The 129,105-nt window shown below is 37.9% G+C and overlaps 3 protein-coding genes, 1 long non-coding RNA gene and 1 pseudogene across 5 annotated transcripts; 2 read left to right on the forward strand and 3 right to left on the reverse strand.

Annotated features, from left to right (window-relative positions):
• The first annotated feature begins 46,338 nt into the window (after positions 1-46,338).
• On the forward strand, positions 46,339-51,555 carry LOC104248167 (uncharacterized). 2 transcript variants are annotated; one of them, XM_070160544.1, is made up of 5 exons: positions 46,341-46,714; positions 48,748-48,890; positions 49,385-49,566; positions 50,945-51,058; positions 51,133-51,555. In XM_070160544.1, exons 1-5 carry the CDS (start codon positions 46,421-46,423, stop codon positions 51,258-51,260), a joined length of 861 nt encoding a protein of 286 aa, XP_070016645.1. In that variant the 5' UTR covers positions 46,341-46,420; the 3' UTR covers positions 51,261-51,555. The 2 variants fall into 2 exon arrangements, with proteins under 2 accessions (XP_070016646.1, XP_070016645.1); XM_070160545.1 differs by lacking the exons at positions 50,945-51,058; positions 51,133-51,555 and adding an exon at positions 50,511-50,938 and having other exon boundaries at positions 46,339-46,714.
• A 10,403-nt stretch (positions 51,556-61,958) lies between these two features.
• Positions 61,959-64,987, reverse strand: LOC138878988 (uncharacterized; annotated as a pseudogene).
• A 21,441-nt stretch (positions 64,988-86,428) lies between these two features.
• LOC104212961 (probable transcription factor PosF21) lies at positions 86,429-114,035 on the forward strand. The gene is made up of 5 exons (XM_070160672.1): positions 86,429-86,565; positions 86,792-87,740; positions 94,381-94,513; positions 94,776-94,860; positions 113,381-114,035. The coding sequence occupies exons 2-5, from the start codon at positions 87,088-87,090 to the stop codon at positions 113,716-113,718; spliced, it is 1,209 nt and encodes a 402-aa protein (XP_070016773.1). The 5' UTR covers positions 86,429-86,565; positions 86,792-87,087; the 3' UTR covers positions 113,719-114,035.
• Positions 89,050-90,071, reverse strand: LOC104212960 (uncharacterized). The gene is made up of 2 exons (XM_070160703.1): positions 89,740-90,071; positions 89,050-89,650 (listed from the first exon to the last, which is right to left on the reverse strand). The coding sequence occupies exons 1-2, from the start codon at positions 89,977-89,979 to the stop codon at positions 89,234-89,236; spliced, it is 657 nt and encodes a 218-aa protein (XP_070016804.1). The 5' UTR covers positions 89,980-90,071; the 3' UTR covers positions 89,050-89,233.
• LOC138880484 (uncharacterized) lies at positions 108,068-109,780 on the reverse strand. The gene is made up of 2 exons (XR_011403183.1): positions 109,680-109,780; positions 108,068-108,718 (listed from the first exon to the last, which is right to left on the reverse strand). It is a non-coding gene; the product is annotated as an uncharacterized lncRNA (long non-coding RNA).
• Positions 114,036-129,105: the final 15,070 nt, after the last annotated feature.

Below are 129,105 nucleotides of genomic sequence, written 5' to 3' on the forward strand. Positions count from 1 at the left end.
TTAGAAATATAATCAGGTTACGCGAACGCATCCCTAATCACGCAAAAGATTCTTAATAGTAGTATAGATTTTCCATAAATGTTTATTGCATCCATCTATTTTTAAATGTAAGAATCATGGAGAATTACCGATTGGGATGCCACCAAATTTCTTGACAAAGAATTCAAAATTTATTAGGCGTTGCTACAAGTCTTATTTTACGCGTATGAATTATATACCTCAAAACTATTCAAATTTTAAAGAATTAATGATATGAAAAAGAAACAAACAACATGTAACTAAAAATACTACCATTTTTATCGTGGATACAACATTAACATATCCAAAAATCGAATCGCATATAAAACTGGAAAAAGAATTAATTTGATAAACAAATTAATAGTTTCTGAAGAATTTTTATTGTTATATTTAATGCGAATTCTATTTCTACATATCCTTGACATAAAATGTTGCAATTCGTGCTTGTAAATCCCATATCCTTCTCATATACTTGTTTTTAGTCCAAAGTTATAATTGTTTGGTTAATTTGTTTACAAAGATTGAGTTTGAGATAAATAAACCAATTCTTATTCTCTGCCTATGCGACTATTTGCAAACACTTAACTCTATATTTTGTAAAAAAATCATTGACATTATTTCATATATTAAAAGAAATGAGTTGATCGCGTTCCTAAAATAACTAAGCCATTAGTTATTAAGAAAGAGAACTAATCTACTAATTGATTTAATACTATATTAACCAACTAAAACAAAACTGAAATTTAAACTAATAAAATTTAAATGAGTAGAAGACATCCTTATAATTCCAAACTTCATTTACTTGCCATGTTGAAACTCTTCACAACATGAGTTTAAAAGATATGTACCTGATATTGGAAGCAAAAGAAAATGAAGATGAAAATCAGCAACAGTAATAACAATGCAACAGCAACAACTGCCCAGCAACAGTAACAAACCGGTAACAGACTGGTGGAGTAGTAATCCCAAAAAACAAAAGCTTTAAGCTTTAAATGAAACAACAACCATTAATACTAATTTCAAACAAAGAAAGAAAGCAGTAGATTTTTTAGCTTTTATTTTTATTTTGAAAGCTTAAATATTTTTTCGGAATTTTTCTCTCTTCTATTCTCTGTCCGTTTTTCTCTCTATCTGTGTGTGTATTTTTCTCGTTTGTATGTGTTCTCTCTCTGTATTTCTGTTCTCCTTTTTTCTATGTCTTCAAGACTTCACATATATAACACATCCCATAAACCTTTCAATTAATTAAAATCAATACTTTTTCTCTACCCAACCCATTATCTTTCCACTCATCCCCATTACATTAAATAAACATATCACACCACCCCATTATATTTTGTCCCCCATGCTTCATTTAAAATAATGCAAGATTCCCCCTTTAAATTAAATCTTGTCCCCCCTTTATATTAAACAACTATATCACAACCCACCCCATTTCATTTTGTCCCCCATGCTTCAAATAAACAATTTCAAAATGTACAATTCCTAAACTACCCCTCACGACCTTACTGAAATTACCAAACTACCCCTGAACGTACTACAAATTACCAAACTACCCATCAGCTATAACACATCATTTAATCAAACTTAACCAAAATATAGACAATATGATCAATTTCTAACAATGTTCAAACAACAATATGAACACGGATGAACATCATAACAACAATATCACATGAACACGATTTTAACAACATTTCAACAACAAATCACATGAACACAAATTGAACAACAAAGAACAACTAAAATTTGATTGAACAATATTTTAGCAACAAAACCTATTTTCGGATTTAAACAACAACAACAATCAAACAAGTACATTTAGATTAAATTCAATAATATTGAACTTAAAATCAACTCTAACAACATTACAACAAACAATTCTTATATTAAACTTTAAACAAGATTATGAGAACAATTCAAGCAATAATCATAAATGGTAAACAAGAAATCAAACTATACAAAATTCGGATTCAAGATCATCCAAACAAAGTATGAACATGAATGAATCTATTTTAACACAACAAACATGACGGATTAAACGATTAAATCAATATATTCCTTTAACACAACTAAATTCTTTAAACAAATAACAAGATCGACGAAGAAACAATTATGAACTTAAACTTGAACTTAACAATATTAACAATTTCTAACAATACATAAACACATGAAACAAATTGAAGAAATATTTAATTAAATTTCAATTTGTATCTAACAAACATCAAACTAACAAATATTCACTTAAACAATAATACAAAACATGACATGAATATGAAAACAACTAATTAAACTTCCATTTTAAAATCTGAAAATTAATTTAACAAATAACACATGAACATGAACTAAAAATTAATTCAAACGATAAACAAAACAAACATTTGTTGATTTTAGATTCGAAAATATCAAAACAAAATACGGACAAAATAAAACTCAAAAACTACTAACCGGATCGAAAGACGAACAACGACCAAACAAACAACGAACTTGACGATGAACTCACGACGTATAGGATCTTCACTTGACGAAAAACCCTCGACCTTTGCCGGACTTTAACCGGACTGCCTTGCGTCGTCAACAACAGTACGAAGCGGCGAGCAGCAGCACGGCGCGGACAGCCATGGACGACGACATGGTCGACGTCGAAGCTCGTCCATGGCTGGACGTATTAGATGGCAGAAGAAGATGGAACACAGCAACGACGAGCAGCAGCAGCTGTCTGTCTAACACCTGCTGCGACGAGCAGCAGCAGCACGACGTCGAGAAGCAGAAGCAGCGGCGGAGGAAGGAGGAGCAGCGGCAACGGCTGGCAGCATCGGCGGCGATAGGCAGCAGCAGTAGCGGCTTGTTTGGACGACGCAGCAGTAGGGGAAGCCATGGACGACGCAACATCAAGGTGACGATGAAGCTCGCCCATGGCTGGACGTAACAGAAGGAGCAAAAGCTAGCTGAAATGCAGCGGGGAAACAACCATAGTCGAGCAAGCTTTGAGCTTGACGAGCTTCAATGGCGGATAGGGCTGGGGTTATTTAGTTGAGCCGGGGTCGTGAAGGTGACGTACGTGTGTGTGTGTGTAGCCATGGCTTCTTGAGGTTGAAGGCAAAGGGAAGCCATGGGAGGTGGAGAAGCTTGAGGAAGAAGAAGAAGATAGGAGGGGTGGGGGCGGATTGGTTTAGTGTTTTTTTTTAGGGTTTTCTTCTTCTTTTTTTTTGTTTTGTTTTGTTTTTTTGTAAAATGTAAGACAAAAGGAGTTTGGGTCTTTATGGACTGGGTCGACCCAGTTCGAAATGGACTGGGTCGTAGGGAAGATTGGGCCAATTTTTGGGCCTGTGGCTTGAAATTGAAGAAGAGGCCTAATTCCGACTTTCTTTATATTTTCGCTCTCTTTTCTTCTTTTATTTTTCTAAAACTAAATTATAAAAATACTTAAACTATTATTAAGAACTAAATTAAGTTATAAAAGCGCAAATTAACTCCCAATAACAATTAACGCACAATTAAGTATTAATTAAGCATAAAATTGTATATTTGGACATTAAATGCTAAAAATGCAAACGATGCCTATTTTTGTAATTTTTAATTTTTGTAAAACAAATTTAATTACTAACAATTGTAGAATTAAATCCTACATGCAAAATGCGACATATTTTTGTATTTTTTATTAATTTAGCAAATAAACATGCACAGACAAATGCAAATAATTATTCAAAATATCACAAAATTGCACACCAAAGAAAAATCATTTTATTTTTGAATTTTTTGGGAGTAATTCTCATATTGGGCAAAAATCACGTGCTTACAGCTGCCCCTCTTTGCCCGAAGACACGAAGGGTTTTCGTGCAAAGATAAAGCGAGCGATTTTTGCCCATCCGAGTACTCCGTTGAAGCATTTTTTTTTGAAAAAGATTTGACCGAACCTTTGCTTCAAAGGTTTCCTACATATCCTGGGCTAAACAGGAATCAGGTCAATGTAGTTCGGAAACTTTGGTAGCTGGGACTACCGTTGGACTGCACTGTTACTGTTGTTGCATGCTATTACTACTGCTTACCGATCTCCTTGTTACACCATGCTTAAAAGAAAACAAGAAGTTAAGCTATACTGCAATTTTTCTTGTTGCCTTGCTTTCTTGTCTGCTTGCATTTTTTCCGGTGTTTTTCTTCTTTTTGTCACATGCACTTGAGTTTGTGCTGTGACCTCTTGTTGCAACCTTCTGCTTCCCGATACCGGGGAATTTTATTGTTTCCTGCTGGGGATTCTTATTTTAACCCTCTGTTTTATTGTCCTCTGACTTGATCTTGAAATGTATGCCTCTGTTGTATGGGCGGGCTCCCAACTTCAATACTTGAAAATTTAAAGACTGAAATGTATGCCTCTGTTATCTGGGCGGGCTCCCAACTTCAAATAAACAACTTTTTGAAATAAACGTCATTCCTTTCTTCAAGCGGGCTCCTGACTTCAACAACAACTTCTAAAATAAAATGCCTTTCCTCTCTTCAAGCGGGCTCCTGATTTCAACAACAACTTTGAAAATAATCGCCATTACTCTTTTCAGGCGGGCTCCTGACTTCAACAACTTTTAAAATAAAATCCTATTCGAGGGCGGATGAACCCGAAATATCCTATTCGAGGGCGGATGAACCCAATAATATCCTATTCGAGGGCGGATGAACCCAAAATATCCTATTCGAGGGCGGATGAACCCGAAATATCCTATTCGAGGGCGGATGAACCCAACAATATCCTATTCGAGGGCGGATGAACCCGAAATATCCTATTCGAGGGCGGACGAACCCAAAGTATCCTATTCGAGGGAGGATGAACCCAAAATATCCTATTCAAGGGCGGATGAACCCAACAATATCCTATTCGAGGGCGGATGAACCCAAAATATCCTATTCGAGGGCGGATGATCCCATTATATCCTATTCGAGGGCGGATGAACCCAAAATATCCTATTCGAGGGCGGATGAACCCAAAATATCCTATTCGAGGGCGGATGAACCCATTATATCCTATTCGAGGGCGGATGAACCCAAAATATCCTATTCGAGGGCGGATGAACCCAAAATATCCTATTCGAGGGCGGATGAACCCATTATATCCTATTCGAGGGCGGATGAACCCAAAATATCCTATTCGAGGGCGGATGAACCCGACAATATCCTATTCGAGGGCGGATGAACCCAACAATATCCTATTCGAGGGCGGATGATCCCATTTTCAAAATCTTAGAATTGTCTTACCTCCGACTGTTTTTCTTCGAATCGTGTTGTCTTGCTATCTCTTAAAACTTGAATTGATTTCCTCGTTCTTCCGAGAAAATTTTCGACAGTGGCAGAAAATCTTCTGCCCCAGTTTTGGTGCTTTTCCTTGTTCTCCAGGTGGACGCCTGACTTCTGATATTTCAACTGTTCTTCCTTGTTCTCCAGGTGGACGCCTGACTGCTAATACTTCCATTTCTCTTCCTTGTTCTCCAGGTGGACGCCTGATTTCTTCTTCAATTTTTCATCCTCATTCTCCAGGTGGACGCCTGACTTGTTCTTTTTTTTTTCATCCTCATTCTCCAGGTGGACGCCTGACTTTTTCTTTTCTTTTTCCTTCGCTCTGCTTTGTTCTTGCTTGCTGGGGATAATACCACTGTGGGAGTCTCCTTTCTTCCCCTCCTTCAAATTCAAATTTTTTTTTATTTTTTTTTCAGAATTTATTTTTGCTCAACACTGCTAGGGATAAAAGTGTTATCTTCTTGGGATAACGTTGTTGAGGATAATGCTGCTGGGGAATTTTATCCCTTCAAATCGATGCTTCATTCTTCTGGAAGCTGCTGGGGATGATAATGGTTTTTGCTTTTCTGAGCACAAATGTCATCCCTTTGTTCTGTCTGCTGGGGAACAACTTCCTTCATTGGAAACTTATTATGTCGGGGGCAACACTGGTTCAATGACCACTTCCCTTGAGACTGGTGTTATCTTTATTCTTCCTCGAGTGGGTACCTGACTTCCAGAAAATTTTCCAAATGAAAGGAAAATTTTCTGCCCCAGTTTTACAGTCTCCCTTATGGCATGCATTTCTGTCATCAATGCCATTCCCTTTACCTGTTTCAAATCAAACAAAATTTGTTAGTTTAAAACGTGGTGGTTGGTTGTGATACTCCCACTGGGATGGTTTTCCCTTTTCCCTTCCTTGCTCTGCGTTCCACAACTTGTTGGGGATGATATTATTTGCTGGGGATAATCCTTTTCTGCTGGGGATATCCCTCTTCTTTCGTGGCATGGCTCGGAAACTTGCATTTTCCCGACCTTTTAGTCTCGCATGAATTTCCCAAATCATGCTTATTGCTCTCCTTGTTTGTCCACGGGCTCTGGTCTTGAGGTTTAATAACCTTTAATTTCGGCAAGGATATCCCTCTTGACACTCGTCGATCCTTTTGTCAATTCCCTTTTGCTGGGGATATCTTTCTTGACATTGGCCTCGCGCTTGTTCCTTCCTGACTATATCACTTGGATGTATTAGTCAGATCTAATATTGGAAAGCTGATGGCCTATTTTGAAGTCATTTCCCACTGGTTCTGACCAAACAGATTCTACTGGGGAAATTTCTATGAAAGGAAAAGATAAAAGGGAACAGAATAAAAGACAACGGAAAAAGATGACTCTTTAACAAAAGAAACTATAAATAAAAACCTATCAAATGCAAATACCGACTCTAATGGTCATGACATGCACATGTGGCCCATCCTCTGCCGTCAATCGTCTTTCAAGACCTTCAATTGGCGATTTCCCATCTGATTCCCAATTTTATTCGACTTGTAGTGCCCGAAGGGTTTTCACTATCAAGCCTCTCTCATTTTGGTTTTTCTCTCAGCTTGCGTCGCCTTATGGTGTCCGTAAAGATTTTCACCTATAAGACTCTCTCATTTGTATCACTTTCCAGCTGGGGATTTGGAGTTTTGCCGGTATGACTCTCTCTGCTGGAGATTAGAGTCCTTTCTGCTGTGGAACAGAATATTATGTTCGCCGGTAAGACTCTCATTTGTCTGACTTGGCATCTTTTGCAGACTGATCAGAAGGTCTTTCTTTGGACCGTAATGTGGGTTTTTTGGATAGGCTTAGAAAGAAAGGGTATTAAAGGCTCAAAAATAAATCAATTTGGGGTTCAAAATTACAACCTTCGAAATCATATTTGTTTATAACAAGCGCAACTCTTGCCCCAGTTTCTTGCTTGGGGATTATTTATTTATTATTTATATTTTTTTTTAATTTTTTGTTACACTATGCACACCATGCACATTATGCACACTATGCACCCTATGACCGAGCCGTGAAGCGCCTACGTATCCTCTTTGAGGAATCAGGTCAAACGTAGTTCCCAATTCCTCTTTTTTCATTTGACTTTCTTTTGTTTTTTTTTTTGATTTTTTTTTTATCATTTTTCTTCTTTTTTTTTCTTTTTCGTTTTTTTTTTGATTTTTTTTTACCTTCTAGGCTCGTATTTCCTAGTCGTTGCTATTGATTCCGAACGAGGGGTATGAAAGAAAATAAAATAAGGCTCAAAAGGGGTAACGAAGGATAAAGTGTTTAGGTAGCAGAACAAAATGTCTTCGTCATTCCAGTCTTCAAAACATGCCAAGTGCAAACAACACAATTGAACATAGATTTATAGTCTCTTCCGACGGTGCTGGTCTTGATAACTATGTTAAACACTTGCTTTTCATTTGTCATTTCTAAAGCACTGCTGGGTGACACTCTCATTCTCATGAATGACCCTCATGCCAATTTGGCGAATCTTGCATTTAACGGTCTTCTTTATGTTTTACTTGCCCCAGTTCCACTTGACTCGGGCTCCAAATAATCTCAAACCGTTCTTATTTCCTTTAAATGCTTTGATCACCTTCCCAGGGTTTTATGATTAACTTTTAAGACTAGGCCCAAACTGTGTGCGCATGTCATGTCACTGGAATCGGCGCTGAACAAAATGATAAAAGGACTAAACAAAAGATGACTGGAAACAATAAAAGACCGGCTTTTGTATTAGACTACCGGTGAAATGGTTTGAATAATAAAACAAACAAAACAACCAGAATAAAATCTTAACACAACCTTGACAAAACTTAAACAAATTGATATGACAAACTGGAAAGATAAGAAGGTTTGACACAAGACAATATTCGGATTACAACCCTAAGAATAATCCGGACAACAGAAATGACAACAAAATAAGACACCACCAGCTTCTCTTTTGCTAACCAAGGAACGGAGCGTCCTCCCACTTTATCAAAATTGGCATCTTAGCCACTTGAGCGTTCGCATCAATACTGCCAAGACCATTATCAGCTTTAATATCATCAACCTTAGTCAACAAGTCCCAATAGGATTCGAGTGCTTCTGTTATCAAGCCTGATCCCTGCAAAGTGTGCTTCTGGGTCTTGTATTTCCGGCTTACCACAAACCAACCACCTTAACTTTGCGATTCAAAACAAAACAGGTTAGGATGGACTCAGTCGGTCCCCATTATTAACAACATCTTTTTTTCGATTTTTTTTTTTCGATTTTTTTTTTCATCATTTTTTTTCATTCATTTTTCATCATTTTTTTTTCATTTTTTGTTGTGGTCGAATTTTATGGAGATTGCCTACGTATCATGACCCCGCATGAATCAGACCTTGCGTAGTTCGGTCCAATAAAGATAAACAATACTCAACATTTTTTTTATTTTTTTTTTAATTTTCATATTAAAACCAACTGGGTTTCAAAGGTTTAAAGATGACCTACAAACTTGAAAATCAAACAACTCGCATATTCTAATCAAAAGATTTACAAACTCAAAAACAAACGGCTAGCTTCCTTTCCCCGTTTGTCAAATGCAACCAAACGGCTATTTTTGCAAATGTGGCCCCTTCCAAATTTTGAGGCCGGAGAGGATTATTTTATGACACTTTACACACTTGTCCATTCTTTTACGAAGATAGCCTTTCGACAACTGAAAGATACTCTGAGGCTATTTCGGCAAGAACGGTTTATGACGCGGCCGAAGCTAGCTCGGCTTATTTTGACCAAAAATCTAAACGGTATTCACCTGACCGTTGACTCTTTGTTTTTTTCAAATTACAATAAAAACCTGGTGTTACAAACACGGCCCTTTAGCGCCTCGGGGGCGAAGATTTTTAAGGCTGTGTGGGTCAATTGGACCAAATCTAAGACAATGACCCAAAGGTGACTGTTTATACAAAGTCAGCCTTCCGGCGTCCCTTTCGGGAACATTCGGCTATGTCTTGACAAAACAGCGTCACCCGACTTCTTTATGTCAAAATTAAAATTTGACATAATATATTTTTTTTGGCTGTTTTTTTTTAGCAAAAGGGGAAGTTGGACACCGCCCGACTTATTTATGACAAAATTAAAATTTTGACACGTTTTTTATTTATTTATTGGTTTTTGGCTTATTTTAGCAAAAAAGGGGGTTGGACCCGATGAGGGTTGCCTACGTATCTCACATCCGGTGAGAATCAAACCCGCGTAATTCGGACAGGTCGTGAATAAAGTAAATAAACTAATTTTAAATTTTTTCTTTTGAATTTGTAAAAGAACTGCTTTAAAAGAAGAAATGAAGTGTATATATATATATATATATAGTATATATATATATATATATATATATTTTGGATTTTTGATTGATTTTCTTTTTGAAAGAAAGACTTCTAAGAATTCCTTTTCTTTTGATTTGAACTTTGAGAATTTCAAAAGTAAAAGGAAGATATTTTTTTTTCTTATTCTAAGAAGAAAGAAAATATTTTTTTGGAATTTTACCTTTAATAAAAGAAATGCTTTCTAAAAAAAATATTTTTTTGAATTTTGAATTTTCTTTTCAATTTTTAAAGAAGAAGGAAAATATTTTCGAATTTGTTTTATTTTATTATATATATATATATATATTTTTTTTATAATTAAAAAGAATTTCTAAAGAAGTCAATAATGGAAAATATTTTTGGATTTTTTGTTTTGAAAATTGGGAGTCTAAAAAAAACTTTTCTAGACTTTTTGGCAGGACAAATATTTTTGCAACAAATAAAGATATATATACATTTTTGGAAATAAAGAAAAACTTTTTGGATTTATATATATATATATATATATATATATATATATATATATATATATATATATATATATATATATATTTGCAACAAATAATAAAACCACTTTCAACGCGACTCTTTTTATTTTATTATTTTTATTTTTATTTTGATATCTAAACAAATAAATAAATAAAAACCCATTTTAAAAACAAAACTCATTTTCATTTTCATTTTTTATGGCAAGACAAACTATTTTTTTTTATTTATTTAATTTTTTTTTAAAATAAGACAGAACAACGATTTTTTTTCTTTCTATTTTTCTTTGCTTTTAATAAAACAAACTAATAAAACATTTTTTTTTCATTTTCTCCAAATTTCGGCAGAGTTTTGACAGTTATTTGGGCATTGGTTTTTTTTTCCAAAAATAAACAATCAATTCCCTAACCGCTATTTCTTTTTTTTTCAATTTTAAAATATTATTTCTGATATTCAAAAGTCAGTCAGCAAACAAGTACGAATCAAATAAATGCGCAAGTAGGAGCAAGTAAGATGCATCAGGATGGTCATTTTCATTTTTTGGTACACCTGTCCTAGACAGACCCAACCCCTGTGTTGAGTCTCCAAAGTCAAATGCACGTGATGCAAACAAACGCTCCTACTAGGGATCCGGCATGAAGCTGAGTTATTCTAAGTGAAAAAACCTGAGGCATATTGATCTAGCCCTGGCTTACCCAAACGGACAGTTTGAGCCGAAGCGGGGGCAACGTACCGGGAGCACGAAAGTCTACCCGGCCTAGTTACTTGTCCCAACTTCGTCTTATTTGGTATGACTTTAACAGAAAGGTGGGTCACGCGCACGTGTGCACCATAAATTTAGAAGACTCAGAAAGAAGGGGGTTTCGTAGCAGTTGTATATATTCATAATTCAAATAATATTAAAGCGGTAAAAGTGTCATTTAGCACATTGGGCATATATCATGTAAAAAAAATCAGATAATAAATAAAGCCAACTATAACAATTATTTTAAGCTCGAATTCTTGAACCCTGAACCAGTGGTTCAGGGTCCAAGTCCCCAGCGGAGTCGCCAGAGCTGTCGCATCTCCTTTTTCCGCCCCCGCGAGGGTGCAAGGGAGTTTTCTCCAATTAAAGGACAGTCGAAACGGGATTTGTTTGTTTGTTTCAGAGTCGCCACCTGGGAATTTTAAGGCGTCCCAAGTCACCGGTTTTAATCCCTGAATCGAGGAGAATATGACTCTGTCTATTTAACAGTCTGCGCACCAGAAATCCGGATAAGGAATTCTGTTAACCCGGGAGAAGGTGTTAGGCATTCCCGAGTTCCGTGGTTCTAGCACGGTCGCTCAACTGTTATATTCGGCTTGATTATTTTGATTTGTTAAATACATTTTTATTGCATGATTTTATTGTTACCGCTTCTATTTAGATTGTTTATAATTAAAGACCCTTCTTCGAATCGAATCACGCGTACGTGTATTCGTTTTATATATTAATATTTTTTAACGTGAAAATCGTGTCACGCGTACGTATACACAATGATAATATAATAATAATAATTATTTTTTTTCGAAATTTTTTATTATATAAAAAATAAAGACTTAAGTTCGAAATTGTGCTAAAAATAAAATTAAGAACGTTCGTCGCTCTTGTATAATTAAATATTGAACCGCACATCTCGAGTTATATGAAATTAATATTGATATTCTCCGAAGAGCCCCCTTTTTATTAAATGTTCGTTCGAAGTTGCGCGAACGCATAATCCGAATTGCTTTTAGAAATATAATCAGGTTACGCGAACGCATCCCTAATCACGCAAAAGATTCTTAATAGTAGTATAGATTTTCCATAAATGTTTATTGCATCCATCTATTTTTAAATGTAAGAATCATGGAGAATTACCGATTGGGATGCCACCAAATTTCTTGACAAAGAATTCAAAATTTATTAGGCGTTGCTACAAGTCTTATTTTACGCGTATGAATTATATACCTCAAAACTATTCAAATTTTAAAGAATTAATGATATGAAAAAGAAACAAACAACATGTAACTAAAAATACTACCATTTTTATCGTGGATACAACATTAACATATCCAAAAATCGAATCGCATATAAAACTGGAAAAAGAATTAATTTGATAAACAAATTAATAGTTTCTGAAGAATTTTTATTGTTATATTTAATGCGAATTCTATTTCTACATATCCTTGACATAAAATGTTGCAATTCGTGCTTGTAAATCCCATATCCTTCTCATATACTTGTTTTTAGTCCAAAGTTATAATTGTTTGGTTAATTTGTTTACAAAGATTGAGTTTGAGATAAATAAACCAATTCTTATTCTCTGCCTATGCGACTATTTGCAAACACTTAACTCTATATTTTGTAAAAAAATCATTGACATTATTTCATATATTAAAAGAAATGAGTTGATCGCGTTCCTAAAATAACTAAGCCATTAGTTATTAAGAAAGAGAACTAATCTACTAATTGATTTAATACTATATTAACCAACTAAAACAAAACTGAAATTTAAACTAATAAAATTTAAATGAGTAGAAGACATCCTTATAATTCCAAACTTCATTTACTTGCCATGTTGAAGCTCTTCACAACATGAGTTTAAAAGATATGTACCTGATATTGGAAGCAAAAGAAAATGAAGATGAAAATCAGCAACAGTAATAACAGTGCAACAGCAACAACTGCCCAGCAACAGTAACAAACCGGTAACAGACCGGTGGAGTAGTAATCCCAAAAACAAAAGCTTTAAGCTTTAAATGAAACAACAACCATTAATACTAATTTCAAACAAAGAAAGAAAGCAGTAGATTTTTTAGCTTTTATTTTTATTTTGAAAGCTTAAATATTTTTTCGGAATTTTTCTCTCTTCTATTCTCTGTCCGTTTTTTCTCTCTATCTGTGTGTGTATTTTTCTCGTCTGTATGTGTTCTCTCTCTGTATTTCTGTTCTCCTTTTTTCTATGTCTTCAAGACTTCACATATATAACACATCCCATAAACCTTTCAATTAATTAAAATCCATACTTTTTCTCTACCCAACCCATTATCTTTCCACTCATCCCCATTACATTAAATAAACATATCACACCACCCCATTATATTTTGTCCCCCATGCTTCATTTAAAATAATGCAAGATTCCCCCTTTAAATTAAATCTTGTCCCCCCTTTATATTAAACAACTATATCACAACCCACCCCATTTCATTTTGTCCCCCATGCTTCAAATAAACAATTTCAAAATGTACAATTCCTAAACTACCCCTCACGACCTTACTGAAATTACCAAACTACCCCTGAACGTACTACAAATTACCAAACTACCCATCAGCTATAACACATCAATTAATCAAACTTAACCAAAATATAGACAATATGATCAATTTCTAACAATGTTCAAACAACAATATGAACACGGATGAACATCATAACAACAATATCACATGAACACGATTTTAACAACATTTCAACAACAAATCACATGAACACAAATTGAACAACAAAGAACAACTAAAATTTGATTGAACAATATTTTAGCAACAAAACCTATTTTCGGATTTAAACAACAACAACAATCAAACAAGTACATTTAGATTAAATTCAATAATATTGAACTTAAAATCAACTCTAACAACATTACAACAAACAATTCTTATATTAAACTTTAAACAAGATTATGAGAACAATTCAAGCAATAATCATAAATGGTAAACAAGAAATCAAACTATACAAAATTCGGATTCAAGATCATCCAAACAAAGTATGAACATGAATGAATCTATTTTAACACAACAAACATGACGGATTAAACGATTAAATCAATATATTCCTTTAACACAACTAAATTCTTTAAACAAATAACAAGATCGACGAAGAAACAATTATGAACTTAAACTTGAACTTAACAATATTAACAATTTCTAACAATACATAAACACATGAAACAAATTGAAGAAATATTTAATTAAATTTCAATTTGTATCTAACAAACATCAAACTAACAAATATTCACTTAAACAATAATACAAAACATGACATGAATATGAAAACAACTAATTAAACTTCCATTTTAAAATCTGAAAATTAATTTAACAAATAACACATGAACATGAACTAAAAATTAATTCAAACGATAAACAAAACAAACATTTGTTGATTTTAGATTCGAAAATATCAAAACAAAATACGGACAAAATAAAACTCAAAAACTACTAACCGGATCGAAAGACGAACAACGACCAAACAAACAACGAACTTGACGATGAACTCACGACGTATAGGATCTTCACTTGACGAAAAACCCTCGACCTTTGCCGGACTTTAACCGGACCGCCTTGCGTCGTCAACAACAGTACGAAGCGGCGAGCAGCAGCACGGCGCGGATAGCCATGGACGACGACATGGTCGACGTCGAAGCTCGTCCATGGCTGGACGTATTAGATGGCAGAAGAAGATGGAACGCAGCAACGACGAGCAGCAGCAGCTGTCTGTCTAACACCTGCTGCGACGAGCAGCAGCAGCACGACGTCGAGAAGCAGAAGCAGCGGCGGAGGAAGGAGGAGCAGCGGCAACGGCTGGCAGCATCGGCGGCGATAGGCAGCAGCAGTAGCGGCTTGTTTGGACGACGCAGCAGTAGGGGAAGCCATGGACGACGCAACATCAAGGTGACGATGAAGCTCGCCCATGGCTGGACGTAACAGAAGGAGCAAAAGCTAGCTGAAACGCAACGGGGAAACAGCCATAGTCGAGCAAGCTTTGAGCTTGACGAGCTTCAATGGCGGATAGGGCTGGGGTCATTTAGTTGAGCCGGGGTCGTGAAGGTGACGTACGTGTATGTGTGTGTAGCCATGGCTTCTTGAGGATGAAGGCAAAGGGAAGCCATGGGAGGTGGAGAAGCTTGAGGAAGAAGAAGAAGATATGAGGGGTGGGGGCGGATTGGTTTAGTGTTTTTGTTTTTAGGGTTTTTGTCTTCTTTTTTTTTGTTTTGTTTTGTTTTTTTGTAAAATGTAAGACAAAAGGAGTTTTGGTCTTTATGGACTGGGTCGACCCAGTTCGAAATGGACTGGGTCGTAGGGAAGATTGGGCCAATTTTTGGGCCTGTGGCTTGAAATTGAAGAAGAGGCCTAATTCCGACTTTCTTTATATTTTCGCTCTCTTTTCTTCTTTTATTTTTCTAAAACTAAATTATAAAAATACTTAAACTATTATTAAGAACTAAATTAAGTTATAAAAGCGCAAATTAACTCCCAATAACAATTAACGCACAATTAAGTATTAATTAAGCATAAAATTGTATATTTGGACATTAAATGCTAAAAATGCAAACGATGCCTATTTTTGTAATTTTTAATTTTTTTAAAACAAATTTAATTACTAACAATTGTAGAATTAAGTCCTACATGCAAAATGCGACATATTTTTGTATTGTTTATTAATTTAGCAAATAAACATGCACAGACAAAAGCAAATAATTATTCAAAATATCACAAAATTGCACACCAAAGAAAAAACATTTTATTTTTGAATTTTTTGGGAGTAATTCTCATATTGGGCAAAAATCACGTGCTTACAGGTATTTCTATATCATCATGGATTCTACATTTCAATATCAGAGAGGTTAAAAAATAGTTTCAGATACACAAAGGTCTCTTCAGAGTGGCATTTTGGTTGCAGTGCTATTGGATACTTAAGAGGGAATAATGTGGCTTATGGGCTTTAGGGAGTCATGGTTTTATGCTAGGATCTCTTGTGGTAAGCTTTGGTTAAGGATCATGGGGTACTGGCAAGGAGAAGTGTTAATTTGAAGGCAATTCAGGGGGAACTTGAAGAAATAGGTCTGCTTGGTAGTGGTTTGTATCAGCATAGTAATAAAAGTAATCAATTCCTTTGGTGCGAGACTCTACAGGTATTTTGTCGCAATACTCTTAGGCGTGGCAATCTGCGTGACTTGGGTGAGTTAGGGAGATTCACTTCTGATGGTTTGGTTATGTGCAAATAGGTCTCGAAGAGTTTTCAATGATTTCGACCACGGCTTGGGGTAAGTGTTTCCTACACGTATGGGGAGTTTTGTTGTGCGTGGTGATTTTCTCCTGGATGGGGCAAATGGAAGGTTCCCGAAGGATGGGGTATGTATCCTACTTGTGATTCAGAATTGATAATGAGATTCTCGTATTTTCATATGATGGCATGATAGATGTGATGCGGCGTGTGGGATTGAGGTTTGCATGTATGAGGTTGTAGTTTCATTCCAAGGGAAGGTCATGAGTTCTAGACAGCATGGACGGTTTCAAATATTTAGAAGGATGCTGGCACTATCTGGTATTACATGAGAAGGGTACACATTTTGGAAGGCGCACAATGTTTTGACTTGCGGATGATGGACTGGTATTGCGATAATCGCCTGTTTGATTGACTACTGATGTTCAGATTTTGCTATATGGCAAGGAAGGATTATAGAAGTATTTCTTGTAATATGACGACCCGTCCGGTCATATTAAGAATTAACGCCTCGATCCCCTATTAACTGCTTTTCCCGTGTTTGTTTCTACTATTGTGAGTTGCCGGGAGGAATTATTTGGAGTTTCTGAGAGTTTTGGGACACTTAATCCCTAAATGAGAGCTTAAGTTCTGCAAATTTGACCGTAGTTAGAACAGTATGAAGACAGCCTCGGAATGGAATTTCGATGGTTCTGTTAGCTCCGTTGGATGATTTCAGGTTTAGGAGCGTGTTCGGATTGTTTCTTGGAGGTCCGTAGCTAATTTAGGCTTGAAAGGTCGAAAGTTGAATTTTTGAAGTTTTCGGTTCGATAGTGAGATTTTGATCCGAGAGTCGAATGGAATTCTGGAAGTGGGAGTAGCTCTGTAGTGTTAAATGTGACGTGTGTGCAAAATTTTAGGCCATTCAGACGAGGTTTAATAGATTTTTTTATCGAAAGCGTATTTTGATAGTTTTTGAAGTTCTTAGGCTTGAATCCGATGATAATTGGTGTTTTGATGTTGTTTTAAGTATTCTGAAGGTTGGAACAAGTTTGAATGATGTTTGAGGATTGGTTGGCATATTTGGTTGAGGTCCCGGGGCCTCGGATGAGTTTCGGGTGCATAACGGAAATTAACTTGGACTTAGGAAGAATTTGAATTGTTGAACATGTCATAACCGCACCTGCGTGTATGGGACCGCAGGTGCGGCGCCGCAGAAGCGGCTAGGTGGCCGCAAAAACGAGTTTGGGCCAAAGCTCCAGGACCGCAGGTGCGGCTGAGTTTTCGCAAATGCGGTGCCGCAGATGCGGCCCAGCGACTGCAGAAGCGGACCAAGCCCGTTAAGTGATTTTTGCACCTGCGATGCCTTCTTCCACAGGTGCGGGACCGCATGTGCGCTCCCTTGACCGCAGATGCGGTAATCGCTGGGCAGAAATATAAAATTTTAGGGTTTAGTTCAAAACTTGGAAAAATCAAATTGGAGCTCGGAGTAGGGCGATTCTGTGGGGCTTTTGAAGAGGAGATCATTGGGTAACAATTCCCTATCCCTTTCTAGTTGTATTCCACTAATCTATTGTTAGTTTTATCATTTAATATCGGATTGGAGATGAAAATTGGGGGGGAAATGGAAGAAAGTTCTTAGACCTAGAATTTGATTTTGATTGGGAATTTGACCTTGGATTTGGATAATTTTGGTATGCATGAACTCGTGAGAGTATGAGGATTCTGAAAATATAAATTTTACACGATTCCGAGACGTGTGCCCGAGGGGTGTTTTGGTTATTTTATCTAATTTCACGTATTAGCTTAGAATTTATTTGTAGAATCAGTTACTTGAAGTGTTATTTACATTATGCAATTGAATTGAATAGATGTGGGCCAATTGAAGTCGAGTACTCGTGGCAAAGATGTGGTTTCGGGTTGATTTTGAGTTGGTTCGAGGTAAGTGGCTTGCCTAACCTTGTGTGGGGGACATTCCCCTTAGGATTGGTATTGTGGTAATTGAAATTCCTTGTACGTGAGGTGACGAATGCGTACTTGTGCTAATTGTTGAAAATCCTGTTTTCACTAAAGTAGCTTTAATTGTGGGTTCCTTTCCTGTTTGTTCTACTTGAAATTTAAGCCTACTGTTAGCTTAGAGAAGCATGTTTAATTGACGTAAATTCTTTATTGCTTAAACTGCCTTAATTGTACTATGTGAAGCATGTTAGGTTAGAATTACCTGTTTTACCTTGGTATGAAATTGAGTTTAATTGAGTATTCTTTGTGATATTGCTGTGTGTTTTACTTTGGAACTACGGGACGGCATCCCGGGAGATCCCCTGTACGTATTATGTTTTGAGTTGAGATGCGGGATACCGAGAGATCCCCCGTACGTATATTGAGGATACTAAGAGATCCTCGGGATACCAAGAGATCCCTAGCATATGTTGAGGATACCAAGAGATCCCTAGGATATATTGAGGATACCAAGAGATCCTCGGGATACCACGAGATCCCTGGCATAAATTGATGGTACTAAGAGATCCTCGGGATACTGAGAGATCCCCGGTTATTATCATTGTGAAGAGTGGTATTCCTTGTGATTTGTTTTGCCTCTATTTCAGTTGTTGTTATCCTTTTATCCTGTATTAATTCTTATTGTTATCTTTCAACTGTACTACTTCATCTTATACTGTCACCCCTTATATTTCATTTAATCTCAGTAGGGCCCTGACCTTCCTCATCACTACCCGACCGAGGTTAGGCTTGGCACTTACTGAGTACCGCTGTGGTGTACTCATGCCCTTTCTGTGCATGTTTTCATGTGCAGATCCAGGTACCTCCACTTAGACTTATCACGCTTGAGACGAGGCGTTCGTAGGGACTCTGAGGTATATCTGCCGCGTCCATAGACCGAGGAGTCCCTTTCTACTCTCCCTTTTGTATTAGCCCTTCTGTACTTTCGTTTCTTTGGTAGATATTCTAGAGTTAGATGTTTGTAGACATTCAAAGGCTTGTGATCATGAGATTCTGGGTTTTGGGAAAAGTTATTAGTTTCGAGAGTTGTTATTGTGTATGTCGAGCAACATTTTTAAACACTATTTTATTTCATTGTTTCGGTTTTTAATTATCTTTTTTGAAATTGTTGTTTATATTCCATATTGTTAGGCTTACCTAGTCGTAGATACTAGGTGTCATCACGATGGTTTATGGAGGGTGAACCAGGGTCGTGACAAGTTGGTATCAGATCTCTAGGTTCATAGGAGTCATGAATCACAGGTCGGTTTATTAGAGTCTCGTAGATCAGTACGGAGACGTTTGTACTTATCTGCGAGAGGCTATGTAACTGTTAGGAAAATTCCACTTCATTTGATTTCCTTGTCGTGCGAGATTTTGATGCCACAATTCTAAACTTCTATCTTTCATTCTCTCACAGATGGTGAGGACACGTGCTACCCGAGACGATCAGGCACCCGTGCCCCCTACTGTAGCCGTCAGGGACTGGGGCCGGGGTAGAGGCCGAGGACGCGCACATGGTGCAGCCAGAGCACCTGCGCGAGCTGCCACCGAGGTACCACCAGTAGTTCCAGCCGGAGTCCAAGCACTTGATACGCCTACTGCTACTACTACTCCAACACTTCAGGAGACTCTGGCACAGTTCATGAGCATGTACACCACTTTGGATCAGGAAGGGTTGTTTCCCCTTGCTATAGCTACATCTCAGGCCTGGGGGGGAGCACAAACTCCTGCCGCCCGCACTCCTAAGCAGCGAGTGCATGTTGAGCAGGTTCCCGAGATTATTCCTATACAGCCTGCAGTCCGAGATCAGCCCGAGGACAAGGCAGCAGTTTTCGAGGAAGAGCAGCTGAGGCTTGAGAGGTTCAAGAAGTACAAGCCTTCTGTATTCAGTGGTCTAGCATCGGATGATGCTCTGGTATTTCTAGATGAGTGTTACCATATTCTTCGTACCATGGGTATATTAGGATCGAGCGAGGTTTCCTTCACTACTTTCCAACTTTGAGGAGCCGTCTATGAGTGGTGGCGCACCTATGTGTTAGACAGTCCGGATGAGGCTGCTTCACTGACTTGGACTCAGTTTTCAGATCTTTTCCTGAGAGAGTATGTTCCTCAGAGCCTTAGGGATGCATGGCATGCAGAGTTTGAGCATTTGCGCCAGGGTGCTATAACTGTCTCAGAGTATGCTATCTATTACACTAGTTTGGCTAGACATGCACCAGCCTTGGTTTCTACTATTCCCGAGAGGGTTCGCCAGTTTATTGAGGGGCTTATTCCCAACATTAGGTCTAGCATAGCTTGTGAGTTGGAGATGGATATTTCTTATTAGCAGGTAGTGATCATTTCTAGGAGGATTGAGGGTATGCAAGCTAGGGAGAGAGGGGAGAGATAGGCCAAGAGGTCTCGAGAGTCGGGCCATTATTCTAGTGCACGTGCCCTAGCTGTAGGTCGTCATGGTAGGGGTTATATAAGTCGTCCTATTCATTTAGCTCTTCCAGTATCCAGTGGTATTCCAGCTCCTCCTAGGCCTCAGGAACCTTATTATACACCTCTGGTATCTAGCGCGCCTCGTGTACGGGGTGCTTTCAAAGGTTAGTCCAGCAGACCTGGCCCGAGCCAGTCACAGCCGCCACTTCCTCCCAGAGCTTTTATTGAGTGTGGTGACACACGCCACGTGGTGAGGGATTTCCCTATACTTGGGAGAAGTGTGCCTCCACAGATTTCTCATCCACAGCGCGCCCCGCAGAGTTCTCAAGTTATGGTTATAGCTCCAGTTGCTACCCCACCTGCTCAGCCATCTAGAGTTGGAGGTGGAGGTCGGGGAGGTAGAGGTCGCCCTAGAGGGGGTGCCAGGCCAGATACTATGCCTTTCCTGCCATACCGAGGTTGTTGCCTCTGATTCTGTCATCAAAGGTATTGTTCTGGTTTGTCACAGAGATGCATCAGTTCTATTCGATCCAGGCTCCACTTACTCATATGTGTCTTCTTATTTTGCTATGCATTTGGGTATACCTCGGGATTCTTTGAGTTCCCCTATTTATGTTTCTACTTCTGTAGGAGATTCTCTTGTTATGGACCGCATTTATCGGTCGTGTTTGGTTGCCCTTAGTGGTTTTGAGACCAGAGCCGATTTATTGTTGCTCAGCATGGTTGATTTTGATATTATCTTGGGCATGGACTGGTTGTCTCCCCATTATGCTATTCTTGATTGTCACGCCAAAACTGTGACGCTGGCTATGCTAAGTATACCACGTGTTGAGTGGAGGGGTGCTTTAGATCACACTCCCAGTAGAGTTATTTCTTTACTTAAGGCTCAGCATATGGTTAAGAAGGGGTGTGACGCGTATCTAGCCTATGTGATAAATGTCAGTATTGATACCCCTTCCATTGATTCAGTCCTAGTAGTACGGGATTTTTCTTATGTGTTTCTAGCTGACTATCCGGGCATGCCGCCCGATAGAGATATTGATTTTGGCATTGATCTGTTGCCGGGCACTCAGCCCATTTCTATTCCTCTGTACCATATGGCTCATCCTGAGTTGAAGGAGTTGAAGGATCAGTTACAGGAATTGTTTGATAAGGGTTTTATTTGGCCCAATGTATCACCTTAGGGTGCTCTTGTCCTATTTGTGAATAAAAAGGATGATTCTATGCGTATGTGTATTGATTATCGCCAGTTGAACAAAGTTACAATGAAGAACCGTTATCCTTTGCCTCGTATTGATGATCTATTTGACCACGGACTTTGAGAAAGTTTGATGCTATTTGGGTGATTGTGGATCGACTGACCAAGTCCGCACACTTCATTCCTGTGTGTACTACCTATTCTTCGGAGCATCTAGCGGAGATTTATATCCGGGAGATTGTTCGTCTGCATGGTATTCCAGTTTCTATCATTTCAGATAGAGGTACTCGGTTCACATCACGGTTCTGGAGGGTCGTACAGCATGAGTTGGGTACTTAGGTGGAGTTGAGTATAACATTTCACCCTCAGACAGACGGACAGTCCGAGCGCACTATTCAGATTCTTGCGGATATGCTCCGTGCATGTGTGATTGAGTTTGGAGGGTCTTAGGATCAGTCTTTCCATTGGCGGAGTTTTCCTATAACAACAGTTATCAGTCCATCATTCAGATGGCACCGTATAAGGCTTTATATGGTAGGCGGTGTAGGTCCCCTATAGGTTGGTTTGAGTCGGGTGAGGCTAGATTATTGAGCATAGACTTGGTCGAGGATGCTTTAGAGAAGGTTAACGTGATTCAGGATAGACTTCGTACGGCCTAGTCCAAATAGAAGAGCTATGCAGACTGGAAGGTTCGTGATAATTCCTATATGGTCAGAGAGCGGGTTCTGCTTCGGGTATCGCCTATGAAGGGCATTATGATATTTGGGAAGAAAGGGAAGTTAAGTCTGAGGCTTATTAGCCCTTTTGAGATATTGAGGCGTATTGGGGAGGTTGCTTATGAGCTTGCCTTACCTCCCAGCTTGGCAGAAGTTCATCCGGTATTTCATGTTTCGATGCTCTGGAGGTATCACGGTGAGTTGGATTTTAGTTCAGTCCGGTTGGACAAGGATTTATCTTATGTTGAGGAGCCAGTGGCAATATTGGACAGGCAGGTTAGAAAGCTAAGGTCAAAGAACATTACCTCAGTGAAGGTTCAGTGGCGGGATTAGCTGGTCGAGGAGGCGACCTGGGAGACCAAGCAGGATATGCGCAGCCGTTACCCTCATTTTTTCACTACTTCAGGTATGTTTATATGCTCGTTCGAGGATGAACGAATGTTTAAGCGTAGGAGGAAGTGATGACCCGGCCGGTTGTCTTAACAATTAACACCCCGATCCCCTATTAACTGCTTTTCCTGTGTTTGTTTCTGCTATTGTGAGTTGCCGGGAGGAATTATTTGAAGTTTCGAAGAGTTTTAGGACACTTAGTCCCTAAATGAGAGCTTAAGTTCCGGAAATTTGACCGTAGTCGGAATAGTGTGAAGACGGCCTCGGAATGGAATTCTGATGGTTCTGTTAACTCTGTTGGGTGATTTCGGGTTTATGAGCGTGTTTGGATTGTGTCTTGGAGGTCTGTAGCTAATTTAGGCTTGAAATGCCGAAAGTAGAATTTTTGAAGTTTTCGGTTCGATGGTGAGATTTTGATTCGAGGGTCGGAATGGAATTCTAGAAGTGGTAGTAGCTTTGTAGTGTTGAATGTGACGTGTGTGCAAAATTTCAGGTCATTCGGACGAGGTTTGATAGACTTTTTGATCAAAAGCGTATTTTGAGAGTTTTTGAAGTTCTTAGGCTTGAATCCGGTGCTAATTGGTGTTTTGATATTGTTTTGAGCATTCCGAAGGTTGGAACAAGTTTGAATAATGTTTTAGGATTGGTTGGCATATTTGGTTGAGGTCCCAGGGGCCTTGGATGAGTTTCGAGTGCTTAACGGAAATTGAATTGGACTTAGGAAGAATTTGAATTGCTGAACCTATCACAATCGTACCTGTGTGTGTGGGACCGCAGATGCGGCGCCGCAGAAGTGGCTAGGTGGCCGCAGAAGCGAGTTTGGGCCAAGCTCCAAGACCGCAGGTGCGGCTGGGTTTTCGCAAAAGTGGTGCATCAGATGCAGCCTAGCGACTGCAGAAGCGGACTTAGTCTGTTAAGTGATTTTCTTACCTGTGATGCCTTCTTCCGCAGGTGCGAGACCGCATGTGCGCTCCCTTGACCGCAGATGCGGTAATCGCTGGGCAGAAATATGAAATTTTGAGGGTTTAGTTCAAAACTTGGAAAAATCAAATTGCAGCTCGGAGTAGAACGATTCTGTGGGGCTTTTGAAGAGGAGATCATTGGGTAACAATTCCCTATCCCTTTTTAGTTGTATTCCACTAATCTATTGTTAGTTTTATCATTTAATTTCGGATTGGAGATGAAAATTGGGGAAAAAATGGAAGAAAGTTCTTAGACCTATAATTCAAATTTTGATTGGGAATTTGACCTTGGATTTGGATAATTTTGGTATGCATGAACTCGTGAGAGTATGACGGTTCTGTAAATATAAATTTTACCTGATTCTGAGACGTGTGCCCGAGGGGCATTTTGGTCATTTTATCTAATTTCACGTATTAGCTTAGAATTTATTTGTAGAATCAGTTACTTGAAGTGTTATTTACATTATGCAATTGAATTGAATAGATGTGGGCCAATTGAAGTCGAGTACTCGTGGCAAAGATGTGGTTTCGGGTTGATTTTGAGTTGGTTCGAGGTAAGTGGCTTGCCTAACCTTGTGTGGGGGACATTCCCCTTAGGATTGGTATTGTGGTAATTGAAATTCCTTGTACGTGAGGTGACGAATGCGTACTTGTGCTAATTGTTGAAAATCCTGTTTTCACTAAAGTAGCTTTAATTGTGGGTTCCTTTCCTGTTTGTTCTACTTGAAATTTAAGCATGTTGTTAGCTTAGAGAAGCATGTTTAATTGACTTAATTGCTTTATTGCTTAAACTGCCTTAATTGTATTATGTGAAGCATGTTAGGTTAGAATTACCTGTTTTACCTTGGTATGAAATTGAGTTTAATTGAGTATTCTTTGTGATATTGCTGTGTGTTTTACTTTAGGACTACGGGACAGCATCCCAGGAAATCCCCTGTACGTATTATGTTTTGAGTTTAGATGCGGGATACTGAGAGATCCCCAGCACGTATATTGAGGATACTAAGAGATCCTCGGGATACCAAGAGATCCCTAGCATATATTGAAGATACCAAGAGGTCCCTAGCATATATTGAGGATACAAAGAGATCCTCGAGATACCAAGAGATCCCTGGCATATATTGAGGGTACTAAGAGATCCTCGGGATACAGATAGATCCTCGGGATACTGATAGATCCTCGATTATTATCTTTTTGAAGAGTGGTATTCCTTGTGATTGTTTTTGCCTCTGTTTCAGTTGTTGTTATCCTTATTATCCTGTATTAATTCTTATTGTTATCTTTCAATTGTACTGCTTCATCTTATACTGTCACACCTTATATTTCATTTAATCTCAGTAGGGCCCTAACCTTTCTCGTCACTACCCGATCGAGGTTAGGCTTGGCACTTACTGAGTACCGTTGTGGTGTACTCATGGCCTTTCTGTGCATGTTTTTCATGTGCAGATACAGGTACCTCCGCTCAGACTTATCACACTTGAGATAAGGTGTTCGTAAAGACTCCGAGGTATATCTATCGTGTGCGCAGACCGAAGAATCCCTTTCTAATCTCCCTTTTGTATTAGCCATTCGGTACTTTCGTTTCTTTGTTAGATATTCTGGAGTTAGATATTTGTAGACATTCAAAGGCTTGTGATCATGAGATTTCGGGTTTTGGGAAAAGTTATTAGTTTCGAGAGTTGTTATTGTGTATGCCGAGTGGCATTTTTAAACCCTGTTTTATTTCATTATTTCGGTTTTTAATTATCTCTTCCGCAATTGCTGTTTATATTTTGCATTGTTAGGCTTACCTAGTCGTAGAGACTAGGTGCCATCATGATGGTTCATGGAGGGCAAACCGGGGTCGTGATATGTAAGGTGATTGTGTATGATGGATGTGTCAGTCATTTGAGTGGTGGAGTTGGGATTGGATATGGAGATTCTTATATTCTAGGGATTTGAGAACTAAGAGGATTCACAGAGGCAGATTGTTCTTTGGTTGTGCACGGTGAAGGTATGTTGAGAGCTTGATGGCTGAGTGAATGTGTTATGGATAGATTATTGTGGATTTTTTGGAGGTTATCTTCCTATTTTAGGAGGATCGGAATTGATTTGGAGGCTACTGGTAGACCTAATGAGAATGTGTATTCTACACCCGGTTGGATTTGTTTAGTGAGCACTACTATTGTTAAGGAGTGTGTCATCTGTTAGAGTTGATCTTATTCATGTTCTGATATGCTCCATGTGTTACTCTCCTATACCACGATGGGTTGTGATAATGTTGACTATTTATACCCATGATGCAGTTCTGTTTGTGCCTTGTGGCGAAATTCGAGCGAGATGGCTTTTGGGGTGTTGAATGGTTGATTGCTCCACGGTTTCGTGTTTTCGAGCAAAGAGGGGCAGCTGTGAACACCTAATTTTTGACAACATTTAATTTTTTATCACTTCTTTTATGTAAATATTTTAGGGGGTTTTAACCTACTATTATTTTAGCTTTATTACACTTTTTATTATAGGATAAAAATACCAAAAAAATTAAAAGGTGAATTATCATTATTAGTAGTTTTTTTTATTATTGTTTGTTTTTTTATATATAAAAAAACCGAAAATATTTATTTTTATTTTAAAAAAATAAAAAAAATTCGGGAATGATTTAAAAAATAAGAAAAAGGGAAGTATTGAATAAAAAAAATATAAAAGTAAAAATAGGTGGAATTCTCTTTTTAAAAAAAAGTAAAAGAATGTAGAAAATTTAAAAAAATAAAAAGTTTTGTGGAAATTTTAAAAAAATTAAAAAGTAAAAGAAGGTTGGAATTAAAAAATAAATATAAAGGTATCTGAAAATTTAAAAAATTTAAAGTAATTGAAAGTAGCATTTTTAAAAGAAAAAGAAAAGATAGTGGTTTGTTTTTTTAAAGAAAAGTTAAATAAAGTGAGATTCTCTTTTAAAAAAATAAAAAGTGGGATTTTAAATAAGATAAAAGTAATTAAAGTTGGAATTTTAAAAATAAAAGTAAATAAAGGTGGGATTTCTTTTTCTAAAAAAATAAAAGCAATTTGTAAGTGGGATTTCTTTTAATTAAAAAAAACAAATCTGAAAATTTTGAAAATTTTTGCTATAAATTGAAGAGAAAAATTAGGAAGAAGGAGTTCAAAAAATATAGAAAAAACTAGAGAGAGAGAAGAAAAAAAAGAGGGGGCGGAGAGAGCAGTATACAGTCGATATACACTCTGGATACACTGGATATACAGGGACATAATTCATTTTGGAGAGAATAAAAAAGATAGAACCAAATTTTCTGAAATATTGAGAGCGGAAGAACACCATAGAGAGTTCAAAGCTAGAAAGAAAAAACAAAGAGAGATTTCCGGACTATTTTTCTTCTCCATTTTTACTAGTTTTCTCCGTGTTGCTGGGATTTCTGGATTGAGGTGTTGAAGCTACTATGTTGGGCTTTCTGCTGCTGTATGTTGCTGTGTTACATACTACTTTGTTGACCTTCTTCTTCTTGTATTGACAATACCAGGTACACAACTGTAACTTTGGCATATTGTAAGCTGAAATGTGAAAGCATGAATACATATGAAGAATGGAACTTTGAAGTTTTAATTTAGCTTTTTCTTTGTTTCTTTTTCTAATTGTATTTAAGCTATTTCATGTATTACTATTCTGTAAATTTCTGTCGATTTGCATAACTAGGCATCTTGTAGTGATGTATTAAATAATACTTTGCTTTAGCTTGAGTATTAGGTAGTATATATTTAAGCATGCTCATTACTGTCAAACTGTTTAATAATTGGAATAAGAGGAAACATAAGTTAGTGTCTTTAGTGAATCGGCTTGGCAAAACTGATTAGTTCACTAGCTATGAAGGTTTTAATATTGTCAACATTAGGTTAATCGTGAACATGTAGCTAAATTTAGTTAAAGAATATAATTAATTAGGATTTTTTCTCTTTTATTTTAGAGACGAATTTAATAGAAATGTAGTCACTTTAGGATATCCTTAAAATAAATGAGGCGTGCTTCGCCAAAATAAATACAAAATTGCGGGGCCCTCAATAATTATTTGTTTTAAAATACTTAGACTTAGGGACGGGCCGTTTAGTCAATTTCACGGCCCTACCCAAAATAATGATATGCTAGATGCTTTAGGCGCGTCTTTAATAATGTTATACTCTTAAATTCGGGTGCACATTTATGTGACCTAAATCCAAATCTCAACGGAGTTGAAATGTGTCAATAACCACGGGTACATTGATGTGACGTGGTTCGAGATACGTTTTTCACAATGTTGTAATTCTCTGTTAAAATAATAATAATAATAAAAGCGGTAAAGAGTTTAAAGTTTGCACATAAGTTCATAATTGTATAAAATCAGATAATCGAGCCGAATATGACGGTTGAGCGACCGTGCTAGACCACGGAACTCGGGAATGCCTAACACCTTCTCTCGGGTTAACAGAATTCCTTATCCGGATTTCTGGTGCGCAGACTGTTAAACAGAGTCATTCTTTTCCTCGATTCGGGATTCAACCGGTGACTTGGGACACCATAAATCTCCCAAGTGGCAACTCTGAAATAAATAAATAAATCCCGTTTCGATTGTCCTTTAATTGGAAAAAACTCCCTTCTGTGCCCCTTTGCGGCGGCGCGGGCGAAAAGGAGGTGTGACAGCTCTGGCGACTCTGCTGGGGAACTTTACTGGTTTACCCAGAACCACCGGTTCAAGGTTAGAAATTCGAGCCTGATAAATTGTTGTATTTTGGCTTTATTATCTGATATTCTCATATGATCTGTGCTTAATATGCAAAATGATGCTTATTACTGCTTTGATATTATTTGAACTATACATATAAACTGTGTCGAAACCTTCTTTTCTCACCTCCGGGGATGAGATTACCGGTTGAGATTCCCTATTCTGTTAGTGTCATACCCTAAATAAAAGAGGCTCAGAATGTTTCTAAGCCGGCTGGCCTTTTGGTTCCCGGAAAGGAGCTCCTTCCTCAACTCGAGTTGTCCGCTCGGGTACACTGTCTAGAACATATACCCAGGATAAACCTAGTATAACAAAACCTCATGCTGGATCCCTAGTAGGAACGCTTATTTGCATCATGTTGCATTTGACGTAGGGGACTCAACACAGGGGTTGGGTCCGTCTAGGACAAGCAACCTGAAATGAAAAAGACCATCCTGCTGCATCCTGTTTGTTTTGCACATTTATTTGCTTCAGATTTGCATGCTGGCCGGCTTTTGAAATCGGGAATTTTTGAAAAATTGTGAAAAAAAAAGAAAAAAAAAATAGCAGTGTAAGGAGATAACTACTTATTTTTAGAAAAACAAAACCAATGTCCAAGTAGTGTCAAAACCCTGCCGAAATTTTGAAAAAAATGGTCTTTTTTAGTTTGATTTATTGGAAAAAAAAAGTCTTGTTTACAAGTTTAGTAGGGCGAACTACGCTGGTTTGATTCTCACCGGATGTGAGATACGTAGGCAGCCCTAATCGGGTCCAACCTCCCCTTTTGCTAAAATAGCCAAAAAAATATCAAATTTTAATTTCATCATAAAGAAGTCGGGTGACGCTGTTTTGTCAAAACATAGCCAAATGTTCCCGAAAGGGACGCCGGAAGGCTGACTTTGCATAAACAGCCACCTTTGGGTCATTTTTTTAGATTTGGTCCAGTTGACCCACACAGCCTTAAAAATCTCCATCCCAGAGGCGCTGAAAGGCCGTGTTTGCAATACCGGGTCTTTTATTCTAATTTGAAAAAAAAACAAGAAAAGAGTCATAAATAAGTTGGGTCATGCCGTTTTGTCAAAATAGCCGAATGTTCTCGAAAGGGACGCCGGAAGGCAGATTTTGCGTAAACGACCATCTTTGGTCATTCTTTTGGGTTGCGACCAGTTATCCCGCACAACCTTAAAATCTTCGTCTACGAAGTGCTAAAAGGTCGTGTTTGCAAAACCAGGTCTTTTATTATTTGAAAAACAAGAAAAATAGCCAGTGGTCAAGTGAATACCGTTTGGTTTTTAATTAAAATAAGTCGGCCCGGTTTCGGTGATGTCTTAAACCGTTCTTGCCGAGATAGCCTTAGAGTATCTTTCAGTTGTCGAAGGGCTATTTTCGTAAAAGAACGAACAAGTTTGTGAAAGGTCATAAAATAGTCCTTCCCGGCCTTAAAATTCATGTGAAATTGAGAAGGGGCCACGTCTGAAAAACAACCATTTGGTTAAAATTGGCATATAGGGGAAGGAATCTCGCTGTTTGTTTTTGAGTTTGTAATTCTTTGATTAGAGTATGTGAGTTATTTGATTTTCGAGTCTGTTTGTTGTCTTTTGTCAAAGTCTGTTAGTATGGTCAATTTTTAAACTTTTATAATCAAGTTTGTTGGAAAATTGAAAAAAAAATGTTTTATTATTATTTATCTTTTATTGGTCCGAACTACGCAAGGTCTGATTCATGCGGGGACATGATACGTAGGCAATCTACATAAGGTTCGACCACCACTAAAAAAAAGAAGAAAAAAGAAAGTGAATAAAAGAAAAGAAAAAGAGAGAGAAAAAAAAAGAAAAAAGAGGGAATGGAGGGTTTCCTAAACACTTGAAAAAGGCACAAATAAAACAAGCCGGGAGGATGCATGCGGTAGGAGCAAAAACATGTTAGAAATGGTTAACTGCCTAAGAACATTGCATCCCCCAACGTGCAATTGCAATATCTGTTAAAACTCTAACGCTAACAAGTTTGTTGTTTGTCCAATTCCAAACAGTTAGTTGTTAAAGCGTACTGGCACCATACCATTATCAAACAAGATCAAAAGGGCCTATACCAGAAAGCATGACTGGCTCAGAAAATAGTGTTGAGTCGGAAAAGACGACACATCAGATGCTAAAGGAGTCGATGGCCAATATGGAAAAAATGAGATTAGAAATGAATGAAATGCAACTAGCCATGGCTAAGGTGCAAAAGGGGCCCGAACCACCTGTCACTCCTACTCCCCCACCGGGACACACGCTAGAATACCCTTCCCCCGGCCCTTCAGCAAGCTTCCCAAGCTACGACTACTATCAGGGGAGAGAGGCCTTTGATCCCCAAGCTCCGCCACCCAATCAGAACCCCCCACCACCAAATGTTCCTGTCTTTGTGGCACCTCCCCCAGCCACATTACAAAGATCGTCTAGTGAACCACTGTTCCAAGTTCACGACACCCAATATTTTCCTCCTGAACCCACTTTTAAAGCTCCTGAGCCATACACATTTACACCCCAATTTGGGATCCCAGAGAAAGCTGAGAAACTGGTTAAGAATACAGAACACGAGGAGGTGATTCGAAAGGTCAAAAGCCTGGAGCAATCCTTCAGGAACATGCACGGGTTAGGCCACCAGGTCAGCGTGGCCTACAAGAACTTATGCCCTTTCCCTGACGTCTAATTGCCAGCAGGGTTCAAGATGCCCAAGTTCGATTTATACGAAGGGCATGGCGATTCTATGGCACATCTACGGGGGTTTTGTAGCAAGATGAGAGGAGATAGTGGCAAAGACGAGTTGTTGATAGCTTACTTTGGCCAAAGCCTAAGTGGGTTAGCACTGGAGTGGTATACAAGACAAGATCCGAGCAGGTGGTACACCTGGGATGATCTGGCACAGGCTTTTGCAGGACACTTCCAATACAACCTTGAGATAGTCCCAGACCGTCTCACATTGCTAAAGCTTGAGAAGAAGCCCAGGGAGAGTTTCCGGGAATTTGGGTTCCGGTGGAGAGAACAGGCAGCCAGAGTTGATCTTCCAATGAGGGAAAACGAAATGGTGGACTATTTTCTGCAAACTCTAGAGCCAACGTACTTTGGTCACTTGGTGACGTCAGTTGGCAAATCCTTCAATGAAGTAGTGAAAATGGGAGTTATGATAGAAGAGGGACTTAAGTACAATAAGATCCTGAGTTACTCGGCAATCAAGGCAACGACTCAGGCCATTCAGAGCGGCACGGGAGGTGAGCTTGGAAAGAAAAAGAGAGAAGAGGTTGCGACAATTGAGCCAGGCAACTGGTCCAGATCGAGAGGTCCTTCCCCTCGCTACCATGCCAGACCCTATCACCCAAACTAGACTCACACTCCAAATTACCCTCCACAACCCTACTACCCACCACAAGAACCACACTTCTCCGTACACCAAGCCCAAACTTACACCCAGCCTCTGGCTTGTCCGCAATGGCGTGCGCCGGCTCCACAAAATACATACCCACCTCTACAAAATACCTATCCGCCGCCAAGGTGAACCCTCCAGGGGCAGGTTTCCGGGGAAATCAGGCTTGCAGAAATGAAAGAATACAGAGAACATTCACTGAGTTAGGAGAAACCTATACTGCCTTGTTCCACAAATTAAGGCAGTTAGGCTTGTTGAGTCCTGTTGAGCCCAGATTTCCAAATCCCCTTCCCAAAAATATGGACCACTCGGTAAGCTGTGAGTATTGTTCGGGGGATCCCGGACATGATACCGAGAAGTGTTGGAAGTTGAAACATGCAGTGCAAAATCTTATTGACACCAACAAGATTGAGGTTCAGACACCAGAGGCACCCAACATCAATCAGAACCCGTTGCCGGCACACCATGAAACCCACATGATCGAGCTAGTGCACGAAGGAGGGAAGCTAAAGAAACCCTCACAAATAGTGATGATGATCCGTGCCGGTTCAAAAGAAAAGTCAACCAGTGGAAAAGCGGTGGTATAGTTGGAAAAGGTAGATGACAAGCCAGTTATGGTGTTGGGAAAAGGGTCCAGTGAGGAAGATGTACAGTTTGTGGGGCTGAAAGCAAAAAATCAACAATTGAATGACTACTCCTCTTCCTATATGAAGGGAGTCTTGGTAGTGGGCTCTGATTTTCTTTCTTGTTGTCTGGATTATTCCATGGTTGTAATCCAGATTTCTTTTTGTGCTCGCCAAAGTGTGAAACCTTGCTATCCCGTATTTTATTAAAGTGAAAGTTTTTTCTTCATTCCTTATTTTGTTTTAATTTTTCTTCTTCTTTTTCTCTTCTGAATAGTTCTCTTTATACTGGTTCTAATGACATGGCATGCACGACGGATTTTCAACCTAGTCTAAAAAAAATCAATCTGATTTCGAACTTATAGTACAAGATTGTGATGATAAGTCGGAATACGATGAGGATGAATCCTTCGAAGAAAATAACAGAGAGTTGAGCCAATTTGAAAAAAAGGAAAAAAAAACCAAAGCCAACTCAAATAACACGGAAGCTGTCAATCTAGGGGATGCGGATGATATCAGGGAAGCTAAGATAAGTGTCCACATTGAACCAAACATCAGGGAAGAACTAATCAAAGCACTTATTGAATTCAAAGGCGTTTTGCATGGTCATACAATGACATGTCGGGTTTAAGCACCAATCTAGTGGTTCACAAATTGCCCACTGACCCGGCATTTTCTCCCGTCAAGCAAAATTGAGGAAGTTCAAAACTGACATGAGTGTGAAGATTAAGGAAGAAGTAACCAAACAACTGGATGCTAAAGTTATTCGGGTCGCTCGATATCTTGATGGTTGGTTAATGTGGTGCCAGTGCCAAAAAAGAAAAAAAAAAGAAAAAGAAAAAAAAAATAAAAAAAAAGAAGAAGAAAGAAAAAAAAAGATGGAAAAATCCGGGTGTGTGTTGATTATCGCAATCTGAACAGAGCAAGCCCAATGGCGCTTTATGTTTAACAGATATCGAAGGGAAATGCATCGACATGGCTATCAATTCTGACGCAGTTAAGAGATATTATGTATGATTTCTTGTAATTGTAATTGTTGTTTGTTTGTACTTAGCATTTATCGGAGAATGAAATGACGGAGGCAATTCTTTCTTCTATCCAAACACTTTAACCTTTGCTTCCCCTTTTGAGCCTTATTTATTCTTTCATACCCCTCTTTTGGAATCAGTAATGAAAATGAAAGAAAAAGAGAAGAGAAAAAAATAATGATAATAAAGACAAAAGAAAAGTCACAAGAAAAAAAACAAAGGAATTGGGAACTACGTTTGACCTGATTCCTCAAAGAAGGATACGTAGGCGCCCACGGCTCGGTCATAGTGTAACAAAAAATTAAAAATCTCCCAAGCAAGAAAACTGGGGCAGAAGTTATGTTTTAAAGTTTCAAAAGAGGTTTGATTCCAAGAGTTGTAATGTTTCACCCATCAAAGTTATTTTTGAATTTTTGATAGCCTTTTCTTTTAACCCCACACAAAAACCTACATGTGATGTTCAAAAAGACCTCCCGATCAGTATCCGAGAGGTGCCAAGTCAGGCAAATGAAAGCCGAGAATAATACACTGATCCCCAGCAGAGAAGAGGATCATAAACTGGAAATGAATTGATAACCAAAAAGAATCCCCAGCAAAGAGAGTCATATCGGCAGCACTCCAATCCCTAGCTGGAAAATAAAATGAGAGAGTCTTATCGGTGAAAACCTTCACAGGCACCATAAGGCGACGAAAGATGAGAGAAATAAAACGAGAGAGTCTTATCGGTGAAAACCTTCACATGCACAATAAGACGACGGGAGTTGAGAGAAACGAGAGAGTCTTATTAGTGAAAATCCCTCGAAGGGCACTATGAGGCGACAAGACAAGATTGGCGGAAAGAATCCGCATTTGGCAAAGAGTTGAGTGCCTGTTTATCCCCAGCAACATGAGGCCATCCGAAAGGTTGATTGATACAAATAGACTGGGTTGATTAATCCGGAATTCGCGACATGATCGTTGGGATCGGTTATATCATTCAGATAAGTTCTTTTCTTTCCTTTTCCCCAACATTTGTTCAGAAAGACTTCTTCTTTTTCTATTTTTTGAAATCATCACTTTTTCATTTCTTGGTTTAAAGACTTTACCTCCCCATCAGTTTGTTTTTGAAAAGGATTTTCAGAGCTTACTACCAGTTGCCAAAATGATGCAAAGCAAAATGCGAATAGGACAGGCCAAAGATAAGGCGATAAAGCGAAAAGAAGTTGGTCGCAAGACCAAATGATGAATGGGTCTAGATCCCAAGAGGACCAAATTTCCAAGGAAAGTTGGAGAAAAACAGGAAAACAACAGTTGAGAAAATTGTGGACCTAATTCCAAGAGGGCCCCCAGCAGATCATCGAGATGTAGGAGCATCCCCGATAGATTTTTGACCAAGTTCCAAGAGGGTCGGACAACACAGAGTGGGGAAGGAAGAAAAGGAAAATTCATCCCCAGCAAAATAATCCCCAGCAAGTTTTGATAACGTAATGAAACACAGAGCGGGGAAAGGAGAAAGGGAAAAACCATCCCCAACAGGAGTGACACGACCACTCACCATGTTTTAAAACTAACAAATTTTCTTTGATTTGAAGCAGGAAAAGGAAATCTTATTAATGGCGAAAAAACATGCCACAAGGAAAAGCACCAAAACTGGGGTAGAAAATTTTCTGCCATTGTCGAAAATGTTCTCGGAGGAACGAGAAAATCAATTCAAGTTTTAAGAGATAGCAAGACAACACGATTTTAAGAAAAACAGTCGGAGGTAAGACAATCTCAAGTTTTGAAGATGGGTCTATCTGCCCTCGAATAGGATATTTTGGGTTCGTCCGCCCTCGAATAGGATATTTTGGGTTCGTCCGCCCTCGAATAGGATATTTTGGGTTCGTCCGCCCTCGAATAGGATATTTTGGGTTCCTCCGCCCTCGAATAGGATATTTTGGGTTCCTCCGCCCTCGAATAGGATATTTTGGGTTCATCCGCCCTCGAATAGGATATTTTGGGTTCATCCGCCCTCGAATAGGATATTTTGGGTTCATCCGCCCTCGAATAGGATATTTTTGGGTTCATCCGCCCTCGAATAGGATATTTTGGGTTCATCCGCCCTCGAATAGGATATTTTGGGTTCATCCGCCCTCGAATAGGATATTTTTGGGTTCATCCGCCCTCGAATAGGATATTTTGGGTTCATCCGCCCTCGAATAGGATATTTTGGGTTCATCCGCCCTCGAATAGGATATTTTTGGGTTCATCCGCCCTCGAATAGGATATTTTGGGTTCATCCGCCCTCGAATAGGATATTTTGGGTTCATCCGCCCTCGAATAGGATATTTTTGGGTTCATCCGCCCTCGAATAGGATATTTTGGGTTCATCCGCCCTCGAATAGGATATTTTGGGTTCGTCCGCCCTCGAATAGGATATTTTGGGTTCGTCCGCCCTCGAATAGGATATTTTGGGTTCGTCCGCCCTCGAATAGGATATTTTGGGTTCGTCCGCCCTCGAATAGGATATTTTGGGTTCGTCCGCCCTCGAATAGGATATTTTGGGTTCATCCGCCCTCGAATAGGATATTTTGGGTTCATCCGCCCTCGAATAGGATATTTTGGGGTTCATCCGCCCTCGAATAGGATATTTTGGGTTCATCCGCCCTCGAATAGGATATTTTGGGTTCATCCGCCCTCGAATAGGATATTTTGGGTTCATCCGCCCTCGAATAGGATATTTTGGGTTCGTCCGCCCTCGAATAGGATATTTTGGGTTCATCCGCTCTCGAATAGGATATTTTGGGTTCATCCGCCCTCGAATAGGATATGATGGGTCTATCCGCCCTCGAATAGGATATTTTTGGGTGCATCCGCCCTCGAATAGGATATTTTGAGTTCATCCGCCCTCGAATAGGATATTTTGGGTTTGTCCGCCCTCAAATAGGATATTTTGGGTTCATCCGCTCTCGAATAGGATATTTTGGGTTCATCCGCCCTCGAATAGGATATGATGGGTCTATCCACCCTCGAATAGGATATTTTTGGGTGCATCCGCCCTCGAATAGGATATTTTGGATTCATCCGCCCTCGAATAGGATATTTTGGGTTCCTCCGCCCTCGAATAGGATATTTTGGATTTGTCCGCCCTCGATAGGATATTTTGGGTTCATCCGCCCTCGAATAGGATATTTTGGGTTCATCCGACCTCGAATAGGATATTTTGGGTCCGTCCGCCCTCGGATAGGATATTTTTGGGTCTGTCCGCCCTCAAAAAGGATATTTTGGGTTCATCCGCCCTCGAATAGGATATGATGGGTCTGTGTACCCTCGAACAGGATATGATGTGTCTGTCCGCCCTCAAATATGATATGATGGGTCTGTCCGCCCTCGAACAGGATATGATGGGTCTGTCCGCCCTCGAATAGGATATGATGGGTCTATCCACCCTCGAATAGGATATTGAATTTAATCCTTTCTCAGAAGGACATTTAATTTATTTCGACCCAAGTGGTCCTGCTTGTATAAACATTGCCAAAATATATATTTTCATAAATCATTGTCAAATGCATTTTATTTTCAAAGTTGCTGATGAAAGTTAGGAGCCCGCCTGGAGAATGGAGGGCGTTAAATTTTAAGATTGTTGAAGAAGTCAGGAGCCCGCCTGGAGAATGGAGGTTGTGTCATCTTTCAAAAGTCAAGGTGGAGTCAGGAGCCCACTTGCAGAAAAGGGGAATACATTGAAATTTGAAGTCAGTAAACCAGAGGGTTACAACAAAAATCCCCAGCAGAAATCAGAAGGAAGACCACAAGTCGAGCTAGAAGTAAAGAAATACCAGAGGAAACACAAAGCAACAAGGCAGCAACAATCACATGACCAAGCTCGAGAATAAATCTTTGTAATTCATAGATCATAGCTTAGTATAACTTCTTGTTTTCTTTCTAGCAATGGTGTAATAAGAAGATCGAAAAGCAGTGGTAACAGCGTGCAACAGCAGTAACAGTAACATCGCAATCCCATGGTAGTCCCAGCTACCAAAACTTTCTGAACTACACGCGACCTGATTCCCTTATAACCAGAGATATATAGGTTGTCCAAAATCAGGACTCGGTTGCGCCTTTCCTTTTTTACTTTCTTTCTCTTTTGAATAACGATATGATCAAAAATTAGTCGCATTGTTCACTTTATCTTTGCCCGAAAGCTCTTCGTGTTTTCGAGCAAAGAGGGGCAGCTGTGAACACCTAATTTTTTACAACATTTAATTTTTTATCACTACTTTTATGTAAATATTTTAGGGGGTTTTAACCTACTATTATTTTAGCTTTATTACACTTTTTATTATAGGATAAAAATACCAAAAAAATTAAAAGGTGAATTATCATTATTAATAGTTTTTTATTATTGTTTGTTTTTTTATATATAAAAAAATCCGAAAATATTTATTTTTATTTTAAAAAAATAAAAAAAATTCGGGAATGATTTAAAAAATAAGAAAAAGGGAATTATTGAATAATAAAATTATAAAAGTAAAAATAGGTGGAATTCTCTTTTTTAAAAAAAGTAAAAGAATGTAGAAAATTTAAAAAAATAAAAAGTTTTGTGGAAATTTTAAAAAAATTAAAAAGTAAAAGAAGTTTGGAATTAAAAAATAAATATAAATGTATCTAAAAATTTAAAAAATTTTAAAGTAATTGAAAGTAGCATTTTTAAAAGAAAAAGAAAAGATAGTGGTTTGTTTTTTTAAAGAAAAGCTAAATAAAGTGAGATTCTCTTTTAAAAAAATAAAAAATGGGATTTTAAATAAGATAAAAGTAATTAAAGTTGGAATTTTAAAAATAAAAGTAAATAAAGGTGGGATTTCTTTTTCTAAAAAAATAAAAGCAATTTGTAAGTGGGATTTCTTTTAATTAAAAAAAAACAAATCTGAAAATTTCAAAAAATTTTGCTATAAATTGAAGAGAAAATTTAGGAAGAAGGAGTTCAAAAAAAAAGAGGAAAAACTAGAGAGAGAGAGAGAGAAGAAAAAAAAGAGGGGGCGGAGAGAGCGATATACAGTCTATATACACTCTGGATACACTGAATATACAGGGACATAATTCATTTTGGAGAGAATAAAAAAGATAGAACCAAATTTTCTGAAATATTGAGAGCGCAAGAACACCATAGAGAGTTCAAAGCTAGAAAGAAAAAACAAAGAGAGATTTCCGGACTATTTTTCTTCTCCATTTTTACTAGTTTTCTCCGTGTTGCTGGGATTTCTGGATTGAGGTGTTGAAGCTACTATGTTGGGCTTTCTGCTGCTGTATGTTGTTGTGCTACATACTACTTTGTTGACCTTCTTCTTCTTTTATTGACAATACCAGGTATACAACTGTAACTTTGGCATATTGTAAGTTGAAATGTGAAAGCATGAATACATATGAAGAATGAAACTTTGAAGTTTTAATTTAGCTTTTTCTTTGTTTCTTTTTCTAATTGTATTTAGGCTATTTCATGTATTACTATTCTGTAAATTTCTGTCGATTTGCATAACTAGGCATCTTGTAGTGATGTATTAAATAATACTTTGATTTAGCTTGATTATTAGGTAGTATATATTTAAGCATGCTCATTACTGTCAAACTGTTTAATAATTGGAATAAGAGGAAATATAAGTTGGTGTATTTAGTGAATCGGCTTGGCAAAACTGATTAGTTCACTAGCTATGAAGGTTTTAATATTGTCAACATTAGGTTAATCGTGAACATGTAGCTAAATTTAGTTAAAGAATGTAATTAATTAGGATATTTTCTCTTTTATTTTAGAGACGAATTTAATAGAAATGTAGTCACTTTAAGATATCCTTAAAATAAATGAGGCGTGCTTCGCCAAAATAAATACAAAATTGCGGGGCCCTCAATAATTATTTGTTTTAAAATACTTAGACTTAGGGACGGGCCGTTTAGTCAATTTCACGGCCCTACCCAAAATAATGATACGCTAGTCGCTTTAGGCGCGTCTTTAATAATGTTATACTCTTAAATTCGGGTGCACATTTATGTGACCCAAATCCAAATCTCAACGGAGTTGAAATGTGTCAATAACCACGGGTACATTGATGTGACGTGGTTCGAGATACGTTTTTCACAATGTTGTAATTCTCTGTTAAAATAATAATAATAATAATAATGAAAGCGGTAAAGAGTTAAAATCTGCACATAAGTTCATATTTGTATAAAATCAGATAATCAAGCCGAATATGACAGTTGAGCGACCGTGCTAGAACCACGGAACTCGGGAATGCCTAACACCTTCTCCCGGGTTAACAGAATTCCTTATCCGGATTTCTGGTGCGCAGACTGTTAAACAGAGTCATTCTTTTCCTCGATTCGGTATTCAACCGGTGACTTGGGACACCATAAATCTCCCAAGTGGCGACTCTGAAATAAATAAATAAATCCCGTTTCGATTGTCCTTTAATTAGAAAAAACTCCCTTCCGCGCCCCTTTGCGGCGGCGCGGGCGAAAAAGGAGGTGTGACATATGGTGCTATCTGTTTCTCCATGGTTATGATCATGCACTTTGCATGTTTGTTGTTGATAGACATATGGTTTTTGATTGTGAGCATCATGACCCAAGGTATTCCATGTGGACCGGTGTTTGGATTGGTCACGTAGAGTTATATTGAGATCTGATCCCGTGTGCTTATTTTGTGAGTTTTGGTTCTCCTTTGTGTTATGCGTTTATAGCATTGTGCTTTGTGGTATTATCTTATGAGCTTGTGGGGCGGTTATCTCATTTGAGTCTATTTCCATCATTGGGTGCATTCGAGTTGTTTCTTGTTTGGTGCATGGATCACACGGTATGTGGCTCGAGGTGGTGCTGGTATGACGTGTCGGTCGGTTAGCTTGTACTGGATGAGATGAGGTTATTGGACCTAGAATGAGTGTTATCAAATTTGATTAAGGTAAGTTGGGAAGATAATGTCATTTATTAGCTTAGAATTTGGATATGGTTCTTGGTGGGCGAGAAAGCTTCACGAGTTGTTCATCTGATGGGTGGTTATGAGTTTCTACGCATTTACTTCACCATCGATAAAATATGAAGTCTTAGAACAAGGTTTAATTTGATATGAGCTTTGTTACTGGTATCATATTTGTTATTGAGTAGCTATTGTGGTTGGAAGTTATTGCTATGAGTATCTGAATTATATTGTATATTATGTGATCATAATCTTGGGTTATGGTTATGGCTTGATACAACATGTTCAGACTTATACAATGTATACATGCAAGAACCAGGTCTTATAATGAGTTCCGAATGTTGGAGATTGAGTTTTAAGGTTTATGGACTAAGGTCAAAGTAGGGATATTCAGTTAGGTTATGTTGTCAAGCTTATGTGTATTAGGGTTATGTGGGATCACCTATGGGTATGTGCATGGTGAGTTAATGTAGTGATTTGATGACTTTGGAACAACTCTTGATACGTTCGAGGATGAACATAAGTTTAAGTGGGGGAGAATGTAACAACCTGATCGGTCGTTTTGAGCATTTATGTTTCGTTCGGTGGTATGAGGTGTTGCGTATCTTCATATGATGTGTTATGACTTGTGTATATGGTCGGTTTTGGTTTTCAAGTAGTTAGGGATCGGTTTGAAATAATGATTCTCATTTTAGAAGCTTTAAGTTAGAATAGTAGATCGAGTTTGGCTTTTTTATATTTGACCTTGGATCGGAGTTTTGATAGTTCTTTTAAGTTTGGATGGTGATTTTGGAATTGGACGTATGCCCGAATTTGCATTTGGATGTTCCTAGAAGGTTTTGGCTCTAATTAGCAAAAGTTACCAATTTGTAGGTTTAGAAAGTTTATAGGTTTGACCGGGAATTAACTTTAATGATATTGGGTACGGATTGTTATTACGGAACTTGGAATATGTTTGTTAAGTCATTTGAAACTTGTGTTCAAAGTTTGGTTGGATTCCGGATTAGTTAGTCTTGAATCAGATGCTAGGTTCGAAGCTTAAACTTTATGAACTTAAGAGATTGATCTAGATCGGCGATTCGTGGTTTTGATATTATTATGTGTGATTTGAGGCCTCGAGTAGGTCTGTGTTATGTTTTGAGACTTGTTGGTATGTTCAGACAGGCCCAAAGTGGTCGGGCGAGTTTTGGAATGATTTTGGACCATTTTGTCTCTTGTTGATATTCCTGGTTTCTGAGGTTTAAGGTGTTCTTCGCGATCGCATAGTATTATGGAAGTAGGTCGCGTTCTCCCTAGAGTGTCTGCATTCATGATGGTTGGGGCTTTAAGCCTTTGCGTCTACATTTGGGACTACACATTCGCGTAGTGTTGAGCTAGGCTGGGGAGGTCATAATGGGTTCTTCTTTGCGCTCGACCTAGAGTGTCCTTGTTCGCGAGTGACTGTGCAGATGTGAAACGCGATCGGGAGCCTGGGGCCGCATACGCATAGGGTTTCTTCGAGGTTGATCTGTTTTGTGCTTCGAGATCGCAAGGGTAGTCCCACAATCGCGATGGGTATCCCTGAAGCAGTGTTATAAAGTACTTTATTTCAAAGATTTTGGTTATTTTATCACATTTTGAATTATAGAGCTCGGATTTGGGTGATCTTGAAGGGAATTTCATGATTTGGATTAGGATAAGTATTTTTAACTCGGATTTGCTTATGTTACATGATTCCATATTTGATTTTGGTATTTAATGGGTGAATCTAAAAGAGAAATTAGGGGTTTTTATACAAACTTTTCTAAAATAAATAATTGAATTTTGAACATCGATTCGGAGTCGGATTTGAATAAAATTAGTATGGTTGGACTCGTATTTGAATGAGTTATCGTAATTTGCGACTTTTGTCAAATTCCGAGGTGCGAGTCTGGGTTGACTATTTTGGTTGACTGTGATATTACATTAAAGATTCGAACTATATCATTTGGGTTTGTTTACTATGGCATTAGTTGATGTATTTGAATTGCTTTCGGCTAGTTTCGAGACATTCAATGGTCAATTCGTGCGAGATGGCATTTTTAGAGTATTATTTGACTTGCTCGGTATTGATTTGACTTATTCGAGGTAAGTAACATATCTAAACTTGGATTTGAGGGTAATTCTATGATATTTGAGATGTATGGGGGTGGCGCACGTGCTAGGTGACAGAAGTATGTGCGTGCACGGGGTATTCATGATCCTGGTAGTTTTTAGGCTATCATATACCTTGATTTGCTATCATGCTTCGTTGATGTCATGTTTTCTCCATTTGTATGACTACGTGAATTATTATTTATGCTAGAAATCATGTCTAAGTTATCTGCTTAATTGTTTGAGACATGATAAGGTTATTTTACCTTGTTTAGCTATTTGCCTTAGTCGTAGTCATACTGTTCAGTCATGATAGATATATATATGTATGATATATCTCTGATTCTTTACACTTTTGATATGATTTCTCACATGTTGTTGGTGTCCTAGTACGTGACACGAGTTTGAGCTATATTTGTGGCATAATATGTTATTCTGTGTTGTATAATTAGATTATGTTTTTATGAGATATGAGCTATTGAGACTTGAGCAGATTGATGAGTGATGTGGGCCATAGAGTAGTGTTGTGACTTATGCTAGATTGGGTTGCATGTCGCAACAAGTCATTTTGACTATTGATTAGTGCTTGGGCCAGAACCCCCCCCCCCGGAGTCTGATATTATAGAAAGTGCAGGCACAACAATATACATGTGCTTTGGTGAGGGGCATTTATGACAGGTACCCATACAGTGCTGAGTGATTGTGTGTGTGATGGTGAGGGGCAGTTGAGCCAGACACTTTGAGTGTGCTGAGAGTGAGTGTACTTGATGATTTTACTGTGACATTTTTTATTTGACATGTACGCATATAGATGTATTTTTCTCATACTAGATGACAATATGGTATGTTACTGATTTGACATGTATACTTGACATATAGGTATAAAGATGTATTTTTCTCATGCTAACTAGTAAATGAAAAGTCTTATCTGTTGTTGAAAGTTTGGAAAAATCAGAGTTCTCTGATAAACTCATATATTTAGTGACCCCGGTGAAAGATTTGGGCTTAAACTATTATACTTGTAAAGCATGTCTAATTTTCTAGATTTGTGAACGAGTTCAACATGATATTTGTTGAGTTGTTTACTGTTACTATCATCATTATATTCTGTATTATTGTTGATCACTAGTGTTGTACATTGACCTTCTTCCGAGCTCGTCACTATTTTCAACCTCAAGTTAGGTTTGTTACTTATTGAGTACACGGGGTCGGTTATACTCATACTATACCTTGCGTGCAGATCTTGGTGCTGATGTTGATATAGCGGGAGCTGGCATTGAAGACGTACCTGCTTTCCGGACATAGCTACCACTTGTCCTTGATAGTTTTTGATTCATTTTCTGTTTATGTACGTTCAAGATAGATGTTGTATTTAATTTTCATACCCGTTTTGTAAATCTAAGTCTTAGTGGCTCATGACTTTTGCTACCAATCCTTTATGTTAATGTATGGGAACTCAGTTATTTCACTTAAAGATTTTATTTTTATTTTTATTAGAATTGTGTAACTGTTGCTTCGCTTACCTACCGTGTTAGGTTAGATGCCATTACGACTAGGTGGATTTTGGGTCGTGAAACTTATAACTTACTCACTGGTTGCTAAGATGAACACCTAAGGGTATGTGATTAATAAAGGTGATTAGACACGATTAATTAAGGGCCCATTCAATTAATCACCATACAAAATATAGTTGAACAATCATATAATAAACTCGGCTCGATTATAACAAAACTGAGTCAAAACTTCATCTAACAATTGGTTCCATCAACCCTAGATTACATGTTTAGCTACTCATGGTAAAATAAGATAAAACCATAAAATCATTCATAATTCACAAAATAATGATAACAACAAGAGGAATGAAAAACTCTAATGGTGTCTTGATCTTCTCACACTTGTTCTTGCTTCCAATTGAGTCTAAAAACAAGTTTAACCTTCACTTGGGCGAGTTTGTTGAGTTATATAGGGTTAGGATAAGTTTCCCACGCTTGGAAAAGTGTATCAAAATACCTTTGAAAAAGTGCTGCCAAACATACTCTTTCTTCTCCAAAGGTATAGCCTGGAACATTGGAAGCGGGACAAAAGTACGACTTTGAGAAGATAAGTGGGTTACAGGTTAGGCACTATGGAAATTAATCAAGGGACCACCCAACATTGAAGATTCTACTAAAACAGTTAACATTATCATTACCAATAATAACTGGAATCTAGACGCACTAATATATGACCTACCAAATACGATCTCTGACATCATACAACAAACTTACATCCTCTTCTTTGAACACCTAAATGACTCCTTCTTTTGGAAAGAAATAGAGGATGGGAACTTCACAACGAAATCAGTGTACAATCTCTTCACTAGACTAACATGGACTACCCGACAATAGGAACATTTTCTCTAGTTCTAGTTATGGAAAGTATACTGCCATAACAAACTAAAAACCTTTCTTTGGCTGCTACTACACCAACGACTACTAACTGCGGATGTTCTATACCAAAGAAACATAATAGAAAATAATTCTTGCAAACACTGTGGTACAGAGGAAAATACACACCACCTCATCTTTCAATGTCCCATCAACAGCAACATATGGGGATAACTAAACACCAGTCCACCAACACATTCAAACCATCTTGACTGGATAAAAGAAAATTGTACCTCAGATGCAAGCATCTTACTACCAAACAATTTTCCCATACCTTTGGCAATAATAACCCATATTATCCTTTGGTATATTTGGCTAAACCGCAACCAGAACCTATTCAATAATGACTCCCACCACATTGATACCAGGAAAATAATTATGTACGTAATGGAATATCCCTGTCTCACAAATCAGAATTTCAAACACCCAATAATGACCAAAATACTGATAAAATGGACCCACCACCACACAACATCTATAAACTCAATTTAGATGGTGCACACCAAAAAAACTCCGATAAAGGAGGAGCAGGCGGAATCATCATAGATTCCAAAGGTCAATGAATTGATGGATTCTCTTACCATACAATGGCCTCATCACCCATCTAAGCTGAAATCATTGCCCTACTAAAAGGATTGAAACTTGCGTTCACAAAAAAATGGAATACCGCTTATAGTGGAAACCTAAAACTCCTACATGACAATTCTCACACTAAAGCTAATGCTAATCTTCTCCATGATTGCAGGTTCCTGTTAGAAGCATTGGATCAATCGGAAGTTAGGCATGTCTACCGTGAAGGAAATCAAGTGGTGCACACACTAGCGAAGCTTGGAAGCAACTGTAACTCACATGCTAATGCTGAGTGTGGCGAGTACTTCTGGAGTGAACCACCTTTATTTGCTTTCTCTACTTTCTGCAAAGACAAACTAGGGACTGTTCCGATAAGATCAGTCCGACACTATAATAACTCTCTTTCTTTTTAATGCTTAATAATAATCAGCGGCCCCAGGCGCCTTTATAAAAAAAATAATTCTTACCGGTTTAAAGTTAATTCTAAAATGGTTAAATTTTAAAACAAGACAATAGGGGTTGCTCTGATGGTAAGCAACCTCCACTTCCAACCAAGAGGTTGTGAGTTCGAGTCTCCCCAAGAGCAAGGTGAGAAGTTCTTGGAGGGATGGATGTCGGGGGTCTATTTGGAAATAGTATTATACTGTGTTGTTGTTGTTGTTGTTAAATTTTAAAACATTATAAATTATGACTACTCCTTAAATAGTTTCCTAAATATGGCTATTTGTGCACTCGCTTCTGCGAATGACCAACCCAAAAAGTGCCGAAGAGGGTCTAAACTCTAAACCCTCTCGCAGGAGCGCAAGCGCGGAGAGCACTGAGCCATGAACGTCGACGGCATCGTAAGAGATGAAACAAACCTCGCCGGAAAAGCTGCGGAGAAAGAGTACTCATACGAGGAGGAAGAGGAAGAGAGGATGGTTGAAGAGTTAGGAATGTACAGAGGGAAGGTGAGATTGGTGAACAGTGAAGAGCCAGCAGAGGAGATTATGTTGCTTTGGGGAATTCAACAGCCAACGTTTTCAAAGCCCAATGCCTTCGCCCGTCAAACTTCTCTCCAGCTCCCTATTGACGCTTGTGGCCGCTCTCTCTCCATTCTTCAGTCCCCTTCTAACCTGGTTTGTGCACTCCCTCTGTCCCAAATTACGTGATTCACTTTCCTTTTTTATTTGTTCCGGAAAAAAATGTACCTTTTTATACGTAGAAACAAGTTAACTTTAAATTTTCATACATGATTTATAGCTCCACCATTATTTATGGCTTGTTTTAGATAGTTATTCCTTTATTTCTTAATGGATTACTCTTGATTTAACTCGCTTAAGGTCAAAATGAGTACTTTTTTTTTTTTTTTTTGGGGAGGGGGGTTCTTTCTGGTAGTTTGTTTAATTATCAAATGAAGATAAAGTAAGTTTTTATTCTTTATGGAGAGAAATTGATGAAATTGTCGGGAGAAACTTTTTCTATACTTACAAAGTTGTAAATGGGTTAATTATGATTAGTAGATTATGGGGGTTTTGAGTTAATATTTGGTTGTTTTGGGTATATAATCAGCCAATTAGACTGAATTCCCAAATCCACATCGACTTATCAATTGGCAAGTTTTTAAGGACTTCATGAAGATGAGTGAAAAGAGTGAGCCAGATAAACATGGATTTTGTCATTCTTATAATGAGTTAAGTCTAAAGAGTTAATACCCGAGAAGCAAATTACCACATGAAAGTTATCATCATTGATCAAGTTCCATGGTTTTTAACAGGCAGAGGATCTTATGAATAGTAACTAGTAACTAAATTTAGCAGTCAATTTTAAGTGCAGCAAAGTCAGTGAAAGCAAACTGCCAACCATCCAACGACAAATAGCGTGATCTGACCTTCGAGAAACTTAAGCAAGTTTAGGACATGGTCTTTTTTCTCAAGGTTCAATACATGATTATCACAACTAGAACATTTTCAAGAAGTAAGCTTAGGAACAAAGAGGAGTATGGTCTCCTGCTGAACATTAATTGGAGTCTGCGCCCAAAATGGGCTCTGAAATGAACTGCGCTCCACTAATGGGTTCTTCTCTTTTTTTTGCCCATTTAGGGCAGTTCACCTATAAAAAATGCGACATGTAGCCCAATACTGATTCTCGTTTCCGTCAAAAAGTTAGTTTACACTAGGCTCAATTTAAAAGTAGATCGCATGCTTCTTACGCTGGTTAAACATGCGACCTACTGTTAAATAGTGCCTAAAATAAGCTTAACTTTGTTACTGAAACGGATATCACTATTGGGCTATAGGTCGCATGTTTTATATGTGAACTGCCCATAAAAGGACAAAAGAAAAACAAACCCATTGGTGGAGTGCAGTTCATTTCATAGCCCTTTTTTTGAGAACAGCAGCATGTAATTTTCGTATGCCAAAATTTCATAGCCCATTTCTGGCGCATTATGATACTCATTTGGGAATCATTAGTAAGTTAATTCTGCTGTTACAATCCATCTAGTTCAGCCTACTGTTAATTTTAAGCCAACACTGTTAGCGTTATTTTTTCCTTGTCATTGCCTTTGAAGGTCATTGTCTTATAGGTATGTATTCTTCCCATGTCCTTTCCTTACACAGGACAAAGGAGATACTGGTATTATTGTTAATTGCTAACGGATCAAATCCTCATTACTTCAAATAACCTGCACTCCCCTCCCACATGTCTGACTTGTACTTCTTGCTACCATGGACCTCTCGAACAGAATTAGGGCAAGATCAGAATCAGTAGCTCGAGATGTTTTATATATAGTAAATCACACCTATTGTATAGTGATAAAAAAATAACACCTAGTCCTAGTGTATATGAACTTTAGCTGCATATTCTGCTTTTACTCTTGAAAATTATGATGACTTGGCTAAAGTTTGTGTCAGTTAGACACTTGGAATAGTAACTTATGAGATGACTAATAAGCTTTGGCAATGACATGACCCAGAGGCAATTTAGGTTAGCTGCTGTTAGTTTATCTGCTGAAAGTTGAAATGCTTGTGAAACAATGTGATCTCCTAGCACTGGTAAAGCATTGACATTATTTCGGTTGCTCTCTCTCTCTCTCTCTTTCTCTCTCTCTCTCTCTCACACACACACACACATCAAATTTCTAACGACCAAGCTGTATTTTGTATTTCAGGGTACTCCTGGAGTAACTGGTTCTGTAATGTGGGATAGTGGAGTGGTCCTTGGGAAATTCTTGGAGCACGCTGTAGAATCAGGAAGAATTCATCTTCAAGGCAAGAAGGTTGTTGAGTTGGGCTCTGGCTGTGGATTAGTTGGGTAATGCTGTTTATATTTTATGACATTGATATTTGATTCGCATCCTCTCAAGCCGAGGGGCTTTTGAAAACAGCCTCTCTACCTCCCTAAGGTAGGGGTAAGGTCGGCGTATACACTATCCTTCCCAGACTCCACTTGTGGGATTTCACTGGGTTTTTTGTTGTTGTTGTTGTTGTTGATATCTGATTCGTCAAAATGATTTTCCAGTCATTATTGGTTTAAGCTAGTGGATGGCAGTCAAGAGTTTGAAACGATGCACTTGCACGTTCCAACAAAATAATGTTTGGATTAGTTCCTATTGTAGTTTCTTGTCTCCGAAATGTGTATGAGAAACAAGGCATGGCATGTGCACAAAGTAAAGTACTTGCTCACAAATTTATGTTGGTAGCTAGTAGTGGAAATTAAATGTTTAAATCACTCACTTTACATGGCATAAGTATACTGTTGTTAAATGGTTCAATTCTCTTATTAAGTCTCTCATACAATGTTTCCAGCTGCATTGCAGCTCTTTTGGGTGGTCAAGTTATTCTCACTGACCTACCGGATAGACTGAGGCTACTGAAGAAAAATGTAGAGGCTAATTTGTATGGAGATGTAAGAGGTTCTGCAACAGTGGATGAGCTCACATGGGGAGATGAGTTAGATCATGATATAAAGGATCCTTTGCCAGATTATGGTAATAATCTGAGATGGTCTCATTCCCTATAGCATTTTCTTCACAATACATAATCAAATACCATATTCTTATATCTGCGGTTGTTTAGTTTCCCTTCACAATGTTGTCGCATATTGCTTTATATTGTTATTTTCTTTTCTTATAATTATCTTTTCTTTGTGGAGGAGGTGAACTAGAATTAGTTATATACTATTTAACTGTCTAACCACAGAAGTATTATTTTTCCAGAATTCTTGTCAATTATCCTTTTTTCATTTATAGATTAGAAGCCTTATCGAATGAAGGTTTTGTAGAACTTGAAGTTGTTGTGTATAAGACTGGCTTCTATTAAGTGGAGACATTTGCCAGCTTTAGTCTTTTAATATATTAGAGCAATCCTGAAAGGCAAAATGGGTAACATCCCCCCTTTGAAATCAATTTGTCCGTTGACCAGAGGTGAGTAGATCTATGTATGTAATCAATAGACTAAATATGGAGAAAATTACATCTTCAATAAGAGATATATGTCAATTGGCTACTTTTGTTTTATTTTTTCCTTTTTCTAAAAAAAAATTGATAAGGATGTCAAGTGGCTAAATAACAACTACAAATGAATCAGTTTGTTTTGACCCTTGCTCCTGCTCTTAAGAAGCTTTCTTACAAAGTCCGACCAGAATCAAAACCTAATTTCATTTCTCCCTCACTTGAAAAGTTGCAGTGGGTGTATATGGGTTGTTATGCACTTTGCTATCAGCTTTAGAATGGTCTGAGTTAGCAAGTAGGTATATATAGGTTGTTCGTGCTATCAGTTTTAGACCAGTCCAAAATTGCTGCTGAGCGTATATGGGTTGTTGATACTCTATGTTTTTTTTTTTTAGAATTTGTTGGGCCTGATTAATTTTGCCTATTTATGAAACACTGTTGCCACCTAATCTTGCAAAGAAAATGGATGTTCTTACCTACAGCTTTGCATCCTCTCACCGCTCCCTCTACCCATAGCAAAACATGGGACACCACCTCAATGTTTTCTACGTTGACATGCCAAAAGATTTTTTAGGGACCCTCAGGGTTTGGTGCAGAGGTAAGACTGCAGCATATGATGTGTGGGTTGAGCAGACGAGTTTGAACCCTGTCATGGATAAAAGTCTGTATTTAAGTGGAGAAGGATAGAGGGACTGATCCATTATCCACTTAGTTTCGAATTGCGAGCCAGCTAGCCCTAGGGGATTTCTCTGTTATTTAAAAAATATCACATACTCAGCGTGATAGCTCACATTCCACCCCCTTTCTCTTCTTTCATGTTCCAAAGGCCAGGTAAATGATCTCTGGTCACTTGTCCAGTTTGCATATCCTTGATTTTAGTTTACTGTTTCATGTTCTGAATATATTTGTATTTCAGTACTTGGATCAGACGTGATTTATAGTGAGGGAGCTGTCATGGATTTGTTAGCAACACTTCTCGACCTCTCTGGTACTCAGACAACAGTTATTTTAGCTGGAGAACTCCGGAACGGTATAGACTCTGGATATTACTAAATCTCAGATGGTCTGGAGATAGATATATATCATGTGATTTTCTTGTGGCAGATGCTATCCTTGAGTACTTCTTACAAGCAGCTGCAGAGGATTTCACTATTGGCCGTGTAGATCAAAACCAGTGGCATCCAGATTGTTGCAGTCCTCGAGTGGTAATATATGTTTTGGTGAAGAAGTAGAGAAAAGAAAAGTAAGAATCAAGGCTGACAAAGAAATGGCACGAGCCATTAGAACATTGGAGACTCATTCACAAAATGGAACCAACGATATACCTGTGCTTCACATATGATCTGCTAAAGTGTTCTACTGGCTTTCTTTCTGTGTAATCCAGTTGTACCATTGGGTAGATAAACCAATGACCTAATTGTTTTTCCTCATTGACGATTTAGTGATTTTCAGTCATGTAAATGTCATTTCCATCTGTTAAATAGTGGGGCTTGTTATGCAAAGGTCTATGCATTTGGCTTTGGTTCATTCTCTTGTTAATGGTTGAATCATTTGAAGGTTGTGCTTGGAAATTATTAATATCTCTTATTTGGTATATTTGGCTAACTAGAGGGGCATGCTAGCCAGCTGAGATTTCACTTTGCCTTTGTATTTTCTTTTTCTTGGTTCTGTTTTCTTACTTTCTTTTGGGATCAACAGTGTTTTGTGGTTATTTCTTCATGTAGATTATATTTGCAGAGATAGAAATACTCAAAAAAAAAACGTCTTAATTGGCCATAGCTAGAAAAAAAATAAAGGACTTGAACTAAACAAAGAAATAGTTTATCGGTTCAAATAAATTACTGGGGCTATTTATTGGAACTCATTTGAATAGCTGCCAGCTAAAGGAATTTTGTAATCTTTTCATGCTTCGATGTCCAACAAAAAGTTAGCCATGGAATTTTTGATTGTTAGCATGATAAGGATGCTTCATTTTATTAACACTTCATCCTGTATTATCATTTTAGGATGTCATTTAAATCCTAAGATGATACTAGAATTTTTGACTCTTAGGGTGTGTTTGGTATGACGGAAAATGTTTTCCTTCGTACCAAACACACCCCTGCACGTCCATATTTTACTCCTGATTGTATCAGGTTAGAAGCCATTCAGGTACCCTGCCTGGTGGAGATTTATTTATAAAAAAACAAGTATATTCTTGGAACCAAAAAAGTACGCTATTGTGCAATTCTTAAAGTTAAGAACATAGTAGATACATGTCAAAAAAAAAAAAAAAAAAAACTCTCTTGGAACTATAGCTTGTATAACCAAAATTCTCCAAAGCCAAAAGCATTTTCTTTTTCTTTCAAAAAAGTACTTCTTTCTAAAGTTGAAGTATTTGGCTAGATACTAATTGTTGTTCAAAAGTGATTTTCAAATTAATTAACTAAATACAAACCGCTTCTTACTAAAAGTAGTTTTGAAAAAAGCATTTTAGAAAGAAAAAAATACTTTTCAAAATTAGTTTATTTTTAGAAACTTATCCTAAGCACTTTTCATTTGTTTGACTTCACAGACCTTAGAAAATGCTCCACATCACCAAGCATGTTTACCAGGTTGTGTAAGTTTTGATGCTCCAATGCAAGAAATTACTGGTCGGGATAGTAGAAATTATTCGGGAGAGAGCACATACCCTTTTGGTAGCAAGAATGATGATGACAAATGGTTGTTGTTTGACCAAAAATTATTAAACCCTTTTGTCAAACTAATTATCAGAGATATAGAAGGTAAATCTTAGCCAAATATAATTAATTCTAGATCCAAATATGATGAATACGAAAATCGAAGAAAAATAAGAATGTGTAATATTTCTTAATATAATTATTGTACATCGAATATGAATGATAGACTTACATCTAAGACAGATTTGCACCATGATCATGGAAGTAAGGAAGAAGAAGAGAAGAAATTATGGGTGATGAAAAGATTCCCCTTGTTGACTCTATCATGATGGCTATCAAGAATCACCCCCCTTTCTCTAGGCTCAGCTCCCCTATATATATTAGCAATTTTCCTTTTATCCAATGATCTTTGACCGGCGTACTTTCTTATTGTACCCTTCATCACTCGCTCAAACATTACGCTTGTTCTGCGATGTAAGCTTTCCGACGATTTGACCCCGACAGTGACTGAGATGCTCTTTGCTATCATACCTCATGGGCATGATTACGGCTTGGGCGACCCCTTGTCGTTCACTTTAAGAACAATCATCCTATGATCAGATTTTGACCCATAGAGTTAGTTCCTCTGTCCACAACAGGCAGACTCTATCGATTCAATAATTAGGAGAAATTTGAACGTTAGCATTGAACGAGGTCCTTAAATCGAGGCGGCGACGTGACGCTTCAGTGGTATCATCGGACTGTTATGTCAGTTCAGAGCTTAATCGTTGCATCGATTCGAGATATCATGGATACCCATTATGCATCATTATGGTGCACGTTTCCCAGGCACCGTATCGTTTCCCGTGCCCTTTCAATTTTTTGATTAGCGGCTCTTGGGTTTCCCGCTTAGGACATTCATGTTCCTATAAATAGGGGAACCTATCATTCGATTGTTACACTTTTCGGTTTACCTGAGGAATTTTGCAAACTTCCGCCCTCTTCAACATTTCATACTTCCGATTTTATACTTCTACTTTCGTCTGAATTTGATGTGACCATTTCTCTTTTCCTTCATCACTCTTGTTTATTTCGATGAAGTTAGTCAAATGGTTGGTACTTCTTCCCAGACCGACAAGTTCGTCGAAGATACGGTGCCAGAAAATGAAGTACCCCCTCTTAGAGAGGGAGTGAAGGTGACGGAAGATGAGGGAGTTCCGATAATGGCTGAGATACTACCCCGCCCGGGGAAATTATGGACTGATTTTAATAGCCCCGCCGGAGAAGAACCAGAACTTGTCCCTTCTACCATGGATAAAGCGACAATTACTGCGCTCAAGACCAAGTGGGGAATTCCAAACCATATCGAAATGGTGTCGGCGACGGGAACAGACATTGTGCACTTGCACCGCCCCGGATACTATGCATTTTACGCGTATCCTTTTGTTGTCAGATATATGCTTCATCTCCCCTCTCTAGTGGTGGACTTCTGTCGTTTTTACGAAGTGTGCCCCGTTCAGCTTTCAACGTACGCGTACAAGCTCTTCCTCATGCTTCTCAAGTACGTGGAGCTCGCCGGTCGAGGGATCACTTTGGGGCATATGCTTAATATTTTTGTCCCTCAATTTATTCGAGGCACGATGATCCACATACGTCATCGAAGAACCAAGAGTTTGATGGTGAAGATGGATGATAAGGCTAATCACCGCTTCTGGGAAAACTATTTTTATGTGCGGATAGAGCACCTTGTGGAGAACTCGGCGGGGTTCCTTGAGACGTGGAACTTCGCACGTAAGTTTTCCTTTGTTTATTTTGTGATTCCTCTCGAGGCGGTCGTCGACCGTTCTTCTTTAGGTGGCATTGCTAATGACTTGTTTTCGCTTTCACAGCAGAGAGATTGCCTCCCACGCCAGTTGACGACATCCGTGAGTGGGTAAATGCCATTCTTCCCCATACAGTGGGGGTTCGCGAGTGGGCGCTCTTCTATGAGAGATATAGGCGTAAGCCTCTCACCGGTGAGTCGGCCCATTGCAGTTCTTTGTTCTTTGCCTTATAGTTTGATTTTGTCGTTATATGACCGTCTTTCTTTGCTGACAGGGAGGGTCCGAAGGACGAGGGCTCCTCCACTTGCATTGCGTCAACCACCTTCTATTAGTCCTACGCCAAGGGTTGCTGCCCGTCCTGTATTAAGAACTACTCAGCCTGCACCTGTGGCCGAAGCTGCACATTTGGAGATTACTCAGTCGGAGGTTCCGACCCCTGCAGCCTGTCCAGTCGACCAATCTTCTTGTGTAAGTAGTAATGAGGCCCCACCGAATAAACAAAGGGTGGTGTTGGAAGAGGTTTTCCCGACCGATACTTCTCCGAGGGGCACCCTTACCCCGACAGTGATAGAAATCAGAGATAATGTCAGCCCTGTTATGGAGACGTCGCGTGTTGTGAGCGGTCAACAAGCTGATGTAGTGGAGAGACGGAGTCCGGGATTGCAGTTACTATCTTGGGCGGCTCTTCGTCATCCCGACCGAACCGCACTTCTTCTTCGGTCAAAGAGGGGGGGAAAGCATCATGGTGGACGATTACGAGTCTGAATCTGACCTCGATCCTGACGATGTGAGTATGTTCGAGGAGTGATTTACCCGAACTGTGGTAAGAGCGGGAGGTCCTTCCCTAATACTCGAAATCCCGTCGGATCTCAACCTTCTGCAAGATACGATAGATTTTGTGCCGCAGTTTGACCTTCTATGCTCTGCCGCAGAAAGCGGGTCTCTTCAGGAAGTTAGCAATGCCAAACTATCGCAAGGTATGGCCGCATTAGGCTTGAGGGTAAGTTTCTCTCCTTTGTTTTTTTTTTTACTTTGGCTCTTATCGACTCTCTTCTCCTTGTTGTTTTTAGACTTACATGTTGGAGATCGAGAGTGCTTGCAGGGTCGAGACCCGGTGATCACTCCCAAATATGCCTTATAAAAAGAACAATGCGGACGTTGCAAATATAACCTGAGTATTCTGCCCAGAGTCGAATCCACAAAGAGTTAACCTATCAATCACTATATTTAGACCCACTAAACTCTTGAGAACCAATTTCCCCAAACGTTTGAATCACAGTTGATGGTGTCTTTAATAACTAAAATTGCAAGTAAATAAATAGCTGTAAACTAAGGATGCTAAGGTTGTAAACAATAATGAGAAAACGCTAAGGTAATGACCTCCCCTATTGATGGAATCTCTTCTGTTTATGCTTCATACAAATTGATCAACACCTCTCTATCAATCATGAACGCTCATCTTACCGTAAATCTCTCCCGAGTAATCACAGTAGTATACTCAATGCACTCTCCCAAGATACACTAGCTAGCTCTAATTAACACGGTTCACTTTAGATTGCACTCAAGGCTTCGTTATCCCTAATCCCGCCTTTAAACCCTCAGTTATAGATCCCTTTTATACTTTGGGAGTGTTGTTGTTCAACAATAACCTAAATATGCAATCTCTCCCGAGTTATGCACACTAAATAGGCACAGCTAATTGAGGATCCTGTCAATTAACTACAACATACACAAAGTTGAACAAATAAAGATTGAGACTAGCAATTTGTATTCACATAAACAAGAAGTTCATCCCCCAATAGGTTCCATCAAAACCTTAGACAAAGGATTTAGCTACTCATAACTATGGGTAAACAAACTAAAACAATATTCATCATAAAACTTGCAAGAAAAATCAAAGAAAAGAAGAAAGATGTTTTGGGTGATCTCTCACAATTGTTTTTCCTTGCCAAAAAACTCTCCAAATCAATACATGCCTCTCTTAGGCGAAGTCTAGTGTATAAAATAGGGTTTTGGGCTAAAAATCCCGTATTTTGCACTTTAGTCCCTGAAGTTCTCCGCCTCTCCTGTGGTTCTGCCGCGGTCGCGGTCAAACCGCGGCCAAACACGCTCTCTGATTCTCACGTTGTCTGCAGCCCTCTTCTACAGCGGTTCTGCCGCGGTCGCGGTGAAACCACGACAGTCCTCCTTCAGTTCTGACTTGAGCTGTTTCGCGTAGTTTACTTGACTGAATTTTACGAACGGACTCTTTTTCTCCATATTTGATCCCAAAAGCACTCCATAGCCTTCTCTGGTCATATATAACCTGCAAAGCATGAAAAGTACTAACAAGAGCATTTAGTTATCACTTTTATCATCCAAACTATACAAGAAGGTGGTTATTTAGGGCCTAATTATAGTTAAATTCACCTATTATCAACACCCCACACTTAAACCTTTGCTCGTCCTCGAGCAAGTTAAACCACACTTCTAGGCCTAATCGTTTGATGCATTACCCAATTTTTTTTATGCCACAACCGCCATTATGAAGGAACAACCTAAGCAGTGCAACAGTCACGCCTCAGATGAAGACTCTAACACCATGACACACTCATGCTAACTCTAGTTACTCTAACAGAGGTGAAAACTCACTTTTTCTTCCTGAGTCACATGCCCTAACATCATAATTCTGAGAGAAGTTCCACGCACATAAAATTCAAGCAACAAGGAACCAAGGATAGGAAGAATTCACTCACTCTCAGCAAAGAACATTCACATGCCACACAGACACATCATAAGCTTGCCCCTAGTGTAGTACTCTACTAATCGAGCTATTCAGTCAAAGATCAAGAGGTCTTTATTTGGTTGTAATATAAGCTAAGGGACGGGTAGGATATATTTGGATATAGTGACTAACCTCCCTAAGCACTTTTAATATACACCTCCTTTTATTTCAATTTCCATGCTCAGCCCACTCGTTCTTCCACCTTTTAGTTCATAGGTGATCCCCCACTTTTCTTTAGGTGCAACTGTTTTGTTTTCTTCATTTTTCTTGACTTTTTTTTCTGATTTTTTTTCTTTTACAAATCCATTGCACCATTCAAGTATTTCTTTCCTGATTCCCCTTTTTCCTACTTCCTTACCACCTCACACTTTGACTTTTGTATGTTATTTATTAATTCAAGTGCTTCTAGGAGGTACAGGTTCAAACAGTCAAACTATTCAAACACAGGGATATAGGTCATTATAGGGTTATCAAAGAACAGGCTTCAGGCTCAAAAGGGGTTAACTATGGCAATATATACCGGTGGATTCACAAATATACAGGCTACACAAAGAAATGCCTCAATCATCTCTAAAACCAAGCAGCTTCTATTTCGCTTTGCAAACACACAGGGCAAGTTCTAGGTATCACATGCAAGCACAGAATACAAGTAATAGCTCACACACACTTGGCATGTAACTCATTCCGAATCAGTTTATCAACACACTCATACGAGCGTTCAAGCAAGACAGGATGTGCAAAATTAAGGCATAGATTTACGAGTTTACAAACGAGCCTAGACGTCGCACCCTCATGTTTGTTTTTTGTTATTCTCAGGTGTGTACATCAAGGGTTGCATTATATCCTTCACCCATTTTGGTCCTAAAACTACAAACGAAAATCTACCTAACCCGGTTCAAGAAAAGCCCTTGGAAAAGAACCGTGGTTAAAAGAAAAACCAAGGGAGAATTAGTACACTACCTAAAAAATAAAATAAAATAAAGAAACTACATGGACTACTTCCCTCAAGAGTACTGTCCAAGTGGTCCATCCTCAGGAAGAGTCCTCTATATTTTTTTTAAGACTTTGACCCTCAAGAGACCCGTCAACAAGTGTCCGTCGTTGGGCCAAGTCAGTTACTTCTAATGTGAATACAGTCAATTATACACAATAACACCAATCAATTACTACAACCTACACCATGTCTATATACACTACAATACATTACCCGAGCAAGTCTCCCACCCCACACATAAAAATTATGGCATGTCCCCATGTCATATCAAAAATAACGAGTAGAAGGGTAAGAAGACTTCCCTGAGCCTCAATCAGAGTCGGAGATGGTGCTGGGGTCCACATGGCAAGCTCTCCCCAAAGCACGGAACCAGGACATAAACCGGCTCTTAGACCTGGCCTGCCGCTGAGACATGGCATCCATACGTGTATGTAGGACCTCCACCGAGGTGCCAAGATCTGCGACCTCTCCCTCCATCGTACGCAACATAGGATGGGAGGACTGTGATCTGGATAAGCCAGCCCCAGCATGGGGGGCCGAGAGGGTCCAGCACTGTCATAGGATCTCCTGAATGGTGCCATGGTAACCAGATCATCATCCTCATCATCGATCTGAATGGTGGTGCGTGCACCCCTGCCCACTCTGATGCTCGAAGCTTTGAAAGCTGCTTTAGAGGGCAACTCTACATCAGCAGGATTGGTGGGGACATTCTTCAACAGACACAATGTAGTCACCAGGGAGGGAAGTAGAATCCCTTTGACCTCAGCGGGGACCGTATGATCATTTCATCACCAATAAGTCTTGCCGCATCAAAATCTTTCTTTGTGATGAAACACCACGTCAAAAGGGCTCTTTGGAAGTTCACGTCAGTCGTGTTGCCTGAGGGCAAGAACAAGCTGCAAATGACAGTGAGCCAACACTTAGCCAAATGGGTGAATGAATTGGAGTTCAGGGTGATATGGTCACGTATCCAGATTGGTTACCCCCCAGCGCAGAGTGCAGCAGTCATAATATCCCAAGTGACTCCTGGTAATAGTCGACGTCACCAGTAAACCGGGGTAGCCGCAACACCTGTCGAATAGTTTCAACTGAGGCATCTACCCATGTGCCCTGCACAGTCACCTCTCGCAATGTATGTGCTGGGCAGTTCGTGTAGAATTCTCTTACAAGCATCCTGTTCACCGTTTCAGGTTCATCAAATAAGAACTCCATTTCCCTCCGCCGGATTTCCTCATACATCTCCTCCTGTTCTACACGGAGGGCTGCCCTATCAATCGGAATCTCAGGGATGAATCTCTTTGAGGCCTTGGCATGAAAGTCGTCCTCTGCCAATTCTGATTCGAATCTTGAAGCATCATATGTAGGTTGTTAGGACATGCCTGCCGATCGCTTTTGCTTCTTACGAGCCATATGACCTGCAAAGAATACAAGAGAACCATCAAATATATCCTACATGTGCCAGCCGGATGGTTACTCAAACTTTACCACTCGAAGGCACCAAATAATATCCCCCATTTATTTTATTCATACACTATGCCAAACCCCCAACTAGTGAGGTGTTTAAGGTTACAACCTCCACAATGGCCCCACAACTTTCTTACAAATTCTGGCATACAACACCACCACAACTTAGGGTAGGCACAAAATACCTCAAAAAGCACCACAAGCCCCAAATTTTCGGCCAAAAAGGGCCTGCCACCAAACTACACCGCAAAAATTATTTCTAGGACTCCAAATCATCTAAACAACTCCCACAATCGAAGTATAAGAAAGACCCAACCATTTTAGCACCAAACAAATCCATAAGAAGCAAATACAACAATAAAAATAGAGAAGAAGCAAAAATTGAAAGAAAATCTACATTATTCCTACCTAGGGTTTAACTAAATTAGTTTAGACCAAATTTACACTAATTAGAAGAATAAATAGAATCAAAAAGAAGATAACACTTACTTGTTGAAGGGTGGAAGGGGTGGGTAGTGGTGAGAGGAGGTGTGGAGAAGATGACAATGGAGGTTTTTGGGAGTGAGAGAGGGATCTGAGAGAGAAAGAGAAGAGAGGATTTGGGAAGGTTTATATCTGAATAGGGAGGGAGAATAATTATTTTGGGGTGGGTAAAGGGTTTGGGGAATTAGAAAGGGGGAGGGGGGAATAAAAAGAAATAAATGAATAAAAACAATTCTGCATACCTGGGCCCGACGGGGTCTGTCGCGGTCGCGATCGAACCACGGTAGATGAAGTTTAGAGGGGGGTTCCCACCGCGGTTCTACCGCGGTCGCGGTGGAAACGCGGTGAACAAGGTTCAGAGGGGGTATCTGACCGCTGTTTGACCGCGGTCGCGGTGGAACTGCGGTCTGGGCAGTTGTCTATTTTTTTTATATATATATAATTATGTTACACTTACAACAATTTTGTAGGTTGCCTCCCACGCAGTGCCTGATTTAACGTCGCGACACGACGTATGATAAGCGCATTTAAGGCTCGCTCGACCTGTGTGGTTCAGTCAGGTGCAGGTCAGGCAGTTTCTTTTTCTCGCTCATGCCCACATATGGTTTCAATCTCTGACCATTGACTCTGAATGTACAAGAGTCATTTTCTGTGGCAATCTCAACAACTCCTGACGGGAAAACTTCAACTACTCGAAATGGTCGAGACCATCGTGACTTAAGTTTACCTGGGAACAGACGTAGTCTTGAGTTGTATAGCAATACCATGTCCCCGGGTTTGAAATTTCTCTCAACAATGTTCTAGTTGTGCAGCCTCTTCATTCTCTCCTTGTACAATTTTGTGCTCTCAAAAGCAAGATATCTGAACTCCTTGAGCTCATGCAATTTAGTGACTCTTGACGTGCCCGCAACTTCCATGTCTAAGTTTAGCTGTTTCAGTGCCCACCACGCTTTATGTTCAAGTTCCACTGGCAGGTGACATGCCTTCCCAAACACCAACTTATAAGGTGACATACCAATTGGAGTTTTGAAGGCAGTTCTGTAAGCCCATAGTGCATCATCTAGCTTCCTCGCCCAATCAGTTCTTGTGGCATTCACAGTTTTGGTTAACACACTCTTGATTTCTCTGTTGGACACTTCAACCTGTCCACTAGTTTGCGGGTGGTAAGGAGTATCCACCTTGTGGCGCACATCGTACTTAGCAAGTAACTTTTCAAAGGCCTTGTTGCAGAAATGAGTGCCTCCATCACTGATAATTGCTCGTGGTGTCCCAAAGCGGGTGAATATGTTCTTTTTTAGAAATCCCACCACCACTTTTGCATCAATGGTGGGTAACGCCGCAACTTCCACCCATTTAGACACATAGTCTACAGCAACAATAATGTACTTATTGCCATAGGAGCTGACGAAGGGACCCATGAAGTCAATCCCCCAGACGTCAAACACTTCCACCTCTTGAATTGGTTTCATGGGCATCTCGTGGCGTCGGGAAATGTTCCCGGTCCACTGACATTCATTGTAGCCCTTCACCCATAGGTGCGCATCTTTAGACACTGTCGGCCAGAAGAATCCAACCTCTAGCACCTTTGCCGCTGTCCTAACCCCTCCAAAGTGTCCACCATATGCCAATGCGTGGCAAGCCTGCAAAACAGAAAATTGCTCTATCTCGGGGACGCATCTCCGGATCATATTATCAAGGCATATTCTAAACAGATAAGGTTCATCCCAGTAATACTGGCGGCTTTCATGAAAAAATCTTTTCCTTTAGATCGATAAAAGGTCGTGAGGAACTATACCACTGGTCAGGTAATTAGCAAAGTCTGCATACCATGATGCTTCCTGATGAGTGGTGGCGAGCAGCTGCTCGTCTGGAAAAGTTTCCAGTATTTCCTCAACCTCAACTACATTTTCAGCTCCTTCAAGTCGTGATAGATGATCAGTGACTTGATTCTCAGTGCCCTTTCAGTCACGAATCTCAAGATCGAACTCTTGCAATAGCAACACCTAACGAATCAACGTGGCTTAGATTCTTTCTTTTCTATTAAGTACCTGAGAGCTGCATGGTCAGTATATACAATTACCTTGGACCCTATCAGGTAGGATCGGAACTTGTCAAACACGAACACTACAACCAACATCTCCTTTTCAGTCACAGTGTAGTTCAACTGGGCTCCACTCAATGTTCTACTAGCATAGTAGATTGGGTGCATCAGTTTGTCTTTCCGCTGGCCCAGCACTGCTCCCACTGCGTCGTCACTGGCATCACACATTAGTTCGAACGGTTGCTCCCAGTTGGGGGCAACAATGATGGGTGTTGTGACCAGTCTCTTTTTCAACTCCTCAAATGCTACCCTGCAATCATCAGAAAACAAAAATGGGTGATCTTTTTCTAACAACTTACATAGAGGGTTGGCGATTTTGGAGAAGTCTTTTATGAACCTCCGGTAAAAACCGGCATGTCCAAGGAAGCTTCTGATAGCTTTGACTGAAGTTGGTGGAGACAGCTTTGCTATTACATCAACTTTCGCGCGATCCATCTCTATTCCCTTGCTTGACACCCGGTGCCCCAAGACTATGCCTTCTTGTACCATAAAATGGCACTTCTCCCAGTTCAGAACCAAGTTAGTCTCGATGCACCGTTTCAGCACACACGTCAGATTTATCAGGCACTCATAAATGAATTTTCCACCACTGAGAAGTCATCCATGAACACCTCCATTATATCCTCAACCATGTTAGTGAATATGGCCTTTATGCACCGTTGGAATGTGGCAGGTGCGTTGCATATGCCAAAGGGCATCCGTCTAAAGGCATAAATGCCATACGGGCATGTGAAGGAGGTCTTTCTCTCTGTCCTCCAGTGCAATGGAGATCTGATTGTACCCTAAGTACCCATCCAGAAAACAGAAGTGTGACCTCCCTGCCAATCTGTCCAACATCTGATCAATGAAGGGAAGTGGGAAGTGGTCTTTCTAGGTGGCTAGATTCAACTTTCGATAATCCATACAAATTCTCCAGCCTGTGACGGTTCTTGTTGAGATCAATTCATTGTTGTCATTTGTCACAACCTCATGCCACCCTTTTTTGGAACACATTGCACTGGGCTCACCCAGCTGCTATTAGAGATTGGGAAAATAATTCCCGCATCCAACCACTTTATCACCTCCTTCTTCACCACTTCCTTCATGTTGGGGTTCAGCCTCCTCTGATGTTTCCTGGAAGGTTTGTGCCCCTCTTCCAGCAGAATCTTGTGCATGCAGTAGGCGGGGCTGATCCCCCTGATGTCTGCCATGGTCCACCCAATGGCAGTTTTGCACTCCTTTAGTACCTGTAAAAGTTTTTGAACCTGCACATCTAACAAACTAGATGAGATAATAACATGTAATATGGAGTCTGGTCCTAGAAATTCATACCTGAGGTGGGCTGGCAATGGCTTTAACTCCAGCTTTGGTGGTTCTTCAATGGATGGCTTAGCTGGAGGAGTTTCTCTCTTTTCTAAGTGCAAGGGCTCAAACTCTAGATTTCTCTCCCAGAACCCTCTACCTTCCAATGCCAACACCCATTCCGCCAAATCCTCACCATTCACTTCATCTAAGTTTATCAAACATGCAACAAGGGGGTCCTCAATTGTCAACACCTCATCATCAGACTCTAAAATTACATCCAAGACATCAATAAGAGAGCAATCGGCGAACTCACTTGGTCGCCTCATAGACTTCTGCACATTGAATGTTATTTCCTCATCATTGAGTCTCATTTTGAGCTCCCCAGTCTCACGGTCAATTAGAGCTCTCCCCGTGGACAAGAGTGGTCTTCCTAAGATTATAGGAATCTCTTCATCCACTTTGCAATCCAAGATCACAAAATCTGCAGGGAACACAAATTTCCCCACTTGAATAAGCACATCATCAAGGATACCGAATGGACGCTTCACAGTCCTGTCGGCCAGCTGCAACAACATGGAGGTGGGTCTAGCTCTCCCAATGCCCAACCTCTTATAGATAACTAGGGGGCATAAGATTAATATTGGCCCCTAAATTACAAAGCACCTTAGCAAAGGCGAAATTCCCAATAGTGCATGGAATTGTAAAGCTACCTGGATCAGACAGCTTTTCAGCAATAGGTCTCGTCACCACTGCACTACAGGTCTGAGTAAGTGTAACCGTAGCCAAGTCTTGAAAATTAAATTTCCGGGACATCAAGTCCTTCATCATTTTTGCGTACCCAGGCATCTCCTTTAAAGCTTCAATCAGTGGAATATTTACCTGGATTTGTTTGAGCATTTCAAAGAACTTTTTATACTGCTCCTCCTTTTGATGTTTGGCCAGCCTCTGTGGAAAGGGTGTAGGATGTCTCTTCTTCCCAATCACTTGGGGCTTCTCTTTATCAGCTACTATTTCAACTATTAGCTCTTCAACTGGCTCAGCTACTTTCTCGGTCTCCTGCTGAATGTTCTTTTCTTCCTGAGCGGGCTGGACTATCACCTCTGTTAGTATCGTAGACTCATCCAGCTCAATGGGCACTGGAATGAGTGTCTCAGCATGTATATTTTCTCGAGCTCTCTCTTGTTCTACATCTAGATCCCTACCATTACGGAGACTCACCGCCATCAACTGCTTTGGGCCCTGATCTTTTGGATTAATTTGGGTGTCTGCAGGTAATGTTCCCTGAGGACGATTGTTCAGAGACATTGAAATTTGGCCCAATTGCACTTCAATATTTTTGATTGTTGCGTCATGTGCATCTACTCTTCCATTTATTTTTGCATTGGACCCAATAACCTGCTGCATCATTGTTTCAAGTCTAGTGAACCCATCTTCTTGCCTTCCACCATGCTGTTGCTGAGGTGGGGGATACCCTTGCTACTGATTATTGTACCTCTGTGGCCTTGGATAAGGTGTCATATTGTTGGGGGGTCTCATACCTCCCATACTTCCAGCATTGTATCGTGGCTGAGGTGGTCTGTATGGCTGTTGAGTTTGCTGACCCCAGTTCTGATTGCCCTGTCTCTGGCCTCCATAGTTTGACACATAGTTCATGTCTTCAGGGTGCTGATGATGATGATCATGTTCTGTATTCCAAGGATTACCAACTAGCTGACTAATGTAAGATGTGCACAAGCCCCCATTGATAGTATCTACAATGTGCACTTGTTGTTTCTGCCCTGATTCCTCCACCTTTTTGGTGAGTATGCTCATCTGTGTCAAGAGGGTCGCCACATTTTCAGCCATGGAATTTGATGGGTCAAAAGGCACTGAGTGCACCACTAGAGTGATAGGTGCATTCCTCGTCGTCCACCCCGAATTCTGAGCTATTTTGTCAAGCAGACTCTAACCTTCTCTCCAAGTTTTGCTCAAAAATGCCCCACCAGTTGAGGCATCTACAATGTTCTTCATGCTATCTGATAGTCCCATGTAAAACCGTTGTCCCAACATCTGATCTGGAATACCATGGTGTGGACATATAACCAACATTCCTTTAAACCGGCTCCATGTCTCATGCAGTGTCTCCATTGGTTTCTGTTTAAAGCTCACGATCTCATCAATTTGTTGAGCTGTTTTGTTGGGCGGGTGGAACTTGATGTGAAATTGCTTGACTAACTCATCCCAAGTTTCTATAGAGTTTATGGGGAGTGAGTTTAGCCAGACCTGAGCAGCTCCTGTCACCGAGAATGGAAATAATAACAACCTGATTGCTTCCGGAGTTACGTTGGGTTGCCTTTGAGTTTTGCAAATCGACAGGAAGTTCTTCAAGTGCTGCTGAGGATCTTTGGCTGGTGTCCCAGAAAATAGTCCCTTGTTTTGAAACAAGTGCAACATGTTGTTCATGATCTGGAACGATTTAGCTTGTATCGCGGGCACAACAATGGCAGTGGCCAGATTGTCAGTTGTGGGTTGTGCCCAGTCATATAGTGCAGCCTCAAGCATAGGAGGTTCCATATCTCTGACGTTTTCGTTGACGTTGTCTACGTCACCCATGTCAATTTCGAGCTTGTGTGTTTGATGAGGTTGTTGAAGTCTTTTGTTGGCATGGTTCAATATCGGGAATGTTTTCTCGGGGTCTGAGAGTCCTTCAAGTAGTTCTCCAATCCTCGTAGAGTTTCTAGGCATACACCTGTGCAACCACGTCAACAACTGTCAAAAATTTCAATCAAAAATTTGGTGTAGAGAAAACTGACTACACTAAGAATTTTTGTATTTCTATCAATGGTAATTGATAATTCCGTTAACTCTCCGGCAACGGGGCCAAAATTTGATCATGCCCAAATATGCTTTATAAAAAGGACAATGTGGACGTTGCAAATATAACCTGAGTATTCTGCCCAGAGTCGAATCCACAGAGAGTTAACCTATCAATCACTATCTTTAGACCCACTAAACTCTTGAGAACCAATTTCCCAAACGTTTGAATCACAGTTGATGGTGTCTTTAATAACTAAAATTGCAAGTAAATAAATAGCTGTAAACTAAGGATGCTAAGGTTGTAAACAATAATGAGAAAACGCTAAGGTAATGACTTCCCCTATTGATGGAATCCCTTCTATTTATGCTTCATACAAATTGACCAACACCTCTCTATCAATCATGAACGCTCATCTTACCGTAAATCTCTCTCGAGTAATCACAGTAGTATACTTAATGCACTCTCCCGAGATACACTAGCTAGCTCTAATTAACACGGTTTACTTTAGATTGCACTCAAGGCTTCGTTATCCCCAATCCCGCCTGTAAACCCTCAGTTATACATCCCTCTTATACTTTGGGAGTGGTGTTGTTCAACAATAACCTAAATATGCACTCTCTCCCGAGTTATGCACACTAAATAGGCACAGATAATTGAGGATCCTATCAATTAACTACAACATGCACAAAGTTAAACAAATAAAGATTGAGACTAGCAATTTGTATTCACATAAACAAGAAGTTCATCTCCCAATAGGTTCCATCAAAACCTTAGACAAAGGATTTAGCTACTCATAACTATGGGTAAACAAACTAAAACAATATTCATCATAAAACTTGCAAGAAAAATCAAAGAAAAGAAGAAAGATGTTTTGGGTGATCTCTCACAATTGTTTTTCCTTGCCAAAAAACTCTCCAAATCAATACATGCCTCTCTTGGGCGAAGTCTAGTGTTTAAAATAGGGTTTTGGGCTAAAAATCCCGTGTTTTGCACTTTAGTCCCTGAAGTTCTCCGCCTCCGCCGCGGTTCTGCCGCGGTCGCGGTCAAACCGCGGCCAAACATGCTCTCTGATTCTCACGTTGTCTGCAACTCTCTTCTACCGCGGTTCTGCCGCGGTCACGGTGGAACCGCGGCAGTCCTCCTTCAGTTCTGATTTGAGCTGTTTCGCGTGGTTTACTTGAGTGATTTTATGAACGGCCTCTTTTTCTCCATATTTGATCCCAAAAGTACTCCATAGCTTTATCTGGTCATATATAACCTGCAAAGCATGAAAAGCACTAATAAGAGCATTTAATTATCACTTTTATCATCCAAACTATACAAGAAGGTGGTTATTTAGGGCATAATTATAGTTAAATTCACCTATTATCACCCTGGCCAATATTTTTCTAATGATGCTTGAAAAGTATCGGCGCTATCGCAAAAAATGTTGTGATATGCATGAGCGGCTCAGAGCGAGCCCTGACAATCAATCTCTCGGGGAGGACTTGGAGAAAAGGGATCAGGAGCTGTCACACCTCCTTTTTACACACCCGAAGGTATACAAGAGAGTTTTTTCCAATTTAAGTGACATTATTCGAAATGGGATTATATATTCATTTTTATTCAGAGTCGCCACTTGGGATAGTTTATTTGGTGTCCCAAGTCACCGGTTTATTTTAAATCCCAAATCGAGGAAATTTCGACTTTCCTTTTGAAGTCTGCGAACCAGAAATTCTGAATAAGGAATTCTGTTAACCCGAGGGAAGGTGTTAGGCACCCCCGGATTCCGTGGTTTTAGCACAGTCACTTAAACTATTATAATTGGCCTATTATTTGATTTTAATACATGATTTAACCTATGGTACATTTTAACTTATTAAACCGCTTTTAATTATTTATTTATTTTAGGAAGATTCAACGTTATTTAAAACACGCCTTGAACCACGCCACATGAAATGCACCTGCGATCCATGACACATTTTATTTAATGTTGTTGAGAATTGGAGTTGGGTCACATGAAATGCACACCCGAGTTTAAGAAAATTGATTTAAATAGCGCGCCTAAAGCAACTACGCACTTTCAAGTTTGCAAGGGTCATGGAAAATTCAACTAATGACACACCTCGATTCTAAATTAAATGGATTTTATTATTCGAAGTTATTATAATCGGGTTACATGAAATTCACCCTCGAATTTGGAAATTAGGCATCATGACTATGTCACAGGAGCCGTACCCATAATCACGATGGTTTATTAAATCGCACCTAAAGCAAGCTACGATGTTCATGAATTATTTCTTAAACTATTTTTGAGATTATTGTGAGGCCAAAAGTTAAAGAGAGATGGTGGAACATGGGTCTGTTGCTCTTACTAAATTGACAGAAACCATTTTGGCCCAGACAAATTAAAATTAATCACGGTACAATTAGTCCTTTTCAGTATTATATACTTCATTAAACAAGCTCAATTCCTTTTAAATCTAATTAACACTCATGACCCAAATATACAAAATGTGCAACCAAGACATCGTCTTTAACATGTACAAATTATTCCATATCAAATTTAATAAAAAGAAATGTGCTTTCCAACAACTACACACGACTTTAGATAAATACACCATTAATCCTAAGATGCTCAACAATCAAACACTTTTTGTCCAAAGTCCAAACAAAGCCGTTTGGACATGAGTGTCATTTTGAATATTTTAAAAAAATAAAAATAAATAAATAATCAAATAAGTGTTGTTTCAAAATACGTCTTACAAAAGTTCAAGCAAAGATAAAACAAAGACAGAATTTTTTCATGATTATTTTTTTATTTATTCAAAACTTTCAATATGGCTTTCTACATTAATCAACTAGATACTATCAAACCAAACTCCAATTTTGCAATTGAACACGGAAGAAACATTCAGTATACACGTGAAGGAATAAATAACTAAGATTTCATGACAGCATGACATTCAACTTTAGTAACAGCAAGAGTAGTGATAGCAGATTTGACAACCTTTTTTTATCACCAGAATAATGTCGAGTAACCCAGAAAATTGAAACAAATAACCCAACAGTCTTGAATAGATTTATTTTTTGATTATTCAGAAAGCTTTCTGCAGGGTATTCTTTAGAGGAGAGCCGAATGAGAGTTAATATGTGTGTGTTCTTTATGCAGGTGAGAGGTGAAGGAAATAGAGGCTGACTTGGGTTTTGCTAGTTTTGTTCTTGTATGTGAGAGATGAGAGATGAAAGAAGAAGAGCCGAGCTCTTTTGCGCCGTTTTATATTTTTTCCCCCAAAGTGAGGTCTTGATATGTGTGTTATATATAGAGAGAATGATGAAGGAGTGAGTGAAGTAAATATTTTTTGGGGGGGGGATAGTGGGGAACATGAGTGGAGAAAGTGGGAAGAGTGGGTAGTGAGTGGACAAAGTGGGGAAAGTGGGTGGAGAAAGTGGGTAGTGAGTGGAGAAAGTGGGTAAAGTGGGTGGAGAAAGTGGTGAAAGAGTGGAGAAAGTGGGTAGTGAGTGGAGAAAGTGGGGAAAGTGGGTAGTGAGTGAAGAAAGTGGAAATAAATTCAAACACGGTCAAAAATTAGCTGCTTACAGCTGCCCCTCTTTGTTTGGAAACATGAAAAGTTTTCAAGCAAAGATAGGTGAGACATGTGACTAATTTTTGCCCGTTTTAAACTCCATTTAGAAGCATTTTGAAAAAGTTTGACTGAACCTTGCTTCGGAGGTTGCCTACATATTCTTGGCTATAAAGAAATCAGGTCGGTGTAGTTCTAAATATTTTGGTAGTTGGGACTACCGAGAAGCTGTGATTTCGCTACTGTTGCTGCTTGCTGAACTCCTTATTACACCAAAGCTGAGTCAAAATAAGAAGCTAAACTATGAGTTAAAAGATTCATACCTATAAATCTTGTGAAACTTGTCCTGGATCTTAACTGGTTCTTCCTGCAGACTCTGATCTGAATCTTGATGCTCGTTAGCTACAACTGCTGGTTCATTCTTCTTCAGCTTTTCGGATCAAGGCGGGACAAGCGAAGCTTATGACTTCAATCATTTCTTGAACAGTCCACATCTTTCTCCACTTCAACACTTTGAGTTCATTTCTTTTTGCTCCTTTTCTTCTTTTCTTTATTTTGGATTGAGACTCATTCTTTTGGTTGTCTCAGACCTTGTTCCTCGAGGCCAAACCTACTCAGACACCAAAACAAACAAACGAACGAAATTTTTCTGCCCCAGTTTTCACTAGGAAAATTTCGTAAGTTATTTGTAACTAAAATCTAAACTTTTTTTGTTTTGTTTTGAAAGCGGTAAAATAAGGATTGTGTGTATTTAGGAGGAAGAGATTAGGGAATGGCGCCCTATATCTAAAATAACCTCGACTATGGAGTGGATACCCTATGTTGGCAAAAAGGCAACTAGGGAATGGAGGCCCTATGTCTAAAAATCTTAACTCAGGGATTGGAGTCCTAATGTTGGAAAAGAAAGGCGACTAGGGAATGGAGGCCCTATGTCTAAAATCTCAACTAGGGATTGGAGCCCTATATTGGCAAAAGGCGACTAGGGAATGAAGGCCCTATGTCTAAAAATCTCAACTCAGGGATTGAAACCTATGTCTAAAAATCTCAACTCAGGGATTGGAGCCCTAATGTTGACAAAAGTGGACTAGGGAATGGATGCCCTATGTCTAAAAACTCTACTCAGGGATTGGAGTCCTAATGTTGGCAAAATGTGATTAGGGAATGGATGCCCTATGTCTAAAAACTCAACTCAGGGATTGGAGCCCTAATGTTGGCAAAATGCGACTAGGGAATGGAGGCCCTATGTCTAAAAATCTCAACTTAGGGATTGGAGCCCTAATGTGGGCAAAAGGCGAATAGGGAATGGAGGCTCTATGTCTAAAAAATCTCAACTTAGGGATTGGAGCCCTAATGTTGGCAAAAAATGCGACTAGGGAATGGAGTCTCTATGTCTAAAAATCTCAACTCAGGGATTGGAGCCCTAATGTTGGTAAAAGACGACTAGGAAATGAAGGCCCTATGTCTAAAAATCTCAACTCAGGGATTGGAGCCCTAATGTTGGCAATAAAGACGACTAGGGAATGGAGGCCCTATGTCTAAAATCTCAACTTAGGGATTGAAGCCCTAATGTTGGCAAAATGCGACTAGGGAATGGAGGCCCTATGTCTAAAAAATCTCAACTTAGGGATTTGAGACCTAATGTTGGCAAAAGGCGACTAGGGAATGGAGGCCCTATGTCTAAAAATCTCAACTTAGGGATTGAAGCCCTAATGTTGGCAAAAGACGACTAGGGGATGGAGGCCCTATGTCTAAAAATCTCAACTTAGGGATTGGAGCCCTAATGTTGGCAAAAGGCGACTAGGGAATGGAGGCCCTATGTCTAAAAATCTCAACTCAGGGATTGGAGCCCTAATGTTGGCAATAAAGACGACTAGGGAATTGAGGCCCTTTGTTTAAAAAATCTCAACTTAGGGAATGAAGCCCTAATGTTGGCAAAAGGCGACTAGGGAATGGAGGCCCTATGTCTAAAAATCTCAACTCAGGGATTGGAGCCCTAATGTTGGCAAAATACGACTAGGGAACGGAGGTCCTATGTCTAAAAATCTCAACTCAGGGATTGGAGCCCTAATGTTGGCAAAATACGACTAGGGAACGGAGGCCCTATGTTTAAAATCTCAACTCAGGGATTGGAGCCCTAATGTTGGCAAAAAGGTAAAAGATTGATATTGGGGCTTCTAAACTACCTTTTTTTTATTTTCTTCTTATCTATTTTCTTTCAATTCATTTTTTAGTAAAAAAATGCATGAAAGAATTTGGAGGAGACTTCCCTTTTGGATTGATTATTGTTGCTAAGCTGTTTCTAGCGCTTGCACATTTCTTTTTCCATTTTGGTTACACCTGCTTCTTGCACTGTTGCTTTGGATTGCACATGTTTCAATTTTCAAACAAAGAACAATTGTTAGTTTGAAACGGTGGTCGGTTTTGTGGCCTTCATTGTTTTTGATCACTTGATCTCGACCCAACTCTTTTGGCGAGAACCTCTGCCGCTTGCTGGCTTTTCTTGAAGATTGGTCTCTCTCCTAAAACCGAGGAACTCAACTTTTCAAAATTTATCATGACGGCTCACCCGTATGGGCTTTGGCCCTTTCATTTTAATATGCTTTTAGGGGCTTTTGACTTTGTATTTCTTTTCATTTTCAATAACTCTGATTTCAGAGCATCGGCTATCATGGCTAGTTGGGATCGACTTGATGCACCCACTAAGGCTGGGTACTTTTCTTTGGACTTGGCTTTTATTAAACAGAACCCTATAAAACCAATCTTGCCACCTTTTCTTTGTATTAGTTTCGGAACAGAGTTAGACTAAAAGAGATTCAAGGAAAAGTAAAGAAAGGACAAGAAAAAATGAATTTAAGGAGAAGCGTCCCTTTCGGGGGGAAAGAATGACTTATCTGGGGTGCATGCAGACTTCAATAGACATGACATGCTTCTTGGACTGGATACCTGATATGCACAACTATCCAACTCATTGTGACCACATCTCCAAATCGAGAAACCTGGCTAGGACTCTTTCAGTGGTGGGGGTGTCTTCTTTTCGATCGACGACGCCCTTTGCAGGTTTTCGCCAATCGACCTCTCTCATTTCTCTTCTCACCGTCGCCTGATAGTACTCTTTATGAGTTTTCACTAACCAGGCTCTCTCATTTTCAATTTCTCTGCCCACCGCCGCCTTATGGTGCCCGTGTGAGTTTTCACTAATAAGACTCTCTCATTTTATTTCTCTCATTTTTATTGCATCGGATCCAAGTAGTCGTATTCTCTGATCCTTGAACATTCTCACCGATTGATCGGAAGGACTTGAAAGAATTTGGGTAAAAATGATTTGGATCGAATTACAACTTTGGAACCATTCAAGCGGGATTATCGCAGAACCATTACAACATCTGCCCCAGTTTCACTTTTGAGGGAATTTGGATTTTTATTTTGGTGTGACTGAACCCCATAGAGAGGCTGCCTACGTATCCTTTCGGAATCAAGTCGAACGTAGTTCAGGGAACTTTGTTTTTGTTTTTTTTCTTTTTCTTTTTCTTCTATTTTGTTTTCTTTTATCTTTCTTTTTTCCTTTCCTTTTCCTTTTTCATTTTTCATTTCATCCTTTTTGCCCTTTTCTTCCCTTTTTTCTTTATATTTTCTTTTTTCTTCTCTTTCCATTTTTTTTTCATTTTTTTTCAATAATATTTTCAGGTTCCAAAGAGGGTAATCAAAGATGAGTAACCGACTCAAATGGTTTACAAAAGGGTTGATGGTGTTTGGGTAGCGAGAATGAAAGCCTTCGTCATCCCAACCGGAGAATATTAATACTACCTGGAGGATCAATCAGAGTACCTTTCGACAGCATTTGCATTGACAGTTGTTCCAGGGACATTTCTTTCGACATTTCCCAGGTACAACGCTTTCTTTGGCAGTACCCTTGTTATCATGTATGTCTCTTTCCAATTTGGAGCCAATTTTCCTTAGCTGTTCCAACTCTTTGTTTTATTTCCTAAAACTTTCATTGCAATCTAATCATTGATTCATTATTTCGAGGTCTGATAGCTTTCAGGATCTGGGCATGAAGTCCGCAAGCGTTTCATGTTATTGAAATCTGCATTTAACAGAACTAAAAAAAGAATAAGAAAAAAAATGACAAGATTAAAAAAAGAGACATTCCTCGACAATGAAATATTAATTTCATTTGATTTTTGATTTTGATATTTTTTTTATTTTTTTAAATTTTTTTTTGAAGATAGAAGGGTTTACATCAGAAAGTAAGACAATAAAGTAAAACATCCGGATCACACCCTGAGATAATCCGGTCGTACAAAGGAGAGCAAGACTGGCTACCGAGATTCCATTCTGATGGGGAACTTTCAGGCTTGGCGACCATTTTTTGGCTTTTCTTGGCCTTCAGTGCCGGATCAAATTTCTCATCTTCACAAATCATTCCGACTGATGGCTTCTTTATCCCGAAAGACGATTATTTCAGCTTCAATCAAATCTTCAACTGCCCTTTTGAGGGTCCAACAGTCCTCCGTACTGTGTCCCACTGCTCCAGAGTGGTATTCACATATAGCATCAGCTCGGTACGATGGGGACTCGGGATTCGGCCGGTTTGGGGCCACTAGCTGCAATAGATTTAGCCTGATTAGCTTTTGGAACAAGCTTGAATACGATTCACCAATAGGGGTGAACTGATTCTTTCTGAAAGGCTCTCTTGGGCGAGGACTGTATTGGGGAACATTTGGTTGAGGATTATATGAAGCTTGGTAAGGATGGGCATTTCTGGAAGGTGGAGCTCGGTTTTATGTATAATGTTGTGGCTGGGTGTAAGATTGCGCACTCATCACCTCATAGGAAGGCGATGCCATGACATAAGCATCACCTTGAAGGGGATAATGGTGTGTTGGGAAGATAGGAGGCACATATGATTGGCTGAATGACCTACGGGCCCTCGTCGAGCTTGAAACCATCATGGCTATCTCTTCACTCTCATTTCTGTTCATCAAACCCTCTGAACCATTCTGAGCAGACTATGATGTGGCCTTAAAAGCAGCATGACTCAAGATTCGACCTGTTTTTAAATCGTTTTCAACCATTTCCCCAATTTTGATAGCCTCTGCGAACGACTTTCTCATAGTGGACATCATGTTCTGGAAGTAGTCCACCTCTTGGGCCTGTAGAAAGACCGTGACCATTTCAATTTCATCCATTGGAGGTTTTACCCTGGCAGCTTGCTCACGCCATTTGACAGCATATTCGCGGAAGCTTTCCGCGGTTTTCTTTTTCAAATTAGACAAGGAGTTTCTGTCGGGAGCGATGTCCACATTATATTGGAACTGGCGGACAAAATCTTGAGCCATATCATCCCACACATGCCAATGAGTAATTTCTTGATCTGTATACCACTTAGAAGCAATTTCAGTGAGGCTTTCCCCAAAATAGGCCATTAACAGCTCCTCTTTTCCACCAGCACCCCTCAGCTGGTTACAATATCGTTTCAGATGAGCGATCGGGTCTCCGTGCCTGTTGTACTTTTCAAATTTTGGCATTTTGCAGCCAGCTGGCAAGTGGACATGGGGAAAAATACAAAGGTCAGAGTATGAGACACTCTTCTGGCCACTCAAACCTTGCATTTTTTTCAGGCTTTGTTCCAGGCTCTTCATCTTCCAAGCCATTTCCTCTTGCTCGGTACTTTTAACAACCTTTTCTTTCCCCACCGAGAGAGCATATTGCGGAGGTTGGGTGAAAGTGTACGGGGTCACATATGTTATTTCTGGTTGAAGTTGTGGACCCTGAAAGATGAACATTAGAGGTGGTTCCCTTGAAGCCGGTGCCTGGGGGCGAACCACAGAAGGCATGCCAGGATCATTGAACGACATTGGAGGGTGACCACATGGGATGAGCGGTTTGGGCACAGGGGTGTTGGTAACCTCACTTGACCTGGGGATCAACTCAGGGATCCCAGGGATTGCACTTGGCGGTTCCCTACCATTAGACCAGGCATCCCACATTTCCATTATGCAGAGACACAACATCTTATTCTCTTCAGCATCTGATGATTCTAGCTGCAGAATAGCTGATGCTGGGCTATCCTTAAGACTGATGATTGGTAGATTGCTTGCGGAGGCCATCTGTGCCTTTGGATTTTGTGAAGGAGGTTAGGCTAGACTACCAACAAAACCTGGCTAATTTGCACACCCAACAACCTTGTTAGTTTTGAAACATTTAACATATAGGAAATCACACATTGGGATGCAATGCACCTAACAGTTAAACGCTTCTACCATGTGTTTGAACGATTGCATGTTTCATCCCGGCCTTAACTAACTCTTTCAGTATGTACCTCTTTTATTTCTGCCTCTCTTTAATCACTTTTGATTTTTTTTCCGCTTGTGTTGCACTTTTAGTTTTTGCACTCTCCTTTTCTCTTCTGTTTGTCACTATTTTTTTTGTCGCTCTCTCTTTTTTTTTTCTCTTTTTTTCAATTTATTTTTTCACTCAACTAATATTATGGCTATGATCGAATCCGATGAGGATTGCCTGCGTATCATGACGCCGCATGAATCAGATCTTGCGTAGTTCGGGAAGATCGGAAATAAAGTAAATAAACTAACCTTTTTTGTTTACTTTTATAAAACTCATACCATGAAAGCTTTAAGAAAAAGAAAACATATTTTTGGATTTTTTTTTTGGATTTGTTTTTGAAAGAAAGACTTCTAAAAAAAATTCATTTGCTTTTGATTTGAACTTTGAAATTTCAAAAGTAAAAATAAAATATTTTTGTTTGAATTTTCATTTGTTTTATCTTTTTCTAAGGAAGAAAGAAAATATCTTTGGATTTTGGATATTGCCTCTTAATTTTCGAAAGAGGGATTTTTTAAGAAAAATATTTTGAATTTCTGAGTTTTTTATTTATTTACAAAAGTACTTCTAAAGAAAAACAAAAAATATTTTTGGACTTCAATTTTTCAAAAAAGAAAATTTTTTGTTGACATTTACGAAAGAAATATTTTTAAGGAAAGAAAACAATATTTGCCCCCTTTTTTTGTTCTTGTTTTTAAAATATATTTTTGGAAAAATACTGCAAAATAAAGAAAACCCGTATTTCAGATTTTTATTCTTTTTTATTTTTCTTTTTATTTCTTTTTCCATATGAAAGACTTGAGAAAGAAGGAAACAATTTTTGAGTTTAAAAACTCCTTTTTTTTGTTTTTTTTTTGAATTTTCTAAGGAAAGATTTCTAAAGAAGAAACTAAAAGAATTTTATTTTATTTTTTTGGATTTTTTTGAAAATTGGGGTCGGAACCGATGAGGTTTGCCTACGTATCTCACATCCGTTGAGAATCAGACCCGCATAGTTCAGTCGTTTTGACGAAACAAGGGAAACGTGGCACTTGAAAATTTTTGGCTTATTTTGAAATGACTTTTCTTTTTCTTTTTTCCAGAATTTCGGCAGAGTTTTAGAATTTTCTAAATACCTACCTCTCGCCTCTTTTATTTTCTCTCTTTTTTTAAATATTTTCTTTCCCTGTTTTAGAAGCCGGTCAGCATGCAATCCGAAGCAAATAAATGCAAAAGTAGCAAGTAGAATGCATCAGGATGGTCTTTTCATTTCGGGTGCACCTGTCCTAGACAGATCCAACCCCTGTGTTGAGTCTCAAAAGTCAGATGCACGTGATGCAAACAAGCGTTCCTACTAGGGATCCAGCATGAGGCTATGCTATTCTAAGTTTAAAACCTGGGTGTATAGTTCTAGACCTGACTTACCCGAGCGGACAGCTCGAGCTGGGGGGGGGGCAGCGTACCGAGAATACAGAAGCTTCACCGGCTTTGCAACTTGTCCGAACCTCGTTCTAAAATTGGGATATGACTCTAACAGAAAAGAAGTCACACGAAGTGCACACTTCCCAGATGATTTAGAAGACTCAGAGAGAAGAAGGGTTTCGTGACAATTTGTATACACTTCAAGCAAAATCAAAGCGATAAAAAGCATCGTTTAGCATATTAGGCTCAAACATGTAAAAATCAGATAACAAATAAAGCCAATCATAACAGCTATTCTAAGCTCGAATTTTGAACCCTGAACCAGAAGTTCTAGGTTCTTGTCCCTAGCAGAGTCGCCAGAGTTGTCACACCTCCTTTTTACACACCCGAAGGTATACAAGGGAGTTTTTTCCAATTTAAGTGACATTATTCGAAATGGGATTATATATTCATTTTTATTCAGAGTCTCCACTTGAGATAGTTTATTTGGTGTCCCAAGTCATCGGTTTATTTTAAATCCCAAATCGAGGAAATTTCGACTTTTCTTTTGAAGTCTGCGAACCAGAAATTATGAATAAGGAATTTTGTTAACCCGAGGGAAGGTGTTAGGCACCCCCGGATTCCGTGGTTCTAGCACGGTCGCTTAAACTATTAAAATTGGCCTATTATCTGATTTTAATACATGATTTAACCTATGGTACATTTTAACTTATTAAACCGCTTTTAATTATTTATTTTTTAGGAAGATTCAACGTTATTTAAAACACGCCTTGAACCACGCCACATGAAATGCACCCGCGATCCATGACACATTTTATGTAACGTTGTTGAGAATTGGAGTTGGGTCATATGAAATGCACACCCGAGTTTAAGGAAATTGATTTAAATAGCGCGCCTAAAGCAACTACGCACTTTCAAGTTTGCGAGGGCCATGGAAAATTCAACTAATGACACACCTCGATTCTAAATTAAAAGAATTTTATTATTCGAAGTTATTATAATCGGGTTACATGAAATGCACCCCCGAATTTGGAAATTAGGCATCATGACTATGTCACAAGCGTCGTACCCATAATCACGATGGTTTATTAAATTGCGCCTAAAGCAATCTACGATGTTCATGAATTATTTCTTAAACTATTTTTGAGATTATTGTGAGGCCAAGAGTTAAGGAGAGATGGTGGAACATGGGTCTGTTGCTCTTACTAAATTGACAGAAACCATTTTGGCCCAGACAAATTAAAATTAATCATGGTACAATTAGTCATTTTCAGTATTACATACTTCATTAAACAAGCTCAATTCCTTTTAAATCTAATTAACACTCATGACCCAAATATACAAAATGTGCAACCAAGACATCGTCTTTAACATGTACAAATTATTCCATATCAAATTTAATAAAAAAATGTGCTTTCCAACTACTACACACGACTTTAGATAAAATACACCATTAATCCTAAGATGCTCAACAATCAAACACTTTTTGTCCAAAGTCCAAACAAAGTCGTTTGGACATGAGTGTCATTTTGAATATTATTTTTTTTAAAAAATAATAAATAAATAAATAATCAAATAAGTGTTATTTCAAAATACGTCTTACAAAAGCTCAAGCAAAGATAAAACAAAGACAGAATTTTTTCATGATTATTTTCTTATTTATTCAAAACTTTCAATATGGCTTTCTACATTAATCAACTAGATACTATCAAACCAAACTCCAATTTTGCAATTGAACATGGAAGAAACATTCAGTATACACGTGAAGTAATAAATAACTGAGATATCATGGCAGCATGACATTCAACAGTGCTTACATTATTTGAAAGCCACATACACGTACTGTTGCGACCAAAACACTTACGCAAGTGTACGCGATCGACAAGTAATATAGTAGTAAGTAAAGTATCGTTCCCACGAGGAATTGTGATCAACTTCTCGACTGGTGTAGACTCAAACAATTATCAATTTATGCTATGTTATTACAAAATATTTAAAGAACCAATTTACAACTTACTTAATAATTGCACAGTAATTCAATACAAAATTACTACACCAATTTCACAATATGTTTATAACAATTTGGATAAAGATATTCTCGGGTCATGGACTTGCTAGAGATCATACTACTATTTTAGCTTAAGATTGATTTATTAAATTATCCGGGTTATTGATTATAGGGTTAATAATATTCATAAGAATCTTTCGAGTTCTTATGCATCTATTCAAGTTAAATTAATACCTATATGTCTATGGTATTAATATTAACTCAAATGCATTTACAAATCCTATTTCTCAACCAAGCAAGACAATTAAGTATAGTTCTATCTTAATTGCGAATCTTTCACCCGATGCCCAGGATCCGGATCTTGCTCTATTTGATTCTATATGCAACCAAGAATTTTCTTTTTCAAGTTTAATTCAAGATTCGTAAATAATATTTCAATGTTAGCTACGCAGTAAAATAATTAGAAGTAGAATCAAATAAACAACCCATAACGATAGATTCAAGATCTTCAATCTAAGCTTCAAACAACAAGATCATCTAACATCCATGACCCAAGAATATTAGAGTTTTTAGCTACTCATAATCATATAAAAATCAACAAAAGTCTTAAACATAATATTAACAAACAAATAGAGGAAAATTTAGAAGAACTCTTTGAATCCTTGCTCCAAGATGTTGTTCTTCTTCTCCTTTCTTAGCTCCAAGATGAAGCTCCTCCTTCACTTTCTCTCTCTAAAATTATTTCTTCCTCTAAAAAGCTGATCTACCTAATAATGGAGCTCTTGCTTTATGTAAGTTGAGTGGGATTAAGAAGGAATTCCAATTTTACCCCTAAATAAAGTCTCTCCGGATAGGACACGTGCGAACTATCGCGCGAAGTTTGAAAGTTCGCGCGCTTCTGTTGGCTTCCAGGCAAAAACACTCGCGAACTATTGCGCGAAATTTGGAACTTCGCGCAGTAGTTCGCGCACTTCAGTAGCTCGATTTTGTCCATTTTTTCGTCTCGCCCTTGCGCACACTCGACTCCTAGGGGGTTGTTCTTACTCATAAATCATTCCAATCTCCTCTTGAAAGCATAATTTAGGCACCTCATCCTGCAATATATACAGATCACAATTAGAGCCTATTTTTCATCAATTAACCATAATATGCCATCGGAATATAATCAAGCGGAAGCATAAACAATAGCTAAATCACCTAGATTTCGCCTATTATCACGTACCTTAACAATAGTAGTGTAGATTAGAAATATCCAAATTGCAACCACAAAAAGAAAGATTGGAGCTCAGCAAGAGTAGTGACAATAGATTTGACAACCCTTTTTTATCACCAGAATAATGTCGAGTAACCCAGAAAATTGAAACAAATAACCCAACAGTCTTGAATAGATTTATTTTTTGATTTTTCAGAAAGCTTTCTGCCAGGGTATTCTTTAGAGGAGAGACAAATGAGAGTTAATGTGTGTGTGTTCTTTATGCAGGTGAGAGGTGAAGGAAATAGAGGCTGACTTGGGTTTTGCTGGTTTTGTTCTTGTGTGTGAGAGATGAAAGATGAAAGAAGAAGAGCCGAGCTCTTTTGCGCCATTTTATATTCCCCCCCCCCCCAAAGTGAGGTCTTGATATGTGTGTTATATATATATAGAGAATGATGAAGGAGTGAGTGAAGTAAATATTTTTTTGGGGGGAGAGTGGAGAACATGAGTGTAGAAAGTGGGAAGAGTGGGTAGTGAGTGGAGAAAGTGGGGAAGGTGGGTGGGGAAAGTGGGTAGTGAGTGGAGAAAGTGGGTTGTGGGTGGAGAAAGTGGGTAGTAAGTGGAGAAAGTGGGTGGATAAAGTGGGGAAAGAATGGAGAAAGTGGGGAAAATAGGTAGTGAGTGGAAAAAGTGGGAATAAATTCAAACACGGTCAAAAATTAGTTGCTTACAGGAGCTGATGCAGCCCATTCACATATATAGTGAGATTGAGGAGCTACTTCGTGCTAAGGACAAGGAACTTGAGTTAGGAAAGGGGGTCGCTATAGAGTGCCACCGTCTTCAGGTAAAGGTGTTGTCGTTGCAAGCCGAACTCGATCAGAATGCTGCCAGAGTTGAGGCTTTGAGTGTAGAATGGATGGGGAAGTTAGCCGAGATGGAGAGAAAAGTAACCGAGTTGGAGAATGCTGAGAACCCTCGGGCGTCGGCTTTAGCAAGGGCTACGGCGTTGGAGGACAGTATCCGCGTCCTTCAGTCTGAGTAGGAGTCCGAGAGGGCAACACCCATACTAAGGGAGGGGAGGCTTGAAGAGCGCATCGGTGAGATCGATCGGGAGGATTCGAGCCTAGGGGATCGGGTTGTGGCGCTTGACGCTGAGAGGGCGCAATTGTTAGCTCAAGTTGAATCTGCCTCTACCGTTGTTCCTCGTCAATTGCATGAGCTTTGGGTCCATGCCGAGGCCCAACGAGATATATACAAAGATTTTTGGGAGGCATGCAATGTTTCTGAGGCTGCTTATGAAGAAGCACGGGTGAAGGCACAAGAGACTCGTGTCAACTGCGACTACGACCCTGCTACACCGGAGGCCGGTGAGGAGGCTGACGTTGAAGAGGAGTTCCTTGAGGACAATGATGGGGAGAACGGCGGTGATGACGCCGAGTGAAAAGTTGTTGCGGTTTAGTATTTATTATTATTTTTATGTTCATTTTTATCTTTTTTGTCGGGCTCGTTTTGGCCTTTTGTAATGTGCGGCTGTTGCGCACGTATATATAAATAAAAAAGTTGTTTCGCCTTTGTATATCCTTTGATTTTCTTTTCCTTCACCTTACTTGTTACATCTTTTTGTTTTGGCGTAGACCTTCGGATTTTTGTGTGGCGAGTCCCTGATTTTTCGATTTAGGAATTCGAACTTGACTGGATTAAGTAGGGTTTCGTTACGTGAGTCCGAATGGAGCTACTTCGGACGTGCACATTCGGGCGAGATTTATTTCTAATTTGTCGCTTTAGGCGGTATCATCCTTGATTCTAACGAGGTTGAATTCGGAACCGTCCTTTCGGTCAAAGCTTTTTTGACTCGAACATTCGAGTGGGATTAAGTTTAGACTTGCTGACTTAGGCGGAATTAATTTTTTAGTGTGTACTTGAGCGGGGTTGAGTTTGGAACCGCCGTCTAGAGCGAGGCCAATTTCTAACTTTATTTGAACGAGTTCGAATTTGGAGTCATTGTTTTGGGCGAAGTCGATTTCTGACTTATACTTGAATGACGTCGGCCTTTTCCTTTTATTTGACTATGGCCGACGACCGTAAAAGGTGTTGTTCCAAACGAGGTCGGACTGTGACCTACTTGTTTTGACAATGGCCGGTGGCCGTAAAAGTGTTATTTTTAGCAAGATCGAAATAGTAACCTATTCGATTCGGTGATGGCCAGTGGCCATAAGGGTGTTATTTCGAACTAAAGTCGAAATGTTAACCCGTTGTAATTCGAGCGAGGTAGAATTCTTCTTTTGACGGTGGCCGTTGGCCATATGGGTGTTATTTCGAGCTAAGGTCGAAATGTTAACTTGTTGTAATTCGAGCGAGGCCGAATTCTTCTTTTGGCGCTGACCGTTGGACGTAGGGGTATTATTTTGAGCTAAGGTCGAAATGTTAACCCGTTGTAATTCGAGTGAGGTCGAATTCTCCTTTTGGCGGTAGCCGTTGGCCGTAGGGGTGTTATTTCGAGCTAAAGTCGAAATGTTAACTTGTTGTAATTCGAGCGAGGTCAATTTTTTCTTTTGGCAGTGGTCGTTGGCCATATGGGTGTTATTTCGAGCTAAGGTCGAAATGTTAACCTGTTATAATTCGAGCGAGGTCGAATTCTTCTTTTGGCGGTGGCAATTGGCCGTAGGGGTGTTATTTCGCACTAAGGTCGAAATATTAACTCGTTGTCTCAGCTTTGTTTTTACTGGAGAATATTGGGTATTCCCTGGGTAAGTCCCAATTTTGCTTAGCTTCTGCGTTTCCTGGGTGAGTCCCTGTTTGCTTTTGTGCACTTGCATTGGAGAATACTATGCGTTTCCTGGGTGAGTCCTAGTTTACTTTTGTGCGCTTCGTGGGTGAGTCCCAGTTTAGCTTTACTTCATATGTATTGGAGGATATCTTAGTGGAGAGTACAAAATATTGCTCTATTTCATTTACTAGAGAATGTTATACATGTTTGTTCCATGCATATATTAGAGAAGTTTCCATGTATCTAGTCCTTTCATCGCCCGGCCTGGTGAAGCAGTCGGCAGGCGGGGTGATGAATCATACTTGAACTTCGAGACGTCCCTTTTGTCGCCTCGCCAGAAATCTCCCCGAGAAAACCCAATTAGAACAAAACCCGGGTGGGGGAAAAAGGGTACGACTTGAGGGCGTGCTTTTTACGAAGTTGAAGTATTTGAGGTGGGCAACATTTTAATTGTTTTGTAGTAGCTTTCCTTCCATTGTTTCTACTTGGAATGCTCATTTGCTTGCTTGCCCATGCGAGTGCTCGCATTCCTGTTTGAACCAACACAAGAGTGAAGATAAACCAAAACGAAATTTTTCGTTACCTCGACCCAACGAGTAAGTGAAAGAATGAGTGACATTGTAGTGTTACTCGCTTCGCCTGGTGCTCGAATGGTGGTTTCAGATTTAGCGGCAGTGTTGGGCTCCATCGGTAACAACATCTATGCTTCGCATGGGTTGGATCCACCTCACTCGCTAAAGTGGTGAAATCGAGTCCTAGTCCAATCTCGTTCGATTTGTACCAATAACAAGGGAAACATGTCATACTTCGTTCATAGACCATTCGATGTGTGGGAGAATGTAAAAATAGGGTAGGATGTGCCCATTTTTTCAAAAGACAGCGCAACAAGCTGTCGTCCCCTCTCAAGGGGTGGGAATGCGGGTCAATATATAAGGTAAATACGTCAAATGGGGTTGTGGTCATGCCAGATGACCGTAATCCTATTTTGATAGTGCGTACATCATGCCAAACCCATCGTTACAGGCGAGACGTGGGTTTTGCATAGACATTGGTTATAACTTCTTCTTTATGTAGCAACCTGACCTAGATTGGTACGGTTGTCTCGAAGGCTTACTTACCGCTCTTTCGAGTTAGTAGTGACATTTCGCCGGTTCTAGATCTAAAAGAAACTAAGAAATTTGGCTAAGAAATCCCCACAAACGACGCCAAATTGTTTGACCAAAAAGTATTAAACCCTTTTGTCAAACTAATTATCAAGATATAGAAGGTAAATCTTAGTCAAACATAATTAATTCTAGATCCAAATATGTTGAATACGAAAATCGAAGAAGAACAAGAATGTGTAATATTTCTTAGTATAATTATTGTACATCGAATATGAATGATAGGCTTACATCTAAGACAGATTTGCACCATGATCATGGAAGTAAGGAAGGAGAAGAGAAGAAACTGTGGGTGACGAAGAGATTCCCTTTATTGACTCTATCGTAGAACCATCCCCCATTTCTCTGGGCTCAGCTCCCCTATATATATTAGCAATTTTCCCTTTTATCCAATGGTCTTTGATCGACGTACTTTCTCATGACTGTACCCTTCATCGCTCACTCAAACATTACGCTTGTTCTGCAATATAAGCTTTCCGACGATTTGACCCCGGCAGTAACCGAGATGCTCTTTGCTATCATGCCACATGGGCGTGATTACGGCTTGGGCGACCCCTTGTCGTTCCTTCTAAGAACAACCATCTTATGATCAGATTTTGACCCATACAATTGTTAGTTATTTGTGTCACAATCCAGCTTCCTATGGGGAATGTGTATCGGCTGGGCAACTTGCCCTTAGGAAGTAAAACGCTTGTCTTTGACTAGGTATATATTAATATTCCGTTTGGTTTTACTTGTGTATTATATTAAAAATATATTTTTACTTTTACTTATTTATTTTAGCAAATCAAGAGAAAAAAATACTTTTTTCCAATTATACACTTATCATTAACTACTCATTTTTCAAATTATTTTCCAAATCTTTTTAAAATGCTATAATTATTATGAGTATTATGCTAAAATATGCACTTCATTTATTATTTCTTAAGAGTAGTGCAAAGATCATTGTAAACAAGTAAAAGTGAAAGAAGGAGTATACTAAACCATTTAAATACAGTGATTGATTGATAAATTAAACTAAGATTACATAGTACTTCCTTCGGTCCAAAATAAGTGATTTTTTGGCTTTTTTCTTGTAGTCCAAAATAAGTGATTTTTCCAGATTTCAAGAATGGATTAATTATTTTTTCCTACATTGCCCTTGGAGTAAATAATGTTGGAGTATGTGTTAGGAGTGTTTATGTGAAGATATAGTAAATGTTAATATGATCAATTTCATTGCTAATTAATGTTAAAAGTTGAATTCCTTAATATGTGTGAAAACAACAAAAAAAATCACTTATATTGGATCGGATGGAGTAATTAGCATGGTAAGAATTATGGTGAGGTATAATCCCGCCACTTTTAATTAAAGATCTTGTCTTTGAAAATAAAAAAATTATGATCGGCATTCGGGAGCACTTTTCCATTTAATAAGCATTTTAGGAATCTAAATATATATTTGGTATGTTGCACACACTTTTAATTCTAGACACCAAGATTCTCGAGAATTACATTCTAAAGTTTAATCAATCAAACTAATACTACTAATTTTTACACACTTTCTCCTCGTCACAACGCGCGCACACACACTCTCTGTCTCCCTCGGAATACCCTGCCTTATATATCGTCTCCCCGAAGTTTCCCCGAGCTCTCGCTCTCTCTCTCTCTCTCTCTCTCACACACACACGCCATTTAAACAGCTACTGTGGATTCCGTTTGTTTATTTCCCTTTTCTGGAGATCTTATCTTAAAAGCTAAACCAGAAATCGTGTAAGAAAATTACCCTTTCCTTTATGCTGATTTTTATCCCTTTTTTTATGGTTTTAAAAATGCTCATTTTCCCTTTCTGTTGTTCCTCTCTTTTTGGCGTGTGCAAAAATTCCTAAAAAAACCATTGAAAACATTGAATTCTAGGGCATATTCTTTCAAAATAGTACTACTAACATTTATGCTTTCTAAAACTCCAATCTTTATTTCACAATTTTCCATTTTGCAGGGTGCATTTTACAGGAGAATGATTATTGAAAAAATTGTGGATTACAGGGGTTACCTGGAAACAGCCTCTGTACCCTTCGGTTAGGGGTAAGGTCACATAGTTGTTGTGGGTCGTTGTTGTAGGGGTTTCCGCTAATTTTTAGTAACTTTTTTGGTAAATATTTGAATACCCATCTTTCAGTTATGTTGAAAAATGCAAGCTCTGTCTTCTGAGTTGTAATTTTCAACTTGAGGGTTTCTTGCAATTTGTATTCAAGATTGCATATTCGGAGCTATTATGTTTCAAGATTATTAAGTATGGATAAAGAGAAGTGTGTAGGGGGTTTATTGCCTCCATCAGGAAACTATTCGCTCTTTTTGCCTTCCGGGAGTAGTTATAGTGTAAAGTCTGAGCCATCTGGATCATCAAATTTACCTCCTTTAGGGCCTGTACCTGCTTCAGAACCAAAAGCAAACCAATTTAGTCATGATATTAGTCGAATGCCAGATAACCCACCTAAGAATTTGGGTCATCGACGTGCCCATTCGGAGATTCTTACACTTCCTGATGATATAAGTTTCGATAGTGATCTTGGTGTTGTTGGTGGACTGGATGGACCGTCTTTGTCTGATGAGACTGAGGAGGATTTCCCCTCTATGTATCTTGATATGGATAAGTTTAACTCTTCATCTGCTACTTCTTCATTCCAAGTGGGTGAGTCATCTTCGGGCTCATTGCAAGCTCCAGTGATGGGTTTTACAGCTTCAAGGACTGACAATGTTACTGCCGCTGTTAGTGAAAAGCCAAGAGTCAGACATCAGCATAGTCAGTCCATGGATGGTTCAACTATAATCAAGCCGGAGATGCTTATGTCAGGAGGAGAAGATCCATCTTCAGCTGAGACTAAGAAAGCCATGTCCGCAGCAAAGCTTGCTGAGCTCGCTCTTATTGATCCGAAACGTGCGAAGAGGTAACTCCATCTGTTGCTCCTTTGTTTTTTGCTGTCTCTGACATTATTCACAATTTAACCAGTATCATAGCTTGAGCAACCATTTGGATTTGCTTCTATAATACTTTGTCATGCACGAGATGAAATCCTCATTGGAGATTTGGCAACTGAAAATGGTGGAGGCTGGGGGAGCTAAAGCTGTGAACATCCTGATATGATCTGGTTATTATGCTGCAATGTAGTTTGTTAAATGAATACTTTCTGTATTTGTTGACTTTAATTAGTGTTTTATTGGTGGTGAGTTCATTTTAGTGATGTTTCGTTTTCAACTGTTTATTACCTCCAATCACTTTGCTCCTCGAACTTTTCTGATTTTTAGTATTTTGAAGCATTCGCTCTTCACTCTTTCTAAAGTCTTCGCCCAGGGCCTCTTCTGTCAACTTTTCGCTTTAATGGCTGAAAGATAAAATAAATCCTATTAGCAGTTGAATTTAGACATGTTGTTCACAAGATTTACCTATAGGAAGTAAGAAGCCAAAAACAGCTGTTTGAAGCCCTTCATATTAGCTTATCTTGGCCTTCATTGATGGGAAGGACGTCAAGCTACTATTGTCAGCCCCCTATCGGTAATTTTGTTTGAGATAGATGCTGGGGTGCAAATTGCTTTATTTATGCTTCATTATTCTTGTCAGCACCCAATTCTATAAGACCGCGACATAGTACCTAGTGGGCTAATTGACCACGCGAATGCTGTGTATCATACTAGCTATCATTACAACCTTCAGTATAGCTAGCTCTTGTGAGTGATATAAAGTACTATGATGAAGTTAACATATACAACTCCAGTCTTAAATCGAACTGAGATACACCCATTATCAAGCTCATGGAACATGACTGCAGATTTCAGACAACTGACAAAAAAGGAAAGTCTGGATAACCCATAAAGGCACACTGAATAAGAAGTGAGGTTCACCGTTCACCAACTTTAGAAGTAAAGAGTGAGTCTAATGATCCACTGAACAAATAATCTTCCTTAAACTATCGGGTCAAGAGTTAGATAGCCACGTGCAATGCCATACTGAAGCTGAAAACTAGTAATAGTAAATATATTCTGAAAGTATGGCATTGGAAGTCCTTCCTTCAGAATATATTTACAGTTACTTGTTTTCAGCAGAGAGGACTTCCAATGCCAATACTATTAGAATTTTCTGAAGGGAGGACTTCCAATGCCATTTTCTGAAAGTGGGGTATCTGAAGTCCTCCCTCTAGTGTTCCTTGCTCTTTAGGTCCTTGCAGTGTTGTGAATAGCGTGAAGCGAGGAAAAGCGACAACCCCCATTTCACGAAAAGCGAGAAGCGAGAAGCGAAGCGCCCACTTTTTTTAAGTGAAGCAGAATTTTAAAATAAATAAATAAATAAATACGGCATAGACAACACATGTAATTGTAGGCAAATGTTCAATACTTCAATTAAAAAACTAAAGAGTAGCATCAATTAAAGCACAAAATGAGCATCCTATTCTTCTACAAGATTGTCAAATTCTTGTATTCCACTATCATTATTATATTGCTCGTCATCTTCTTCAACTTCATCTTCTTCATCAACTAGGGACAAAGTAGTTGCCTGTTTTCCCTTCCTCTGTGAACTTGAAGTTGAGGTACTCCCCCTCAAACCATAAATCCTCTCCCCAATTCCACGCGCCTCCGCAACATCACCCCAAGTGAAATCAGAAGTATCCTCAAATACTTCTTCATCTGCATGATCTTCCGGGACTCCAGTTAGCCATTCTTTAGCATCATCGATGTTGTCCAAACTAATTGGATCAATTACATTGCGAGCGTTGTAACGACGCCTCAATGTTCTATTGTACTTAATGAAGACTAGATCATTGAGACGCTTCAAGGTTAGTTTGTTCCTCTTTTTGGTATGAATCTGCAAATAATAAGTAATTAGTAAGATTAGGACAATTGAGATATAATTTAATTATCTCAATATACTAAATCTTTCTTATTAGTTCTTACATGCTCAAACACGCTCCAATTCCTTTCACACCCGGATGAGCTACATGTTAGACTTAGAACCTTGATGACAAACTTTTGTAAATCTGGAGTGGAATGACCATATTGCTTCCACCATTCAACTGTAGAAGTAGAACAATTTTTCAAAACATAATATTGATAAAGAAATAACTTATTAACCATAAAACAACATATAAGCGCTCGCTCACCTGGTGACTTCGTCTTTCTTTGTCTAATGGCCATGTTTCTTCCAAAAAGTTGCTCAGCATTCCTATAAATACTAAATTGCTCTGTGATTTTATCTTGCACGGATTCTTCAGGTATCAACTTCTCAATACATTCATAGTATCCATTCCACAAAGGTTCATCTCTTAGAATCCTCTTTTCATTGTCATAAAATAGTTCCGGGTTCAAAACAAGTCCAGCTGCATGCAAAGGGCTATGAAGCTTACTATCCCACCTTTTATCTATGATCTCAAAGACTCTTTTGTATTTTCTTTGATCACTAAAAGAGGCTTGAATAGCCTTCTTTGCCCTATCAATTGCTTCGTACAGGTAGCCCATTGGTGGCCTTTGCTCCCCATCCACCAAACGAATCACTTTAACTAAAGGGCCACCAATCTTCAATGCATGAACCACATTGTTCCAGAATGAAGGAGAAAGTATAATATCTGCAGATTCTCTCTCTCGAGCTTCCCTTCTATAGGCACTACTAGTGTACTCATCTGAAACAAACAACTTCTTCAAATTGCTTTTTTGCTCATACATCCTAGCCAAAGTCAAGAAAGCAGTAACAAATCTTGTCTTTGCAGGTTTCACCATGCTTCTTTGTTTAATGAATCTCTTTATCATATTCAATAACAAAGGCCTTTGAACAATATAGGAATGCACTCTAATTGCCTGATTAAAGACAGTACTGAAGGGTCTTTCCTTGAAAATATCACCGAAGATCAAATTAACAGAATGTGCTGCACACAGAGTCCAATAGATATGCGGGTAGCAAGCAGACATCATATCACCAGCTTTAACATTTTCACTGGCGTTGTCCGTGATAACTTGAACAACATTTTCTGCTCCAATAGAGTCTATTGTACTCTTGAATAAGGAGTACATTTTGGTTGAATCAGTCGAAGAGTCGCTTGCATCAACGGACTCAAGAAACAGGCTTCCCTTTGGAGAATTCACTAAGATATTGATGATCATTTTTCCATTTCTCGCTGTCCACTTATCCATTATAATGGAACAACCAAACTTGTTCCATTCTACTTTGTGCTCCTCCACGATTTTGTTCACCTCTGCCATTTCTTTTTTTAGATATGGCCCACTAACTTCATAATAAGTTGGAGGCTTCATTCCTGGGCCATATTGGCCTACGACCTCAATAAAAGCAGCAAAAGTGTCAGTATAATTAACACAATTAAAAGGAAGACTTGTATCATACATCCACCGGGCAAAAAAGGTAACTGCACGGTCCCTCAAAATCGCTTTTGCATCAACTTGAGGATTACCACTTTTTCCTCCCTTATCTCCAGATTTTTGCGGGAAGTAACAATCCATAGGACCTTTGGTCTTGCCAATAGATCCACAACTAGAAGACATTGGTGGAAGCATCCTTCCCCGCTTTTGTGATTTTGGTGGAAGCGACGAAGCATCGTCACCTTCTTCTGTTTCATCATCATCATCATCATCATCAAGATTATAAAGTTCTTGTTCATGAATCATTTGAGTCTTTAACTCTTTCTTTTTTTGAAGGTATGGTTTCAATTTCACATGCCCCGGAACTTTAGGACAACATGCGACATTTGGATCACCACCGATTAGATGCGCTTTTTGACGATAGATTCCTCCATTTGTAATCTTATCACAAAAAAGACATCTAATGGCCATCTTGTTGGTCTCGTTAACTCTTGCAGAGTAAGCCCAAGCCGAGTCATTCCTATCTTCTTTTGGCGCCATTAAAAAAACAACTACATAACACATAAGAAAAGCCATAAGAACTAAGAATAAAAGACATAATAATTGGGCAGAAATTGGGCAGAATTTTTCTGAAAAAAATTCGCCAGCATTTCGGCGCTTTTTGGACGTTTAGAAAGAAAAAGAAAAAGAAGAAGAAGAAGAAGAATGAAAATAAATATGGAAAACATACCTGGTGAAACTAAGTTGTTGTTGTACTGTTGAAGTCTTGAAGAAGAAGAAGAAGAACCCTAGTTTGCTGCTAAAGAAGTCGAAGAAGTGCTAAAACAGAAACAACGATTTGGGTCTTTTAATTGAAAAAAGACTTTAGGTCTTTTAATTGAAAAAGCGTCCGCTTCGATCGCTTCTATGCGCTTCACCGCTTCTCACTTTTTAGAGAGAAGCGGTCTCTTATGCATACCTGAGCCACTTTTAATGGCAGTAGCGATACCCCTTCCGCTCTGCTTCGCTTCTCGCTTAAAGCGAGGAAGCTCCCGCTTTTTTTAACACTGGGTCCTTGTGTTGATATATCTTGGTCTCATCACTTGTCTCTAATGAATCCTTCAAGAATTTATCAAGAACAAATAAACCTGTGGTTCATTGTTAGATTTGTCCTAATTTTCTGCCTCTCAAAGATGAGGAATTTCGAGTCAATGTTGAATGTTATCCAAGTGTAAATACTATTATATTAGAGTTTTATATTGCATGAACTAGGTAACAATAAATAGTGACTTATGAAATAGTAGGATTATTTGTCAAAAAATGAAAATTGTGCTGTTAGCTGCTTTAGTAGGATGAGATACATGGTTCGCCTGGCGGATCATCCCATTAGATGCATGTTGCTACCTTATATAATTGGGTTGTGACAAATATGGTATTAGAGCTTGTTTTGCATTAAGATAGTGAGACAAAACCTCAGAATGGATACTGAGTCGCTAAGGGATATTTATATGACATCCATAATAGAGGGTGAACTGATGAGAGTGGGTCGAGTAAATGACTGTCAGTCTTATAGGTTGGGAAGCTTTTGAAGGAGAGGTGCATATGACACCTTAGACAAACTCCACTTTGAAAATGGAAGTGATATATAAGATATAGCACAAGTTCACACGGTATGCCCACATTTAGGCTAGAATCTCCAAGGGACAAATTCGTGAATTCTGTTGGACCAAAGCAGACGGTACACACCATGAGTTTAAGTTGTGACATTTTCTTAAGGGTTGGTTTAATGTTTGACTTGTTTGCCAAAGGAAATGTGCGCTTTTTTCTTTCTTCGTCTCCTACTCTTCCTTTTTATGATGTGGGGGAACAGGGCACTGGATTTGGGTGGGAAGGAGGCGGATGGGATACAAACTCGGTCTGTTTCCTTTCCCCGTATGTAATTACTTCAGATGTTTCTGAGGTTAATTGACTTCAAACTATCACTCTTTGTATTCAACATTCAATTTCTTCGGTCTTGCTTTCTTTTGGATATCAATACTTGTTTATAGAGTAATAAAAGGAGGTCAAAAGAGGGGTATGGGTTTCTCAGGCTTTGTTTTTCTTTCAAAATGTTATGAATGTGCTCTATATTGCGTAATATGGCACTGACTATTCGGAAGTCATGTTAGCAGTGTTATCAAAGGCGCGCTTAAGCCCTAAAGCGAGGCTCAAAACATTTTGAGCGCTTCGCCTCGCTTAGCGGGCGCTTTAGTGTTGTCATCAAGGGACCAAGACATACTTTTCCATGCCAATGAGTGTAATCCTGAAGAAGAGACACTAAACAATTGATATTTCACTTTATCATAAAGTTTCTTCAATTTATTTGTCCATGTATTTGGTATTCATGCTTATAGATATTAGTCTTGGACAACACAAACACATTTGTAGTTTTTCTCAATTTGCGCCTTTCTTCATTAAAGCTCACGCTTTATTTGCGCTTTGTGCTTAAAGCCCCAAAACACCTTAGAGTTTTTTTTGCGCTTGCCTTTGATAACACTGCATGTTAGGAAACTGTAGCTATTTGGAAGTTCTATTAGGTTATATGCATTCCTTTCCCGAATGACATTGTATTCTTTTAATATTAGTTATATAGGCAGGTGTGGCTCTGGTGCTCATTTTTAAGTTGCATTGTTGGAAGTTAGTCTGAAAGCTGATTGTTCGGATGGCTTAAAATTCTGAAAAGTTTGTGTGGTAAGCAAAATATCTTGTATTATGAAATTGTACACCATTGCTATTTTAGATAGGTACTACACCATTGTTCGTCTGGATCATTTATCCTTTCCTTATCTACCGAGAAAAAAAGGTGTCCTCCCTTTCCAGGGTGATCAGTTTTTTCTTTTTACCGCGTGTAGTAAAAGTTATTAATCCTGGTTTTCTTAACTTCCTCCGCCATCTGACTTATGCCTTCTTCCTCCCAAGGTCTCAAATTTGGTGTCCAACAAGCTCTTAAAAGTGACTGAGGATTCTAAACATCTGCATTTGATGTCTTAATTCTATTTAGTTTAACGGGAAATTTTTTTGTTTGCTTGTTGAAGTATTTTTTAATGCTTTAAGTCGTCCAATGCTTTGAAGTCTCTCTCTCTCTCACACACACTTACTCTCATTTTGAAAATTGTCTGGCATGGTTCAAAATTCAAGTAAATTTAATACTCAAACAAATGTCCTACTACTGCTGCATTCTCACATTCTTGTCTGTGCTTCACTATACAGAATTTGGGCAAACAGGCAGTCGGCTGCCAGATCAAAGGAAAGGAAGATGAGATATATAGCAGAGCTCGAGAGGAGAGTGCAAGCTCTGCAAACAGAAGCGACTTCTTTGTCTGCTCAGTTGACCCTGTTGCAGGTATACATCAGAGCTTTCACAGCTATGCAGTTCCTTTTTTTTTTTTAAAACTTGTATTGCATTCTTTTCATGGACATGGTTGAAGAGATGGAAGTAAGTAAATCCTTGTTTTCTTGGTCTTGTATATGCATAGCATATGAATGTATATACATAAATACATATATAAATGTATATTCAACTTCTTCTATTTCTCTAATGTGCAATACGCACATATAAAAAGCTAGGTTTTGATATATCTGCATTTGTTTTCCATATGGAACAGAGAGATACAAATGGTCTGAGTGCTGAAAACAATGAACTTAAATTGCGCTTGCAGACAATGGAACAACAGGTGCACTTGCAAGATGGTAAGAAACTAAACATGACTTCGTCTTCTCTCTCAGAAAACTGACTAGTTTCTTCATCTCTTACTCCGGATGTCAGATAATTCTCCCCTTTCTTCCCGCCTCCTGATTTTGCTGCAAAATGTGCCGTTTCATCAACATCCCCTTTGAATCTATATAGTTCAGATAATTCATGCTGATTCAAATAGGATTACTATTTGGATCTGATAAGTATTATGGTGTGCTTTGTTTTCAAGTATACTTTAATTTTAGGAAAAAGTTAAGTGAAATCAAAGTTGAAATACTTCAGCTTCACATTGCATGTTTGATTGACTTTTCTGGTTAAACTAATGCAGTAGTTCCTTAAGTGCTCTTCATCTTTGTTGTCCATAAGCGCAGGATCCAAAACTGGTTGACCCTAATATTGAACAATTCTTGCAATTAAAATATCGATAATAATTCGTAGTGAAGTCTGTGAATTCTAATAGTTAGGATGTGGAGGTTCGGATGCATGCCGATAATTTAAAGTTGATTCTTTTAGATATAATGTTTTGGTTCTGGTTTTGGAGAAGGGAAAGAAAAGGGGTCTTAGTAGTTTTAGCTTTAGAGTTAATTCGAGCTACAATTCGTTCTATCTGATGAGGCTCCCAATCAGGGGCGGATTTTGGGGGCAGAGGGGGTTCCCTTCGCTGGAAAATTGCATTGGACATATAAGGCAAAATTAGTTTTATGCCTCTATATTTTTCAGCTTTTACATTTTTTCTCTCTCTACTTTCAAGCTCTCAGGCACACTCCCCGAGGAGCCCGAGAACAAGGAATCTTAGCTTTCCTTGAACACCATTAGACAGCCCTCGAAATTCCGACCACCCCACTGAAATCTTTCCGATGAAGGAGCCGTCACGCGCCGCACTTTCCGGCGACCCAGTCGCCACGCGCCGGGCGTGTGAGTCAATTTCCGGCAGCTTTTCAAAAAAAATTTTTTGGGCAGCTCCCACTACTGATAATTCCGACCAGATCTGTACAATTTTTTCAGATTTCCGACGACTTTTTTTTTTTTTTTTCCGGGGAGCGGGAAACCTTGATTTTAGTCCAAATTTCAGTTTCTTTCACCTCAACAACTCAACTGTGATAACCATCAAACACTCCTTATAATTTCCATAACCTGAACATCTGGGTTGTACATTATGGGAGACAACCGGATTTATTTCAACGCAGGTTTCAAATCTTTTGACATCACCAGGTGGAATTCCAACAAAGATGTATGGTTTGAATGGGTGGAGAGAAGCCGCAGCATGATGAGACGTTCATCCATGGGCAGAAAGGTAATGGAATGGATTTGTTTTGTACTTAAAGAAGCGTCGACAGATCAAATGAATTTAGTGAAGCGATGGAAGTACAAGGAACATATGTCAGAACATTTATGTACCAGGAAATACAACGTTCATGGAAGATATATGAGCATTCTGTCACTGAAGGGAGAAGGGAGGTCTGTTATTATAATTCCAGAGTTAGCTTTGAATGCAGGTTGGAAAGACATAGCAGCTAAGATAGAAAGATTCATACATCAGACCCCCAAAATGAATCCCACAGTCCCACCTAGAATCACTGTGGACAACTATCCTTATGTCAAAGCAATCAAGGAGAGTAAATGGCAATCCAATACCCTTCGAGAGGCAAAGGTCAGCATAAACAATGAAGATATCTCTGTTGTGGAACCGACAGGTAGCGAGGATTCTGGTTTACTAAAAAGATGCATTGTCGGGTCTTTTGGGAGAAAAATCAATGAGAGACCTACTTTAGCAGACATAAGGCGATGGGCTAGTGCTTCATGGAACAAAGCATATGGAGTAAACATGTATGAAATGACAGACAACATGTTTCTTTTTGAATATCCAAACAGATTCATGTCGGAGCAGATTTTGCAAGGAGACTGGAGATGGAAAAAGTTCAAGCTTCATCTGGAATGGTGGAATCATACTGTTGGATACATTCCAAACTCACAAACTGCGGAAACATATTGGATTAGAGCCATGGGGATTCCTTTACATCTATGGTCACAAAAGATCTTCAAAGAAATAGGAGATCTCTGCGGGGGATGGATAGCTACTGAAGAAGAAACTGATCTCAAAAATCATCTTAAGTGGGCAAGAATTAAAATTGTTGGTGATGACAGAAAGACTCCCAATGAGGTTGGGATTGAAAGAGACGGTATCAAAATTTTCATCCCAATCTGGGCTGAAAGACAGGCAAGATATGAGCTGAAGATGCAAGAAAACGATCAATGTTTTGAAACAGAGAGATATTTGAAAAATCAAGTGGGGTGCACCATATTGCAAAACACTGATAAAGGAAAGGCAAGTGTGCAACTTACACAAGGTTCGAGTTCGATGAATCAGAGCAGTAAAGTGGCAAACAACTCTGACTTGGCTGCACAAGTCATTTTTAATGATCTCTCGTATGAGTTTTCTGATGATATTAGGCTGAAGCCTTATATTGAGGAAATGGGAGGACCTTCTTACTTGGGGGCAAAAGAGTCCAGCCCAGGGGATCCAATCCCCAATGCAAACCTTGAAAGTATGCCAAAGGCAACACTTAACAGTTGCAGTCAGCCAGAAGGTGGAGCAGAGATAGCAAGATTGGAACAGAAGGCAGGGGAGCAGATCATAAACACAATTATGGGGGAAGATCAAGTTGGAAGTGCTTCGGAACAACTAAAGCACTTTAGCTCTGTCCAAGATTGGGAAATCGAGGAGGTGAATCCGATAGCAGTTCAACAACACAATCCATTAATGGATAAAGACATGGATGCAACACTATGGGTCCATCAAAATATGATCAAATTGGGGAAAATGTTTGGAGTAGATTTTCAAGGCCATGAAGAAGAAGCATTGGAGTTGTTAATGCAAATTGACAGTTGCAGACAGGTTAGAAGGGTGGAGACAGAGTTGGAGGTGAAGAGACAAAGGTTCAAAGGATCACTAGAATTAAAAGGGTTAACTTCGTTTGATGTCAAATTCAAGAGTGACGGGAAAAGGAGTAGGGGAAGAGATGTATCAATCATTTCAATATGAAGATATTTCAAGGTTAATTCCGCTAGCCGCTAAATATTATGAAAAGACCTTTAGCATATAATAAACTAAAGGACCCCACCGAAATTGGTATCAGAGCTAAGAATAGTACGATAAATAAACATTTACTCTAAGAAGTAAAATCATGGAAAATAACACTGAAATTGATAGTACAAATCCGCAAAAAATATCCATAAACAATGAGTCAATTACATTAAATAGACATATTAAAATAACTAAAAAATTAAGGAAAATAAGAAAGAAACTAAAAAAACTATACCTAGAATATGAATATCTAAGTATTACAAAAATAGACAAAGCTAGGTTATCTGGATTAATTGATACAATATCTAAAACAGAATACAAATATATTTACTATCTTAAAAATAAAAGATGAATAAAGAAGAGTTCGCACTAGAAGAGAAAACATATGAAAATCCAGAAGGATTAAAAATAACAATAATATTTTCCAACTTAGGAAGAAGATACAAGAAAATAGGAAATAACCTAAACTTAATGTTAGAAAAAGAAACGGTAAAACTAGAAGATAGTTTAAGCGCAATGGTAGAATAACAAAAGAAAACGAAGAAATAGATAGAAAACGAGAAACTAAAGAAATACAACAGCAAGCTAAAGAAAAAATACAACAGATAGAGGAAGTAAAAACACTAAAATAACAGAATTAGAAAAAGAATTAGAAATACTAAAACAGCTATATACAAATAAACTAAAAGAAAAGGAAAAACGTAAAGAAGAAGAACAAGAGCTAAGACTGACAAATGAAATAGAAAAATTTAAATTACAGTTAGAAGAAGTACAGGATAATCCACCGAATATAAGCATAAACGAAATAAATGACCAAGGTGATAACGACAAAGATCTAGGAGAAGACTATTCAGAAACAAGTGAGACGTACACGGAACTTATAGAAAAAACAGAAAAGATAAAAACAAATCCAGAAATAAATACAGGAGATATGACCGAGGATAAACCAAGCACATCAGGAATAAAAAATCCAAGGCAATTAAACCCAACCTATTACAGAGTAAGTTATGATTCATATGATAGGAACAAAACATTATGGGATAAAAGGCTAAATAGGAAATGGACACCAAGACAGATAACTGAACAATGTAATTTTTTAGATCTAGATTGTGTAGCAGATATAAATAAAACAATCCAATTGTGGATAGGATATATCTCAAAACAACTAATAGATAATAAAATAGTAATAGCTGAAACACCAGGATATATAGAAAGAACACTCATAGGAACAGTAAAACTATGGCTACAAAATTTAACAAGTGAAAGCTTAGATACATTAAGAAGTAATAAAAAACTTGATGGTACAGTTGCAACAACAGTCACAGAAATATTGAATAAATATGAAATAGCGATAAGAAATGAATTTAGTAGTATGACAACGGAAGTAGAAGAACAAAATAAAGAAAAAACTACAAATAGAAATTTAATGACAAAATTAGCAATATGTAATATGTGTTATATAGACGAATATACTTGTGCATTCAGAAACTATTATTATAAAGGAACATATAGTCCAGATGAAAGTAAAGAAATAAGAAAATTATATTTTACCAAATTACCAGAACCTTTTAGCTCAAAAATAATAAAAAATTGGAATGAAGCAGAACTAGCAGATACTCTAGGAGCTCGAATAAAATTTCTACAAAATTGGTTTATAGAATTATGTGAAAAATATAAAGAAAATATCAAAATGGATAAAATATTAGTAAAAAATTTGGCATGCTGCAAAAATAGAATAGCACCCCAATTCGGATGCACAGATAAATATTACAAAAAAGAAGGAAAGAGAAAAAGATATAAATCCAAATATAAGTATAAGAAACCAAGAGGAAGATATTATGTGAAAAATTACAAACATAAAAAACCATATAGAAAAAAGAAAAAACTAACAGAATGTACTTGTTACAATTGTGGAAAGCTAGGACACTTAGCTAAAGATTGCAAATTACCAAAAAACCCAAAGAAGAAACAAATTACCGAAATAATAATAGACAATGATAAATATACACAAATGGAATATATAGATTATGAATTAGGAAGTGAAGACAGTATATATGAATTATCAGAAAATGAAAAGGATATAAATAATAATATAATAGAAGAATCAGACGAAGAGAATTATGACTGAAAAGGATATACAAATCATACAACAAGAAGAACACCAAGATGAACAATCTTCAGAACAAAAAATAATATTTGACACCACCATATTTGAACAAATAAAAGGAAAAGAATTGGATCTAAGCATAGACAAAATACTAAAAGTACCAACAATAAAGAATTGGTTTAAAAGACAAAAAGAAGAATACTATGTAGTAAGCCAAAGAGAACATATAATAGACTGTAAATACATTAAAGGTAAAGCAAGAATACCAATATTAAATAAAAAACTATTAAATAAAGAAATACAAGATATAAAAGCAAAAAACCCAATAAAATACGTACATTTAGGAGGAACAGAGATACTAATAAAAGCATGTTTTAGAGAGGGAATAGATACCCCTATAGAAATATACTTGGCAGACGATAGAATTGTACAACCTATAGAAAAAAGTATAATAAGTGCAGTAAGAGGTAACTTAATATACCAAAAATTTAAATTCATAGTAAGTGCCAACTATTCAGTGGCAATAGATGATAAAAATATAGATAAATCATTAGTTCTATACTGAAAAATGTCTGGAATAGAACTAGCACCAGGAAGTAAGATATTCACAGCAAGATGTAAAAATCTATATGTCTTAACAACAAAACATAAGATAACAGCTAAAAATAAAATAAATAAAATTAAAATAGAAAATCCGTTCGAAAGAATAGTATCAGTTATAGACAACAATGATTATAGTTATAAGGAAATGGATATAGAAGAAAACTTAGAAATAGTAAAAGAAAGATTAAGCACGTCAAAACGAAAGTAATGAAATACCAGAGACATCATCAAGAATAAGTACATCAAGAAGAATAGATTACATAACTCCACAAAAATTAATAGAACAAAAAATAGAAGAAATAAACCCACATCATTATTATATAACAGGAATAATGGACCAAAGAAAATATTTAATATTGATAAATACAGGACAAGAAGAGAATTATGTTATAAGAGAATTAATACCAGAAAAAGAGATAGTAACAATAGAACAGCAATGTTCAGAATTACCAAAAGCACTAAGAAAAAATGAAGAAACAACTGAAAAAGAATTAATTATTGGAGGAATACCAATATTAATAAATTTTAAAATATATCAAGGAGATAAAAACATTACACTAGGAATAAAATGGTTAGAAAAAGTCAAACCATATAAATTAGAAGATAGACAATTAACAATAAGTTATGAAAACAAAAAGATAATAATCAGAAGAACCTTAATATAACGCCAAAAATATATATACTTGCCAAGATAATAGTAGAAAGATATTATAATAGATATTATACACCTATGATGGATACAGGAGCAGAAGCTAACATGTGTAAACATAATTGTCTACCAGAAAATAAATGGGAAAAGCTAAAAACCCCCTAGTAGTAACAGGATTTAACAATGAGGGAAGTATGATAACATACAAAGCAAGGAATCTAAAAATACAAATATGAGATAAAATATTAACCATAGAAGAAATATATAGTTATGAATTCACAAATAAAGATATATTATTAGGAATGCCATTTTTAGATAAGTTATTCCCACATACTATAACAAAAACACATTGGTGGTTTACTATCCCGTGTAAGCAAAGGATAGGAGCAAAAAGAGTAAATAATAAATTGAGAAAAACAACACCCTGGATTAAGGGAAGTGAGAAAATTACTCAGAAATTAGAAAATATGACACAAAGCAACCATAATATAGAGATAATCATTTTCTCAATAAACAAGATAAAACTACTCCAAGATAAATTAGAACTACTATATAATGATAATCCCCTACAAGGATGGGAAAAACATAAAACAAAAATAAAAATTGAACTAATAGATGAAAATAGTATAATAACACAAAAACCTTTAAAATACAATTTTAATGATCTAACAGAATTTAGAATACATATACAGGAATTATTAGACAATAAGTACATACAAGAAAGTAATAGTAAACATACTAGCCCAACATTTATAGTGAATAAACATAGTGAACAAAAACGAGGAAAAAGTCGAATGGTTGTAGATTATAGAAATTTAAATGCAAAAACGAAAACATATAATTATCCGATACCAAATAAAATACTAAAAATCAGACAAATACAAGGATATAACTATTTTAGTAAATTTGACTGTAAATCAGGATTTTACCATTTAAAACTAGAAGACGAATCTAAAAAGTTAACAGCATTTATGGTACCACAAGGATTTTACGAATGGAATGTATTACCATTTGGATATAAAAATGCACCAGGTAGATACCAACATTTTATGGATAATTACTTCAACCAATTAGAAAACTGCATAATATATATAGATGATATACTATTATATTCTAGAACAGAGAATGAACATATAAAACTACTAGAAAAATTCATACACATTGTAGAAATATCAGGAATTAGTTTAAGTAAAAAGAAAGCAGAAGTAATGAAAAATCAAATAGAATTCTTAGGTATACAAATAGATAAAAATGGAATAAAAATGCAAACTCATATAGTACAAAAAATAATTAACTTAAACGAAACACTTGATACGAAAAAGAAAGTTACAATCATTTTTAGGATTAGTTAACCAAGTAAGGGAATATATCCCTAAATTAGCAGAAAACTTAAAACCATTACAGAAAAAATTAAAAAAGGATGTAGAATACCATTTTGACGAAAAAGATAAAATACATATAAAGAAGATCAAAAATATGTGTAAAAAATTACCAAAACTATATTTTCCAGATGAAAAAAGGCACTTCACATACATAGTAGAAACTGATTCTAGTGACCACAACTATGGATGAGTTCTAAAATATAAATATGATAATGAAAAGATTGAACACCATTGTAAATGTTATTCAGGATCATACACGGAACCACAATTAAAATGGGAGATAAATAGGAAAGAACTATTTGGATTATATAAATGTTTGTTAGCATTTGAGCCATATATTGTTTATAACAAGTTTGTTGTAAGAACAGAAATACACAAGTAAAATGGTGGATAACACGGAAAATACAAGATTCAGTAACTACGAAGGAAATAAGAAGGCTTGTATTAAATATACAAAATTTTACATTTACAATTGAAGTAATAAGGACTGACAAAAATGTTATTGCAGACTACCTATCAAGACAAAGGTACCCAAACTGATGAAAGCCAAGAAACAAAAGATTTATTTGCAATCCTTACTACTCTATCTTTACAGATGGATGGTATGGGAAAAAGATTACAACAGCTAGAGAAAAGCCAGCCAAGTCAGCAGCATGACTATAAAGATGCGGAGCTAAGTCGATCGGAAGACTCAAAACTTCCAGAGTTAGAAGGAGACGTTGGAAACTCCAAAAAACCCATAACAAAGTTTGTTTATATACAACTGCAGGTACAAGTAAACAAGTTAACAAGAAGCCACATACCAATGTCAATTTAAATAACATATTTGATAAACCAATTACTCCGAAAAGGCCAAAAGAAACAATAGTTAAGACACCACAAACCTCAACCTATGCCAACAGCCTACACCAAAATAAAAAAATATACAACCATATTACCCAGACTTATATTGAAAATATATACAAAATCCAAACATTTCTAAACCTTAACCCCAGAGCAACTACTACAACAGATCCAACACAGGACTATATAACCCAAAAACTCCAAGGATATAATAGACTTATTGCACATCCAAAAACTAGATCCAATTTAGTAAAAACATGTTACAATTACGGATTATTTAGCACGGTATATACCTATGATGGAGAAGAGATAAGTGGAATACCAGAACTATATAAAGCATTTATTACATTTAAAAGAATTACAAAAGGAAACCTATTTTTTATAAAATTCTATACAGCACCAGCTGAGATACTATACGATGAAATAAAACCTATTATACAGGTTGTAAAAATAGGATTGACACGAGATATGATAATACCAGAAGAAATAGAACAACAACCAGAAATACCAAAAATCGAGATACCAGGTTTTTACGCCAACAAAAGAATAATTGGAATAGAAACTATTATCCAAGAACTAGCCAACAATTATTTACAAGAAAATGCTATTTGGAGCTACTACTTAAGAGATCAACTAATGATATATGCGAATTCAAGAGAACTACGACAAAGAGATATGGATGAAGTCCAAAAATGGATTTTATCATTACTAAAACCGGAGATACAACCAACTACAAGAGCACTAAAGAAAGGATTTATTTCCAATGAATTATTGACAAAATACTGCAAATTAGTAGGGCACAAATACCCAGATCATATATGTTCAAAATGCAACGGAGAAGATAATCATGTACCAGAAGTACAACTGGAATGAAGATATCAGCCTAAAGACAAATGAGGAAGACAGCTATTGCAAACAGACAATGTAAAAAGTCGTAAAGTTAAATAGTACGAGCCATATTCATGAACAGTAAAGGTCGTTCATGAAGAGTCGTTTAAGTATGTAAAAAGTCGTAAAATAAATAGTACGAGTCATATTCATGAACAGTAAAGGTCGTTCATGAAGAGTCGTTTGTAAACAGTAAGAGTCGTTTAAAGCTTTCTATATATAGTTTGTAAATCCGAGGAAGAGAGGACACACCCTCACCTTCTCTCTCTTATAAGAAATATTTGAGTAAAAAAGAAGTCTCTTTAACAAACTATGGAACATTCAAACGAGTTACAAGATCAGGTAAGTTTATTCATAATCATGTCTAACTAAACTTTTATATTCCTTATAATCTCTTGAATATCATAACTGTTTATCATGTTATAGTACTGTTATAAAGAACATCTTGAGAAAGTTTGCCATGTCTAATAATGCTGAGAGTAGTTAAGCCCAGACTATGTCATCCTAAGGTCGAAGCCGGTAGGCAAGGAAGCCGTTTAGGGGAGTAGACAGAGTTGAGGCGCTGTTAGGGTAAATGATTGAAGCAAGAAAAACATGGTAGTGACCAGAAAAGATTGTTCAGTATAACTTATTAAAAAATGATAAACTCTATGATAAACAAAGAGGTTAGAGGGAATATGTTTAGTAAACACATGATAAGAATAAAGAAAAATAACAATCTTATGAGCAACCACACATAGCTGCTAGATAACAATAATGATTACAAAATACTCATATTATATACTTTTAACCAACTTAATAACGATATTAGAAGAAAAATTTACGATATTTTAATTACTTTTGAAATAATAAATATAATGGAACAAGGATATATAAAACTAATTCTATCAGAAGAAATAGACGTCTTAGATTTATATGAACTAGATTTATATTCAGATTAATGATCAGTTACGAATATCTCAAGTACTGGTTACGAACTTTAGAAAATATAAATTTATTAAAAAAAATTATTAAAAGAAAATATAGAAGAATATCAAAAAACCCAAGATATCCAACACTTAGAATACACGAGAGAAAATATAAAAGAAATTTCAAGGTTAATTCCGCTAGCCGCTAAATATTATGAAAAGACCTTTAGCATATAATAAACTAAAGGACCCCACCGAAATTGGGAAAAGACCTTTAGCATATAATAAACTAAAGGACCCCACTGAAATTGATATTCAAGAGATTATAAGGAATATAAAAGTTTAGTTAGACATGATTATGAATAAACTTACCTGATCTTGTAACTTGTTTGAATGTTCCATAGTACATGTGTATACAACTCATATACATGTGCTAGCTATGATGTAGTACATGTGTATACATGTGCTACACAACTTGTATTACACATACTATACAACTCATATACATGTGCTAGACAACTTGTATGTCAACACTCCCCCTCAAGTTGGAGCATATATATTGATCATGCCCAACTTGTTACAGATATATTCAACACGAGCTCCATTCAAAGCTTTTGTGAAAATGTCTCCCAATTGATCTCCAGTTCTAACATGACCTGTAGAGATGAGCTTTTGTTGAATCTTTTCACGAACAAAGTGACAATCTATTTCAATGTGCTTAGTCCTTTCGTGAAATACAGGATTAGAGGAGATATGAAGAGCAGCTTGATTATCACACCACAACTTTGCTGGCAATGTAGTTTGGAAGCCAACTTCACTTAATAGTTGATGTACCCATACAACCTCACACACAGATTGTGCCATAGCTCTGTATTCTGCTTCCGCACTAGATCGAGATACGACATTTTGTTTCTTACTCTTCCACCAACAAAAACGCAATATCCTGTCGTGGATCTCCTATCGGCTTTTGACCCTGCCCAATCTGCATCTGTGAAACACTCAATGTTAGTGTGTTCATTATTCTTATATACTAGACCCCGTCCTGGAGATCCCTTTAGATAACAAAGAATCTGCTCCAGAGCCGCCCAATGCCTGACTGTTGGGGAAGACATAAACTGACTCACAATGCTGACAGAGTATGCGATATCGGGACGAGTTACTGTAAGATAGTTCAGTTTCCCAACCAATCTCCTATATTTCTCTGGATCTTCGAATAACTCACCGTCTTCTTTCACGAGTTGTGTGTTAGGAACCATTGGCATGCTGCATGGTTTAGATCCCAACTTTCCAGTTTCAGCTAACAAGTCAAGAGTATATTTCCTTTGGGACAAGAAGATGCCTTTCTTGCTCCGTGTAACTTCAACTCCCAAAAAATACTTTAGTTGCCCTAAATTTTTCGTCTGAAATTGAGTGTGAAGGAAAGACTTTAGAGTTGAAATTCCTGTAATATCACTTCCAGTAATAACGATGTCATCAACATATACTACCAATAAAAGAATACCATCATAAGACTTTTTATAAAACACCGTATGATCGCAATTGCTTTTCTTCATCCCATATTCTAGAACAGCCTCACTAAATCTGCCAAACCAAGCACGGGGACTCTGTTTCAGCCCATAAAGAGATTTTCGAAGACGACATACCTTTCCACACTCCCCCTGAGCAACAAACCCAGGTGGTTGCTCCATATATACTTCTTCCTGAAGATCTCCATGTAGAAAAGCATTCTTTATATCAAGCTGATGCAGAGGCCAATCATAAGTAGCTGCCATGGAAATGAATAATCGAACAGAAGCTAACTTGGCGACCGGGGAAAAAGTATCCAAATAGTCGACTCCATAGGTCTGTGCATACCCTTTTGCAACAAGGCGTGCCTTAAGGCGAGCTACTGTCCCATTAGAGTTAAACTTAACAACAAATACCCACTTGCACCCAATAGCCTTTTTGTTAGTGGGCAGATCGGCCAACTCCCAAGTACCATTCTCATCTAAAGCCATCATCTCTTCTATCATTGCATCATGCCAACCTGGGTGGGACAATGCTTCACGAACAGTTTTAGGTATCCTAGCAGAATCTAATGATGCAATAAACGAGCTAGAAGAAGTAGACAAATGGTCATAAGACACAAAAGAAGAAATAGGATAAGTACATTGTCGTGTACCTTTGCGAATGACAATAGGAAGATCCAAACTAGGATCTGAAACACAGGAGGTTGGATCTACCGACGAAGCAGAAGTAGGTAAAGGATCGGGTTCTGAGGTTTGTTGTCGCCAGGTATACACACGAAGAACAGGTGACTGCTCGGATGGTCGATCGAGGGAAACGGGTGACTGAGGAAGAGGTGTTGGAGAACTAACTAGATGTGTGACAGTGTAGACCAAAGTATCATCTTCTTCCTCAGGACTGTTATAAACATATGAAGAAAAGAACGGATAATTTTCATGGAATGTGACATCGGCAGACACTAAGTACCTTTTGAGATCTGGAGAATAACACCGATAACCTTTCTGAAGACGTGAGTACCCTAAGAACACACACTTAAGGGCCTTTGGATCTAATTTAGTTACCTGTGGACGAACATCACGAACAAAACAAGTACAACCAAATATTTTGGGTTCAATAGGAAATAATGGCTTAGAGGAAAAAAGAATGTTGTAAGGAATATTACCATGAAGTACAGAAGATGGCATACGATTTATTAAAAAACAAGTTGTAGAGACGGCATCAGCCCAAAAACATTTTGGCACTTTCATTTGAAAGAGGAGTGCTCGGCCTACTTCAAGAAGATGTCTATTTTTTCGTTCCGCAACCCCATTTTGAGAAGGGGTGTCAACACAAGAAGATTGATGTAGAATACCATTTGTAGCCATATAATCTTTAAACAAATCCGAAAAATATTCTTTTGCATTGTCACTCCTTAAATTACGAACGGAAACATTAAAATGAGTTTTTATTTCAGCACAAAAAGCACAAAAAATTGAAAACAACTCCGAACGATTTTTCATTAAATATAACCAAGTAACACGAGAATGATCATCCACAAAGGTAACAAAATATCTAAAACCAGTTTTAGAGATAATAGGACATGGACCCCAAACATCGGTGTGAACTAACTCAAAAGGTAAGTCGACCCGTTTATTGACTCTAGAAACTTTAGGAAGGCGATGGTGTTTAGCAAACTGACATGACTCACAATCTAAAGAGGAAATACTCTGAAACTGAGGATATAACTTCTTCAAACTAGACAAGGATGGATGACCCAATCGACAGTGTACATCAAAGGGAGACAACACAGTTGAACAAGAAATGGATTTCGGCACCTGTGATTCAAGAACATAGAGACCCCCAGACTCAGAACCTTTACCAATAATCTGCTTCGTCGTAAGATCCTGAAAAAGACAATAATTGGGAAAAAATGAGACACAACAATTTAGAGTACGAGTAAGTTTACTGACAGATATTAGATTGAAAGAAAAATCAGGCAAATTTAAGACGGAACTAAGGGAAAGAGAAGATGTTGGGTTAACAGTGCCAGACCCTAAAACATATGAGGTAGACCCATCGGCTAAAGTAACTGTGGAACATTGGGTATGCAACTGAAAAGTGAAAAAGAGTTTAGAGTTACCTGTCATATGATTCTGTGGCACCAGAATCAATGACCCATTTGGATGACGAAGAGAGGAGACACTTAGTGGTTTTACCTGACTCGGGGATAGTATTGATAGGAGGAGATGATGACTGAGATGGTGAAATAGTCTCGGAAGTGGCGATGTTGGCATACTGAGATCTTTTGTTCTTATTCTGAAGCTTCACACAATAACGTATGGTATGACCGAGCTCATGACAATAAAAACATTCAACTTCCCCTTGCTTTAGGTCTCGACTATCGCTACTCCGATTGCGATTACTATGACTCTTATTCTTTTGGACGCAGCTAAGCAGAGCACCACTATCGATCGTGGCTGTCGGACCTGGATGAGACTTTTCAGTACGCAACACTCTTGTAAAGGCCTCTTTCAAGGAAGAGATAGCAGTCCCAGATAAAATTTGCGATTTGGCCCCTTCAAATTCGGGAGAAAGACCAGAAAGGAAACTCATGACCGCCAGTTGTTCACACTGAGCCTGTTGTACCTTCACATCTGGACTAAACAACAATATAACATTAAGCTCATCATACACCTTCTTAAACTCTGAGAAGTAAGTGGTGAGAGAGCGATCTTGCATGGATGGATGGTAAAATGCCTGGCACACATCATACATGCGAGACAAGTTTCCTTTGCCAGAGTACAAAAAATCTAAATAATCCATTAGATCCTTCACATAATCACAATGAGAAACTAGATCATTTACCTCACTGTGCATCGAATTCTTGATTTGGAGAAACAATTTTGCATCCTCCTTTAACCAGACTGATTTAGTCTCATCCTTGGGTGGATCATCAACCAAGTGGTTCTTCTTTGTCGATGCTCCGCAAATAGAGACGGATCGTCTTACTCCAATCCATGTAATTGGAACCCATGAACTTATTCTCCGTAATTTTGGACATAACCGGAATGACATCAACGGTAGGTTTCGTTTCAGTCATCTTGCACCCGAATAATAGCAGAATCAAATAGTCAAGAACAGTGCATTGAACAGTGAACAGTGATATTTGAACAGTACAGTGAACAGTGAATAGTAATATTTGAACAGTGAACAATACAATGAACAGTGCCGGAACAGTGATCTTGGAAAATGAAAGTTGGCAGGAAAAAAAATTCTGACAGTACCACTTTGGTCGGAATAGTGAGTAAAAATCTGTAAAGAAGCGGCCGGGGCAAAAAATGGTCGGAAATAGTGAAATAGAATCAAAGCAGCGAAAGACTGTTCTGAACAAAAATAATTCGAACGGGGAAAAAAAATTCCCAACAACAAACTGATGAAAAAACTTCAATGCTCTGATACCATGTTAGAAACCAAAGAAGTTCTATATTTCATATCTAGAAGAGAAGATTACAAGGCCTATTTATAATACTAATTCACCTAATCTATTAGTTGTCATACACCTAATTACACCTACTATACAACTCATATACATGTGCTAGCTATGATGTAGTACATGTGTATACATGTGCTACACAACTTGTATTACACCTACTATACAACTCATATACATGTGCTAAACGGCTAAAGTCAGTGGGTGGGTTAAAGGTTTTGAGGTAAATAGGAGTGGGGCAAACAATCTAGAGATCACACATCTCCAATATGCTGATGATACTCTAGTCTTCTGTGACGCTGAAAAGGAACAACTTAGATTCCTAAGGATCATTTTGGTCTTATTTGAGGGAGTCTCAGGATTACACATCAACTGGAGAAAGAGCAATATTTCCCCCATTAATGAAGTTAACAACATGGAGCAACTGACACAGATAATTGGAGGAGAAGTAAGGTCCCTACCAACTATTTACCTTGGGATGCCTCTTGGTGCAAGATCCAAATCAAAAGAGATCTGGAATTCAGTCATAGAAAAGTGTGAGAAGAAGTTGTCAAGATGGAAATCGCAATACCTATCATTGGGGGGCAGGCTAGTTCTAATCAACTCAGTATTAGACTCACTTCCTACCTATATGATGTCTTTGTTCCTAATTCCAGCCGGCATTTTACAGAGATTGGACAAACTTCGAAGATCATTCCTTTGGCAAGGTAATAAGGAGAAAAGTCTTCCATTTAGTTAAATGGAAGACACTCACAATGGCTAAAAAACAAGGTGGTTTAGGAATAAGGAATTTGAAGAATCAAAGCAAGGCTCTTAGAATGAAATGGTTATGGAAGTACTCTCAAGAACCCCAATCTTTATGGGGCAAAGTGATCAAAGCTAAGTATGGTGAGGAAAATAACTGGGTGTCAAAAAAAGTCAGAAAATCATATGGAGTAAGTGTGTGGAAATCCATCAGAGAACTTTGGCCTATAATGAAGAATCACTCCTCCATAAGAGTGGACAACGGAAGGAACACATCATTCTGGAATGATAACTGGTTAGGAAACGGAAGCTTAAAGGAAAGATACCCCGATATGTTTGGTTTAGCACAAAACCAGCAGAAGATAGTAGCTGATATGAGGAGTCATCAAGGATGGGAAATCGCTCTAAGAAGACAGTTGAATGACTGGGAGATAACAAGATTAGCTGACCTTTACAAAGAGCTGGAAGCATTTAAAGGATTACAGGAAGGTTTTGATTCACTTTGGTGGCAGAGGCACAACAGAGAGGTTTACCGGGTGAAAGATGCATATAAGATTTTGAATCATAATAATCAACAGGTAGACCCATGGCCTTGGAAACATATATGGAAAACAAAGATACCATACAAGGTAGCATGCTTCACTTGACTACTAGCAAAGGAGGCGGTATTAACCCAGGATAATCTCATAAAAAGGGGAATTTCTTTGTGTTCAAGATGTTTTCTCTGTGGGGAAAATGCTGAAACTGTCACCCATTTGTTTCTACATTGCAAGATTACAGACCAACTATGGAAAGTCTTTATTAGTCTTAGGGGCATTTCATGGTCAATGCCTTACAGGCTTAAAGATGTCCTTTATAGCTGGGAAGAAGCTGGAGCCGAAGCAACTAGTAGAGATAGATGGAGGACTGTCCCGGCTTGTATCTGGTGGACAGTTTGGAGGGAAAGGAACGCTAGATGTTTTGAAGATAGAAGCAATCCAGTGCAGAAAATCAAACTCAATTGTATTCTTCTTTTTTGTTTTTGGTGTAAACAGATTTACACAGAAGATACATTGACAATCATAGACATACTAGGATCTTGTTAGGTCTCAAATATGAACATCTACTATTCCTCTTCATGTAAATTTGGTTTTCTGTGCAACCTATGTACTGATGTTTTAAATATATACAATAGTTACCAATTCAAAAAAAATAATGTTTTGGTTCTGAAGGTTTGGTTATTTCAGATATTTGAACTTTCAAAACTTTTGTTTGTCTAGCCAAGCACTGTCATTATAGTATTATTGATTATTCAGAAAATATATATTTTATTCTCCTTGATAGGCGCCAATATATTAGGTCCTATTCTGTTAATTGGTATTAGTTACTTTTAAAATTTGAATAGGCATACATTTCTAAGTAAGATAATATCCTAAACAAGTAATTCTAAGGCGGTGCCGCACTTTCCTATTCTAGAATGCCAGTGCCAAATTAAAATCACCTTAGAAAGGAGAGTGCATCACATAAGAAAAGAAGGCTAACTTTGGTAAATAATTGTTTTCAGGTTGTGGGATGCAACCTTAGAACTCAGAGAGAAATTTTTCTTCACCTAGTGGATTCAAAGAAATAGACCATGTCAGAAAGATAACGCAATATGGCCGCGATCTTTTAGCCCATTAATGGGCCTTTACATATAAGTAAAGGACATGAATACATGCCGCATCTCACGGGATTAAACTGAATTATTTTCCACGGGATTAAGCATATTACTTAAGTTTTAAAGATCATTGGGAAGGAAAGTCAGCACTGAATTCAAGGTTTATTGTGACTTTTGCAATCTCTTACCAGTCCAATCAAAGTTCAGCAGTTTGACAGAGCTTTAACAATGTTGGGCATCACCAAGTAAATGCCTGAATTAGCATAATTAGTGTGCCAGAAATCAGTTACCTCCTGTAGCAAAGGAGCAAATATATGCATCCTCTGCTACTTCTGTTGTCGTGCATTGATTGGTCAACATGTTCTCCAGCTCTTTTGTGTCGGAATTACTTTTACCTCTTCATTTTTCTTGTCAAACTGCATCCTAGTCTCGTACAATGCTGACAATTCACACCTGTGGAAACCCGAAGGCATAGAGATAGATGTGTTAAATACCTCGTTGCTACAACTGATTAGGAGGTTCCACCTGACTAACTTAGTGGTTAAGTGCTTCTGTGCAGACTTTCTATGTGAAATGGTGTTCCTTGGTCTATGATTTCCCTGTAGTGCTTATTGGGTTCTTGAATGCATGACCAAAAATATTTAAGCAATTTTTTTTTTGAACATTGTTCTCTTTGTTTTTTCTGCATGTATGTAGCATTGAATGATGCACTTAAGGATGAAATACAACATCTCAAAGTGCTAACTGGCCAAGGCTTAGCAAATGCTGGACCTATGATGAACTTTCCAGCATCCAATAATGGAGGCAATCAGCAATTTTACTCTAACAACCATGCAATACATGCGTTATTGACGGCACAACAGCTTCAACAGCTCCAGATACATTCTCACAAGCAGCAACACCAGTTTCAGCACCATCAGCTCCACCAGCAGCAACAGCAGGAACAACGATTGCAGCAAGCTGGAGATATAAAATTGAGAAGTTCAAGTTCATCTGCTCAAAATGATCATGCTTCTGATAACGGAATGGATTAAAAAGTGCAGACAGACATGGCCGGACCAGGCAATGAAGATTTAGTGCATGTTCGAGCCTTCATGATGTCATATAGCTCAGCTTTCTTTTGATTAGCTTTCATTAGCTACTCTCCGACGTTGTACTGCTCCCTAGGGTCTTGGTGAAATTGTAGTTGAAATTGCGAAGCTGCATTCATTTTGCATGTCGTATTTGACATGGACTTGTTCATATAACCTGGATCTTTAGGCTTAGCTCATTTGTACTTAAAACACTAAGCACCTACTGTGCTTTCAGTGTATCATCTGTTCAGCAATGGAGACAACGTGTTTTGGTGGTATCTCTGATACTAAGTGCCAATGCGATTTTCCTTTCGCCAAACGCCGGCATGGGCACCGCACTAAACTTGGCTACTGAGAATGCTGGTCAGGTCCTCAAATGAGTAGGGATAACGAGTTTGATGCAAGTATCTTTTTCGTAGCTTTTTGCCTTGTTTTCCATTTTAAGTCAAGACAAGAGGGGTTGCTCTGATGGTAAGCAACCCCCACTTCCAACCGAGAGGTTGTGAGTTCGAGTCTCCCCAAGAGCAAGGTGGGAAGTTCTTGGAGGGAAGGATGCATACTTTTCTATGCATACTGAGATCCATACTTTTCTATTTTATAGCCCATATTTCAATTTACAACCAACTAGCCCAAAAATAATAGGCTAAGATTCAACATTCAACTCCAATAGGTTCTCAAAATTACCATTTAATTTTTAAAAATGATTGCTCAAGCTTTTAAGTTAATTTTCGAATCAGTAACTGTAACCCAAATATTAGTTCAACAAACCAAATCCATTTGGATGGTGAAAATTAGATTTTTAACAAGCTTAAATATTTGGTTTAGATTCCGAATTTGATTTTGTGAGAAATTTGGAGTGGGTATTATCTAGAATTGCTAGAAACAGTATAAGGAGGTTGTATATAAAGTTTGAAGTCATTTAATGGAGATTTGGACTGATTTTGAACAAGAATTGCAACTGAAAATCGTGGAAGAAGTTCGTCTACAGACGCTTGTATAAAGGTGTATAATAGTGTATAAGATGTGTTTATACACTCATATACACTATTATACAAAAAACTAACTTCGTCTTCTTCATTGCATTTTTTCTGAAATTTAACTCAAATCTTGCTCAAATTTACTCCAAATCACTTCAAATTTAAATTTTGAACTCCTTTTGATATTTTCAATCAATTGGGACAACACCCAATCCAAACAACTAACAAACTCAAAATTTTTTATTTTTGAAAGCCAAGCTTTGAATGGCCTTCAATGGTGGAATGTTGAATCTTCAATTTTCTTACATTGCAACCAGGTGACACAGGGGAGAAGCAGTAATTGCGGACGGCTCATTGAAGCATATGTAGAAGATGTGAGAAGAAAAGAGAGTGAAAGCAATGTTTGTGAGAACATAGATTTAACTCCATAGCTTTTAGAAGCAATGGTTGTAAGAAAACAAAATTTGAATTTTCTAGTGCTTTCAAAATATGTACAATATAGGCTAGGTCGGGTAAAACTTAAAAATATGGGCCATTTTCTGTTATGGTGTGAAGCCAAGTGTATTTTCTTGTAATTATTTCTAATATATATATATATATATATATATATATATATATATATATAAACATACACATGCATTCCTGTATATTATATATAAAAAAAAAATACAAATTTTATACACTTTTACGGCTATCGAATATAAATAATTTTGACTAAAGGCAATTTTCTTTCTCGGGCAATATTGGTGTGCTTAATGGCAAGTTTTCAATGTGTGATCATTGGTTTTTGTTGTTCATGACCAAAGATGCTTCGTCTCTGGACCGCATGAGAGCAATTGTCGCTCTTTACAATGTAATAATTGCATTAATAAAATTTATAAATGATTTAAATATTATTACTGTTGTTCTTTATGTTTAATTCAACATGAATTTCAGGAAATTGTACTTATAATTAGCAAAAAGTACATGTTTTTGAGTATGCTTGTGTTGTGTCCCATGTATTGTGTGATTTGATGTAGATTCAATGATTATATGAATGATTTATGCTCATTTCGTATTTCTTATATGTAGGCACATGTTTGCACGAAAGTGGGTCAAAAGCAGTTGATTTAGAGCGAAGCAGGACACGAAGAACCAAGAAGGAAGAGCTGAAGGCTTCTCGTCCAAAGGCCGAGCGTCGCTAGAGAGATGGACAAGCCGGAGGAGTTAGCCTCATTCAAAGCAGTGAACTGAAGACATCGCGAGCCAACGCGAGAAAAAAAGAAAAGAAGACGAAAAAGCTAATTGTGAGCTCGTTCAAGGTCCTTGCGTTGCGTGGATGCCAGACGTGGTCCCCAATTTCCTTTCCGAGTTGGGATTGGTCTAAATCGTTTATTTCACCTATAAATACACCCTAAACATGATTTTTACATAACTTTGGATCTAGGAAGAGCATGGAATGGTGTGGAGCTTGAAGTTCATCTTTTCTTCCACCAAGACTAGTGATTTTTATGTTTCATTGGATGATTGGTCGTTTGGCTACCATGTCTATGTGGAGCTAAACTTCACATTCTAAGGATTGCGGTTCTTTCACTTCACATTCTAAGGATTGCGGTTCTTTCATGATTATTATTGTTTGAATATTAATTTCAATTTTTTGAGTTATCATATTTATTTATTTAATCATGCACTTTATTATTTGATTGTTTGATCACCAGTTGAACATTATCTACGAATCAAGAACTGAACCCGAAAGAGAGAATTCCATATTGTAAAAAGGATTGAGTAGAGCATGTTTCTGAACCCGTGACTCGGAAGATAATTTCGCGGTTAGGACAGGGATGTACCTAACCATCTTGCTTAGTTGAATCCCGTATTTTATTTATTCTTGATAGATTTGATACTATAGGGACATATGGTTGATATATTTTGAATAGGCGAGTAGTACTGCGGGAGCATGCTATCCATATGCATGATTTCAACTAGTAAACTAGATAGATTAAGAAGTTAAAATAGTTGAAGAATACACTAGTATTATTAGATATCCCATAACTCTAGATTGAGTTCATCACACTAATAACATAAAAACTGCTCTTCTTTGTTTAGAATTCATAAATTATTTTCTTTTTAGTTTAATTAGTTTAGCAGTACCACTCTTAGGTTTAATTTTTATTTAGATTATTAGGATAGTTTAATATGGTATTTGGTTAAATCATAAGTTTATGTGGGTACGACATCTATCTCACTATTTTATACTTGAAGACCGCGTATACTTGCGCGTGCATTTGGCCGCAATAAATTGTTGGCATTGTTGACATGGACTTAAAAATTAACTATGTTTTTCTAGATTAGATTTTTACTTTTTATCTATCTAAGTTTTATTTTTGGAATTTTATTTTGTGTAAATATTTGCATTGCTTTTTTGACATGGATAGTCTGTTTTGTCATGACTTGGCATCTTAGGAGTACCAGTTTGAGTAAGGGAGTAAAAGTTGGCTTATGGAAGAATATATGCGATTAGAAAAATATGCATGGTGACGTCGTTTACTAAAAGGTTTGGTGAATAACTTAGTTTGAAGACAAATTGAGTCGAGAGATTGACAGGTTTGGATTAGCTATTCACAACTTTGACGATAATTTGATTGCAAAGGTTGATGCGTCTAACATCCAACAAATTAGTTACGAGTTATGTGAAGCTGAAAGAACTGACAAGCCAAATTGCGGAGCTAAAGTAGAGAGCCAATCATTTTATTATATTTTTGCTGATGATGTCAATAATGAGAAGAATTCATTAGAGTCATGTGAAGAAGTAGATAATATAATATTTGAAGGCTCTAGTGTGTGTATATATGGTGATGTGAATAGTAATGCAATTTTAGAGTTGTGACGTATTGGACCTCATTCCAAATATTGTAAACATTGTGTTTAGATGATGATATGAAAATCAACTCATTCAGACCAATCCAGGAGTTAACGTACAAAGAATAAAATGCTTAAATTCTTGAATTTACCATACAGAAAGATAGAATTACATACCTCAGTTGAACGCCAAGAAGTATAAAAGAATACATTGGTTACTTAACCCAATAAGATTTGTACCACTACCCCTGGAACATAGCCGAAACCTTGAAGTAAAATTGGGGGTTCTGTTCATGAGTTCGAGGTAGAGGCAAAAGTTGGTTCACATCGTGTTGTGATAAATCAGGCGCTTGGGAGGAAACTGAGCTCTACTATTTTTTTAATTTGTATTTGTTTATTTATTTTTTATTATAATATTTTTGTGGTATCGTTTTTGGTTATATAGGAGTATGAGCATGAGAAACAATGCCACTAGAAGTAGGCAAAAGCGAGCCAGATGGTTAGAACTAAACGTGAAGAGCCCACACAAAGGACCAGTCATATGAGTAAGTCTAAGTATCCCATGATCTACTAATACTTCATCCCTTTGCCTACTAGGGAGTCTTTCTTGCCCTCTTATTATTTATGGTGTGCTTGGGGGTAATGTGTTACACCCCCTATTTTCATGTTAGAATACGTCTTAAGTGAATCAATATAAGCCAGAGCGTTTAAGGACCTTTACAAAGATAATGATAAGTTAACATAAATAATACAAAATCATCGTGAGGGTTGGAGGCTAAACGAATCAAAGATATTATAACCTTTACTTTTGGGGTAAAACTAGGAGTGTTTAATACGCTAAGGAGGTAGTGTTTTACTGTACCTGAATCATATAATATTCATATGTTAAGTTTTGAAGTCAAACAAGTTGTAAAACAAAAGTCGACAAAAGTTGTCGCAAGATACATTCATAATACTACTGAAAGTTGGCTTTAGTGTTAGTCAACTTTTCTTCCAATATACTTAGAGTTACGGGGTGACCCACCCACCAATTTGAATCTCTATGAATCTAATTCTCCACTCACTAAACCATTCATTGATACGACATTAGAGTATAAAGATATTTGCATTTTCACGAGACGGAATAAGTAGCTCCCTATGGGACCCACTTAGACGGTGGATAATTCTCCAACCTTTAATGATCAGGTCAAGGCTCAGTTGAGCTAATTGTTTCGACCCAACCAGACCCTATACTCTCCCAAACTCTCTCAAAGTATTATCCATGATTCAAAAGTGAAATCCAAAGAAAACAACGCAAATCAAACACCGGGAATCCCGAGGTGATTGCTAACTCGCTTCTCTTCCCTTTGTGGCTTATTGAGGATTGCTTAGCAGTGAAGTAAGCTCTGAAAGTTAGTTGTTGGAGTATTATAAAGTATGTTTTACACTCTCCTACTTAGTATTATTCGTTTTTGGGCTATAGAAAGCTTGGGTAATGAAGAGAACATGAAGAATAAGGGAAGTAAAGTTGAGGTGTTGTGTGTATGTGATTGTTTTGGAAGGTTTTTGAGCTAGGTTTCAGCTAGTTCTTGATGTAGTAGCTTGGGTGTGCTGTTGATATTTTTCTAGTTGTTTTTTGTGTTGGTTTGAGTAGGAAGGAAGTGATATATGTGTTATCCAATTTTCTGAAAATCATAGGTATATTGTTATTGATTGTTTGAGCTTGGTATGGTGTTGAGAATGTATTATAAGATGTCATGCGCGTTTTTGTTTAGACCTGGGGAAGTGAATAAATTAAGGGGAGACGCTATTCGATTTCTTATAGAACAAGTTTGTTGCTTGATAAAAGTTGTTAAGTTCATTATGGTAACATTGGTGTCCTTATTGTTGATTGTAGATTCAGAGTAAATGAGGCTAAGCTAGGGTAAATACATAAAGATTCGGTATAAGGTATTTTAAGGCTAAATCTTTTCCTCTCTTGGCATATTTTAAGATAAAACGAAATATAAACAAACGATATTCCAAAATAACTCCACTCTTAGTAAGTAGGTACACCCAAGTCATTTACTTCCTCATGATGTTGTTTAAGTATATTATGTATTAGATTCTAAGTCTCGTTGATGCTTATGGTGATGATGTTTGTATTCATAATGTAATCAGAGATGTAACGACCTTACATCACTCCTAAGGAAGTCCTAAATATCTTAAAAGGTTCTCTAAAACTTTTACACGTTCGTGAGAATAAGAATTGATGTTATGTATATATATATATATATATATATATATATATATATATATATATATAGCACGTATAGAGATTTGGATATTGTACTCCTATCTTACCATCGAGCTACGACCAGTTGGGTAGTTATACATCTTCATTTACCACCGAGCTACAACAGGTTGGGCAGACACATATTTACCATCGAGCTACGGCCGGTTAGGCAGTTACAACTTATTAGTTGTGTAGTTAATGTCACGATGATGATGATGATGATGATGATGATGATGTGTGTGTGTGCACGAGATTGAACTTATTATGCATGTTATGGCCCTCTGCGGCAAGTCAGAGGTTACAAGTTGATTCTTATTCCTCTCAATGATAGTATCTTATTGTTATGTTTCATTTTTGCCTTACATATTCGGTACATTCTTCATTGTGAAAAATGATTACACATGCGTACATGTTTTGTGCCAAGGCTCGAGCAACCTCTGTGGGCACGGTTCGTTCGATTGTTTAGCCCTATCGAGACTCCATCGTTATTAAGTAATTTCCTCGCAACAAAGTTGACATCCAAGGACAATGCCTCCCAGTATTCGAGGTTGATTGTAGGGGAACCTCGGATACTGTTAATGCTGTCTTTGATGCAGATTCGTGATCGGCCTTCGATTCTAAGTTAGCATGATCCATTGTTGCCTCGTTAAAACCTTGCCGAAAAACCCAATTGCGACAAAAACGGTTCAAGGGAAAAAGACTGCAACGCATGCTTTAAGACTTAAGGCGTCGTGCCGCTCATTGTATATTGATATTGGAATTGACCGGAAATAGAAATAAAAGTGAACCAAAAGAAATGTATAGCTTTGGCCCTCAAGCTAGATCGTCCTCGAACCAAACGAGTATTTCAATGGAAAGTATGAACAAAGTAACAAAATATTGAGAGCTTAAGAGAAAGACAACATATTGCTTTGTATTGCGTCAATATAATCCCCTTTACAAATGATCATCCCCCCTTTATATAGTAGGGGAGTCATACCCTTGGTACAATTCTAAATACAGTAAAAAATCTCATGATTAGCTAATTAATCGGCCTCTTCTTAATACATGCCGAGATTTCCGCCGTGATCCTCGCCGATCGCGGATATCTTGGCTTTCCGTTATTTGGCTCGGTAGGTTTTCCTCGATCTTGCTCGATCTCAATCTTGGCTAATCTCGATCTCGATCAGTTCCTGAGTCACGAGCTTGGCAGTCAAACTACACTTTATATAGACACGACCTTTTTTTTAAACAATTATCCTAACTCATCACACCAAGAATATTTAAAATAGACTAAGCACAAAAGTATAACAACTTAACCTCAAGATTTGACTCACAAACACCACGCTTTATTCACAACGCACCCACTTACTCTAACATAGAGGTCACTCACATTACCTTTCCCTCATGAATCAAGTGCCCTCACACAACAAAAGAGAGTAGTTTCATACACAATACAATTTAAGAACAATTAGGAACTCAAGATGGAAAGAATTCACTCACTCTCAGAAATAACATTCATATGTCACAAAAGATGCACCATAGGCTTGCCCGTAGTGTACTACTCTACTAATCGAGCTTATTCAGTCTAGGATCAAGTAGGATTTTATTTGGTTGTAATGTAGGCTGCGGGACAGGTAGGATACATTTAGATATAAGAGTGACTATACCTCCCTAAGCACTGTAATACATACATTTTAACATTCAAGCCCATGTTTATGTCAAACCATGACTCCACCTTCACATCAATATACATCAACTCCCAAATTATTTAAGCACAATTACATCAAGAGTTACCACCTGTCAATGAATATCTGGACACAATATAACTATTTTTTTTCTTTTCTTTTTCAATTCAAGTGGCTTTTATTTATTTTCAACATAGTGGACCTTTCTCCTTATTTCATTAGTTCCACTCAAAAGTCAAACCAACCACCCCACACTTTAACTTTTACATAGTTCGTAACAATTCAAGTGCTCATGAGAGGTGAACATGTTCAAATATATGGTTAATTCAAACAATTGGGTAAGGCTTGTAATGTGGTTGCCAAAGAAACAAGATTACAGGCTCAAAGGGGTTAACTATGATACATAACAATTAGGCGGGTAAAATATACATATCTGGCTCAACAAAGAAATGCCTATATCACTTCTAAGACTGAACAAAACTACTATTTCACTTTGCAAACACACGGGGCAAGTTCTAGGCATCAAATGCAATGCACAAACTACAACAAACCTCACACGCACATGACACATGACTCACTCAAGATTGGATCATCAAGACACTCTAGTCAAAGAATTTAAGCAAAGTTAAGAACATACAATTTAAGGTACTTATACGAGAGTTAAAAACTGAGCCTAAGCGTCACAACTAGGGGTGTTCATGGTTCGGTTTGGATCGGTTTTTCCCTAAAAAGAAACCAAACCAAATAAGTCGGTTTTTCAAATATTAGAACCAAACCAAACCAATTAAGTCGGTTTTTTCTTGATTCGGTTTATGTCGGGTTTTTGTTTTTTCGGTTATTTGTCGGATTTTTCTTAAATATAAGACATACACTACCAAACATATATTTCGGCGACCACATTTTCAACGTAACACTATCAAATCAATTGTCCTTTGAGAAATCTATTATTTACCAAGATATATTGATGATAATTGAATCAAATGTGATGAATAATTTAAGGACTCAATTAAAAATATATTATTTTTAAAATGAAATAGATTCTTACACTTAACAAAAGAAAACTACCAATCAAACTAGAATGTAAAGGTAAAGACATGTACTAAAAGTGCAAACGATTAACATTTACTATAAAATTTTTGAAACTTTGTATAAAAGTGTGCATATATATAGGTGTAATAATAAATTTAAATAGCTACTCCTATATTCGGTTTGGTTCATTTTTTTTAAAACCAAAACCAAACCAAATTTGATCGGTTTTTAAATTTCAAAACCAAACAAAAAAGTATCGGTTTTTTAGTCGATTTGGTTTGGTTTTCGATTTGGTTCGGGTTTTTGAATTTTTATGAACACCCCTAGTAACAACCAAAGTACTCACTATTCTCAAGGCATAACAAAGTCAAGAGATATTGCTTCATTTCAAAATACAACACAATGACTCATATTCCTAAAAAAAGACTAACTATACCCGGTTCAAATAAAATAATTGGAAAAGAACCACGGCACAAAGAAAAACCAAAGGGGAATTGCTACACTACCTAACAAAAAAATTCTTTTTGTTTTTTTTTCTTTAGACTTAAATCCCTCAAGAAAATTGTCTAATAGGTCCATCGTCGGGAAAAGTCCAATCTTTTCTATTTAAAAAAAAATCAATTAAACTAACATAACTAAAATAGCACAGAAAGTCACTTAGACAATCTCCTCACCCCACAATTTAAATTGTGCGTTGTCCCCAATGCACACCCATGCATACAAAAGGGTAAAAGGAACTCTCTGATAGGCCAAAGGCCGAAGCACTAGTATCTCATGGGGTACTCAGACTTCTCCCAGGACTGGTCCTTCGTGCGGGTACCTCACACTTAGTTCCAACCATCTGGTTTGCTGTTGCATCCTTTCAATGACTTTGCGTTCCATGCTCCTAAAAATAAAAAATCGACACTACAAGAATAATACAATAATAATAAAAAATAAAAAAACAAAAAAAAACTAAAAACTAAATAAAAAATAAAAAATAAAATAAAGCTGGGTTGCCTCCCAACAAGCGCTTGATTTAACGCCGCGGCACGACGTGAATCACTTTTTGCCTCCACCTCGAGCTTATGAATCGAACCCCAAGTTTTGATTCAAGCTTATGATTACGGTCATGGGGAGGTGGAACGAATCTAAATGGCCCAAGAAAATAATGTAGTATTCTGCACTCCTTGGCCTTTGTATGAGGTATGTAATCCTGACTTTCTAGCAAGAAGAATTCCAGAATATATGCACCTTGTTCCTCATTCCTTGACTCTTCAATTGGTTCGGATGACTCTATTTCCATATCATCATCCAAGCACAATGTGAAAAAATGCTTTGAGTGTGGACTAATGCGCTCAACTATATAACATTGGGACTGTCTACATTCTCAACACTAATGACAATAGAGTCAACTAAATATGTATCCTCAATATCCTTGGTTGACTCTAGTATCTCTTCTACAATATCGACATCCTCAAAATCTAGTTCGATTGATTGTTGGTATTCTACTCTGGTCTTCTACACTAGCACCTCAATTTCTGTACCTAATTCACGCTCTTCTTGTATACTATTCACAATATTGGCTTGTTGAGCATTAAAATCTTCAACCAGTTGACTCACGTGAACTTTCAATTGTGAATAGTTTCCTCTTTCCTTTCTATCTGCAGTTGTAATTTACTATGTTGATCTAAAAGGTACTTTAACATATATATTCGATCTTCTTTAGGTCAGCTTCCCTGGGTTCTTTGTTCCTATTAACTTCACCAAAAAAAGAAGAACCATCAAAGTAAGGGATTGGGGGAAGGTAAGAAATGTAAGCACAACCATGAAAGTGACCATCTTGACCATCACACATTCACACATAAGATTGAGTTGGTGCACAAAACTCGCTCTCGAAAATATTTTGATAATTTTTCCCTGGGTGGTTTCCTTCACAATATGCATAAGGAGGATTAAAAATAGAGTTACCAACATCAAAATTCTCATAATTCCATGATGCCATGTTTCTCAAATAAAAATAAAAAAAAAATAAACAAAAAAATTAATCAAATACAAGAAAACAAAAATAAAAGTTCAAACTTGCAACCTAAAAATATGTATACCTACTACTACATCGTTAGTTACCCGGTAACGGCGCTAAAATTTGATCACGCCCAACTATACCTTATAAAAAGGACTAAGCGGTCGTTGCAAATATAATCTGGTTTACAAGTCCGGAGTCGAATCCCGTAGAGAACTAAGGTGTAGCTACAGTTGTTCACTATCACCAAAAAGACAAGCTTAAACAATTCCTAACTTATAGATATTCAGATTTTTGTGTTTAACTAATTAACTAACAAATTAAAATAGTAAATTAACAACTAAAGATACTAATGGTTGGAGAAAAGATTAAGGAGGTCTAGATTTATGATTTCCTCTATTGTCGGAATCCTTCCCTCTATGTTTGTTATAAATTTGTCTAAGTCTTCTCTATCGATCATGAGCACTCTAACTGTCGTAACTCTCTCCCGAGTAATTACAACAATATACTAGACATTTTCTCCCGAATTATGCTAGCTAGCTTTTAAGTACAACTCACTTAGATCGCACTCAAGGTTTCATTATCCATAATCCCACCTTTAAACCTTTCGTATTGATCCCTCATATACGTTAGGAGTGATGATGTTCAACAACTACCTAAATATACACTACATCCCGAGTAATGCACACTAAATATGAACAGCTAATTAATGGCCCTTCAATCAACAACAATAAGCATATAGTTGAACAAATAGAGATAATACTACGACAAATCTATATTAACATAATGAGAAAATCATCCTACAACAGGTTCCATCAAAACCCTAGATAACAAATTAGCTATTCATAATAGTATGCATAACTACAATACTAGAATTCATAACCAATAATGAAAATAGGAAGAAGGAAGTGAAAAACTCGTAGAAGAATTCTCCTCCTTGCTCCTAGTGTATTCTTGCCTCCTTAGGTCGAATCTCCTGTCTCCACGATGGCTCCGAGCTCTTCCTAGGTATAAAGTGTGTCCAAAGTATGTCCAACTCTTCAAAATAGCATTTTTACATGTATTTATACCAAATAGGGTCGGACCCAGACGAAACACTTTTTCCTGCATGAAATATAACTCTGGCTCTGTAAAATTTGCACTACCGCACCGCATGGGGCGACGCACCATGCAGAGCGGCAGTGAGAAAGTTCAGATTGCTGATTCTGACAGGCTACAGGAAATTTCCACAGACGTGCCTCACTGCGCGCCGCTCCACGCACCGCGTTAGTGATAATTTACAAAAATTCAAAACATAAAAGTTGTAGCCCTTTCAAATAGCTTTCCAACGATATATTGTGGAGCCCAAACGGACTTCTGAAAAAAACGTTATGTGCATTTTACTAGACAAATCACTATCGTTCTTAACTATTATCCATTGATCCCCGAACATGATCCCAACTTGATTACTTGGGCTTTTACTCAGGCTTCAAAGCTCCAAATCACTTGAATTCATTCCATAATATCTACATAGCTCGGAATCACTCCTACAAGGCATAAAATACACAATTAGTGCAAAACACTAGGGATTAAAGCTCAAACTCAATTAAAGTGCAGTACATTACATTGTAATAAGCGACTAAAATACGTAATTATAGCCAATCATCAGGAGTCATACCTTTGGTACAATTCTAAATACAGTATGAAATCCCATGATTAGCTAATAAATCGGCCTCTTCTTAATATGTGCTGAGATTTCCGCCGTGATCATCGCTGATCGCAGATATCTTGGCTTTCCGTTATTTGGCTCGGTAGGCTTCCCTCGATCATGATCGATCTCTATCCCGCTCGGTCTAGATCTTGGCTAATCTCGATCTCGATCAGTTTCTGAGTCACGAGCTTGACAATCTAACTTCGTGTCACGGTCCGGTATGACATGGGGTCGAAACCTTGTCCTGCCACACCCTGATCTCGATTAATCATACAAAAAAGGAAAGCTCGATTTTGACCGTATACAAGCTTGTAAAATATGGACGCAGTATGGAATCCTCCAACTCACCCACCTGTTTTTTGTCACAAATGCACTGGAAGCTGAACGATCGGGAAACTTTACGACTTGTAGTTTTGTTAGCCACCAAAGTGTTACACCTGCTGCACACTCTACTACTTCTTGTACGCATATTTTATTTAACGTAATATAAGTACTGTTTCTTTTGGACCCACAAAAAAAAACTTAGAAAATATACACAATCCATACTGGCTAAGTTTTTCCTCCATCACTTGTGTTTGGTTTCAAAATGTACTCTAAAATATAGATTTAGAAAAGTAATTCAAGTTTTGAAATGAAATTGGTATGACAGAGAAAGACATGAACCAAATCTATCTAAGGCCATTTCCGGCCCTCCCTCATTTTTCCATAATGGGGGCAACTTTTGCCATAAATGGGGGATGAATAGTGTTCCTCCAAATATAGGGGGACACTATTCATCTTCCACATTACTATTCATGCATATTTTATTATTTAACTCTTTTAATTTATCTCTTTATATATACCTAATTATATTTATGTAATATCTTTATAATATTAATTTTACATCTTAACTTTGGCGTATAATTTTGATAAATTAATTTTCGTTCATTTATTATTTTTATGTAAAATTGTAAGTTAATTTTATTATAAGTTATAATTGTACAAAAAAATATATAATCATCTCAAAAAATGAATGGTTCAAATATAAAATATTAGATGTTGCTAAAATTGAAAGGTGCGAATATAAAATATTAGATGTTGCTAAAATTAAAATGTGAAAATTGAAAATACATTAAATGAAAATACATTAAAATAGGAAATACATGAAAATTGAAAATACATTAAATTAAAATACATAAAAGTTAAAACTACGGTAAATATCATAATAACTTAGTAGGGAGGTATGTTGTTTCCAGATACACCAAAATTATTATAGTATTGAGTGAATGGGGCCGAGGATTGTTGTAGTAGTGACTGTGACTGTGGATACACCAAAATCATTATAGCGTTGTTCTTGTCGCATAAATTTACGACGAGTCGGATCGACAATAGAATCCACATCCATCATTAAAACATTTTTTTCTTCTTTCATTTCTTTTACTCTTAGTTTTCCTTTTTGAACAGTCAAAACTTCTTTTTTTCGAATGAATTTTATCGTTATGTAATATGTATTTAATTAATCTTGTATGACAATGATTTCACTTTTATTTGAATTATTATTTAATCTATAATAATTGCTTACAAATTATATTATTTAAAATTTTATGAAATTGTTTTAATGGAAATTACAAATTAATGAAAATAAAAGATGAAATCTATTTAATGGAAATTTAAAAAATAAAAATAATAATATAATATAGAAGAGAGAAGAATATAAAAAAGAACATATGTACCTCCTTGCTGGGGCATATGTACCTCTCCTCTTCATATGCCCGAACCATCTAAGTATCGCTTCCCGCATCTTGTTCTCCATAGGAGCCACGCTCACCTTGTCTGGAATATGTTCATTCCTAATTTTATTTATCATGTTATACTTGCACATCGATCTCAGCATCCTCATTTCTGTTACCTTCATCTTCTGGACATGGGAGTTCTTGACTGGCCAACACTCAGCCCCGTACAACATAGTCAGTCTAACCAGCGCTCTATAGAACATACTTTTAAAGTTTTGCTGGCACATTCTTATTACACAAAATACAGGAAGCGAGCCTCCATTTCATCCACCCCGCTCCAATACGATGTGTGACATCCTCGTCAATCTCCCCATTCCCTTGTATAACTAACGCAAGGTACTAGAAACTTTCTCTCCTAGAGATGACTTGTGAATCAAGTCTCACGTCTTCATCCACTTCCTGAGTCGCACCACTAAACTTGCACTCCAAGTATTCTTTCTTGGTCTTGCTCAACTTGAAACCTTTAGACTCTAGAGTTTGCCTCCAAACCTCTAACCTCGCGTTAACACCGCCTCGCGTATCGTCAATCAGTATAATGTCATCTATAAATAACATGCACCACAACACCTCCCTTTGAATGTGGTGCATCAGTGTGTCAGCCGCCAGAGCAAATAAAAAAGGGTTGAGGCTCAATGCGTCAACCCCATCACAACTAGAAAGTTTTGAGTCCCCTTCGAGTGTCCTCACCCGAGTCTTAGCTCCATCATAGATGTCCTTAATTGCCCTAATGTATGCAATATGAACACCTCTAGTCTCCAAACATCTCCACAGAACCTCCCTCGAAACTTTATCGTAAGCCTACTCTAAGTAGATGAACACCATATTAAAATCCCTCCTCCTCTAGCTATACTGCTCTATCAATCTCCTAACAAGGTGAACAACTTCCATAGTCGAACGTCCCGGTATAAATTTGAACTGGTTCTCGAAAATAGACACTCTTCCTCATTCTCAGCTCCACCACCCTCTCCAAACTTCCATAGTATGGCTTAGTAGCTTGATACCCCGATAGTTGTTGCAACTTTGGATATCATCCTTGTTCTTGTACAAAGAAATTGTACTCCACTTCCATTCTTCAGACAACTTTTTCGTCCTAAAAATGACAATAAATAGCTCAGTGAG

The sequence above is a fragment of the Nicotiana sylvestris genome, chromosome 10, assembly GCF_000393655.2.
Source record: "Nicotiana sylvestris chromosome 10, ASM39365v2, whole genome shotgun sequence".
NCBI lineage: Eukaryota > Viridiplantae > Streptophyta > Magnoliopsida > Solanales > Solanaceae > Nicotiana > Nicotiana sylvestris.

Excerpts from the sequence above, each read along its gene's own strand:
- LOC104212960 (XM_070160703.1), bottom strand. The coding sequence starts at position 89,979 with ATGGCCATTAGACAAAGAAAGACGAAGTCACCAGGTGAGCGAGCGCTT. Across the intron at positions 89,651-89,739 it reads ATTGGAGCGTGTTTGAGCAT|ATTCATACCAAAAAGAGGAA; the intron begins GTAAGAACTAAT and ends TATTATTTGCAG.
- LOC104248167 (XM_070160544.1), top strand. The coding sequence starts at position 46,421 with ATGAACGTCGACGGCATCGTAAGAGATGAAACAAACCTCGCCGGAAAA. Across the intron at positions 46,715-48,747 it reads TTCAGTCCCCTTCTAACCTG|GGTACTCCTGGAGTAACTGG; the intron begins GTTTGTGCACTC and ends TTTGTATTTCAG. Across the intron at positions 51,059-51,132 it reads AGCTGGAGAACTCCGGAACG|ATGCTATCCTTGAGTACTTC; the intron begins GTATAGACTCTG and ends TTCTTGTGGCAG.
- LOC104212961 (XM_070160672.1), top strand. The coding sequence starts at position 87,088 with ATGGATAAAGAGAAGTGTGTAGGGGGTTTATTGCCTCCATCAGGAAAC. Across the intron at positions 87,741-94,380 it reads GATCCGAAACGTGCGAAGAG|AATTTGGGCAAACAGGCAGT; the intron begins GTAACTCCATCT and ends TTCACTATACAG. Across the intron at positions 94,861-113,380 it reads ACAGGTGCACTTGCAAGATG|CATTGAATGATGCACTTAAG; the intron begins GTAAGAAACTAA and ends GCATGTATGTAG.